Raw genomic sequence first — 144179 nt, forward strand, 5'->3', positions numbered from 1 at the left:
GTACCCCTCCCTTTTGTCCGTGCTGGCCCAAAAAGTGCACACACATCCACACAAAGGACTGCTCTTCCCTGCAGTCCCTGGTCCCCCTTCAGCATCTAGACACTAGGACAACATCAAAGCAACTTGGGGGGAACACTTCAGGGGCCTATTGTCTCCAGTCTGATCGTTTTTTCTTGCCTCCGTCCGCCCCTTTGCTTTTGACGCCACTTGGTACGGTCCAGGCATTCAAGCCAAGCAGCTTTCACACATGCAGGGGAAGCTTGTCTCAGGCAATTGCTGACAAGCTACAAACAAGGCAGCCATCCCCCTTCACTGCACATACGCACATGAGTGTGTTAACAACTCGCTTCTCTTGCTGAGACTCAAGCCCTCACTTGCCAATCACCGTCGAGCCCGACAACGTCATTCAACAATTTGTGTATCTCTGTCTTACTATATCGAAGTTTGAGCTTCATCTTTGGGGAAGCTACTTTGAAAGTGTCTTGGAAAGCTACAAGAAACTTAAAATTGAAGGTAGTTCAACTACAGTCAAGTTTAGCTTTTGGCTACACCACATGCTACTTAGAAAAAAAACGGAGTGATATAAAGATGGATACTACATGTACATATCAATAAGGATATCAGTTAAGTTGACAGCATCAAACTAATATATATTGACTGTAAAAGTCAGGCCATTAATGTATGCAATTAATTAAATGTTTAACTGTGTTATTTATTTACTTCTTATATAATGCTATAAGAAGATTTCTTAAATGTCATACTGTTCTGTGTCATTTCTAAAAACTGAGGGTATGGAGCAAAAATATTTTAATCAACCTAGTTAATACATAATACACAATGACTAAACACGAAATAAATAAAATTAATGGATTAATTAAAAAAAATTTAACTGGAAACAGTAGTTCTAATCAGCAATATTTAGATAACTAACAATGTATTTCCCTAGGAAAAAAGAAGAGAAATGCTCAGCTGAGTACTAATTCAAATGAGTCTTTTGAAAGAGCTCAGAACAAACCGACTCACTGAAATGAATCAAACCTCCTATAACAGTACTAAATATAGAGTGAGACTGAAATAAACTCGAACCAGGTACACTGGTTCTGGCACATAGAAACTTCTGGTAAATTTCACTATTGATTACTAAGAAGTGGCATGTAAAATAAAACATGAAATGTTGAAGTAGAAAGACTTAAATAGTACTTTCTTGTAAAACATACTATAATAACCTTTATTTACAACTTTGAAAAATCACTTTTTACAGTGAAGTGCTTTGTCATGCAACTTGTTGGGAAAACTTATTGAAAAAGCTGACTTAAACAACTGTAATTGTACATTTCTGTGCTTAACCAAATGGAAAAATAATGACTGTTTTTAAACAGGTTTCCACAAATACTCCCCCATCTGCCATTGGTCAATAAAAGGATAGTCCCGCTTCAAACTCACACCATTGGCTGAACTGATTATTTCTGCATAAATAATCATTTTTTTAACTGGGCCTCCATAATATTCTGAAAATATTTTAGAAATGAAAAGCGACACACATCACCTTTAAACTAGTTGCATTGCTAGTTTTACCTAGATACTTTCCAACACTGGTGAGTTTCTACAGGTCATATGAACATGCACATCTACGGATTGTTGGGAGGCTTATGGGATACAAGAGCTTTCTCTTTCTTCCTTTCGCTCTTTCTCTTCTCCATCTCTGTTACTTGTGTAGCTCTCAGGGAGTGAAAAAAAAACACACGAGAGGGGGCGAGGGGGACGAGAAAAGTGAGAAGGGAAGGGGGGTAGGGTGGGACGGTATTCATGCTCTCATCTGGCTTCTATAGCAGTAGGCAGAGAAAGAGAGAAACGGAGGGTCAGGGGCCGCAAAAGGAGAGAGGGAGCGAGGGAGAGGGAGAAGGAGAAGGAAAAAAAAGGGTGCTGTGAAGGTGGTGGGGGGAGGAGGAGGATTAAGGAACAATGAATCCCAGACCCCAAACTGAGGGGTAAGAGTTCTCAAGTTGTGGGCCGTTAAAATCATGTCGCAATGTGAAGCCCTCGTCGTTGTGCTCTGACTCAACACAAACATTTCCAAACATGCTTGTTTTCAGATCAAGATTCACTAGAGGAGTCCTTTTTTGTCTTTTTATCTCCCAGCTCAGTGAGGCTGTACTGAATGTCATTTAGCATAATCATTAATAATGCTTATCCTTAGTAATTTGCTCATTCAAAAAGAAGAAAGAAAAAAAAAGTACTTTTGAATAAATGTAAATAAAATCAAGTGCACTCACATGAGATGATAACAGCAGTTTTATTTTACATGGAGAGGGTCGCCTCATGGGGGCCGCCATATTGAGATCACATGTCCAGCCAAACATTACTCACTTTATCTCTGTAACCCCTGTTTTATTAGACCATTTTTTCTCATTGAATAAATTAACAATGACTGACCAATGCATCCATATGGCTAGATCTGATAAATACTCTGCACAACATAAATACAAAAATTAAATAATACAAAAATAAAAAGTAATGTAGCCATTATTTTAACGATTCCTTTTTAACCGAATAAATCCAGTACTACAGGAGCATTATAAAATAAATAACTGAAGTTGTAAACAAAGCAAATATTATTGCAGTATGTTTTAAAAGAAGATACTATTTCAGTCTTTATACTTCAACAATTCTACGTTTATTTCAGCGATACTTGTCGTTTCTTTGTAATTCATTGTTAAATTCACTAGCAATTCCTGAGTGAAAATACTTTTTCTACACTCTCAGAAAAAAAAAGGTACAAAAGCTGTCACTGTGGCAGTACCTTTTCAAAAGATTAACTTTTGTACCTTTTAGATACTAATGTGTACCTTTAAGATATCAATATGGACTTTTAGGTACAAATGTGTACCTTCTGAAGAGGGACCTCCCCAGTGACAGCTTTTGTACCTTTTTTTCTGAGAATGTACAGAATTGTTTTTTAAAACCGTCCAAGTGTTATACACACAATATAAGATTACCTACATTAAATCTCATACACAAAATTTGTAACAAGTTTTTTTGTGTAACAAGTTTAAAGGAACACTCCGCTTTTTTTGGAAATAGGCTCATTTTACAACTCCCCTAGAGTTAAACAGTTGAGTTTTACCGTTTTTGAGTCCATTCAGCCGATCTCCGGGTCTGATGGTAGCACTTTTAGCGTAGCTTAGCATAGATCATCGGATTAGACCATTAGCATTGCGCTCAAAAATGACCAAAGAGTTTCGATATTTTTCCTATTTAAAGCTTGACTCTCCTGTAGTTACATCATGTACTAAGACCGATGGAAAATGAAAAGCTGTGATTTTCTAGGCCGATATGGCTAGGAACTATACTCTCATTCCGGTGTAATAATCAAGGAAATTTACTGAATGAGAGTATAGTATTCTGTGCATAAAAGATATATTAAAAATGTCTCTGTGTGTGTTTTTTTTTTTAAATGAGCTCCAATGGTATTTGGTTACCAACATTCTTCAAATGTCCTTTGTGTTCTGCAGAAGAAAATGTCATACAGGTTCAGAATGACGTGGGTGAGGAAATGATGACGGAATTTTCATTTTTGGGTGAACTGTCCCTTTAACAAAGCAAAATGAAAATGTCACCCCCTGAAATCTACTCAAATATCCCCTGGGCACACTTAGCCCTGGTTGGGAATCACTGTACTAGAGGACGTGAAAGAGTGAAAAGAAATGAAGGAAAATAAGCATGGAAGAGGAGGGGTAATAGCTGGGAAGTAGACAGATGTGTCAATCAGACACAATTGTAAGCAGATGGACACAAAGACACCAGCAGCCTTCCATGCAGTTTAACCACACTCTTTACCACTGCACCCTTGTATTAAAAGTTCAACAAAAACAAATGAATGAAGGGGAGGAGAGTTACTTAGTTAAAGATACAGCTCATGTGATTTCATTATCGACTACTAATATTGGATTCTTCATCTCATGTGAGTTAAAAGCACCTCTCTACTGCATTACTACACAAAAGTACATCAGGAGGGAATCCAAATGTATCCTTTTTACTGATGTCTGTGGATCAAGACATAACAATTGTACTCCCAGCAAGGCATCTGTCTTTGGTTCAGGACACACACTGCGAGCTGCAAGCAAAGAGTTAATAATTATGGCAGGAGGGGGCGGAGCCACGGGACGGGCTTCCATTGAGCTGCCTGTGATTGAGCTGAACTATTCCGGGCCGCGGGGGGAGGGTCTCATTCTCGCATTTACCTTCCTGTGCATGTAGTGATGAAAATGTCACATTACACATATTTACTCGTAGTCGTTACTTAATAAATAGCTGTAAATGTGTGAAAACTTCCTCTGTGGGTGTAACGTCAAAACAATAGTCGAAAGTAATTATATCCCCCCTATGATAGTATTCCCAGCATCAATGAATGGTGGTGGATTTATAGGCTGGTATGTGGAAAAATACACTGTAGATTATCATAAAGGACCAGGCTATTAAAATAAACCTTGGAGGTTTGTAATGAGCGTGTTTACGATTTCAACAATCTCAGCTGCCGTAAACGGCAATATCGTCAAAGCAATTAAAGTTGTTTATGAAAAGCAAACTGGCTTTTTGGTTTTGAGCCACAATTCTATCCCGTCGAGACTTTGTATAGCAGCACTGTTCCTGAATCTGTTTCACTACTCTTTAAGATGATTCTACACCAAACAGCTGCATTGAAACTGATCTGGAGTCAAACTGAGCTATATTGCTTCAGTCAATCATGCACTTAAATTCTTTTATTTTCACATTAAAATCTCAGATTGTTCAAAATTTTAGGCTCAGTAATACTTTTTAAAGAAATTAGTACTTTTTTTCAGCAAGGATGCGCTCAATTGATCAAAAGTGACCGTTTTTGTATTTTATAATAAAAATATTAAGCAGCACAACTGTTTTCAACATTGATGATTATAAGAATTTTTTTAAGCAGCAAATTGGCATATTAGAATGATTTCTAAAGAATCGTGTGACACTGAAGACTGGAGTAATGATGCTGAAAATTCAGCTTTGAATCACAGAAAATAAATTGCATTTTAAAATAGATAAGTTATTTTAAATTGTAATAATATTTCACAATATTACAGCATTTTTTGATTAAATGAATGCAGCCTTGGTGAACATAAGAGATCTGTTTTTTCCTAAATCAATGAATGCAATTATAAATGTTCTCCAAAAGAAGTCAATGATATGTCATTCTTCTTAATTTAATGACACCCTAACACCCACACAAAAACAACATTATGTTAATCTTAACGTTAATCTGTAATAAATGATACCAAGCGGGCCAGTCAACAGTGTTTAAGGCAAATCTGATTTACTGGACAGAGTAAGCTCAAAATGAGGCAGTTTCTAGCTGTCATTTAGACAGTCAAGGCAATTGTATCCAATCACATTCCACTGCATTACAGGCCACTGCACATTTGGACAGTGTCCAGACGACGCTGTGAGACCTCATGCTGGCTGGGATGATCGCTAACATGCCATCAGCAGAACTCCACAGCCTGAAGGGGAAATACAGGAGACGCTGGACAGCTCTGGGTGCGGGATGGTCACACATGGGATGGCAGATGCATCAGCAGGCGTTCTCCTGCTCTCTACGATACCATGCTGTTTCATTCTGGATGCTGGGACACCATGTCCAGCACTGAAGTCAAGGGGGGGCAATGCCATGGCATATGTCTACGCATATCAGAGGAGCCTTGGAAAGAACATGGAGATACAAGGCAAGAATATTCGATAATGTTCAAGTATAATCTAAAATAATTCAAATACGGAGTGTCTTATTCACTATTCTTTGTCTCCATACACACCACAACTACAAAGTATTTTTCTCTTATTTTCCATTAAAATATGTAAACACTCTTAAAAGATGTTATGCAATGTATCTTGAATTAAGCTGGCAATTTTTACTTGTTTTAAGCGTAAATCTAAACTAAACTGAGCAAAGCTTAAAACAAGTAGTGCTGGGCAACGATTAATCGCATCCAAAATAAAAATAAAAATTGTGTACATAATATATTTGTGTGTACTGTGTATATTTATTATGTATATATAAATATATATACACACACATATAATAAATATACACAGTACACACAAGTCAAGTCAAGTCACCTTTATTTATATAGCACTTTTAACAATGTAAATTGTGTCAAAGCAACTGCACAATATCAAAAAAGGAAAATAGTGTCAATAATGTAAAATGAAAAGATAAAAAAAAAAGATTTTCAGTTAAAGGCATTTCATTATTGAATTCAGTGATGTCATCATCCAGCTCAGTTCTGTTTAAATAGTGTCTGTGCAATCAGGTCGACGATATCGCTGGAAATGAAGTGTCCCCAACTAAGCAAGCCAGAGGCGACAGAGGCAATGAACCAAAACTCCATCGGTGACAGAATGGAGAAAAAAACCTTGGGAGAAACCAGGCTCAGTCGGGGGGCCAGTTCTCCTCTGGCCAAACACACATATATTATATAAACAAAAACCTTTATTTTGGATGCATTTAATCGCGATTAATCGTTACCCAGCACTAAAAACAAGAACAAACAAATTATAAATGGGGTAAGAAAAAAAATACACGCTTTATCTCAGCATCTTACAAAATATAACATCAAAAAAATTTATCTTGTTTAATGATGTTTAGACAAAAATACTGAGTAAGTGCAGTTGATTTTTGCTTTAGTGCTTCCTGCACTCAAAAAAGCTGGTTTAAACTCATCAAGGGTAAATTGACTACAAAATGTTTCAGATATTTCAAAGAGCTGAAGCCATTTCCAACTCATTGTATCCTAGATATGAGATGATGTAATGATACTTAGTGTTCATATTGGACCAGCTTGACCTTCTTTTGACAGAAATCTCGCATCAAAGAGCAACTTTTACCGTCTCAACATTTTTCATCTATTAAGGTAGTTGAATTTTGCCTGGATGAAGCAATAATGGCTCTCGTCCTGGACTGCCGTTACAGAATTACTGTAGATCAGGAGCCGTATTGCAGATACTTCCTATCTCAAGTTAAGATCTGACAAGTTCTAACTCAAATCTCCATGGTAACTGAACAGATAAGATAGGATTTTACAGTTAACATGCTTCTTTAATACGGCCCCAAAGGACAAAGTTTCTAGTTTTTATACCACCTTGACTTGTGGTGTCAGATATGGGAGACTTGTTACACAGAGAAGCTGTCAGAAGGGATATATCAGTATATAGGGACCAAAGTGCAATTTCATGCTAAAACACACATATCTGAACAGAATCTGATCCAGTCTGATGGCTAGAATAACACCTTATACACCACTGTTCAAAAGATTGGGGTCAGATCTTTTCATGTTTTTGAAAGAAGATTCTTATGCTCACTGAAGTAGCATTTGTTTGATTAAAAATATAGTAAAACCTGTAATACTATGAAATTTTATTACAGTTTCAAATAATTTGCTTTATATTTTAATATATTTTGAAATGTAATTTATTCCTGTGATGCAAAGCTGAATTTTCAGCATCATTACTCCAGTCTTCAGTGTCACATGATCCTTCAGAAATCATTCTAAGATGCTGATTTGCTGCTCAAAAAAACATTCTTTATTATTATCAATGTTGAAAACAGTTTTTGTTTTTGTTATTTATTTTTATTTTATTTATTTTTTTTTTGGAAACAGCGATACATTTTTTCCAGGATTCTTTGACGGACAGAAATTTCAAAAGAACAGCATTTATTTGAAATATAAAGACATTATAAATGTCTTTACTGCCACTTTTGATCAATTGAATGCATCCTTGCTGAATAAAAGTGTTGATTTTTCTTTTTCTTTTTTGGTTGGTTCATTAATTGTTTTGAGTTTTATAATATTTCTATATATACAGTGCCCTCCATAAGTATTGGAACATTAAAGACAAAATTGCTCTGTTGATTGTGGAGTCAAGACATTTACAAATATGATTAAAAGATGAATATGAGACAAAACTACAGAATGTCACATTTTATTATTGGGTGATTCAACACAGATGTTTGACCAGCTAAGAAGTTCAGCACTTTTAGAGTTTGATCCCTCTATCTGATGTGAGCATAAGTATTGGAACAGTTGCCTCACAGGTCTTTCTAAGTGATCAGCTGTGTCCTGTTGCATTAATTCTTCAGATATTAAAAGCAGGTAATGTGTCATATCAGTTATATCCATTACTTCTGTATTCTGAATCTTGCATTCGATGATGACACACACAAACCAGGATGAAGATGAGGGAGCTGACTTTGAGAGAAAAGCAAGAACTTTGGATGCTAAAAGAAAAGAGGAAGTCAATTAGAGCTATAGTAAAAACAAAGGGCATGGATAAATAAACTACCTGATTGGCTGAGAAAACAACAGTAGTTGATGACAGACAAATCATAAAAGCTGTGAAAATGTACCCTAAAAGACGTGTCTGTAAAATCACCAACAACTTCCAGAAAGCTGGGGTGATGCTCTGACAATCTACTGTCCTCAGGAGACTTTGACACAGAATTACATATGCTACACAGCAAGATACAAACCAAAAATAGAAAGGCAAGATTAGAGTTTACAAAAAAGCACAAAGGTGAGCCAGAAGAGTTTTGGAACTGTGTTTATGGACCGATGAGACAAAGATGAGGTGTTGTCATGGCATGGGCATGCATGGCTGCCTCTGGAACAGGCCCTCTCAACTTTACTGATGACTTAATGTATGATGACAGTAGCAGAATGAATTTGGAAGGGTACAAAACCATCTTGCCTACCAATATTCAAGAAAATGCCACCAGATTAATTGGGAAGTGCTTCATATTGCATCAGGACAATGACCCAGAACACCCTTCCAGTTCAGTCAAGGAATTTATAAGGGCAAAGAAATGGAAAGTCTTAGATTGCCCAAGTCAATCTCCAGATTTAAATCCGATTGAACATGAATTTCACCAGCTGAAGAGGAGAGTAAAGGCAGAAACTCCCCAAAACAAGCAACAATTGGAATTGGCTGCATTAAAGGCTGGGAAAGTATTTCAAAGGATGAGACCAAGAGTCTGGTGATGTCTATGGGTCACAGACTCACTGCTGTGATTGTGCGCAAGCGATCTGCAACTAAATAATAGCTTTTAATCTTTTATATCTGCCTTATGTTCAACTGTCCCAATACTTATGCTCACATCAATGAGTGGGATGAACTCTAAAAGTGCTGTTCTTTTTATTTGGTAAAACATGTATGTGTTGAAACGGCTAATAATAAAATTTGACATTCTGTAGTTTTGTCTCATATTCATCTTTTAATCATATTTGCAAATGTCTTGACTTCACAGCCAACAGAGAAATTGTGTCTTTACTGTTCCAATTTAAAAGGTACTGTATAATAAGGCTGTTAAAGGGACATTCTATTGTGACAACTAGCCCCAGCCTCTCAGTCACTCTCTCTGTCTATCCCTATTCCCTCCACTGGTTTTTCAAGTTGAGACATGAGCAGATCAGAAACTCTGAGCCAGATATGAGACGGGAGGCAAATATGTGGCCTGTTTTGTCCTCATTACAACTTCAGAGCTGTGATGTGACTGTACAGCAAAAATTCAATCATGTTCTCACTCCCTAGTGATGCTGCTAGTGCTTAAGGGGACCAGGAAGGGCACAAAACGTTCCCTAACGCAACCCTATGTGTTATTTAAACATTATATAAAGGCTACAGAAGTGTAATCACTTTATGGCATCTAAAGGAAGAGGAAAATGATGCTCGGGTTTGGAAAGAATTAACACTCTCCTAAAGGAGCTGCTCACTATCATCAGTACTGATATAGTCTCTTATGAATAAATTATTTAATAACTGCACACACTGATTCTTGTGGTTCTATTGCTTTTTGCTGCTTTGGTACTAATAATAGCAACAGATGAGACCATAATGTAAATAATGAATGTTTTCTTGCATTATCCAGACTGAGCATGCACATTCTTGTGCATTTTGCTTCATTAGCTGAAATATGTAAGATAAAACTGTGTTTGATAGCTGTATTGAAGACTGAGCATCCCCTTGTGGACATTTGAGGAAATGCATTAGGGTAGATCAACAATATCAATTTCAGGTCACAATTTACTCACACACTACCCTTGTTGACTAAATTACTCTCTTTACGATTACTATTTTCCACATTTTAATGAATTACAACAGTTTTTTACTGATGGGGAAGAATTTGAGTGTCTAAGTATTTTTAACTAACAAAAGCACAAAACAGGGACTAATTTACTTCCTATCTTTTTGAAGGGCACACTTGAATGAATCAGTGTGTTAAGACAGCTAAACTGTGTTCAGTTATCTTGAATACAATTAAGCTAAATGCCAACTTTACGGATAGTTTTCCAGAAAAGAGATGATGACAAGAAAACCATGAAACAGAAAACTGAAAATTGTCTGTGTATTCTCAACTCCTCCTTATATCCCACTCTCACAGGCCTAGTACAAGTTGAGATGGATTGATGTGAAGTGCGGAGTAAATTTGAGCTGGCTGATAAGCCCTAATCTTGAATAAATCCACTAACGTGACTCCATTAAAATCCATTTTGAGACCTGGATCTGGCTCAGCGTGTGGGCCATAAATCAACATGCAATATTCAGAGGGGGTAAAGATCGAAGAGAATCACATAACCCTCAGGATACTACGAAATACAAAACACTGAATTTGTAAGAAATGGACCTTTCTAATTTTGCAGAAGAAGAAAATGTCTGACCTTCGGTCCTGGTGTGACAGGGGCGAGTCTGGTGACTTCAGAATTTGGGCTGGGTCATTTTTCAAGGCTATTTCATATTGACCTCTACTAAAATTCTGCAGAAAAGTGAGGTGTACTGAATGTCAAAATATTCCAGATAATTCCAGACTGGTTCAGGTAAAACACTACATGAAGGTTCTAATTCGATACAAAATATTTTTTTACTTCCTAGTTCCTTAAATCATCATTGGAACCAAGAAACCATATGTTGACATACCAAACCAATAACTTTTACATTTTTAATATTTCAAAAGAATCATACAGCCTACTTTGATTTTGACGGTCCAAGCAGAGATATTGGTTAAAGAGATTGAATAACACAACATCAAATCTGGCACAGGCCTGGACCTCATGACCCCACATGACTGCGGCATCCAGAAGGAAAAAGATTTTGACAGATACCATACTCTTATGAACTCTCAAGGTGAGCTATGGCAAGATTTTCAGTGAATAATGGCTTTATTTTTGGCCTATTTTGTTGTTTAGCTTCAGAATATAATGCATGAGTCATATGGACTACTTATATGACCAACTTTTATGGTTCTTCTTAGTCATTTTGGAGCTTGACAGCCCTCAATTCTATTCTTACCTAGAAGGAGGAAAGTCATGCAGGTTAGGAACAATATAAGGGGGAATTAATGACTACTTTTAGGTGAACTACTCTTTCAAATCACAGTATTAACCAGGCCATGACACAGCTGTCCCACTGCCCTCCAAGAGATTACATCTAACTCTTGTTATGCCCTGGCAGGGCCAGTGTAATATTTTGGTAACCTTATAGGCATTTAATGAGCCTGGTTGCAATAAGACAGTCACGTAAGCTTCCCAAGAGTTGTCCATTTATAACACTGACAGGTGTTGCATGAAATTCAGCCTCTCCATCAGCTGGTAGGTAAGTAGTCTGAAAAATTGACATCACACTACTTTTGAACAGTAGTGTACCCTAGTCAGGTATAACTGTCCCACAGTTATACCTACAGTTATACCTGGCTAGGGTACACTACTGTTCAAAAGTTTGAGGTTGGTGAGACTTTAGCTCACTAAGGCAGCATTTGATCAGCGTTTGATCAAAACTACAGTGATATTGTGAAATATTATTACAATTTAAAATAACTGTTTTCTATTGTAATGCATTTTAAAATGTAATTTATTCCTGTTATGGCAAAGCTGAATTTTCAGCATTATTACCCCAGTCTTCAGTGTCACATTCAGTTTCCTTCAGAAATCAGTCTGATATGCTGATTTGGTTCCCAAGAAACATTTCTTATGATTATCAGCATTGAAAACAGAGGTGCTGCTTAATATTTCTGTAGAAACCCTGATTTTCAGGACTTTTCAATAAAATAAAAAAAAGTTCAAAACAACAGTGTTTATGTGAAATATACATTTTTGGTTACATTATATAAGTACTGTAATTTTTGATCAGTTTAATGCATCCTTGAAGTATAAAAAAATATTAATTTCTTAAAATTTTTTTTTTTTTAATCTTACTGACCCCAAACAGCAGTTCACAGTGAACAGTGCTGGTCATTCTGTTTGGCCCTAGCAAATCAGTACACATGGGACTGCGTGAGGAAAGGTCATCAACTTATGACCTTTAATACATAGGGGTATTCATTTATTTTTTAACTTAGTCCCTCCCTGGCAGAAGAACTGACTGTGATGGTAAAAATAAATAGGCCTTTTAGTGATTTATCACATCTATAGGTTTTACTTTCAGCACAAATGGATGTAAGTCGATAGGTCACTGCTGAGTTCACAGTGTACCTTTATTATGTATTATGTATTGGAGGATGTCTTTAAAAGGAGATTTGATTAATAATGAGAGTGACAGTTTAAGTGATAGATGGGTATGTGTTGAGATCAGAAATAAGATTGGAAGAGAAGGATGACTGATATGTGTGTAAGGAGTCTCTTAAGAAAGCATAAATAGAGGTCATAGTGGAAAAGAACTTCATTAAATCTATGATAAATTAACATCTAGTACCTGAATGTGAACAAATTAAGTCTTTATCGGAGCAGGTTAGTTCAATCGGCGGCCATATTGGTTGTGCTATTTTCTAGGCATGCAAATACAGCTTCTATGTACCTGATTGGGGAGAGACAGAGTGTCACAATGACACATTTTGTCATACATTTGGTTTCTTTAGCTCAAATTATACTGAAAAATAGGTGTATAATAATTTTCTTCTTCAGTAAGAGAGAGCATTCTAAGTGATGTGTTCTAGAACCTGGGTGAGGATGGAATCTGTGACATCACTGTTGTAGTCCACATGCTCAAGATGAAGAGAGGGAATGAAAGACACCAGCAGACAACTCAGGTTTAGACGCAGCGTCCTCAGTTTGGAGCTGTCATCTTTCTCTTCCTTTCCTTGCTGGCTGTGTTCCCTGAGCTCTGATAGTTGACTCCTCAGCTGATGACACAGGGCAGAAAGCCTGCTCTTCTCTTCTTCTACACTCTCCAGACACAGCACACACACAATTTAATACTTTTTATTCAAACGTGCTTAAATAGTTGCTTAATGGTCAAATGTCAACTTGTGCGGAAGACACGATTAAAGGTCCTTGCACACGGAGTCCGAAATTTTCATATGCGTTTTTTCTTTTTTTTTCGTATTCTTCATCCTTTCCTGTCAAAATGCATGCTACGGACGCGAAAACGCAGAAAATCGAACCCGATTTTTTTGACAGACAGAAGTTTTGGAGGCAGTAAGCAAACATGATTGACACAACGCGTGGTCGTATTTATTTTTTATCGTGCAAAAATTTCGGACTCAGTGTGCAATGACCTTAAGGCGAATATCGCGTGTTCGCGGCGATCGTGACGCCCAATTCAGGTCATTTGCGTCTTTGCATTAACTTTGTGTGCAATCTACTCCCGCAAATAATTAAATTCGCTTTTGGTGTGCACACCATAAAAATAAAATTTAAATCTAAAGAAAAATTAAATGTACTGTAAATATAAGTATTTAAACAAATAAAAATGGTAAAAGCACATAAATAAAATTACTAAAACATACAAGAAATTGAAAGTATAAAAGTAGCATATAAATAACACTAAAACAATTCTCTCGATTTTTACACCCATTTGCAATTTTTTTGAATAATGAAAATTAACTCGCATATAATAATAAGTAACATTTTACAACTAGTTTGTCAAAAAATAAAAATAAATTAAACCTAAGAGTAATATTCTTGAAAAGAAATGACAAAAGCACATAATAAAATAATTTAAAAAATAAATTAAACCAAAATACTAATATTTAAGAAATTACAAAATCGCATTATAAAATTACTAAACATTAAATTACATTTAAAAATATATAATAATAAAAGACCATTTAAAAATGATAAAACTGGATCAGTTACATTAATGCACTACAAACTAACAAACAAACAATAAATAATTCTAAACTAACATTAACAAAGGTTTAATAAATGGTTAATAAATGATTTATATATTGTTCACATTTATTGTTTGTAGTTACCTCATGTTAATTAATGCATTAACTAGTGTTAACAAATAAGGCCTTATTGTAAAATGTTATCATCATAACTTCTAATAATAATTGAGGGTAGTGGCAAGAAACGTCTTACTAATAAATGTCCCACAGCTCAAATCGATCCCCACTGCTTCCTACCCTGCTGATGAGCTGGTTCCTTTCGTCCTCCAGGGCGGCGCTGTGCTCTCTAAGCACCTCTAGTTCCTGACGGCAGGCGTCTCTCTCCTCCGCCGTCTCGTTCATCAGCTCCATTAGCTCATCCTGCCACTGTTGCACCTCTGCCAAGTTACATTCCTCTTCCTCCTGCTCTTCTTCATCATCAACATGACCTTCATGATGCACCACCCCTTCTCATTTTTCAAGGGCAATTCAATTATCTGCTCCGCAGCTGAGCTGTATTCCCTCCCTGTCCCAGATGATGCATCTCTTTCACATGTCTCTTCTGCAGCGGCGGGCCCCTGATGCGACTCAATTCCTTCCATCATGCCGCACACGGCTTTGCTCACGAGTGTGTCGGATTGAGTGAGAGGCTTTCTTTCCTCATTCAAAGCAGGCCAGTGAGTCTGAGAGGAGCGCTCTTGTGGTGGGGTAAGAGAGGGGACAAGAAAGGATGGCGTCACCTCCATCTGTGTTTCTATGGTTAAAAACTTCTGTTTTGCTCTAGAAATAGTGAAATAAAACAAAAAATCTTAATAAATGTTTTATGAAACATGTTTCTATAGAAATACATATGAACAAACACCAGTTATATTATTCCTACCTTCTTAGAGAGTTGGAGACAGCAGTCAGGTTAATAAGGGGCAATGGAGACTTTTCAGCTAAAGACAGTCCTATGAAAATAAATTAATAAAATGATCTTTCAAAATATATGGTAGTGCAACTTGAAATTAATACCTAAAGTAATAGTTCACCTAAAAATGAAAATTCTCTCATCTCATTCCAAAATGATGCATTCAATTATGCATTGTGTTGGATGTGTGTATATTTTAAAAAAAAGTTGTTTTGGTTCATAAAATGAACGTCGGTGGGGTTTAATGTTGTTGACTTTTATTGTAGGGACAAAAACAGCAGAAACATTCTTAAAAATATCTTCTTTTGTAGAACAAAGCAAGTCACACAGGTTTGAAATGACATGTGCATGAGTAAATGATGACAGAATTTACATTTTTGGGTGGACTATTCCTTTAAGGCTTGAATGAAGTGTGAGATTTTTGAAAGAAGAATCGAATATACATTTAAAAGTAACATGTTATACTACCATTCAAACATTTGGGGTCAGTAAGATTTTTATTTATTTATTTTCATTTTATTTTATTATTATTTTTGAAAGATCAGGTTATTTATGAATTTTATTATTAATTTCATTAAATAAAATATATTACATTGATCAAAAATTACAGTATAGACATTTATGTTACAAAAGACTTGTTCTTGTGAACTTCATCATAAAATCCTAAAAAAAAGTATCACAGTTTCCACTAAAATATTAAGCAACTGTTTCAAATTCTGTTTCTTGAGCATCAAATAAGTATATTAGAATGAGTTCTCAAGGATCATGTGACACTGAAGTTACTTATTTAACTATTTTTGATCAAATAAATCCAATCTCGGTGAGCACAAAAGACGTATTCGAAAATCATTAACAAATCTTATTGACCTAAAAAACATTTTTTAATTTAACAAGTAAATGTGAAAAGGTACACAAGTTTCTTTTTCACTTACTTAACCCAAATGCAAAAAACACCATCACATGCTCAAATTTAGTATTTTTCAAAATCCATCCTTCAGTGTTGATTCTACAAAACAACTGAGGGAAAAACTAGACACACTGACAGTCATGGAAAGTTTCAGGGGTCTCTAATGAGGCATTTCATTAACACAACCAAAAGCCACATCAGAGCCTCTGAAACCGCACAGCAAGGTGGGTCAAAGCTATTTTAGTATAGTTTTTATGTGGCATTGCATCTTTACCAGACATAACAGAGGCTGGTGGATGTCTGGGTGCCTGAGTGGTTGTTAACGCTGGTCGCTCTTGAGTCTGTGTGCTCTGAAAGGAGAACACAAGATTCTAGCATTGATTTTTGGTGAATAATCAGTTTACAATGTCTTAATGAATGTTAAAATATTAAATTAAGACACTTTTACAAATGTTGATTCGTTAGAATTTGCTACTTGGTTCTCTAGTTGAGTAAATTGCAAATGTTCTTACATCTGGAACGTTCTCCTCAAGGAGACTCTTTGTATTTCTCCTCCTGAATAAATACAGATTGTGACAAATATCATAATGGTTCTGGTGTTCACCATGAAACAATCAGTAACAGTGACAGTATAACTTACTGGTGTTTAAAGGGTTTAGGGTACGACTTCTGATCTTCCTCTTCATCCTCTAGTTCTTCCTCTACCGAGCAGCTCCTGTGTGGAGCTCAGAGTAAGGTGACAATAAAACTAGCAATACGAATGTTGAGAAAGCCGGCAAGGAGGTAGGCATAACAAAACTAAACTTCAACTCGAACGGGGCTCAACTGAAAATACTGAATCCAATGATCTAGAAGCAATGGCAGTTATCTGTTGAACATAAATATTTGGCTTCCTTTGGGTTCCTTTAACCTTTATACATCTTCTCAGATATCCCAGACCCACTCAAACCCCTCCTTTTCACTCATGATATCATGGCATAACTATTTTGTGTGCCGTCACCTGAACTGTGGGTCATAGTTCATGCTGCAGAACCATTTATCCGGCAGCTCAGTGATGGCATCTGGAAGCCTCCTCCACTTCAGGCAGCTGTCACACTAAACCCACACTTGATCTGGAACTTTCCTTTCGGAAGACGACACAGGTAAGATTATGAAATATTAAAGTGATAGTTCAGCATTCAAGAAAGCACACAAAACACCAAATTATAGATTATGGAATGAGCACATGTGTCTTGAGTACTACATTCTTTGCATAATAATTTTTAATAAATCAGTTGATCCAGTTCACAAAACTGGTCTGAATGATTCATTCACAAATCACTTCATATCTTCAGATCACTTGAAGAACAAACCAAGTAGAGCTATGCTAAGTCACTGTGCAATTTGAAAATATTTGGAATTCAAAGCATATGGCCCACTTTTTTTTTTTGGAATCTTAAACATTTATTTCAGTTAGTTGCCATGGCAACATTTTTATTATGTATGCTTTTCATCTGATATGTCTATTTTTTTAAAATTTTGCTTTATTTTAATTGATGAAAATGATTTTTAGTCGTTTTAATTCATAGCAACAGCACTGCTTTTGTGTTTCATATAGAGAAAGTCACTCAGGGGAAAGTTGCTTTTAAAAGTAATGCATTACAATATTGTGCTCCTCCATAAAAAGTAACTAATTGAATTACATAGTTACTTTTTATGGAAAGTAATGTATTATGCTACTTTTGCTTTACTTTTTGTCACCTGGGCTGGGTTTGCTTATTTGTTTTTTTAATAACAAAAAGCCCCAAAGTTAAACAAATCTGATTAAATAACTTACTAATGTGTTACCCAAATCACTTTTGGGGATTGGAACAACATAAGGGTGAATAAATAATGATAGATTTTTATTTTTGAATGAACTATTCCATTAAAATAGCTAAAAAAATTCCTTTAAACCCACTGATTTTTATTTTTAATTTTTTTGGTTACTGACAGGTTATTGACAGCAATACTCACAACACATCCTCTATTGCTACCGTGCACTTTGGGTCCTCTTTCTTTCGTTTGTAGCGGCTTTCGTTCCAATACTCCTCCAGCTTTATGTTGAGGTTGTGCATGATCTTCCTGTACAAAATAGTGCCTTTCCATCAAAGTAACCCAAGGACATCATTTGGGGTAAATACCAGTAGAGTTATAAACAGCGCACCTGTATTTATCGGTGTCATCAAAGTCTTGTTTGTTGTGAGTGGGCTGAAGGAAATTGCACTCTATAACACCAATAACACCCACACCTTTTCTTTCGGCCTGTTATAAACACAAACCACGGCTTTTAGAACTGAATTGATGGGTAAAGGAAGCAGAAGAAACATGCAATCATTTCTGGTTACCTTACATTGGCAGCTCACTTTCACAAATGGTTTTATTAGCCTGTTCTTATGGTACATCATAATCCCATAATTCTCTTTGCTTTTGGTGTTGTATCCGAAAGTGATGCTTACACGCTTGTTCTGAGCCCTGAGTTAAGAAATGCTCAGACGGTAATGATGTTATATGTGTGTGTACTCTGAAAAACAATACATTTTGTAAGGATACAAGGAATGAGGGTCTGTAGTTGTCCTGCGCAATATGAGTCAGACTTTTGGATATCAGTTGACTCTTCACTCTTTGCCCTCGAATAATGATTTGCATGCGAGGCTTCAGGTATAAGATGCTACAGTATGCCTACAATTACAAAAACATTAAGAATCAATATTCCTCTTAAACCATCACCAAACAGTCCTCCAATTTACATATTTGCTTCTTTTAATAAAAACATTGATACGATTATGTAGAATTCTACTAATGCTTACATATAATACTTATAATTCCATGCCACATTCTTGCTCACCCGTAAGGAGTATTCACTTTCTGGGGTCATGTTGTGAAGTGAAGTGACATTCAGCCAAGTATGGTGACCCATACTCGTAATTCGTGCTCTGCATTTAACCCATCCAACGTGCACACACACAGCAGTGAACACACACACACCGTGAACACACACCCGGAGCAGTGGGCAGCCATTTATGCTGCGGCGCCCGGGGAGCAGTTGGGGGTTCGGTGCCTTGCTCAAGGGCACCTCAGTCGTGGTATTGAGGGTGGAGAGAGCACTGTACATTCACTCCCCCCACCTACAATCCCTGCCGGCCCGAGACTCGAACCCGCAACCTTTGGATTACGAGTCCGACTCTCTAACCATTAGGCCACGACTTCCCCTGTCATGTTGCTCTTGTCACTGGTGTTCACCCTGATCAGAATGTCATACTTATCTATGTCAAAGTCAAATTCAGTCTCGCCATTTGTGCTCCTGAAAAACACACAATTTACTCACAACTGTTCAAAAGTCTAGGGTCAGTGATTGTTTAATGTTTTTGATAGGAGTCTGTCATGCTCAACACTGTCATTGTTGCCATGGCAAGAAGAAAAATCTATTTTTACCTCATAATACTGACTTTTTTGTCACACTTTTGAGTTTACATCGCTCTCTCTGTCTTTGTTCTGCTGAACACAAAGGAAGATATTCTGAAGAATGAGTAGTTCTGGGGCACCATTGACTTCCATAGTATTTTTTTTTTTCGACCATGGAAGTCAATGGTGCCCCAAAACAGCCTGGTTTCAAACTTTCTCCAAATTATCTTCCTTCGTGTTCAGCAGAACAAAGACATTCATACAGGTTTGGAACTACTTGAGGTTGAATAAATGATGACAGAATTTTCATTTTAGGGTGAACTATCCCTTTAAAAAGAGCTGTACTGCTTAATATTTTTGTGAAATTCATAAGAAACTTTTGCGAGACATCTCTGAAAGTTTACAGCAATTATTTGAAAGAGAAATATTCTATAACACTACACTGTAAAAACTTTCAAGCGGTTTCAACTAATTATTATTTAGTAACTAGTTCCAGAGAAATTTTACGTTCAGTGAATTTCTCACTTCAAAGTGTTGCCCGAATTGTATTTCTTAGTTGGCTCAACCTTTACTGAAGTTTTATAGTGCACGTGCATGTGTTTTTATTAGTTTAGTCAACATTAGCATAGCTAATTGTGGACTGGATATTAAAAAATAACCATTCATTCAATGTTTTTCAAATATATTTGTGTAGACTTAATATAATATGTCCTCTCAACTAAGGCCAAGCTATAAAATTAGCTCAACTTAAATATTTTTGCCCTTCCAACATTTTGTTAATTAGATTTTTTACAGTCTATAAATGTCTTTAATGTCACTTTTGATCAATATAATGAATCCTTTCTGAATAAATATATTAAATTCTTTTAAAAAAACAAAGAAAACAAAAGTCAGTCCATTTCTGCATGTCTCCAGCGGAGCTTACGTGCGGAGGTTCCAGATGATGATGCGTGTTCCTGTGGGTCTGGCTGCACTGATGGCGCGAAGCTCTGCAAACAGCTCTTTCTCTGAGTTGAAGAGCGAGTGTGTGAGGATCGCTCTCAGACTGGCTCCATCCTCTACACTGGTGAGGTCAAAGGTTAAGAGTTCAGTTTATGTCAATGCTGAAGAAATACATCCACATGAATGCAATTTAAATACTAATTAAAACAGTCAACGATCTTTGCACAAGCTTTAATAAAACTGAAAAGAAAGCTGTAGAAGATTACTGGTTATGTCCATCGCGTCTAAATGTGATCATGGGCACCAAGACTTGCTGTGCTCCGATGGCCTCAAGGTAAGACTGGGACAGGAGTCCCACACTCATGGTGTCTCTGGTCTTCGTGAAAACAATGGCATCTTTTCCCAGACGCATGGACCCTGATTTAAACCCATTGCCGTACACACACCAACCGGAATGTGAAATTTAGCTGCTTTCTTCTCACTGAAACCAAAGCTTAAAAACATCAGGAAAATGTGTTAGTATGCATTACATATACTAACATTTAAAAGTTTGGGGTCAGTAAATTATTATTTTTTTTCTTCAATTTATACTTTTTAGCAAGGATGCATTATATTTATCAAAAGTGACATTAAAGAACATTGCACACTCAAATCCAAAATGTTCACGTGCATCCTTTCCTATCAAAATGCATGCTACAGATGTTAAAATGCAGAAAATCGAACCTGATCCGAGTTTTTTTACGACGGACGAAAATTTCGGAGGCATTGTGTAAACGTGATTGATACAATGTGAGGTCGTATTTATTTTTTAACGTGCGAAAACTTCGGACTCACAACTGTTTTCAATAATACTAATTAGAAATGTTTCTTGAGCAGCAAATCGCCATATTAGAATGATTTCTGAAGGTTCGTGCGACAATTAAGATTTGAGTAATGAATGCTGAAAATTCAGCTTTGACAACAAAGAAATAAGTTCCATTTCAAAATATATTAATATAGAAAACAATTATTTTAAACTGCAATAAGAGATTTCTTTCAAAACCTTTTGAAATATTGTACCAACCCTAAACTGTTGAACAATACATCTACAGCAGTATATCACACATCTGATCATACTTTCATTAAGAGGTTACTTAACCTGGTCGAAAGTTTACACTAATAAGCAGCTGCATTCATTCACAGCATGATAAGTATAGTGATTACAAGAAGCCAATTAGGTGTCCTTAATTATTCTGGCAGTGGGCCCCAGCACTCCAGTGTTGGTTTAATGTTATAGGCTTTTAGTGCTAATGACATAAGACCACTGCGAATCCCTTGAATTAACTGAATAAGTGTTCTTAATTCTCTCACAATTATAGCAACCAGTAATTACAAGTCCATTCCACACACTTTTTACTTGCTGTACTTAAAATGAATAATAAATTAGCTTCAGTGAATGGACAGGCTGTAGTGCTTTGTACCTGAGCATCTTATGTAGTCTGCTGGTCAAACCCTCCCCGTTATCCATAAACGAGAGGCAGTCGAGTCCTCTGATGCGTGTCCAGTCTATCCAGATCTGTCTGGCATGAACATCTGGGTCATAAACATTATCTGCAACACAATTCACAGTTCACAAAATACAGAATATTTCATCTGACTGGAACATCTAATGAACTGTTTCAAAATATGCCAACAGCATAATGAGAAACCTAAAATTTCAACATGTTTCATCAAATAAGTTGACATAAGAGAGGTTTAGAGAACTCACCGATCAGCTCAGCTATAGCACTGAATGGCCAGGTGTGACTCGTGGAATTAGCATGAAGAAATTTTGGACTGATCTGCATAAAGAAAATAGGATGCTGATTGGAAAAATGCTAAAAAAAAATCATTTAAAAGTAACGTCATTGCACACATTTTGCTAATTATTTAACATGAATCTTGCGATGATTTTTCATAGCTGTACAAAATTAAAGATTACTGTACATTTTACTTTCTACTTCATAATTTCATGTTTATTTCAATGTGTTACTTGCAATTTCTTTGTAATTATTTGTGAAGTTTATTAGCAATTTCAGAGTCAAAATTATTTGACTACACCATTTTTTTTTCAGTGTGTTACTATTTGTATATATTTTTAAATGATGGATTTTGTCATAGAATTTGATTTTGAGGTAAAAAATATTAACAATTTGCGATCAAAAATGCAAAAACAAAAAAATTAAAAATTCAAGCTCAAAACTATTGCATTCTGTCACCTTTTTGAATCCAAGAAATAACAGAAAAACACCAGAGAACATAATAAACTACAACAAAACTGATAAATGCATGCTACTTTCTGTGCTCAGAGGAATGCCACGTTTTCCATTTGCCATTTTTGCTGAAAGATCTATGTTAGATGTTGAAGAAAGCTGCAGAGAAGGGTTTGTTAACTTACTGAGGACCTTTTGCTGTCTGTGTCCAGATATAGCGCACACCCTGCTCTCACACTCCAGCTATGCACCCGCTGAGACTTCTAAAGGAGTTCCTCACATATTGTTGTGAGCATTAAATGCTGGTACAAATGTGTAACCTGACACGTCTTTATGTTCTTCTTGGAAATGCAGCCTTTATTCAAGCAAGTACTTGAAATATCAGTGTACTTCAGACATGGCGAGGATGCTGGATATTCAGTGGCCTCTTCCAAATCAGTGCTTTCTTCCAATCTGCAGACACATTCATCAAATGCTTTTCAAGAAGCAGCAATACAGCTAGGTGAGAAAAATCATGGAATTTTATTTTTGTAATTCACAGTTTTCTTTTCCAGATTAATGACATTTTTATCAGTATTATTTATAGGTACAACACTCATCAGTTTGAACCTAACAAGTTACAATCCACTGAGTAATATTAATGATTAATTTAGGATTAATTTATGTAGTTAATGATTTTATTTGTGCATTTTGCATCTTCAAATATTTAACACATACACAAGCAGGAGTTCTAAACTATAGGTCTCGATTTTAAAGGGATAGTTCACCAAATTATGAAAATTTGCTAAAGATGTACTCACCCTCAGGCCATCCAAAATGTAGATGAGTTTGTTTCTTCATCAGAACAGATTTTGAGAAATTTTTCATTACATCACTTGCTCACCAATGGATCCTCTGCAGTGAATGGGTGCCGTCAGAATTAGTGTCCAAACAGTTGATAACATCATCACAATAATTCATAAGCAATGCACATGACCATCAATAAACATCTTGAAAAGCTTTATGTTTGTAACAAACATAAAGCTGTTGGACTCATCATGACGGCACCCATTCACGGCAGAGGATTCATTGGCGAATAGGTGATGCAATGCTAAATTTCTCCAAATCGGTTCCAATGAAGAAACTAACTCATCTACATGACCTCGGGTTGAGTACATTTTCTGCAATTTTCCACTTTTTTAGTGAACTATTCCTTTAAGACCACATCATTTTTGGTTGTTAACTGATATTCAGTTTGTCTATTCACCAAAACTTTGATCAAATTTTAAAGCTTTTTGTGTAATATTTACAAAAATAAAGTACACAATGCCCATTGTATCTTTTTGGAATACCTGAAGTCTTCTGTCAAGGGTTCAGTCTGAATTCAGCACGAAACTTTCTAGAAATAGCCTGTCTAAATCTTGATGGGTCACTCTAGTGCGTCTGAACTTGACTTCAGCTTTGCAACACAAATATATACACAATTACTCTTTCTAGCTCTCACCATGGCTGCACTTTCTTCTCTGAAACAAACTGCCCATGGGGTTCTTTAGCCCCAACAGGCAGCAATGCCAAGTGCACTGGAGTGACGGCGCCCTCATCTGGTGATTTGGTTGCATTTGGTCCAACCATGTCAGTCCTGACCCATCCTGGACAGCAGGCATTGCATAGGATCTCATCTCCAGGCCTCTCTTTTGTTAGATTTTGGGCCATGATTCTAGTCAGGGTTGTGAGGCCAGTTTTGGAGACCCCATATGCAGTGCTAGGCCAACCTCGCTCTGCGTGAACCCCTTCCTGAGCGTCATGGACGAATCGCTCCATCAGCCCAACTAGCTCTTCCTCTGTAATGTCATCGCTTCGGAAACGGGCCTGGAGTTCTGGACTGCAGCGGTCTAAAGCCACCGAGCCCATTACACTGGAGACATTCACCACCCGACCTAGAAAGAAAAATTAGTGTTTGAGGGAAGAAAAGAGAAGACAAAAATCCTCCAGACAAGCAGGTTCTGCAAGGTATAACAGACATGACTTACCTCCTGGTTTGATAATGGGCAGGAACACATTGCACATATCTCTAGTAGCAAAGAAATTAGTCTTCAATGTCACATCTGCTTGGATGCCAAAGGGGTCGTGTCTGCCACTGCCATGAAGAAATCAAACATGGTTTTCACTGCACTTAACATGAATTTATAACAGCATTTTAACACTTCTTATTGTTTTTGTCATTTTAGACTGAAAAATGTTATTTATTTATTTGTAACTTTATTGGAATGATACAAAACTTTCTGATTTTGTGGGACTTCCTATATGAACACAAAAAGCATGGATGTGACTAGAAAAAGACACCATTTGAAGTTAATAGAAAATGCAAAAACATACTAAATATAGAGCCATTTTTAGGGGTACAATCTAAAAATCTGCTAAAATCAAGTATTTTTTGATAATGTTTAAATACAAATACAAGCCTAATAAAATGAAGAAATTACGTCTGAAAATATTCTTATAAGCAACTAGGCAATACATATACGTGACCCTGGACCACAAAACCAGTCATAACTCGCACAGGTATAGCCAACAATATATTGTATGGGTCAAAATTATAGATTTTTCTTTTATGCCAAAAATCATTAGGATATTAATCAAAATTAATGTTCCATGAAGATATTTAGTAAATTTCCTACCACCTATATCAAAACTTAATTTTTGATTAGTAATATGAATTGCTAAGAACTTCATTTGGACAGCTTTAAAGGCAATCTTTTCAATATTTAGATTTCTTTGCACCCTCAGATTCCAGATTTTCAAATAGTTGTCTCTCGGCCAAATATTGATGAGTGCAGAATTTATTGAATATTTTGTGTAGTAACATGAAATACATAATACAAAAGAATAAGTGTTACTGAAACAATATGTACTATATTCTGTTTCAATAATACGTATTATTTATTATTTTGTACTTTGAGATTTGATTCCTTTATTTTGTTAGAAAACAAAAATATGCATTTCTCTATTCTCTATCTATTTTGAAGGTCGAGGATCACAAGTGTGGCCCCTAAATGATGAAGACCAGAGTATTAATTCCTGAATAAATGATTATGAAGGCGATGCCAGCGTTGTTGACGAGTCCCGCATCGGTGATGTCCAGCCGGTGAAAGAGCTTATGGCAACTCAAACTATCAAGGTAATTATTTGTATGAACTTGTGTGTGCGTGCATGCATAAGTGTGCATAATCTGCATATGTGCAAAATCTGAAACCACATTGAAAATGTTTATTTGTTACCTTTTCAGGCCAAAGACAGTGTGATTTCCTTGCCTGAGAAATGCTTACTGACCACCGAGACAGCTCTCAAGAGTTACATGGGTGACTATATAAAAAGGTATTTGGACTGATTGTTATATTTATATTTTTAAAAAATCAATCTCACATACATACTGTTGTGCTATTTGATTTTTGAAATGGACCGTGAGGGATCAATAAAGTGAATTTGGTTTTGATTTCTCTCTTTCCACTTGTAGATGGCATCCTCCTGTATCTCCTCTTCTTGCTCTTTGTTGTTTCCTGATTGCTGAGAGTCATCATGGAGATGCATCAAAGTGGAGTCCCTACATTAACATCCTCCCAAAGACCTGCACATGCCCTGTGTACTTCTCTGATGATACCATTGACCTTTTGCCGAGGAGTCTCCAGAAGAAAGCCACAGAGCAGAAAGAACAGTTTCAGGAACTGTACTGTTCTTCATTGATGTTTTTCCGCTCCCTCCAGCCACTCTTCACCCAGCCCACAGAGGAGTTGTTTACCCAGGATGCACTGCGGTGGGCTTGGTGTAGCATTAATACACGTACACTGTACATGGAGCATGATCAGAGTGACTCTCTGATCTCTCTAGGGAGAAGGATATCTCACTTGCACCGTACCTGGACCTGCTGAACCACTGTCCTAATACAAGTAAGAGCACCTAACAGAAATACACTGCTGTTCAAAAGTTTAAGGTCTGTAAAAAATGTTTGATTTTTAAAGTCTCTTATGCTCACCAAGGCTGCATTTATTTGTTAAAAATACAGTAAAATCAGTGGTATTGTGAAATATTATAATGGTTTCTATTTGAATATAATTTAAAAGTTAATTTATTCCTGAGATGCAAAGCTGAATTTTCAGCATCATTACTCTAGTCTTCAGTGTCACATGTCCTTCAGAAATCATTCCAATTTTATTGTGATGTTTAATATTTTTTTGTTTATATCATGATACATTCTTGGATTAATATAAAGTTTAAAAGAACAGCATATATTTGAAATAAAAATATTTTACTGACACTTTTGATCAATTTAATGCATCCTTGCTAAATAAAAGTAGATAATTTTTTTATTTTGATAATAAAACTAAAACTACTCTACCTAAGGGACAATGATTTTTAAGGCAAGTAATATGAAATATTGCACGCTATTTTTCTTAATTTTATGTGTAATATTTCAGTTCATGATAAGAGGTCATTTTAAACCGACTTAAATTCACAACAAAAATCAAGTTCCATATGCTTTCACTCTTCAACAGAAACTTAACGTTTGGGATGGATGGTCCTTCCTGGCGACTGATGACTGCACTGAGACTGCTGTCCTTGAAACCTGAGCAATAATGAGAAGTTAACACCCTAAACACATTATTTGCATGCGTGGAATTTGACTGCATGAGAATGCAAAATGCATATCACTGTTATTGCTTTTACTTGCACATAGTTTATTTTATGCCATTTATTTGAATACATTCAAAACTGATTTTAATGCTGTTGTCTACACTGTAGTTGTAGTTGGAAGAGTGTCCTCTTGGGGGCAGCAGTGAGCCGGGATAGAGAAGAGTGGTGCATTCACTCTGCCCTAAAGCTTTGCAATGACCTCACTGATGACAATGTCAAGGCACTAGAGAAGGTGAGTCTAATTAAATCCATTCATTCTTAAAGCTGCCTGTGTCTAATTAAAGATACGAAACCACTTACAGTCTGAGTCTTTTCATTTGTACAGCTATCACAGCTCAAACAGGGTGCGAACCTGTCTCGCCTTGAACAACTGTGTGTGGCGGAGAGCCTGAGACAAGAGGAGCGAAGGATTCTGGAACACACACACGAGTGGTTCTTCAAAACCTTTGGGGACAATAGTCACTGTGGTAACAGTAGGGCATTCGGAACACTGAGGAACCAGAAGCCTCACGCTGTCACTGCCAAGATTTAAACACAAGCCAAGAGCCAGCAGATATGGTTCAGCTTTGTGGAACTGATCTTAACCAAATCACCTCCAAAACTGCAGGGAGTCCAAAATACTTGACTCAGAACCGAACATTGTCATTTAATCGCCCTTATGACTTTTTCTTCTGTGGAACACAAAAGGAGACATTTTGAAGAATGTTCATGCTGCTCTTTTCTGTCAGTGTTGTTATTAGAAATCAGAAATTTTGCAATTGCCAACTAACTAAAAATTAGTTGAAGTTCTATAATTACTATAAAAGTTCAAATAAAATAAAAATGTCAAAAGCACGTCAATTAATAAAGCTTAAGGTAAAATAAAAATGAAAACTAAAAACAATGAGATCTTAAACGCAAATCTTCTATTGAAAGCAAATGAGCTACATGCTGTGTTTCTGGTAGGAGACTACTGATAATCGACTGCATACCTCTGAACAACGATGGCGAATTCTAGGTCAGCATTATCCAGTCCTTTTCTATACAGATCTTCCCATATTAATAGGCAAAAGAAATGGGATCAGATGGTGCTGTTAATAATCCATTGGGAATGCTTGACAAGGGAAAATCACATATACAATGTCATAACTAGGTCAAAGTTCCTAAGAAAAATGTTTTTAAGTAAATCATTTCAGAAGTTCATATACACACACACACACACACTTTTTGTATAATGTAAATACTATTTGCTTTGTGACACATGTATTTTGGAATGAGCCTGATTTCCATTTAAAGAATTTTAATGTTTTTAAATACCAACATCCATTAAAAATGCAACTGACCAAAACATGAGATTTATAACAACTAAATTCTACAGAATTATGGAAAACACATTTTGAGCCCTCTTCAAAGCTTGACAGCTATTCTTTTCCTGGTTTGCCTTCTCTGTACCATCTCCATGGAGACTGTAGCTTCATATGATGGCACAGGGTCCTCCAATTGCGGCCTGTGCAGAGACGACAGTCAAATTCAACACCATTCACACAACAAAGCTGATTTCACACTTTCTCTCTCTGCGTTACAAACACCCACATACACTCAGTTTTAAGTTCATAATTTGTGTAATTATTACTCTTTTTGTACAGTCTCTCATACACACACAATCTGTTTATTCCTCATTCTCACCTGAAAGTCCCTGTGCAGAGTTTATCCATCACATCTTTCAGGATATCTGAGAGAGAGAGCAGACTAAAGGCAAATAACCCAGTTACAAACAGGAAACCACGTGTCCTTTATGTTGTTGACAAGGTCGTTCCAGTAGCCTGAGGACACTAGGAGAAAACCCTCAGGTCTCAAATACATCAAACTGTCATGAACTAGCCATATGCACACTCAGGAACCCAATGACCTCATTGCAACATATAGCGGTTTTACAAAAAATGGCTCTGATACCATCTAGTCAGATCTCTTTTCTTCATTCCACTGGAGAGTAAAGCAGTGTTTTGTGTAAAGAATAAGGGCCAGAGTCGTTTTGATGGGTCTATGTTGAGACTTGCCTTCATGGCAAGTAACATACAAAAGAACGTGTCTACTGTATAAGACACTTTAAATAAAAAGGCCTGCTAAATAATATAAATATAAACGATACTAGACTGAGCTGGAAACACTGAGTATTTGATATTTCAAGGCTGATAAACAAAGCTGAAGTATGAATTATTTGTAATACAACCGGACCAAACAGAAGGCAGTGTTGGTTAAAGACTACTGTAGTTTATAGTAAAAGATACGAAGATATCGGCCCTGCTTGGCACGGGATGTTGTCCACACCTCGTCGTTAAGGAACGAGAGAGATGCTGCTTTCAGGAAGAGGATGTGGCTGTCAGGAGGGTCCAGCTTGGAAAAGAGGGTAAAAATGATTTTATTAAATGTATATAAGTGTGAAAATCGATTCGGCTAGTCAATATTTGATTTATATAATGAGGACACATAAAATGTGGAATGTTTAGGTATACAAAAGAAATCAGGGAACCTCGTTTTGAAGAAGCTGCTAACCTGTAAGTGTTGCTCTGTGGTGACCCAATGACCTCCAACTGAAAGAAGGGTCAGGAGGTCATGTTTATGTGGGCAATGCCTCTGTGCTTCTGGCTCCTCATCATAGAGTCTCACTGTTCAAAAAAAAGGCTCAGAATCATAGACTGCTGATTGAAAATGAACATGTACACTGCCATTTGAACGTTTTGGGTCAATACAATTTTTTTTTTATAAAAATAATACATTTATTTAGCAAGTAACAGCAAGGTATTTACTTTTATGGCAGTAAAGACTCTTACATTGTTACAAAAAAAATACATTTCAAATGAGCGCTGCTCTTTGGAACTTTCTATTCATCAAAGAATCCTGAAAAAAAAAATCATATTTGTATAATGTTTCCACAAAAATATAAATAATTTTTTCAACATAATAAATAAGAAAGGTTTCTTCAGTATCAAATCAGCATATTTAAATAATTCCTATAGGATCATGTGACAATAAAGACTGGAATAAAGCCTGCTGAAAATTCAGCTTTGCTATCAAGAATAAATTACATTTTAAAACATATTAAAATAAAAACAGAATTAAAAATATTTCATAATATTACTGTTTTTACTGTAGTTTGATCAAATAAATGCAGCATTGGTGAACATAAGAGACTTCGTTCAAAAGCATTAAAAATCTTTTGAACAGTAAAATATGTATTCCCAGCATTTAAAAATAAATTGATATTGCAACACAACTGCTTAATGGGCAGAAGATCAGTATTAATATAAATAATTAAAAGCACATGAGAGACGACTATGTTGAAATGGTTAGAAATGTCATATAAAGTGATGGTAAACCTCCTGAATCAATGATGATGTCCACTCCAAGACCACCAGTTTCTTCAAGGCACGAGTCCACCAAATCCTCCTTTGAGTCCCACACTCTGATCACTCGAGCTGAAGGAAGAGATACACTTAAGTACCAATGCTTACAATTAATCTAATTAACATTGATTAAGCATATCAAGCTGAGAGTGCACTACAACTCTTCTCAAAGAATAGGCTTGTGTGAATATGATAGCCTGAATGAATACTTATAGAAGAGACTGCTGCCATAAATAACTTACCCAAAAGTGAATCCTGCACACCTTGAACAAGTGCAAGTGGCACAAGGAAGAAACAAGATGAAAAAGAAAGTCAAATAGCAAAGCAAGTCAAAAAGATGCTCAAAGGAGAAGTGAAAAGATGAGAAAGGCACTATTTGAAAAGGTTTGGCAATCAATAAGCATGAGTTTAAAGAAAGACAGAAATCTAGGACAAAATGAAATCAGTTTTGATTTCCAGAGCAAAGGATGCGGTTAGAAACTTTGAACTGCCAGCATTACAACACATCTTTGAAATGTGAGAAAATGCCCTCGGCAACAATCCAAACTTAAAGATTTCTACATTCAGTTAGACTTGAATAGATTTTAGACTTTCCACTTGTACATGAAATGATACCAGTGTGATGCTTTTCATACGCTCAGGAAATAAATGACACATTGCGTACCATAAATATGAGAGGTAAACTTTACAAGAGATAGCAACTAAAGATTAATAGAGATTTGCTCCATTTGGCATTTCAGTTTGTTTGGGGTTTATCAGGGATTTTCAGAACAACTCATGCAGAGTGTTTCATAAATCTCCACTGCCAGTGAAGCGCCAAGTCAAACCAAGTTTAAACTGACACTTCATGGGGACAATATCTTTGCTGTCATTCCTCTCCACGATGCTTCACTTCAGCACCTACCCACACTCGGCCGGAGCTCTTCCAAAAACGTCTGGTCCTCCGGAGACAAAGCTGTAGCCAGGACTTTCACACCGTGATAGTGGGCGAGCTGAATGGCCAGAACTCCAAAGGGCTACATGCACACAAAACAGGAAGTTAATGATAATGGTATGAGATTTTGAAAACAGAGAGCTAAATAATGCTCGTAAAGTACCATGGTGATTCTGATGTGAGAAGATAGCTAAATAAAAACAACAAAATCCATTTTCAAAATATCAGAATGACAAAATTGACCGGTTTCGACAAATATTCAAAAGTTTGGAGTCACTAAGTTTTTTTTTTTTTTAAGAATTAAATACTTTTATACAGCAAGGATGCATTAAATTGATCAAGAGTGACAGGAAATATCTTACAAAAGATTTTTATTTTTATTTTCTTTTTTATTTTATTTTATTTATTTTATTTCACAATATTAAAGCCACACTATTTCTGTAATATTTTTTTAAATTAAAAATAAATGTAGCCTTGGTGAGGATTAAAAAATAAATAAATCTTACCAACCCCAAATCTGAACAGTAGAGTATATACTAATAGGAGGCAAGCATCAGGAAGGTGTTGCCCTTTTGACCTCTGCACAGATACCTACACCAGCTCCATCCAGCACCAGTACAGTCTGACCCGCAGCCATCCGAGCCAGTGTGTGGAGAGCAGTGTAAGCCCTGAGACCGTCTTTAATTACTGCTGTTGCTTCAAACCAGCTCACTTTCTCAGGCTTCTGAACTGTTATTAAAACAGAAGCATATGGGAAATACAAAAGATACTGTATCTTTAAGGAACTAGGTAGGATTATTGTCTATAATGTAATGTTGGCAATACCTAAATTATACTCATCAGTAACCACAACAGAACAAAGGCCAGACTGCTCAGCATCCAGAGGGAGAATCCCTGAGAAGACATGCAAATGTTTATTTGATTATACACACATAAAGCAGACTCGGATAAAAATGAGAGTCTAAGTTCTTACCAACAACCTCATCATCTGGCTGGAAAAAGGTCACTTTGGGTCCAACTGGAAAATGATAGCATCACATCAGATTTATCAGTCACATTTATTTGATTAGATGGTAAATGGTAATGGTGTCAAAAATACAAGAAGTCATTTAAACCTTGAAGAACAACCCCAGCAATCTCCCTTCCAACTGGGACATGTTCTTTCTCGAGCTTGAGGTCCCCATACAGCTGAAAAACAGATTATGAATGCAAATATTCTGTATATGAGACACATGCTTTGAGATTTGCTATTATATATCCAGTTAATTTTCTCTTCAGGTCATTCATGTTGTTCAAGATCTTGCTGACAATTATATTACCTTAAAATCAACTGGACTTAGTGCACAGCTTTTCACTTGAACTTTGACCTGATGTTCCCCAATGTTAGTGGGTACATTCTGTGACAGTAAACAACGGACATCATGCAATTAGTACGAATTGCTTATTACAGATTTCTCCAGGAAACTGTGGGCATGTAACAGAAAATGCAAAAGCATGACTATGCTCTCTCACCGTCTCCTGTGAGACAAACTTCACATCACCCTGGTCTCCTGGTTTGCAGTAAAGTCCCTTCATGGCAATTCTAGCTGTTCTGTAATCAGATGAATCAATGCCCAATGAAAGATTACCACAAGCAACAGCAACAAGCTGAATGAAATACTGTATTAATAATATTATTATAATAACATGCAATACAGAACACTCTCTAAAGAAATTCACTACATTTTTTGTGTGTTTGCACTTTTTTATTTTATTTATTTATTTAGTCTTTTATCCAAAGCGACTTACAAATGAGGACATAAGAAGCAATCAAAACCAACAAAAGAGCAACAACGTGCAAGTGCTATTACAAGTCTTGGTTAGCCTAACGCAGTACAGATAATTATTATTATTATTGTTGTTATTTTTTAATAAAAAGACATAGATAAAATACAATTAGAATAGATAGTGCTAGAGTTAGAGGGTCAAGTAAAGATGGAACAGATGAGTTTTTAGCCGTTTCTTGAAGATGGGTAAGGATTCGGCTGCTCGGATCGAGTTGGGCAGGTCATTCCACCAGATGGGAACAGTTAATGAAAAAGTCCTTGAAAGTGTTTTTCTGTGTTTTTGGGATGGTACAATAATTCGTTGTTCACTTGAAGAACGCAAGCTTCTAGAGGGCACATAAGTCTGAAGTAAAGAATTTAGGTAAAGGGGTGCAGAGCCAGTGGTGGTTCTGTAGGCAAACATTAATGCCTTGAATTTAATGCGAGCAGCTATTGGTAGCCAGTGCAAATTGATGAACAGAGGCGTGACGTGCGTTCTTTTCGGCTCATTAAAGATTAATCTTGCAGCGGCATTTTGGATTAATTGTAGAGGTTTAATAGAATTGGCTGGAAGACCTGCCAAGAGAGCATTGCAATAGTCAAGTCTGGACAGAACAAGAGCCTGAACAAGGAGTTGCGTTGCATGTTCCGAGAGAAAGGGCCTGATCTTCTTAATATTATATAATGCAAATCTGCAGGACCGGGCAGTTTTAACAATGTGGTCTGAGAAATTCAGCTTATCATCAATCACAACTCCAAGGTTTCTGGCTGTTTTTGAAGGAGTTATGGTAGATGAGCCTAACTGGAAGCTGAGATTGTGATGAAGCGATGGGTTAGCTGAAATTACAAGCAGTTCTGTCTTAGCTAGGTTGAGTTGAAGGTGATGGTCCATCATCCAGCAAGAAATGTCTGATAGACACGCTGAGATGCGAGCAGCTATCGTCGGATCATCAGGATGGAATGAGAGGTAGAGTTGAGTGTCATCAGCATAGCAGTGATATGAAAAGCCATGTTTCTGAATGACAGAACCTAGTGATGCCATGTAGACAGAAAAGAGAAGTGGTCCAAGAACTGAGCCCTGAGGCACCCCAGTAGCTAGATGTTGCGACTTGGATACCTCACCTCTCCAAGATACTTTGAAGGACCTATCAGAGAGGTAAGACTCAAACCACTGGAGTGCGGTTCCTGAGAAGCCCTTTCTCAATAGGGTTGACAAGAGGATCTGATGGTTGACTGTATCAAAAGCAGCAGACAAATCTAGCAAGATGAGTAATGAAGATTTGTCAGCCGCTCTTGCAAGTCTTAGGGCTTCAACAACAGAAAGCAAGGCAGTTTCGGTCGAATGTCCACTTCTGAAGCCAGATTGGTTACTGTCCAGGAGGTTGTTCTGTGTGAGAAAGACAGAGACTTGGTTGAACACAACTCGTTCAAGTGTTTTTGCAATGAAAGGAAGAAGGGAAACCGGTCTATAGTTCCCAAAAAGAGTTGGGTTAAGAGTGGGTTTTTTAAGAAGTGGAGTTATACGAGCCTGTTTAAATGCAGAGGGAAAAATTCCAGTGTGAAGGGATGTGTTAACGATGTGAGTGAGTGCAGGTACGACTGCAGGTGAAATGGCTTGAAGGAGATGAGATGGAATAGGATCAAGCGGACAGGTAGTAGGATGACTGGAAAGGATGAGTTTAGAGACTTCTGCCTCAGAGAGTGGAGAGAAGGATGTGAACGAGTGTATGTTTGCTGGTAAGATATGTTTGATAGATTGTGGTGTGGAAAATTGTGCAGTGAGGTTTGTAATTTTATTAATGAAGAATGTGGCAAAGTCATCAGCTGTTAGAGATGATGAAGGAGGGGGAGGAGGAGGACAAAGGAGGGAGGAAAATGTTTTAAATAGCATGCGAGAGTTAGGTGAGTTGTTAATTTTGTCATGATAGTATGTCCTTTTAGCAGTGGAAACATTAGCAGAGAAGTCAGAGAGGAGTGATCGATATAAATTAAGGTCAGTAGGATTTTGTGATTTGCGCCATACCCTTTCTGCAGCCCTGAGTTTAGAACGATGTTTTTGGAGAACATCAGATAGCCAAGGGGCAGAAGGGGTACTACGGGCTGGCTTGGATGAAAAGGGGCAGAAAGTATCTAAACAAGACGTCAGAGTGGAACAGAAAGTATCAGTAGCACTGTTAGCATCAAGAGAGGATAACTGTTTATGGGGAGGAAGCGAAGATGAAACCATAGCAGATAGCCGGGAGGGTGAGGGTGATCCTGGAGGACGATAAACAACTACAAAATGGATTTTTAGAGGGTAGGTAATAGTAACCGAATGTGATTCAAAAGAGTTGTTGATACTCAGAGATGGTAAAGGAGTAAATGTCCAATTATTAGAGATGAGCAGACCAGTACCTCCACCTCTTCCAGTCAAACGGGGGGTGTGGGAAAAGGAGAAATTATTGGAGAGTGCTGCAGGTGTAACATTGTCCTCTGGTTTGATCCAGGTCTCTGTCAGGGCCAAGAGGTTTAACGTTGAATGACTAGTAATGGAAGTAATGAAATCAGCTTTGTTGACAGCAGACTGACAATTCCAGAGACCAATAGAAAAAGAAAATAATGTATTAGCAGACATAGGCAAAGTGCGCAGGTTGATAGGATTGCGCCGTCTACAGTGTGTGATGCGTGGTTTGCGAGTGGTAGTGATGGTAGTGATCTGGAAACACATAGTAAGAATAGGCTATATAAACTGAAACAGAAGTGAAACAAGTAGTAGGAATGATGATAATTAAAAATCGATACTTATGTCCTCTTCCGATGTCCCTGTCCGGTGGAGTCGCACGGTAGAGTCGATGGTCTTTACACTCTTCGGTCTTCACACGAGGAGGGCTTTACACGAGGGCTGCCGCGGTATAATAACCTTTTTTTTTTATACCCGTCAAACAAATCACTATTACAATTCAGCTGGACCCACTTTCCTGTTTATCACTAAAAATGGCCAAGCAAGTGCAGACACTGACAAGATATGCGATACAATACGAGACCAAACGCGATTTCAGCAACTCTCAACACAGTAAACAAAGCGTTTCCTAGCAACGGCAAATGCGCTATACACTAAGACAAGTAAATACACTTACGAACTGTTTTTAACTTCCGCTGATAGACTGCTTCTCTTAAAGATTATTTCTTTACACTGTCTTCAGCTGGCGCTTGGACCCACTTTCCTGTTTATCACTAAAAATGGCCAAGCAAGTGCAGACACTGACAAGATATGCGATACAATACGAGACCAAACGCGATTTCAGCAACTCTCAACACAGTAAACAAAGCGTTTCCTAGCAACGGCAAATGCGCTATACACTAAGACAAGTAAATACACTTACGAACTGTTTTTAACTTCCGCTGATAGACTGCTTCTCTTAAAGATTATTTCTTTACACTGTCTTCAGCTGGCGCTTGGACCCACTTTCCTGTTTATCACTAAAAATGGCCAAGCAAGTGCAGACACTGACAAGATATGCGATACAATACGAGACCAAACGCGATTTCAGCAACTCTCAACACAGTAAACAAAGCGTTTCCTAGCAACGGCAAATGCGCTATACACTAAGACAAGTAAATACACTTACGAACTGTTTTTAACTTCCGCTGATAGACTGCTTCTCTTAAAGATTATTTCTTTACACTGTCTTCAGCTGGCGCTTGGACCCACTTTCCTGTTTATCACTAAAAATGGCCAAGCAAGTGCAGACACTGACAAGATATGCGATACAATACGAGACCAAACGCGATTTCAGCAACTCTCAACACAGTAAACAAAGCGTTTCCTAGCAACGGCAAATGCGCTATACACTAAGACAAGTAAATACACTTACGAACTGTTTTTAACTTCCGCTGATAGACTGCTTCTCTTAAAGATTATTTCTTTACACTGTCTTCAGCTGGCGCTTGGACCCACTTTCCTGTTTATCACTAAAAATGGCCAAGCAAGTGCAGACACTGACAAGATATGCGATACAATACGAGACCAAACGCGATTTCAGCAACTCTCAACACAGTAAACAAAGCGTTTCCTAGCAACGGCAAATGCGCTATACACTAAGACAAGTAAATACACTTACGAACTGTTTTTAACTTCCGCTGATAGACTGCTTCTCTTAAAGATTATTTCTTTACACTGTCTTCAGCTGGCGCTTGGACCCACTTTCCTGTTTATCACTAAAAATGGCCAAGCAAGTGCAGACACTGACAAGATATGCGATACAATACGAGACCAAACGCGATTTCAGCAACTCTCAACACAGTAAACAAAGCGTTTCCTAGCAACGGCAAATGCGCTATACACTAAGACAAGTAAATACACTTACGAACTGTTTTTAACTTCCGCTGATAGACTGCTTCTCTTAAAGATTATTTCTTTACACTGTCTTCAGCTGGCGCTTGGACCCACTTTCCTGTTTATCACTAAAAATGGCCAAGCAAGTGCAGACACTGACAAGATATGCGATACAATGCACTTGAACTGTGCAAGTTAAAGAATATAAGATCCAAATCAGATCGGTGTTATATAATACCTTCTTATGTTATGCAATATAATATTTTTGCATGCAAGAGTATTTCAGATCCTACCAACATTTAGACGACTGCGGTAGTGTTTTGTTCATTTCCTGCACGTGACTCCTCCTGTGTGACGTAGGTGGAGTAGAAATATAAACGCATAGAAGGGAAACGAGAACATCTATGGCAAGCAATGTCTGATTGGAATCTGTTGAATCTTGTAGAATCGGTTCACAAAACCGGTCTGGGTGCGATTTCCAAAAGCATATGGTCGCAAGTTCCGTCGTTACCGTCAATATAGTTCATTGGAACTTGCGATCATAGTTAGCTAACGATGGGTTTGTGAAGAATTCAGTCACCAATCGGAATTAATTATTTGTTCACAAGGCTGTCACAACGACTCTCACCTGAAGCGAGAACTTTCCGACCGATTCGTAATTAGAATTGATATTAAGAGAGTGTGCTGATTAAGGGAGAAGTAATTTACTTTAATAACCGTAGAACACGGATTTTTATTACAAATAAAAATACTGAAAATATGTTTTTTTACTTGATTGCATTGTAAAGATTTTGTTTACATAATATATACTGTGTATATTTATTATGTATATATAAATACACATACATGCATGTATATTTTTAAGAAAAATATGTTGTTTATATATTAAATATATTTATATATAATATAAATTATATGAATATAAATATATACATGTAAAATGAATTATTTATATACATAATAAATATACATAGCACACACATTATGTAAACAAAAACACTAGTATATATATATATATATATATATATATATATATATATATATATATATATATATATATATACACATACACACACATACAAAGAAAACAAGTAGATAGAATAGAACAAGAATATAGAAAGCTAGTGTTAGAGGGTTTTTTTCAAGAAAAACAAGCAGTTAGAAAACGTATAGAGAGTGCAAGTGATAGATGGTCAAGTGTTTTTTTGATTTTTATGTGTGTGTGTGTACATATATATATTTTATATATATATTTATTTATTTTAAAAAAAACTTGCTATGTGTACTGGGCTAACCAAGACTTGTCACAGCACTTGCATTGTATTGCTCTTTATTGGTTTTGATTGCTTCTATTGTCTTCATTTGTAAGACGATTTTCTGTTAAATGACTAAATGTAAATATACACAGTACACACACATATATTATCTACACAAAAACTTTTATTTTCTATGCGATTAGTCGTTGCCCAGCACTAAAATGCATGTTAAAATATAATAAAAAAAAAACAGTGGTCAATAACAGTAGAACACTACTGGTTTCCTCCTGGTTTGGGCCGCACTGCGCCCCCTGTCTGCAGTGGACGCGCTGACGCCGATCCCTGAATGACGTGCACACGTTTCATTTTTCTTCATTACCAGCGAAGCTGCGAGGAAAGAAACGAGGAGCCAGAAGGAGCAACGATATAACCCTGGAATTGATCTCGCAGGTTAAAAAAAGGAAAGAAGAGTTCTCCTTCTGTCATCCCATGCTCCTCTAGCGTGTTCCCTCACAGAGTGCTGGAGATATAATGGGAACTGAATGATGAGGTAAGAGTGTGTGTCTGGGGCCGATTGTCTTTTTTTTTTGACAGTGACTGCGGCCGCTGCATTTCAGGGCGCGCTTCGTGCGAATTTACGTTACTAGTAGCTAACGTTCTGCCGTTTAGCGCAAGGCAACGTTCACCTCAACGGCCTTTTCGGCTCGGTAACTGTAATATTACCCTCCTCTAGTCGTTAATTCATAAAGAAGGCCTCTGTAAGCTCTCCTTCCACGCAGAGATTGCAGCTAAAGCTCAGCTCTGATTTAACGTTACTGGGGTAACGTTAACCTTAGTTAGCACACGGCTAACGGCTGCTGGTGTGTTATTATCACTGACAGCAGGTTAAAAACTGGATTTCTGAGGTAAAACTCACCGATACAGTGGACTATTTGGACCTTGAGAGTGCTGAGGTAATGTGTGCTGTATGTAGGGTGTAGTAACAGTGAGTGTAGCAACTGTGTGATGGGGAGCAGATGAAGATAACTTACCCTGATGGGGGCAGTTTTTAACCAGCTTCATCAGCTCCTCTCCACACATGGCTGCAGGTCTCATCTCTACCTGTTTTTTACTGTGACTCTCCCATTTCTTCTCCAGTGCAGTCAGTACACGTGTGTCTGGAGAAGCAGAGGTTATTATCCTGTGATTATGTCTGAAGGAAGGTGATTAAAAGGCTCAGATCCTGTAGTGCAGTCTGGCCGTGGATTTGGGTGCTTTATCTTAAAGCCACTATCATATAAACACTGTCAGATTGGAGGGTGGTTTACAAGATCTTGTGAGCAATGCAGATGGAGCCAGTTGGCCTGGGTGTAAACCTGGTTCAGTCCTGGTTTATAGAGGCACTCCTTGATAACAAGACTGAAGTGTAAAACCTGTTTTGGTAGCCATCCTGAGAAATGCTTTAAAAATGTGATCTCACTATAACTGACATAAGATCAGATATTTAGTTGCTAAGATGTACCAAAATATTCAAAGTAGTAGGCATCCAAATGTAAAAGTTGAACTCAAATTGATCTAAATATCAATCATTAACCTGGTTATTGAATGTGTTTCTGTAATTTACTGGTTAAATGTATAATAATATTGAAACATTAATCATAAGTTGGTCATATTGTGATTTTAAAAGTATAAACACATTAATTAAGCAGATACTCTGGTTTCTAGAAACCTAGAAAAATCAGTTTTTGGACATTCAGAATACCCACCATAAATGAATGTCAATTTATATTTGCCTGTAGTAAATCTGAGTAATATCATATAGTGAGTTATATTATTTTTTACAAATATTTACTTTTATTTTACATAACTTGCAGACAAGTGAGAATTAATGGGTTGGTTCCATTGCTGTTCAAAATGACTGAAATTCAGCATAAAATGTAAAGAGCATCTTCATTATTTCCAACCCTACAAAGTATGAATGGATGATCACGCTTTTACATATCGATCTTCTTTTAGTCATGTGATACGAATTCGTTCACTAGACTTGACCTTTGAAACACGACGAAAGCTTGTTTCCGGTCTCCCACATTCGCTTGTGTATAAATGGAAAAGTGCAGTTTGGTTGCCCCTTTAGTTTGTTCTTATTACATTTATACAGGACTATTCCAATGGCTGTTGAGCATGTAAATATCTTTTTCAAATGAAAATTTAATCAGAAAATGGCCTTTAATCTGAAAGTAATGTAAACGTTGTGGCGCTTACAGCCTTGTTTAGATGAGGATAATGGAGCATTTGAAAGCCTCTGTTTTAAGTGCAGGCTCAAGAGGAGCTTATTGTTAGGCCATTCAGTTCATGAGTCATTAGAGGCTGTTTTTTGCAACCTCAAGTTTATCTGGCCACTTTCTCTCTTCCATGCATAGATTTGCCATTCTCTGTTCCCCATCCCCCACAGGTGTACAGCAGAGATTTAGTCTGGGGTGCGAGATAAAAGACTGTGCACCACTTGGTCTCAGCAGGATGAATGATAGGCCAGCTATGTGTGTCTGGGTCTGGTCTTTTTTTGTTCACCGCTGATATGTGCTCTGCCCTTTTGCTGCTCACTTTGAAATTTGTTTCTCTTTGTACGATCGTTGGCTCAGAAGCAGCTTTCTGTCTAGATAATTAGGTTAACAGGAAGAGCGAGGGACCCTCAATCTCTCACCCCAGTGGTCTGCTCCAGTAGGCCTGAATAATTTCAGTCATTCCTGCCTGCTTTTTGCTAAACAAATTGTATATGATGGTCTTTAAGTGTACTTGCTGTGCTGCTGGAGATAAAGCTTGAGTTTATAGCTTGTGTCTATAGCCTACATGCATGTAGAGCAGGGACGATGATTTTTGAAATGTACATTTAAAGGGGGCATAACACACACTGTGACGAGAGTGACGAGCACTTGAGCGCCGATCGGCAACAAACAGCCGTTTCACTAACCATCTGCAGTTCTGAATCATAACCGGCATCTTTTATAGCTGGGACTGCTCCGTCTTTCAGTATTAAACGATGTGCAAATCCAGCGTCGAACTGGGCCTTGTTTATAAAACGTTCGTCAACAAACACACTTGAGAAACTCCGTTGCTGCCCGGAAAAATCAAACTGCATCCACTGTTCACGTAACACTGGGTTCTTCGGGAAGCTGAACAAGGTTATCTTTCCCTCACAACCAAAAACACACTTCTTTAGAGACATTCTTCCCGAGCGAGTCCTGTGCAGTGCAGCCGAATGAAGCGCATTGATGGCTCTGGTCGATGCGTGCACAGGCAAAAACTAACAATAATACTGATAAGACAATAATAATAATAATACGAATTCTGCTAATAAGAACAGTATGAAATGCACTAAGGATTAACGAGCAGCTGGATTCATGAATATTAATCAGGTTGTGTGCGTTCACTCGAACTGATTCGCTGAAATCAAAACAGGGACTATAATAGATGAGCACCAGCCAATGAGATTGGCGTTTGCGCATTAGTTCTGCCCACTACCGGAAGACGCAGCAGTTCTTAAAAGCTGAAAAAATCCAAAGGAACTCTGTTATTTTGACAGGAAAATACAACAAAGAATATCGTTTACATGTAGCACAAGACTCTCTCTTAGGGCTGGGCGATTTTGCCAAAAAAACAAATCTTCGATTTTTAAAGAAAAATTCGAGTTTCGATTCGATTTTCGATTTTTTTTTTTCCAATGCACTTAAAAAATTACTGCAGGCATCAGATATAGTGTCAAAAGTGCAACTTTATTGCTATGATTGTCCTCAAGAGTTAAAATGCATAGAATCCCAAAACAAAAAGTAAATGAGGCTCTGTCATTCAACAATTTCAAGCTTTAACCCAGGTTTAAGCAAAAGTGCAACAACTTCACAGTAGCTTAAATTTTCTGTTCAAGAAATCAGATAATTACAAATTTTGTAACATATAACATTACAATTAAAAAAATAAACTCTTCTCAGTATAGTGTGTAACTCTATAACTCTATAACAACAAAACACGTGCTTGTTAGATCTCTGAAAGATGCTGCGCAGAGTCCAACTAGTGTTGATGTAGTGAACCGTCAGACTCAGATATGGCTGCATCGTCTGTTGTGGCTGAGTAAAACTGCATCTCCTCCAGCTCACTGCGGATCTTTTCCCGAGTTGTATTATACAGGTGAGGCAGCGAGTCACAGAGCGCAGCGGCAAAAGTTGAACTATTTTGAACTTTGACCGCTCCGCTGCGCGTGCGCTTTGGTCGGCGCAGCAACTAACCGCCCTCGCGCAGCGCAAGCCATTGAAATGAATGGGTTTCATAGCGCAGCGCATGCCGCGTCCTGTGTGAAAGGGCCGCGGGGCGGGGGCTGGCTCATATCGCGCTACGGTAACCCACAAGGACGAAACGCGGAAAAGTCCGAAAAAACTATTGTGGCAAAAAACTCGAGTTTGCAAAATAAAAATCGTTTCAAACTACAAAATCGATAAATCGATTAAATCGATTTTTTGCCCAGCCCTACTCTCTCTTGCTCTCTCTGCTCTTACCAAAGTGACGGCGAGTCATGCGCCTAGAGTTCATGGTACGTCAAATACAGGTGCGCTGCGCATCCATTCAGATGAACTGAAAAATAGCACAGATCGCTTGACAGAGAGCGAAAGCGCTCAGCCAGTGTATTCGGAGAGTGAAAATATTTCTGTGCTAAACTAATACTTAGCCTCCAACTCGAACACTGGCGAGTAAAATCTGAGAATTTATTAGCCATTGGCTAATATTAGGCGTCATTTAGTCGCCCAGAGTAAAGATTAGTTGCATATGCGAGTGATTTACTCGCATTGTAGAGGGTTGGAATGCATGACACAGCATTGTACCCCCATTTAAAGATGAAATAATGTGTATTACAGAAAATTGGAAACTCAGCTATAGGCCTATATGATTACTGTCCAATGATTAAAGGGATATTTCACCCCAAAATTAAAATCATTATTATTAATCATAATGAAATTAATTAATTAATTACACACCCTCATGTCGTTGCAAGCCCATAAGACCTTCGTTCATCTTCGGAACAAAAATTAAGGTATTTTTGATGTAATCCGAGAGCTTTCTGACCTTCCATAGACAGCAACGCAACTACCACGTTCAAGGCACAGAAACGTAGTAAGGACATTGTTAAAATAGTCCATGTGACATCAGTGGTTCAACTGTAGTTTTATGAAGCTATGAGAATACTTTTTGTGCCCAAAGAAAACAGAAATAATGACTTTATTCAAAAATTTCTTCTCTTCCGTGTTAGAATTTGACACGTATTCACGAAAGTAACGCAATGATCAAACTTTGGATCGAACTTTCCAAACATCCAAAACAATTCCGTGTGCTGGGCTGAAATGTGCTCAATGTATGTGTGTACATATGGTAGTATTTTTACTAGCTCATAACTCACAAAGAGCTTATTAAATGTGTAAATGTGTCAAAACAGTGGCAGGAATTGCTCTATTGCACACAGAGATCTGCTGCAAGGAGGCTGCGGTTTCAATGCCTGTATCTGCAAATGGACAACATTGTGGAAGAACTAGAGATGCTTCAGCATTTTGTCCTTTAGGGTCACATCTTGTGACATTATGTCCTGCATTATGTCCTGTTTTTGGTTTGTTTAGATGTCTTTGGTCCATGTTGCATCCATATTTCAATCAAACCGCTCCAGAATTCATTTGGAAGCAGATCGAGACTTCTGACCCTGTTTTGTGTGCATCAAGGTTCGAAAGGCAGTGATCACGCTTATTTAAATGAGCCACATTAGCAGAGCAATCAGGGTTTGTTTTAATCAAATCAAACATGCCAAGTGTAAGCACCCTAAAACCGTTTGCTTCCTCCTTCGGGTTTGTTGCTTATAATTTTTCATTGACTTATACTCATAGGTGTATCGTCATTTTAATTCATAATTTGTTATTATTGTGAACACTGCTTATTATAAATGTTTTTGCTGCTTTAGTTATTAAAGCTAAGTATTATTTAGTGTCTTATTTACAGTATATTGATTAGCCATGAATCTTTAGTCTGGCTATGCAGTGTCTCTGTGTGTGTGTGTGGTGTTTTGCACAGAGCAGTGACTGTAACCTTGTCACAATATTGGACAGAAGTACAACGATACAGGCCCTCTTCCGGAAGCTGTTGTATTTAGTCTAATGGGGGATTTGTTCTGTTCCAGGCTTAGCTTCTGCTCAGACAAAACCGGTAAAATCCATTGAAGAAGTACTATCTGCTCTCACTGTTACAGCTGAGCTGTTCTGCCTACCTCAGCTGCAGAGAAAGCACTTCTCCTTCCGTGTTTATGGTCTTTCTTAAATGCTTCAAGATGGAACTGAGCAAATGAGCTCGGATTATTATCAGAGTTTTTGTTTCTGTTTAAGCGAGCAGGTTGTGATAATGAATCTTTTACTAGCTCAGCGACGTGAAACAGCTTGAGGTTGTTTTGAAAGATCGGTGAGGATGATTTGCTATCAGTGATGATGAAAGCTCAGGGTTGCCTTTCATTTTAAGCTAGATTCATTCCTCTGCATGTGTCTGGACTGCATTACGTATGGGTGGGGTGCAGAATGTCTGTGTTTTGTTGAGTGGTGAATGGAACAGTTGGGGGTGTCAGTGGAACCATAGGCATCTCTGAATATCATTTGAACGCTGTACGACTGGCGAGATTGACTCCCACATATCTTTCGGCCTTGTCCTTGAAGGAAGCCAGCAGCTTTGCAGTGGTTTGTGTGTATGCTCTTCTTAAATTCCTGTTCTTTCTAGTTATGTTAAGGGGGTTGAAATTGTATTCGTTCTGCGACCGTTCAGGCTCAAATGACTGCTTGTGCAGTGAAAGTGACCTGTGGGTAGAAGTTCAAATACGCTGTTTACTCTCTGCTTATGTTCTGCAGTCGAAGCCAAACGTGGTCCAGGAAAGACTGTTGTGCTTTTGTGAGGAATGCAAACGTGTGTGGGTGCGATTGACTGAGTTGTTCACATAGAGCCCCCAATATTTTTTGAAAGGAATGCAGACAGGAGTGTGAGTGTGATGTTATCACTGTTAATAGTCACACTCTCTTTGGCCCTGGGCTCTCTTGTCACCTGACTAATGAATCCACAGCTGGATGTGTTTGAGTGTGTGTCTGTGTTTGTACATGTTTTTTTCATAGTGTCTGCATGAGGTGAAGTTCAGCGAGTGAGGGAGAATAATCTTGCTCCTAATTCTGATATTGATTGAGTTTATAAAGGAATGAAAAATTGATCAACACAGATATTTATCATAATTATTGATATTTTTCTATATCATTCAAAAATGTTTGGATTAGATGCATTTGATATTATTTATTAATAATGTATAAAATAAGTTCCTCTATTAGGGATGTCTGAGTTGATTCTGCAGCTTCTTGTCAAAATACAAGTCATTTTATTTTTCTGACATGTTATGACATGTTCACACTAGCACTGCAGTGTTTATAGAGAGTACGTACAAATTACTGCCATCTTAATGTTACATTTTAAAAATAATGTAATTTTTTTAAAGTGTATATCTGGAGCAGAAAACAATCATTTTGCCTCAGAGCCTACATGCATTTGTTTTCTCATTGTCGAGCAAGGGGAGATCAAGGCTATCATTTTCACATAGAAGAAAACAGAAAAGTTATATTTCCATTTAAACTATAAAATTAGTTGTGGTGCACACCCCTAGTCTAGATATAGATATAAACAGCTAAATTTCCACTGAAAGTTTTCTTAGTGTTCAAGCTAACACTTTTAGTCTATCAGTCAATAAAATAAGCAAAATCCCATAGACTTACTTTGAGGGATCTGAGCCATCAAAAATGTTATAGATGCCCTGACAACCTCATGTAAATGCTCTGTGATTGGTGGTGCCGAGTAATGCACAGGCAAGCACCACTCACATTGTCTTCAGAATAATGATGCACTGAAATAAATTATTTACCAAAACCGCAATTTTCATTTTCATTTAGCCGAAAACTGATGCAGTTTGGCTAATTAGGTAATTGAACTCTGTGCTGTTCAAGGTATTGAGTTTGCAGGTGATAAGTTAAACCAGTTGTGATTCCAGAATGAATTAAATCAGTTTGTAGAAGTTCTTCAGCAATGACCTGCCTCAAATGTGACATATTTCTGCTATAGTATCATTTTTAGTGTGTCCACAGTGCTTTGATATTTCCGAAAGAAATGCAGACTCAGACAGAACATGTCATTGGAGAAGTGATAGTGGCCTTCCAAAACTATTTTGGCTGGGAAAAAAATAAATTGGTGGATCGCTGATTCAGAAAATGTAGAGACTTTATTTTATGCACAGACACATATATATATTTTTATATTCCCTCTTGTTAACACTACTGAAAGATAGCAGAAATGTAATTAATCAATGAGTATGAAAAAAATTCCTCACCCAGATTCATCTCACCTAGTGACAGCATTCCTGTTGTATGAGATGACCTCTGTTTGTCTTGATTCAGTGGGCCGGGTTTGGATCTGGATCAGTGAGGCAGGTTGGTCATGAATAGGAGTAAAGCTCAGGTCGTCTAAGACGTGCAGATCTTCTGAAAGCTTTTGTTTGTTTGTGTTTCTAGTGTGTTCTGCAGAACATTTCCCTTTCCTGGTCTTTCATTCAGAACGGCTGTGTTTGAGAGCATTGTCCCGAGGAAAAGCTTCATTAGAATCAGAAAAAGGGTGACAGGAAAAAGTAGGTCAGATGCTCAAAGACACACACATATACGGTCATTAGCAGGGCCGCGACAAGGGCCGGTTCTACTGTGTGACAGTGTCACTAGCATTGCAGTGTTTGACACTGTGCTCTGCCAGTGAGAGAGAGCGTGTGAGTCACCAGTGTCCTGTTTAATCAGAGGAACTGGATGTTTTCAGTATTGAGTCAAGCTCTCTGTGAAGGGCTTAGTCCTCCATCTTGAGAAATACCCTACTGCTTCAGATTAGACCTCAGACAGTACAAACACACCCTGGAGTAGGGGTGGGACAATAAATTGATATGGCGATATATGGCAATTCTTCTCAGTGCGATACGATAATCGATATCTGGCGCCAAATATCGATATTTTAATTAATATAATAAGGTGCTCTAAATAGATTTCCCTGTTCACAGCGTCTAAAAATGCGTGGAAATCGCGGCTGTGCCATTTCCAGCTTCTATCCAAAAGCGCTCTGAGCAACCATGATCCGCGTTCTCTATGAAGATGGGGAAGCACGAGGAATCGAAGGATAAACAGATTTCCAGTCACTGTATTAGCTTTACTGCTATTTATATGTTTATGGAGATGAAAACTAACTGCCCCAGAACAGCTATTAGCGTGGACCATAGGCACCGATCACGTTATTATTGCAGAGCGCATATTTAGTCCGTGAGTAGCCTCTCTGCTCGGATCGCAGGTGTGAGGGAGCCCCGCCGATGCGTCCAGTTTTATGTGAACAACACTCGATGCTCTCAGATATTACAAGTGCACAGTGTGAACAGTGGGAACCGACCGGCAGAAACATAATTATGCACCTAAGGCATGGAGGACAAAACAAAACCATGTCAGAGACATCTATCTATCTATCTACCTATAGTTTTTTTGTTGTTTGATAAGCAGTTAAATATATTTGTTTACACACAGAGAAAAAGAAAAGTGTAAGCTTCTAATAAGTCCAAGGATAAAATGTTTAATTTAACCTACTCAACATGTTAAAATTGATTTACAGAACTTTTTTTTGCTGTTTTCTAACAGTTTGGAGTTGAATAAAGAAAGAAAACTTGCACTTAACCTTTTCACAGGCATTTTGTTTAGACCGATATCGTGATGTATCATTATAGGATTTTCTAGAAATCTATCAGTTATCGCAGAATCGCTGTATCGTGATATTATCTTTATCGTGAGCCATGTATCGTGATTATATCGTATCGTGATTTACCCTGCAATTTCCACCCCTACCCTGGAGCCAGTGCTGTTCAGACATAATGGATTTCCGCAAATAGTATGTTCATAGTAAAACAAGAAAAATTGCACGGTATAGAAATTGCACCACAAATGGCGTAGCGTACAATGCTTAAGATCACGCAAATGAATGCTTTGTATAGTAGTAGTGTTTTAGTGAAAACTCTGAAAGTTCTGTTCATCATGAAACTGCTTCACATTCTAATGTCAGAGGTGTGAAGCGGAAAATGAGGCATATTTTCACATCAGCATTTTTCTGAAGAGTCTGCAGGCGGGGCAATGTGATCAGGAGGTCAGAGTTATGCAATGTGAGTGTGAAATATCATGATTTCCTCACACCTTTAGCTTCTGCACTGCTCTCTGCCAGCTCTTCAAAAGAACAGAGATCAAAAACATGTCTGTTTTCATCTTTTATTTCCAATATGTTGTAATCTTTTCCATTAATTAAAATTGCTGTACTACCAGTATCATCTCACACCTTTAATATCATGTTTCCGTTTCTTCTCTTGAATTATTTCTGGTTCTTGCCTTGCTAAATGGAATATTTAAGTCTTTTCTTCCGTTGTGACGTATATCTTAGTGAATAAATGTAGGATGGAATGGTTTTGTTCATCAGGAATTTGTTGAATTTTGCTGTCACAGAAGAAATGGGGAGGTTTTTATGTAAATATTACAAAGGCACATTTTAAATAATGATTGCACAGATAAATCATTAATAAAAAAACACTGCAATATTCCGTGAAAAAATATATGAATTGCCCATTTTGATTTTGAATATAAATGCCCTGGTTGCTTAGTATTGTAAACTGAAGGAAAATATTTGTTTATTGTACTACATGCAGTATGACTACAACATATTTTCCCAGTGCCTGGATTAGCAAGTTTGTATTTTATTTGTAAAAACCTTTCAGTTTGTGTTGTGATTGGACCCTGCAGAGATAGAGCATTGAATTACATTATGCAAGAACGGAAAGGAAGAAAAGGGTGGAGGAAGAGTGAGGAGAGACAGAGAGAGAGAGAACAGTCTGGCACTGATTAAAATACTTTGGCCAAGGTGCCCCTGGGTGTCTCTGCTGGAGAGTGTGTGTGTGTGAGTGAATTCTCGCAGTGCGTTTACACAGCTGGGAGATAACTAGTCCCAGACCGAGGCCTTCAGATAGTTGCTTTGTCAGTGTTTTGTGTCCAAGTGTGTTACTGAGGTTACTTTCAGGCTTACTGTAAATGAGAACTACAACAAACTCAGGTTAGGGACATATATAGACTAGTTGGTGAGGAACGTGGGTTACACAGTTTTCTGAAAAAGTTTAGTTTACCGTGCAGTTAATTCTGGAGAGTCAGGTGGAAAAGTCGGACGTACATCACCAGAGAGAAATCAGTCTTTTTCACCTGGAAGACTGAGTTGAAATAAATATGGATCAACAATAAGATCTAAAACATGCATTTACAAAATTGATAGGCTGAATTTTAAAGTCACCATAAAAATTTTAAATTATTTATCTGTACCATCATGTTTTAAAATCCATGTGGCCTCATAATCTTTTAACAAAAACATTAATTCCCCTCACCTTTGCAATGACATCCCTTCTCTGGTGACTTGTGCAACAGCATGAGGGTTGAGCAATAATCCAGCAGCCTGTCACTCACATGAGATCGCAGCACTTAGCAAATGACAATGATCCAGACAATTCCCAATTGACAAAGTCAAGTCCTGCCCTACATTTTTTCTCATTCAAGAAGCAGTTTCTCGGATATACAGTGCCCTCCAAAAGTATTGGATCAGTAAAGACAAAATTGCTCTGTTGGTTGTGGAGTCAAGACATTTACAAATATGATTAAAAGATGAATATGAGACAAAACTACAGAATGTCACATTTTATTATTGGGTGATTCAACACATAGATGTTTTACCAGCTAAGAAGTTCAGCACTTTTAGAGTTTCATCCCTCTGATGTGAGCATAAGTATTGGAACAGTTGCCTCACAGGTCTTTCTAAGTGATCAGCTGTGTCCTGTTGCATTAATTCTTCAGATATTAAAAGCAGGGAATGTGTTTTATCAGTTATATCCATTACTTCTTTGAGAGAAAAGCAAGCAATTTGGAAAAGAGGAAGTCAATTAGAGCTATAGCAAAAACAAAGGGCATGGAGAAATCAAGAGTTTGGAAACCACCAGCGACACCAGCAACCAACAACTACCTGATCGGCTGAGAAAACAACAGTAGATGATGACAGACAAATCATAAAAGCTGTGAAAATGAACCCTAAAAAACTGTAAAATCACCAACAACTTCCAGAAAGCTGGGGTGATGCTCTGACAATCTACTGTCCTCAGGAGACTTTGACACAGAATTACAGATGCTACACAGCAAGATGCAAACCTCTGACCAGCACCAAAAATAGAAAGGCAAGATTAGAGTTTGCAAAAAAGCACAAAGGTGAGCCAGAAGAGTTTTGGAACTGTGTTTATGGACCGATGAGACAAAGATTAACCTTTATCTAAGTGATGGGAAAGCAAAAATTTGAACTGCAAATGATCCCAAGCATACAGCCTCATCTGTAAAGCATGGTGGAGGTGGTGTCATGGCATGGACATGCATGGCTGTCTCTGGAACAGGCCCTCTCAACTTTACTGATGACTTAATGTATGATGACAGTAGCAGAATGAATTTGGAAGGGTACAAAACCATCTTGCCTACCAATATTCAAGAAAATGCCACCAGATTCATTGGGAAGTGCTTCATATTGCATCAGGACAATGACCCAAAACACCCTGCCAGTTCAGACTCACTGCTGTGATTGTGTGCAAGGGATCTGCAACTAAATAATAGCTTTTAATCTTTTATATCTGCCTTATGTTCAACTGTCCCAATACTTATGCTCACATCAATGAGTGGGATGAACTCTAAAAGTGCTGTTCTTTTTATTTGGTAAAACATGTATGTGTTGAAACGGCTAATAATAAAATGTGACATTCTGTAGTTTTGTCTCATATTCATCTTTTAATCATATTTGCAAATGTCTTGACTCCACAGCCAACAGAGCAATTTTGTCTTCACTGTTCCAATACTTATGGAGGGCACTGTACGTCACAATAGAGAAGAAAAAGGTGACCAGAATTTCCAATCAATGCCAACTCTAAAGCTTTGCATTATAAAATAAAGCTAAACACAAGTAAGAAAAAAAATCAAGATGAGTTCTCAGTAGGTGAACAATTAGTCAAAATCCTTACCCATCTCTTACTCAAGTCAGTTGTGTGTGTGTGTGTGTGTGTGTGTGTGTGTAAGTGAGAAAGTGGGAGTTTATTTGCTGGTACTCTGTTTTGTCCTTCCTCTCACAGGAAGTTTTCTGCAGGTTAGAAGTGATTTACTCAAATGTCTCTTCCTCTTTGTGCCTGACGAGAGTGATCTTGTGTTTCAGGATGATGAACAAGTCATTTATGTTGTTTCTCAGAGGTTGAGTGTGTGAATGAGTGTAAGAATGAAAGCTCAAGGTTTGTTCTTTGTGTTGTTTTGCAGGAGTTTGTGGCTGGGCGGCAGCTGACGGACTGAACCATGGCTCAGTTTCCCACGCCCTTCGGAGGTGAGTTGATGCTTTCACTGAGTGACTGACGCGTGTGTGTTTGTGTGATGAAGGCTGCGTAGATGTGTGTGGAACGCTGTGTGTGTTTGAGAGAGAGAGAGAGGCAGAGAATGAATTAAAGTGAGTCAGTGAATGTCTAAAAGAATCAATGAATAGAAGAGAAACACCTTCACAGAACTGCTGTCGCTTTTGTTCAGCTCTTTGCAAGCTAATGTGTGTTTGATTTTCTGTTTTCCCTTACAATTTAATGTGGCATATTTATATACAGTGGGATTTAAAAGTTGCTTTGCATTTTGGAATTTAAGATTTTTGTGATATTATCTAGAACTTCAACAACTGATTGATAATAATTGATAAAATTAATAATCCATAATATGTATAACCTGGTGGAGTATAAGTGTAATATAATTACCATGTTGTTCACATGAGTAAATATATGTTCCTCATACAAGACATTTAGTCTGTGATTTCTTTGAATTTAATGTTTAATTAATTCATTTTGACTTCTTTTAAAATGGTAAGCAATCAGTTGTTTTTTTTTTGTTTTAGAATGCAGTATTTAAAACAATTTTTTGCATTTAGTTTTTTACACACACATGTATATTAGTGCTGTCAATCGATTTAAAAAACTAATTAATTGCACATTTTTTCTGAAATGAGTAATCCCACCTAACATTAAAGTTTTTAAATATACTTTTATATTGCAATCATTTCACATTCAATCTTCAAATTAATGTACAAATATCATAAAGACAGAATATTTGTTTAATGGCATCGTTTTTTTTAATCTGATAATGATACTACTGATATCTCTATAAAATTCCCCCTAATATTTAACCATTGACTATAGCAATTCAACATTACAGTATAATTGAGAGCTAACAATTTTAACAGAGAAAATATGAAAAATAACTTCTAATTTAATTGAACTTAAAACCCACATAAACCCATTATAATAAATGTCATATTTACCTGTGCCCTTCAGCAGAAATATACAGAAATTGAAGTAATAAATTAAATGTAGATGAATCCTTAAAGCTATAAAAGTTATTGATTTCCTCTTTTTTCCTTTGATTAACAGTCATCATAGCAGCCGGATTATAAGGTTGTTTTGGCTGCTATTTTTTTAAGAGCTCCCAATGCTGAACATGACGCAGATCTAACATGCTTCATATTTTCTCTATACTCTCTTCACCTTTTCTGACCCACTTCAGGTCTTATAGTCTCTAGATGAACTGAGTTGAATCAAGGGTGTTAGATAAGGAAGACAGTGCTGGGATGCTCCAGGGCTGTTTTGAAAATCATTTCAGAGACATGTTCTTAAATGTGACTCATCTATAATATATTACATGCATGATACCGTTTTAAGGCAGCTTTAATTGCCTTTTTGGTAACTTCATGAAGTAACTGACCACGACGTTGCATGTACGTTAGGGCTGCACGATAAATCACATGGGATTGCCATGCGCATCTCGTCAGTAAAGCCGGTTCTGTGATTAGTAGTAAATCTCCATCACGTGCTTTCAGATGGAGTGGCATTTAGTACATAGAGCCGTAGTTCGCTGACAATGTACGCAATATCATGTTCATAATCGCAGATGAATCGCCTTCTATTATGAACAACCGTACTCACTGAATTTTTAGTTTAGTTTTAACATAAAAATTATTAATTTTTTTACCAATTATGTTTTCTGATTAATTAGGTTATTTTATCAACACAACAGTTTGAATGTTACATATGTCTCTGTCTCTCTCTCTCTCTGTCTCTCTCTGTAGGGGGGTCAGATACTTGGGTAATATCTGTGGACGAGAGAGGCAAGTACGACCAGCAGTTCCACAGTTTGACCCCCACACCTGCTGGCTTCATCACAGGTAATCACCTCTGGTTTTCTTACTGAGAGAAAACTGTGTACAGAACGCTCATTAGTACTGATGGTTGCTAAAAACCCTTTGGAGTTTGATGATGTCTGAAATGCAAGAACAAATCCCTTGAGTTCTGTGCAACTGAAAATGACCTCCCGCAGTGCTGTCAGTCATACATCTCTGGTAGTCAGACATTTTTATGCCTATTATTTCTCTGTTGGATACACAGACACAGAGAGACGGAGCAAATGAAATGAAAACTGAAAAAGAATATCAACCGCCTCTTTTCCACCATCCTGTTTTTAAACGCATCCCCCATGCTAATAAAAATGCCATGGATATTCTTCATGACAGTTTATTAAAACCATACCACTTCCTGTTTTCTGCCTGTAAATGGTTGGATGACTGCTTGCGTTATCTTTACTTTTAGTCATTTAGCAGACGTTTTTATCCAAAATAAAAAAAAATACCTAAAAGTTAACACTCTGTAAATACTCTATACACACCCATTTAAGAAAATACAGAAATTAAATCAAATTGACAAATGCATACAACAACATTTCAATAGTAAACATAAAAAGGGAAAAAAATTAATTAATAAAATAAAAATAAAAAGCGATACTTATATCCTTTGCCGGTGTCCTAGCCCGGTGGAGTCGTACGGTAGAGTCGATGGTTATCTTCGATCAGATTTGCATCCGTCTTAAAGTACTATAAGAAACAGTCTGAGAAGTGTTAATGTAACCTTCTAATGCTTGTGTAAAGGTTTGTGCAATGCAGATATTTTAGAGTTCAAATTCTGATTCGCTGTAAACATGTAGTGAACTTTTCAGTTGTGAGTTGACTGTGTGTGATGTTAACAGAATCACTGAGAAAAATACAGGGAAGGAAACCGATCAGGGTGTGGCATGTTGATTTCCATGTCCATGACTTGTCTAGAAAAGGTTCTTTCTCTGTCATCTTTTGCTGATGCTGTTTGTTTCTAATCTCTAGTTGAAGCATTGACATGTTTGTTTCTGTTATAGAAAGCCATCTTTCTCCCTGTAATCTCTTTGGAGACATTTTGCTTTTCTGAAGCAGATTCTGAAAGAAATGTTCAAAGTACACAAAAAAAATCTCATTTTGCAGTCATAGATAGATGTGAAATTAACCTCCAAAGAGCTAATCAAAATCACAAGACACAAACAGTAAAACCAGCTTATCCCAGCTGGACTTTGGACATCTACTGAAGAGATGGTACTTGTGGGTTTCCTGTTGATCCTGGATCTGAAAGAGCCTCTTTGTGTTGACTGAAGGACGGCTGAAGCAGTGAGTGGCCCACAGTCAGGCAGGCATGGGGAGGAAGTCTGTTTTTGGCTCTGAGGGTATAAAGGCGTTCTGTGTGTGTGCGCGCGCGCAGAGGAAGACACCTGTTATCGAGAGAAAAAGTGTTTAGAGCAAGGTGAAAAGGTCATTTAGTGTGCTACATCATTTTGCTTTTAACATGACAGAGGCGCAAACTCACATCTCCCATTGCTTTGTGCGTTGGTTGGTAGGTTGTAAAAGGGACGGTTTAGGTTAACTGACCTGCTGTGGTATTATTAGTTGAAACTGGTATAATCAACCACTGTGGGCAATGTTTAAGAAAAAAAGAAAGAAAACTGTAGTTGGCTGCTTTACATTCTTTTTTGTGTTTAGCAGTATAGGCTGTCATAAGAGCAGGAAATCGGTTTGAAAGGTTAGATATCATATGAGCACACTGACTCAGCGTTCCTTTTCTTGCTCAGGCTGTAGCCGGCAGATCACTCGCCCCAGAGGCCAATGTCACTCAAGTGCGGTCAATAAACCCTCTGCATGTTTGTTGACAAGATGGTTTAAATGGGGTTACGTAACTCTTAATTATGTTATCAATGTTTTACTTTGTGTCATTTTAATGCCATAAATTTCTTTTGAAGACCACATTCATTTTAAGTTGTGGGGACATAACCATTCTATTTTGTTTGTTTATACCATACAATGTGTTTATTTGTATGGATTATTCAATATTCATATTAATTTCTTTCTCTCTTTAGGTGACCAGGCAAGGAATTTCTTTCTGCTGTCAGGTTTACCTGCCCCCATCCTCGCCCAGATATGGTACACAATTCCTATAACGCATATTCATTTATAATCAAGCGCACTACTTTCAGAATCCAATATGTGCTTTTGTTCCATAATTACTGTACGTTGTAAAAAATATTCCATTACATTTACAGGAAAACACTTGCAGCTGTTGTTGCCAGAAATTCATTGCACAAAATACTGATGACAGTGTTTCCAGTATTGCCAGATGGCTGTATATTTTACAATCTATAGCCATATATTTCCATGTAATAAAATGTTAATATACCAATTTACTGCCAAAATCTGCTTTTTACCTTGTAACTTGTACTGATAACCACTATAACAATACAGGGACAATAGAAAACCACATTATGGATCAGACGTGTACGGTCCATAAAGCATGGCCATTATTGGTAGATGGACCACAGGGTCATACACACACACAAAAAAACACACTGTTAGGGTAAGACACATGACACTAAAATAATTCAGAAAACATTTACATAAGATAAAATTGAACACAAAACAGCTTAATGTACATTACTGATAACAAAAATAAGAACACAATTATATGTGATGTCACACGGAAGAGAATGTCTTTTTACTGTAAATTATATGCAAGTTCATTGTTTTTACTTTCTAAAACCATCAGTTAACCATAAAATATAATTTTACAGTTAACCAATTACTGTAGAATTTTTACATCGTTTTACTGTAAAAATTTATCTTTTTTTTTTTTAAAGTTTCAAATCGTGCAGGCTTCTGTATCAATCTACCGATTGTGTAGCAGGTTGCAAATCCTGAATGATACTGATGATAAAGTTAACATGTTGTCTGTCACTAAACAAGATCCTCTGTTCATATTTGCAGGGCCCTGGCAGACATGAACAATGATGGGAAGATGGACATGCATGAATTTTCCATCGCAATGAAGCTGATTAAATTGAAGCTGCAGGGTCACCCCCTCCCTCCTTCACTGCCCCCCTCCATGAAGCAGCCACCCCTCTCCATTCCCCCACAGCCACCTTTTGGTAAGAAATGGCTGATGGCTTGAATGACATGTTTTTGTTTTCTTTCTGATGGCTTGAATGACATGTACCGTATCAGGACTAAAAAGTATTAACTGAAAGTTGAGAGCCAATGATTTAGACTAGACGGCAGTTTTTTAGACCGGGACTATATTAGAAAAGATTGTATATTAAATGCTTTATTCTAAATTACAGAAGACCACTCTAGTCTTATTCAGGACTTGATTATGTTTCAGTCAGTTCCCTCAGAGATTTAAAGCACCTTATAGAATGTTATAATTAAATTAAATTAACAATGCATCAAGCATACCTCATTGGTCCCACCATTTATTTATATAAAAAAAAATGAATTAATTATTATTTAATTTATTTTCTTCATCAGGGATGCCCAGTATGGGGGCAATGCCAGGCCTGCCAGCTGTGCCGCCCATGCCCCTGCCCCCTCTGCCTCCAGGAGTGCCGGGAGTAGGTGTGTCTCCACCTCTGGTAGCATCAGTGACCCCAGCCGTACCTTCCCTTGCTAACGGAGCACCAGCTATGATACAACCCATGAGTGGATTCTCACATCCAGGTACTGTAAACGAACACTCACACTACTCAGACCAGCTTATACAGTTTGTTTACTTTGGCAGGATAATTTATGGGTGCTTGTCTCTGTCTCTCAGCTGCTGCGCTCAACAAAACCTCTTCATTCAATCGTTCCAGTATCAAGCTACAGAAGGGCCAGTCAGTTGAGGCACCCAGGTACACACACATTTACACTGTATTCACAGACATTTTGTAGATGTTAAAAGCACATATTATGAATTTACCTTTCCTTTAGCGTGTAATATGTTTGTGCATTTAAGCAATCTGCTGAAAACACTTGTCTGAAATGCCTTGTTTATAATCCTGCCATTATTTCCATCATTTTGCTACGTCAAAAAGGAACTAAAACAGTGTTTCAGCTGAAAAGAAGTGCTGAACCAATGTACCATTTGAGAAAAATAGTTTTTTTTTTAACTGTAGATCATGTTAATGTACTCGTTCGCATTATGATGTGGTTTAAAATGATTTAAGTGCAGGTGCGAAAAGAACTTGCACCTTGTTTGTGTGAAGTGCAAGTGTGAGCACAAGAGTACAGCGGTCTCAGTGCAGGCTCCCGGCCTGTGTCCGTTCTCGAACTGTTCCATGTATTTCCTCTGCAGAAAAGGTTGTTCCGGGCCAGAACTGACTTCTTGCGTATTTATCGACCAGTATGCAGAAAACTACGTCAGTATATCATCATAAACACAGCCGTTTTGTCTTAAGTGAATGTAAAAGATGAGAAAGAAAGCACACGTGTACAGTACAGTATTTTTAAATCTGCGTGCGTTCGGTGTTAAAGAGACAGCAGCCTAATAAACGCAATGCCTGTCATTAATGTCAATCAAAGAACAAAAAAATCATTCACTGATCTTGACTGAATATCTTTAATAACTTTTAATAATTTATATTTTATGTATGAAAAAAATATGCAGTGTTTTTAAACTTTTAAATACAGTTTCTGTACCTGAAATGTGACCATGGACCACAAAACCATTCTTAAGTGTCAATTTTTTTTTAAATTGAGATTTATATATCATCTGACAGCTGAACAAATAAGATTTCCATTGATCTATGGTTTGTTAGGATTGGACAATATTTGGCTGAGATACAACTATTTGAAAATCTGGAATCTGAGGGTGCAAAATAATCGAAATACTGAGAAAATCGCCTTTAAAGGGGACCTATTATGCTCCTTTTTACAAGATGTAAAATAAGTCTCTGATGTCCACAGAGTGTGTATGTGAAGTTTTAGCTCAAAATACCGACAGATCATTTTTTTCTAGCTTGTTAAAATTGCCACTTTTAGGGTGTGAGCCAAAACGCTCTGTATTTGAGTATGTTGCTTTAATGCAAATGCACTGGTGCTCCCGGTGTAGAGGGCGGAGCTTCAAAAGCTCGAGCTCCCACATTCATGAAGACAGCACCAGTGAAAAAAGACAGAGACAATGGTAGCTTTAGCATCATTAGCCTTATAGAGTGCCAAGAAGCTCTTTCAGAAGGGCAATTTGGAAAACAAACTCATGATACTTACTTTATCTGGAGCTGACGTTTGCGCACGAAGCGTTGGTATTGATCCCTACACGTATTGGGGACTTTACCGATTTTTTCTGGGATATTTCCTTAGACAATTAAACTTAACCACAGTGTCCTCAGCAGCTCAGATGAGGGGAGATTATGGCGACTCCTATGTTCGTTAGTGCATCCCAAAACACAACACTTGAAAAGCCTCTTTGGCGCTGACATTGTATATCTCCAGCAGCTACAGTAATCAGTAACGTTAATGGCGGAGGCGGATCGCAGCTTCTCATTCAGGGCTGTGTCTATGCTTATAGGGCAGTGTCACAAATGGGCGGGACTTTTTCCCTTCTGTGATGTGAACAGAGAGAGAATCTGAAACAGCTCATTCTGAGAGACTGTTTAGGATTTTATTAGATTATAAATAAATGATGGGTGGAATTTTACCATTATAGACTGGTTGTTTTCACGCACTGCAGCCACACAACTGTTCCGCACAACCTTATAAAAGTGATTTTTGCACAATAGGTCTCCTTTAAAGTTGTCCAAATGAAGTTCTTAGCAATGCATATTACTATATCAAAAAAAATAAAAGTTTTGATATATTTATGGAAGGAAATTTACAAAATATCTTCATGAAACATGATCTTTACTTAATATCCTAATGATTTTGGCATAAAAGAAAAATGAATAATTTTGACCCATACAATGTATTTTTGGCTATTGCTACAAATATACCCATGCTACTTATGACTGGTTTTGTGGTCCAAGGTCACAAATTTGGTTCAGTTGTATTTATTTATGCTATTGCTAATTGATTTGTTTGTTCCTATTTTATTACTGTTACTTGTCTTTAACACTTTAATATTTGAAATTTATATTAGTCTAGTTGTTTTTGCTGTGGTATTTTTGTTAAAGGAACACTCCACTTTTTTGGAAATAGGCTCATTTTACAACTCCCCTACCGTTTACCCTTACCGTTTTTGAATCCATTCAGCCGATCTCCAGGTCTGGCGGAAGCACTTTTAGCTTAGCTTAGCATAGATCATTGAATCGGATTAGACCATTAGCATTTGGTCATCAAAAATGACCAAAGAGTTTTGATATTTTTCCTATTTAAAACTTTGACTATATCATAACTAGTTACCTAGCTGGGGACTACTTTCAGGCGCTGCGTAATATCACTGCGCCTGCTGCACCCATGGTACGGCAGCAAAGTTCCTTGATAATTACGCCAGAACGAGTATAGTTCCTTGCCATATTGGCCTAGAAAATCACAACTTTTCATTTTCCACCGGTCTTCGAACACGATGTAACTACAGAAGAGTAAAGCTTTAAATAAGAAAATTATCGAAACTCTTTGGTCATTTTTGATGACCAAATGCTAATGGTCTAATCCGATGATCTATGCTAAGCTACGCTAAAAGTGCTACCGCCAGACCCGGAGATCGGCTGAATGGATTTAAAGACGGTAAAACTTAACTATTTAACTCTAGGGGAGTTGTAAAATGAGCCTATTTCCAAAAAAGTGGAGTGTTTCTTTTAAAAGCATTAGCAATAGTTCCTCTTGTAAGTGTTCTGTAGACTGTTGATTTTTGCTCATGTTATTCAGCTGCAACAGAATGCTTTGTAAAAAGATAAATGTTTGACTTTTTTTATATTGGGTTTTTTATCGTATTGGAATCGCAACTAGCAATCGATAAGAACTGGAATCGATAAATTTCAAACGATACCCAACCCAAAAATAAAATAATGAACTTGTAAATGAGCACAATATAGCCACTTTAACACACACATTGTCTCTTTAGTGCTCCGGCTGCTCCTCCACCCATTGACTGGGCCGTGCCTCAGTCCTCTCGGCTCAAATACCGCCAACTCTTCAACAGTCATGACAAAATGATGAGTGGTTATCTCACAGGTATTGTGTCCATCACACAATGCATGACACATAATAATTATCAGGCAGTGAAACACTTTGTATTTTGTTTGTTGTTCAGCTAATATAAATATTAAATTTAAATGCTGCACAGCTGTAAATTTTAACAAGGTTATTATTAGTTTTTTATTTTCAAATTTGATTTAATGCTATTTTCATATGCCACCAGTCATATTTTCTTTGTAATGATCTAGTTTTTAGTTCAATGCATTTGCGGAGCTCGAAACTCATGTGATAAGTGATGGTGGTAACTCAATACGGCTTAGAGGAAACCGAGGTTGCTGACTCTACATACTCAACTCTTTCTTTCACTTCTCTTTTCCCTCTCTTTCCCTTTCTTTTCTGCTTCAGGTCCACAAGCCAGAACTATTCTAATGCAGTCCAGTCTACCACAGGCCCAGCTGGCCACCATCTGGTGCGGATCCAACTCATTTTTCTTATTGTGTCTCTGTCTCATTTAAAACTCAAACAGATCTCAGAGTTCTGAGATTTGTTTCAGTGTAAACATGAGGATTGGTGTCTGGTTATTGTTATAAGTACATCCCACTTTTGTTTTGATTTCTTTTAACATGCTGTTCTTGGGATTTTTGTATTGCCTATGGTCCTGTTTACACTTGATGTTAACATCGGATCTTGGGTGATTTGGTGTCATGTGGAAAGGCAAGATTAATAGCTGTTTTGACTCCATATAACATCCACTGTTTATCTATATAGGAACCTGTCAGATATTGACCTGGATGGAAAGTTGACTGCAGAAGAGTTTATTCTGGCCATGCACTTAATTGACATGGCAATGTCCGGTCTGCCTCTTCCCCCTTTGCTGCCCCCTGACCTCATACCTCCGACATTCAGGTGAGCGACCCCACTGATGGCCCACAACTATTTTGTCAATTTTCAACTTTCATGCCTTTAGAATAGTCTGCCAAGTTAGTTAAAAGTTAGACTTAGGCAAAGTTAAAAGTTAGGCAAAGTTTTATTGTAACAATGCAAATGGTTACAGCTATAGGACTTAATTCTTTCCTTTTTGTTTAGGAGAATACGTTCTGGTAGTGGAGTGTCTGTGACCAGTATGCACTTGATAGATCCACGGTCTCAGGATGAGCCTGAGGAGGAGGAAAAAGAGACAGAGAAAAAACTTCCAGGTCAGAGGACAAGAGTAAATACTAATTAGTTTCATAAAGGAAACTCGGCTTACTCACTGATAAAATATTTGTGGTCTATAGACAAGCCTTTGCACCTGGCTTTAATGCATTTTGTATCTGGACAGTCTTTAACTGGATTTAGCTCTTAAACTTGCATTTATGTCTTGCAGTGCAATTCGTTGTGAGATCTGTTACCACTTACCCATACAAAATGGAAACCGCCGCTTGCATATTAGGCTACATTAATTGAAAATGTTCCGCCATTTACCAATTTTTAAAAACATTAATGGCAAATTCAAAGTGCTTTCCCTCATTTTATAGAATATCAGGTTTCTGGTTACCTTTACCTACTTCAGAAACATACCCATTGTATATAATGCTAATAGACAGTAGAAGTGGAGAAAATGGGTAAAAGAAGTTTGAACGCTCCCCTCTCAAAATAAAGCCTCCTGAGATAAATATGAGTGAAGGTCTGGGGAGACAAAATGAGAATTTGCAAGTGTTGTTCAGTGGAATAATTCCTGAGCTTTTATTATTTTATTTGACCAGATCACAAGACATAATAAAAGTAGAGCATGATAGAACATATACAGCCCAGCCTGTCTGTTTTATGTGTTGAGCAACCTTTTACATATTATTTGCCTAGTTAACAAAATGCATTAACATTTTCATTGAATGTGGTCAGGACCTGTTCTGACGACTTCTGAAACTGTTTTCAGTGATCTCAGTACAATCATTGTTTGTGTGTATTTACATGTGGCTTTTGTATCTACAAGTGTATCACCATAAACACATGCTAGGTGTAAAAGTGTGCCAAAGGTTGCAACTTTGTTTTAAATGTAAAAATCTGTCTTAAAATTGTTTCCGTATTTCCCCTTAGTCACATTCGAGGATAAAAAACGAGAGAACTTTGAGCGTGGAAACCTGGAGCTGGAGAAACGTCGGCAGGCACTGCTGGAGCAGCAGAGGAAAGAGCAGGAGCGACTGGCGGCGCTGGAGAAAGAGGAGCAAGAGAGGAAGGAGAGAGAACGACTGGAGCAGGAGAGACGCAGACAGCAGGAGCTGGACAAACAACTGGAGAGACAGAGAGAGCTGGAGCGACAGAGGGAGGAGGAGAGACGCAAGGAGATCGAGAGAAGAGAGGTGAGTTCAAAAATTCTCTGAGTTCAGCGCATGTTAAACACCATCAGCATCATCTGTAACCTCTTGAGTGTGTGTGTTGTGTGTGAAGGCTGCTAAGCGGGAGCTGGAGCGTCAGCGGCAGTTAGAATGGGAGCGAACACGCAGACAGGAGCTGCTCACCCAGAGAAACAGAGAGCAGGAGACGATCGTCCTGCTCAAAGCACGCAAGAAAACGCTTGAGTTTGAACTGGAGGCTCTGGTACATGCACTTCCATACACTTCAATGTTTTAAGTCAAGATGGTGCAGGTGAATAGGGTAAAAATGTTAACTAGTAGATATGACCATACTTCCTCCGTGGATTAAGAAAATGCACATTTCTTTGTATTACAAGTTTATCTAATTAAATATGCACTAATTTGCATACATTACAGGTTTGGATATCTCTTTTTATCACTACATAAATCAGAAAATACAGCCATGTTTTTAGGAATAAAATCAGGTGAACGATACATGAACATACCCCTCTGTAAAAACCTTCAGAATATAGATAGGTATAGAGTTTGATGTGTGTTAGTGCTACTGAAGTAAAGATTTCTGGCTCAGTGTATTAGGAATTAGGAAAAAAAAACTAATTTTGACAAAACAGCCTTAAAATAAGTATTGTAATTCAAATCTAATTGAAATTTTTTTTTTGCATATAGTGTTTTTCCTAAATAGATTTAAATAAGCTTGGTCATACATCAGATAATAATCACATTAAAGAGAGAGTTCACACAAAAATTGTAATTCTGTCATTAATTACTCACCCTCATGTTGTTCCAAATCCGTAGGACCTTCGTTCATCTTCAGAACACAAATTAAGATATTTTTGATGAAATCCGAGAGATTTCTGATCCTCCATAGACAGCAAGGGTCCTACCACGGTCAAGACACAGAAACGTAGCAAAAGGACACTGTTAAAATAGTCCATGTGACATCAGTGGTTCAACTGTAATTTTACGATGTTACAACAACTTTTTGTGCACAAAGAAAACAAAAATAACAACTACAGTTCTTCTCCTCCACGTCATTTTGGAGAGTATCACGACGCATACACGTACTTTCCTCTGCACGTATTTTCATTTTAAGGTGAACTATCCCTTTAATAAGGCAGTTAAAAAACATGAAGACTAATTTTAAAGCTGCCTTTTGTGATTTCTGCACTATCAGCAGCATCAAACAGAATTTTAATCTGTTTGAGTGATCCCATATGCATATTAAACCAAAGTTAATCTGATGCGGAGTTTAATAGTTTGACATCTGTTGTTCTTGGCTCTTCTCTAGAATGATAAGAAGTCACAGTTGGAGGGTAAACTGCAGGACATTCGTTTCCGTCTCTCGGCTCAGAGGCACGAGATCGAGAGCACCAATAAGACGCGAGAGCTCCGCATTGCTGAGATCACCAGCCTGCAACAGCAGCTGCAGGTGTGCACTTCTTCCCTGCTCTCCATCCTCATTTCTCTCTTCTTTCTTCTCACTCGCCTCTTACAGAGGCATCATCAGCATCCTTTCAGCATTGATATCATTTGAGTTAGTCTCTACTCTCCAGTTTTGGGTGTTTTTTGAGTGTGTGGAAGAGAAGAGGGAGTTTAAATCCCTCACGGACAGCGACAAGTGCGTTAGACAATGCATATCTTGTTCATCTACAATTATACGCAATAAGATATCAGTTTTATGTTGCTCTCTGTTGAAAGTAAGCAGAATATTTCATGAGTTTTCTCTCTTTCTTTTGTCTCCATCAGGAGTCTCAGCAGTGGTTGAGTCGGTTGATTCCTGACAAACAGTGTCTGAATGACCAGCTGAAGCAGGTTCAGCAGAACAGTCTGCACAGTAAGAACATTTTACTTAACACTGCTTTAAAGATCTGGTTATATATTATCACACTAGACATTTTGTTGCAAACCAGAGTCCATTTCATGTTGGAATTTGGCTGGAATGAAAGCGTATTCCAGACTCTGAACTTTGATGTTCATCAGCAAATTCAGCCTAACTTAAGTATACTTTGCATCTTTTCTGCTTCTGTCACACAGAGTAAATTTCTTTTGGATATGTTTACATCTTCTTGCATCGTCTAAAGCAACAAACACAAGTGCTGATGTGTGTTTATGAAGTAGGCTGTTCATGATCCAAAGTGACAATAGCATAAATGAAACAGTTTAGCTGGTATCTACTCATCTTATGTGGTTACCTAATTAAATAGGTAAACAGCTGCCATTGGTACTTACTGTGGTGGAACTTGTGTCTTTGTCAGTGTTATATATCATAAAAATGAAATATTGTTCGAGTTCACAGACTCAGGAAAAAATCAAATGAATCTGTTTGGTGGTGGCATGTGGGGTTCTGTCTTCTGCCATTTTTATTTCAAAGTTTGTCAAAGTTACTGTAAAATTGCCGGGATTAAAATTGATGATCAGCCCAACAGGTCTTTGTTTTGCAAACCGGTTGAAATTCAGGACACTCAAATCAAGGTGTGTTCAGAGTTCTCGCCCTCAACGTGGCTATATAAAACATTTGTAACACTTAAAACAAACCGTGATCTATAATCACTGTAATGCAGGAACAATCACAAACGACAGTTGAGCTAACTGAACACAAAAACAAGGTCGCAGAGGCAAGAAAACAATCAAGTTATAAAAGTTTGAACTTTTATAATCAAATTGGTGAACTAAGCATTATTTGAACAGTATCGAACTTGACCATATTGATGATTAAAGCATCCTTTTGTTTATAATGGTGTAGAGGAGTGAAAAATAAATTAGAATTTTTTTTTTTTGTAGGAGATTCTCTGTCCAGCCTTCAGAGGGCCATTGAAATGAAGGAATCCACCAAACAGCAGCTGAGAGAACAGCTGGACGCTGTGGAGAAGGAGACGCGTTCCAAACTATTGGAGATAGACTCCTTCAACACACAACTGAAGGTACCGAAGACCAGAAAGACCTAAACACACACACACACTTACACAAACAGACAGATCATTTTGTCTTCGGTAGTGTTATTTTTTTTTAGTTATACTTGGCATTTTTGTAGTTTTATGTTCTGCATTGTGTGAGTGCAGGGTGCAAAATTAACATTTGGGCAAAATGCAAGTAAAAATTGGCTTTGGTGAATAAATCAAATTGAATAACTGACCAGTTTGTCAGAGCTAAGACAATACATCATAGAAATGAATTTTCAGTAATTGTGATGCAAGTGATTCAAATAACACATTTTAAATATCATCTAAATACTTACAGCAAGCAATTTATCATATATAGCTGTATCGTGGCCAGTAAGAAAAAATTGTGGCCAGTAAATTTACTTAAGTCAGTCACCATTGACAGTTGGGGCAAAATGTTCATTTTGGACCCTCTGTGTTTGTGCGAATGAAAGAGGAAGTAAGAGAGAGTGCATTTTGAGACATCATTGAGCTTCCACCCAGTGTATTTAATAAAACCAACAGAACACTGTTAATTTTGTCTTAATGTACCTTCAGAAGAAAAGAGAGACCGTGTGTGATAAAGTAGAAGCATCACACAATCTCTTGTTCCTCTCTCACTGTATCTGCCTGCTGCTCACTCTGTCACCCTGCCCTTCATCCTCCGTTCATCCTGGCTGACTCCCTCTTAACCCTTCCTCCACCGTGTTTATATGGATTGGCTGGCCCTTTTTGTTCTGACTTGACCATGCTTCACCCCTCTTTACCCTTCGTGGTGGTACAGTCCTTGGGGCTGTTCTACCAGACCCATGCTGTTAGGATGGAGAACCTGCAATCGGAGCTACTTATTGAAGAGCAGAGGGGGCGACAGGTAGACAACCTGATAATGCTGTTAACCCCCAGAAAACTACCACCAAACTATTACCCTCTACTCACAGCGCTGTGCTCTCTGTTGCCCTGTATGAGGGGGCTTAGAGTAGCACACTTCCAGTTGTGTCTTGTCTTGACTACCTCCCTTTACTAAGTCATCAACAGGGCTCTACAATAAGGATTTTTTTTTATCTGCTCAGATTTTTACGTGCCGTTGTCACATTTTTATTAAGAATGACCAAAATTAAAATACTACAAAACACCTAATAGTAATAAGTAAATAATAATAAATACAATAATCAGTTGATTTGGAAAGTTTGTTTTAAACTAAATATGGCATAAATGTATTTATAAATACATTTGTTGTTTTGATTGCTGGGCTACTGATCCATTGGAAAACAGTTTCCTTCCATTTTTTTTAGCCATTCTGCAATATAATCCCAGTACTGTTGTTTTTTTTTTTTTTTTTAAGTTATTAAGCCGCAAAGTATAACTCAATGTGGTACTTGTGCACTGACTGACACATACTCAAAGCACACACGCAGAAGTCTGTCACATGCTTGAATGGTCAAATACACACAAAGTGATGTCAAAATGCCCGTCTTACAAAGTATTCATGACAGTTAAGTGAAGAAACTGACATGGGAGAAAATCGGATGTTTATTATCACGTGGGTATGTGCATTAGGTCTTGAAGTTACAGCAGCCTAATATAGCTGCTGCTTTCTGTGACATTACTGTTAATGAAACACACTGCTCTTGGCGGAATTTAGAAGCTTTAATAAGGGTCATTATATTCAAAATTATATATTATATAAAGTATGATCAAAATTATGGAAATTACAAAATTATCATTTGTCTTTTGTCAGTCAGTCAAGTGGAATCCTGGTGGGACTGTGTGCTAGTTGTCGTCATGACAGCAGAATTTAAGTCTCTCATACTGACCCTGTGACATGGGTCCATCTTTATTGTTGAGCCCTGATGAATAATATTTCTCAAGTAATATTTTTGGAGATTTGTTTTTCTTACAAGCCTGTAGCTTGCACTAACAGAGCAAAAGCTTCACTGCTCTGCTTTGGTTCAGATGTCGTGTCTGGTCCGTTTGTTTCTCGCTCTAAAACTTAAGAGGCTCTGCATTGTGTAGAGTTGAGTACACATCAGAACAGAACACAATGATGATGATATCTATGATGGTGGTGTGACCTTTGACCCGTCACCATGTGGGTGGCTCTGTGTCTCTTGCAGTCAGGGAGCTCTGTGGACGAGGTGCTGTTGGACTGTCTCGCAGCACTGCTGGCCTGTTTGAAGCATATACACTTCTACTTCCAGGTCATCCCTCCCTCTCCCCCCTGACCTTTGATTTCACCCTACACCACGTCCCCTGCTCGTGTGTCTCACTGCACCTCCTCCAGCTCCCTTTGAGAAACCCATCAAAGGCTGCGTCTGTAGCTATTCTAAACCTTTACGTATTGGTAGAAAGCTAAACCTTTTTGTGCACTGATCTGAGGCAGATCATCATAATTATGCGCAAGGTTGATCATGCTGCTTTTTTGCCTTCAAGACATGCGTCAGTTAAAGGTTCACCCAAAAATTTAAATTTAGTCATTAATTACTCACCCTCATGTCGTTCCAAACCCATAAGATCTTTGTTCATCTTCGTAATACAAATTAAGATATTTTTGATGAAATCTGAGAGCTCTCTGACCCTGCATAGACAGAGATGAACGAAGGTCTTATGGGTAGTGTTGTCAAAAATACCGACTTCGGTACCAGTCGGTACTGAAATTTTAAAAAGTCCATTTCCCTCTAACATTTGAGCGCTCTTCACGGAGCACTCACACAGAAGCACATGAGTGTGTTTGAAAGTCGCATCTGTTAGCAGATCCATGTTTGTGCAGATATATTAGGAATCCACTGATAGACAGGGCTTTCAAAGTGTAAACACTTGGTAAAGAGCGTGAAGTGATGATCATTGTAGCCAATCACAGTCGTATATGCTGACCACTTGAACAATGGTCAATCAGCAGTGTTTAAGAATTGGCTCAACAGCGCTCAAATGTTAGCAGGAAATGGACATTTTAAAAATTTCAGTACCGACTGGTACCAAAGTCGGTACTTTTGACAACACTACATGCGGGTTTGGAACGACATGAGGTTGAGTCATTAACGACAGAATTTTCATTTCTGGGTGAACTATCCCTTTTTAATTCCAAAATCTTATGCATGAACCTGAACAATAAAGCTTTTTTTTTTTTTATGTACATCCTTTGAAATCTCTTGGCAGCCATTACAGATTTTTTTGGCGTCATTTTACATTTACATTCTAGTCACTTGAGGAGGATATTTATTTTGAGCAGTTTCTGGACTTTCAGTTTTTAAAATAGAGTAGCTAGCTGTAAATTCCTTTACACCAGTTTGAGACAATGTAATGCAGTGATCTGTCTTCCTTTCCATTGGTTAGGATTTAGCATTTATTTAGTTAGTTGGATACTGAACAGTTAATTTGGGAATTCAAACGTTCTACAGAGAATGACAAATATGTAGCAGTGGATACAATCTAAATAGTTTTAGTTCACATTCTTTTGATTTTTAAAATAATTTTACAGGTTCATGTCGTTTAGTTACATAGATCTTCGTGTGATCAAGGAAATTCTACACAGGCTTTTCCAGCAAAAATACATTTAAAAAGACAGAAGAAATAAATTGTCAATGAAGTTGCTAACAGAAGCAAACCTTACATTTTCAGTGTGTGGATTTACAAATGCATTAAAAAGTGCATGTCTGGTTCATGAAATCTAAACACTCACACACCCTTTTACACTGGTTTGGTGTGTGTATATATGTGTGTTTTACAATTGAATGGCTAACTCTCTCTGTCTTTCCATAGTCTGTCTGTTACCAAACCGCTTGCAGTGCTTCGATGTGTCAATTGTGCTTATGTGGCGTTCAACATTGAACAGAAATGTTGCTTCAATAAGAGATCCCAGACCAGAGAAACATACACTTCAGTAATAAGTATATGCTATACTTTGGGTTTTTCCCAAAGAGCTTGCTTATTGGTGGAATGGTCAGGCATTAGATAAGCAACAGTGCTTTCATTGGTCTGCTAAAACAGTCTGTTGTTTCCTCTCTTGTGACTTCTGTCGTTCATGTGACATTACCTAGCAGGCATTGCAGCCTGCCGTCATGCACGCAATCGCTATGCAGTTTGCACCATGTACCATGCAAGTCTACGATTTATGCACACCGTATTGAAATATAAATGAGTTTATTGTCAGTCAATTGTTACATTAGGGAGTCATTTGCCAGCCATTTATGAACATAAATGATTACACGAATCATACAGTCAAGCACACAAAGTGTATATGCTGTGTACTGTTTTACATTTTCTATTTTAAAAAATGAAAATGTTTAGAGATGGCAGAGAGTGTCAAATAGACTGGAAAATATAGTCAATATTTTAAGATGATCACCTATAAGCTATAGTCAGAAATATGATTCCCGTATAGAAATTATGTGACTGAGACTTCGAACAGATTGTCCAGACAGCACTTGCAGGGCACAGCTGTGAACGTGTCTGAGTGTGAGAAAGAGCGCAGACTGAGCCCCGTTGCCCCCTATACTCCCCCTTACCTGTCCTCCAATATCCCATCATGCATTGCAGGAGCTGAGGGAAATCCACAACAAACAACAGAGGCAGAAACAAAAGGAGATGGAGGCTGACAGCACCCAGCCGTCGCATGACAGGAAGTCCACAGATTTACCAGAGTCTAGGTATTTTATGTCCTTCCATGGTTATTCTGTGTGAGAAAAAAATAATTTGACTTATTTAACAGACATTCGTTTTGTCCCTCAGGTTGTCAGGGACAGAAGATGGTGTGTCTCCTGCATGGAGAGATGATGGACTGGGTAAAGCTCCCACTCCTCCTGCGTCTCAGGCTTGGATAAGCCAAGTGAGTGAAGAGGAGAACCACAGCAAAGTCGAAGTACAGGATAACCTCTCCAAACTCTTCACACAGCATCCGCAATCAGGAAAACTACAGGCTCAGACCCCCTGGTCTATGGCAGGTGAGACAAAGATGTCTGATGAACCAGACAGACATGAATTGGATTGTTTTGCAGCTGCTTTTTGGTTATTCATATTGAGACATGTTAAGCTCACTCTTAATGGCATAACTCAATATAACTTTTCTGTGTTTCTGATATAGATAAGATTCCAGTGACTGGCTTTAACCAGGAGAAAGTAAAGGTTGTCTACTATAGAGCACTGTATCCCTTTGAGGCCCGCAGTCATGATGAAATCACCATCCATCCTGGAGATATAGTGATGGTAAGCAATTTTTGTAAATTACTTCTTTAAAAAAAAAAAAAAAAAACAATTAAAAAAATCTTACCAACCCACAGTTTTTAAAAGTAGTGTATATAGAAGATTTAAAGCAATAGTTATCCACAATTACTTAATTTTGTTATTTTATTATTGTTATTTTTATTATTATTGCATTTTGAATAATTATATGCAAAATGCAATAATAATAAAAATAACAATAATAAAATAACAAAATTAAGCAATAGTTATCCACAATTACTTTTTGTTATTTTATTATTGTTATTTTTATTATTATTATATATTTGCATATAATTATTCTGTTGTTTACTAATATACTAAGGAATAGTTTCAACCCTACAGTGTGTGCTTTTATTTTCTGATTAGGCTGCCATTAAAGTTTAAAGTATGTTAATTATATGATGTGATGATTAATTAATCTAATAAATCGCAAATGAATCACACATGAATTTTAGTTGAGAAATTATCCTCCAAAGAGAAAGTCATTGTGTTAAATGAGAAAAGCATTATTAGACATTACAAAAGTTGCTTTCGAAAGAAATATATTGCATGTAATAATGTAAGGTGACGTCTCGGTCTGTGCCAGGGTAGGTGTAATGATTTTAAAATGTTATTTGTTTGAAAAATTAACTGCACCAAGTTAACGTGTCAAATCAACAGCCATAGTTCTCTGATGTGTGCTTGCCAGACAGTGTGCGATTGTCTTTGCTTTGTGTGAGAGAGAATATATGTGTGCTGCTAGTTTGTACATTTACTGACCTCTGACCCTGCCTCTATGCTCCCTTTGCTCTCTCTGCCTGAAGGTGAAGGGAGAGTGGGTAAGTCGAGGTTTCTGCTCCTTGTGCACTTTTATTCAATTCTAGTTTGTCTTTGATGATCTCTGTTTTGTTCAACTGTCACTGAGCTGAAACAGACCCTGTGCAGAGATCATAATATGTGGCAACATGTCTGTCCGTTGAGGTTTTTTTTTTCCAAGATTTCAGAGGCTTTGCTGTTTTTGCCATTTAGATCACTCAGAGATGATGCCTCTGGGATGCCATGACCATTTAATCCATTTCCTGTATTAAAGCAATTAAATCAGTCCTTTGTTTCACCACATACAGTCACAGTGCTCTGTATATTCCAGTTCATGTTTCTCTGATGTTTATTAAGATGCTGTTTTTCCCTGTGATTTTTATCACCCAATTATTTGTGATTATTGTTTTGTCACATCCTGTTTTTATGTGTCTTGTGTTTCTGTTCTGTCAGGTGGACGAGTCTCAGACAGGTGAACCTGGATGGTTAGGAGGAGAGATTAAAGGGAAGACTGGCTGGTTCCCTGCCAATTATGCAGAAAAGATTCCAGAATCTGAAGTTCCTCTTAGTTTGAGAGCTAGCGCTGCTTCTAGTTCTGCCCCTAAATTGGGTTCCCATTTGTCATCTGCTTCTTCAACAACCATAGCCACACCCTTGCAGTCAGTCTCCACAGAGTCTGCATCGATAGCCCCGCCCTCCTCAGCCCCTGCCCCTCCAGGCCCCGCCTCCTCCTCTTCCTCAGCATCCAGTAACTGGGCAGATTTCAGCACTACGTAAGTAATTTGTCCAATTAAAAAATGTTACTAGCAAAGACATTTGCAGATATTTTTTTTGTCAGATCAGGTTTATTTGCATCTGTTTTGATTCTATGTTCTTGTGACTTTAATTCAGATGGCCAACTAATTCTGCTGTGGAGAAGCAGGACAACGATGGGTGGGATGCATGGCCGACCCAGCCCACTCAGCCGTCCCTGTCAGTGCCCAGTGGAGGGCAGATCAGACAGCGCTCTGCTTTCACCCCAGCCACGCTTTCCGGCTCCTCACCCTCACCTGTGCTCGGCCAGGTACATACACTCTCTAAAAAACTGCCCCGTCCATATTAAGGAATTTTTCCATTAGATTACTTATATTTTCTTAACTACTTATATTGAATACATCCATGCATTTTAAATTAATAATTCAAACCCAAAAATGAAAATTTGATAATTTACTTGAGTCTCAGACTATTCAAGATGTAGATGAGTTTGTTTCTATATCAGAAATTTAGCGTTACATCACTTGCACACCAGTGAATCCACTGCAGTGAATGGGTGCTGTCAAAATGAGTCCAAACTGCTTTCACAAGACATTAATTGATGGACTGGAGTCATGTGGGTCACTTGTGGTTTATTGTAAAGTTTTTATCAGCTGTTTGGACTCTCATTCTGACAGCACCCATTCACTGCAGAGGATTCATTGGTGTGAAAGTGATGTAATGTTAAATTACTCCAAATATGTTCCAACGAAGAAATAAACTCATCTACGTCTTGGATGGGCTGAAAATTTTTTGCAAATTTTCTAGCAAATGAACTATTGCTTTAAAGAATGGAAGGCCTCGTTCTTTCAGGCTATTACATTGTTGCTGCATATAAAAAGAATCACACCATTGTTCATCATTTCATTAGATGGAAGTTATGTTTAGGTGCTGAAGTTTTGTGAGTGCATTACTGCTAATCTTTTTTTTTTTAAGTTTCATTTTTGAAAACTCTTGCTGTCTGTCTTGTTTCCAGGGTGAAAAGGTGGAGGGTCTGCAGGCACAGGCTTTGTATCCATGGAGAGCCAAGAAAGACAATCACCTAAACTTTAATAAGAATGACGTGATCACCGTCCTGGAGCAGCAGGATATGTGGTGGTTTGGGGAGGTGCAAGGGCAGAGAGGATGGTTCCCCAAATCTTACGTCAAACTCATCTCTGGGCCCGTCCGGAAATCTATGAGGTGTGTAAATTGGTGATATAAGATTACCATATTGGTTATTGGCTAATATTAATGGATGTTAGCATATTAGAATGTTAATTTTAGTTTTCAATCAATGCATCTGTGCAAAATAGTACAGATTTATAATATTATATTTGTAATATGTATGTTTAGCACTTTTTGGGCATAACATAATGATAAACGCAACCATTATGACCCCATTATGACGTACCAGTTTTATTACAAAAAGTAATGTTGAACACACAGTTCCATCCAGACTGTGATCTTGAGTTTTGAATGCCATTGTTCTGTTTCAGTATTGAATCTGGCTCTTCAGACAGCCCTCCCAGTGTTAAGAGACCCAGCCCATCTCCAAACAAACCCACAGATCTCGGAGAAGGTCAGATTACTAGCGACAGCTCGATGGATCATGCGTTTCTCCCGTCTCTCATTAATCATTTTAGATCTGAAAGTCTTTGTGTGATTTTGTCTAATCACAGAGTATGTGGCCATGTATACATATGAAAGCAGTGAGCAGGGTGACTTGACCTTCCAGCAAGGTGATATAATCACGGTCACAAAGAAAGAAGGAGATTGGTGGACCGGCACTGTGGGCGGGAAGACCGGAGTCTTCCCCTCAAATTATGTCAAGCCTAAAGAATCCGAGGTACTTTTGATATAATTTGCATGAAAACATTGTTATTGTAGTCAAATAAAGAACATTTTCAACCAAAAAAATCATAACGATAGCATTCTTTACAATTTTGTTTTTATAGGGTTTGGGATCTGCTGGAAAAACAGGAAGTTTAGGGAGGAAACCAGGTGGGTGCTCATGTCCTCATGCTATAACTCTCTTAAAACTTGTACCATATAACTTTTATGTTGGCTTAGTTGATGTTTGAGAGAGTTTTAGCTGGGAAAAAAACAGCTGTAAGCAGTAGTTTTGTGGCCTTCATAATTACACCATAACACTATTTTATTGGACTGTGTTTTTCTTCTGTGTTCAGAGATTGCCCAGGTGATCGCTCCTTACACAGCCACCGGGGCGGAGCAGCTCACCTTAGCACCAGGCCAGCTCATTCTCATTCGCAAGAAAAACCCAGGAGGATGGTGGGAAGGAGAACTTCAGGTCTGAATAGCACAGACGCTATTAAATACACCCACACTTTCTACCACAATAACACAAACCTTAAACATTTAATAGAATCTGCAGTTATAGAAGCAAAATATATTTGGTGCTCTGTAATGTTACATCTGCTTATTTGTGCTCAGATTTACTTAATTTAAGTTATGACATCGGTGCTTGTGGAATACGATATGGTGATGCCAGTGAGATATTGCTGTCCCTCATAAATTAGATTGTATGCTAAATTTTCACTTCAGATTCGTTTTAATGGCCCACTGCTGTTGCTTTCTCCAGGCAAGAGGAAAGAAGCGTCAGATTGGCTGGTTTCCAGCTAATTATGTAAAATTATTGAGCCCCAGCACCAGTAAGACCACACCCACAGAGCCCAATCCACCCAAGCTGCCAACACCCAATGCAGGTACGTGTATCTTATTGTGCAAGAAACTGGTTTCTCTCAGCACAGATGAAATACATTTAAGTATGTCAAGTTTGAGCATGTTGCCTCTTGTCATTTAGTACAGGCTAGGTTACTTGTATAGTGCTGCCTACATACCATTCTCAACTCTGTTTTTCATAGTATTTGCATGTCCTCATGGTTGATAAATAAAGGCGATCTACAAAATAGCTAAGCAAAATACTCTAGTAATCAGGACTAAATGCATTATATTATACTATATTATATTATTTTACTCAATAATAAATATTTAAATAGAGATTCTGAAATTAATTTGTCAGTATTTGAAAAAGATGTGAAGATGAACTACAATTGTACAAAAACACATTTTACATGTGCGTTTGTGTTTCCCCTCCATAGTATGCCAGGTGATTGGCATGTATGATTACACGGCTCAGAACGATGATGAGCTGCCTTTTGGGAAGGGCCAAATCATCAATGTTTTGAGCAGAGAGGATCCTGATTGGTGGAAGGGAGAGCTGAATGGTTCCGTTGGCCTTTTCCCATCAAACTACGTTAAGCTGACCACCGACACAGACCCCAGCCAACAATGTGAGTCCAAAACGTTTTCCCGTATCTTATACATGCACTCACACTGAACCTCTCTCTATACTGCTCGAAGAAATTAGAAATAACAAATAAATCCCTTTGAGAGACAATTGGCTTGAAGCGTCACCAATAGCATCCAGTTAAATGGACTGTGCCAACAGTCATTTCTTTCCAATCTTTGAGGACCTTCTCAAAATTAGTTTATGTCCTCACGATGTGGTGAGTTATAGAGCGTCCAATGTCCACACCGAAGCCCCTCCTCTTCCTTTTTCCAGTCAACCTCTCACCTCATGTTGTAGAGCATTAAGTAGACTCATCTCTCTTTCTCTCTCTGCCTGCATGCCGGTGTCCTTGTCATTGTGGCGTCCTGTGAAAAGTGTCTTGCAGAGTTCATTTAGTTCTCCTAGCTCGTAAAGATTTTGCACATTGTGGTTTTACTTTTCTTTCCTTTTTTTGTTTAGAATTTTTTTTTTTCTTTTTTTGGCTTATGTGCTGTGTTTTCCTCTTTCTAGGACTCTTATGTTGCCCATATCCCACTCAGCCTTGAAAGTCCTCAAAGCGACCCACTATCCCTTAAACCGTGCCCAGCGGGATGATGGGAGATGGAACATTGATCATGTGACTGCCCCCCCCCCAGCTGGCTTTGTGGCCAGAAGAGACGAATGCGACAGAGAGCAGTCGTTAACCTCAATATTCAGAACCGTAGACTCTCAGGCAAAATTGCCAGCCAGCATCCTCCGCATTAAAACAATTAAATAAACAAGAATGCCTAATATTTGAAGGATCTCTTTCCTTTTTTCTTTGACAAATTCATGAAATTAATCATTCACACTGAATTTGTACATTGAATTGAAACACTAATCAAAAAAAGTGCTGGATAGTGGGTCCTTTTGTGGCTTTCTGTGATCTCGCCCCCAAAGAATTGTAGGTAAAAAAGCTGTTATGAAGCAACCAATCAAAATGTGGTTCCATTCAGTGTTAAGTTCCTCCACTTCATCTGACTAATGCACGCTTTCGCTCCTCCAAGCCCCGCCCCCGGGTTTCTCATTGGACCATAGCACCACAGAATGACCCACTATTCATGAGTCATGACGTAACGGGGTGCAGTATCAAACATGTGTCATAACTGACGTGCTTACTAGTGTCATTGCAAATGTGTACAGCATATGTGTACAGCATATCCGACCAATTGAAATATCAGGATGTCATACCTTTCGGGATCGCAAAGTGTGTCTAAAACAAGTCAAGTGATCTAGAAAACGAGGTATACACCTTGTTAAGAGTCCCCAAATGGTCGGATATGTGGACTTCATGTAGAATACTATTGTGTGTCATTCAGAACAACCCCCCCCCCCCCCCCCCCCCCTCACCCCTTCCAATACACACAGGTGCTGTCAATCAATTTGATGGACAGGATGGGCGTCTCAGTTCATCCGGTCCAGTCACATGCCTCTTTGTGTCATTGTTTGTTACATGTTCATACCAAAACAGTGGATGAATTGATTTGTGTTTGTGTGCTTGCTAGTCTCTTGTTTGTTTGTTTTTTATTTGATTTTGATTGTTTCGTTGTGTTTGTGTGATGGGATTGAGAATTGGTGTTTCAGACCAAAAAAAACTGCACAACTGCCACTTAAGGATAATGGTACAGTGATAGACAAAGTGCGTACATGTATAAAATGTTGCTGGTAGTGACGTACTCGTGAAGGGTTTCCTTACATGGTTGGATTTTCAGAGGGTTAATTTCTTGTATAATTGTATTTCCCATATAGATGGATGAATGCTTTTGTTTTGTATTCTCAATCGTTTGCTGTCATCATTCTGTCATGTTGATTGAATTTGCGATTATTTTTGAAATGTTGATTTTTGAGAACACTAGATTTCGAGGTGTTCTTGATATAACAGCTCACTATTTTTATAAGGATAAAAAATTACGCATAGTGTTAAAAACAAATCCACTGCAGTATGTACACCGTCCTTTACTGGAAAACAAAAATATGAAAGTACAAGTAGCGAATAGGAACATTTAGAAAGTCCAAATTTTATGAAATTGAGTTGTCATGCTTTGAATGAAACCCTAAACAGTATTAAGGAAAACATTAATGTACTGAATAGAAGCTTAATAGCCTTTTAATCACAAATGCTTATGAATAAATGGGTTTACAAGTGAAACACGAAAGACTGGAATTTTCTTTTAAATGTAAGAACAAGAGACTGAGATTTAGGGCCTTTAGATCATCCAGTGTTTTCTAAGCAAACAAAGCATGGCATTAATTTGTACTCCTACAATATTGTACTGGCAACACATGGACCGGGTTTTTTTTTTTTTTTTTTTTTAATCGACAGTGTTGTAATTTTAATGCTGAGAGACAAGACATGAAATGATGTCTGTGTGGTTCTTTATTGGTTCCACAGTGTAAAAGTATTTGAGGTTGCTGCTTTATTATTGGCTGGATGGACTGTCCACCATGTCCGTGATCGGTCTCTTGCAAAGTTTTTGGTTTTATTTTAGTTGAACATCCCCATCCTCAGAATCTAGAAGCACAACTGCTTCCTTCCCATTCAGTACTCTGTAATAAAATGCACTTGTTCTGAATATCTCACCAAAATGTCCAAAACATTAACCGTTGTACTTGACTATTAAAGCATTTTATCAAAATAAAATGAATGTACAGTTAAAAACTCAACAATTCCTAGCTTTAAACAAAGTGTCATACCACCTTTATAAAAAATGTGTAACCATTAAAGAACTTCATGGCAACTGCAGACTGGCTTTATTTATTTATTTTCAATCTGCTACCAGATGAAGCAATTGTGTCAATATTACATGCATAATGTTTTTGAATGCACAATAATAATTCATGACTCATATGGCATAAAATCAGCATTGCTTGAGTAATATGCCTGCATGCATATTCTATTGAAGTAAATGAACATTTAGTTACACAGCTGTCTGGAAGGGATTCTGATTGGGCAATCGCTGCATTCTGCGGTCAAATATTTTTGTATAGTTGAGTGTGTTCCTACAATAACTGCTAGTTATGCCTCGTATCACTCCGTCATCTCTTTCTTCCCACATAATAAAGTAAGTTATACTCAAATCAATGTTGCATGTCCAGTTATTTATTTGACAAGTGTAACACGCTTTATATACACGCTATGTTTTGCTATAATCATACATTATTCCTTACTTAATGCAGAGAAAAAACATTCAGCTTTAATTTCCATTATTATTCTTACCAAAGTAATACAATTTTGTTGTAAGTGCTTGATTTTTGTCTGCTTAAATTACAATGAATTAATGTACTAATTATTTATTAATCTTTTTGTAATGTATTAATCTAAGCATGAGATGTGACTGCATGACGTCTGTGCGTTTCACAGGGTGTGCCGACCTCCACCTGCTCGACATGCTGACCCCAGTGGAACGGAAGAGGCAGGGTTATATACATGAACTTATTGTTACAGAGGAGAACTATGTAAATGACCTGCAGCTAGTCACTGAGGTAAAACTCATAAGAAATTATGGTTCGATCAGGCCTATAGTGGCCAAGATCAATAGTAGTCAGGACTGTTTCTTGATGTTTAAAAAAAAGTCAAGAAACCGCTGAGGTGACGCCAGTAATGCCATTAATATAATCTATATTTTGTTAGTAATTATTTTATGTAATTACACACACACTATCATTTTAGGGTGAAATAAAATACATTAGACATCAGACTTGCATTTATCAATATAATTTCCATTATTTTGGGAGGTGGGATAAAATATTAAATTTCTTGACATTCACCCAATGAGTATTAGCTGTAGTAAATCATTTTTTTTTAATGTAACCAATATTTATGGTTCGCTTTCAGACGTTCCAGAAACCTTTGCTGGAGTCAGAATTGTTGACTGAGAAGGAGGTTGCCATGATCTTTGTCAACTGGAAAGAGCTGATCATGTGCAACATTAAACTGCTCAAGTATGCCACCTACTGATTAACACAGAGGAAATCCTGACTCCATCATCAGTTTAAGCTCCAATTGTGTTTATTCTATGATAGAAACTGCTCTAAAGCTGTTAATGAGAAAGCAGTGCATCAGTATGTATTAAAGTAATGCAGCATGTCAGGTCATTTAATTAAATATTCACACTTCACAGCTTCATGAAGCAGATGTTAAGACAACTATAAGAATAGATCAGATGTAATTCCATATAATGAGCATTACGTGGCTTACCCAGAATGCCTCTCTGACCGTCTCCAGGGCGTTGCGGGTGAGGAAGAAGATGTCAGGTGAGCGCATGCCAGTGAAGATGATTGGTGACATCCTGACGGCTCAGCTTCCTCACATGCAGCCATACATCCGCTTCTGCAGCTGCCAGCTCAACGGCGCCACCCTTATTCAGCAGAAAACAGACGAGGTGCCCGAATTCAAAGACTTTGTTAAGGTGAGGCTATGGGTTAATGCTTAAATTAAGTTTTTTTATTAAAATGTCCTGTTTCTGTTTTGGTATTGTTTGCAGATTTTAATTGTAATAAGTCATTTTAAATCGTTTTAACAACATTTTTATATTTTTTGAAGAAAATGGCATGTTGTTAGGGGTGTTGAGCAATTTCGGACTGAATAACAGATGTCTCCATAGCTAAATTTCCATTATTGATTGCGTATTTCTGCGCATTTTATCTCTGTGAAGCTCAATCTGTATTGTATAATCTGCATTGTATAAAGGGCTTTAGAAATTGACTTGAAGTGACTTGTGTAGTTGATATTTTATGCGTGTTTTTAATCTTTATGTATGTTTGCATGTTTTACAGCGGTTGGCGATGGACCCTCGCTGTAAGGGAATGCCTCTGTCCAGCTTCCTCCTCAAACCCATGCAGAGAGTCACCCGATACCCCCTCATCATCAAAAACGTACGTTGATAATCAACTATTTCCTAATTTCTGTATGAAGAACCAGTGACACACTGAAAATGAAACTTTATGTGCTAAAAAGCAAATAAAGAAGCAATGTTTTCATCACCATCTGCACTCTTCCCTTTGGGTTTTTGTATCTGGACCCATCATCTTGTGTTTCTTCTCCTTCCATGCACAGATTTTAGAGAACACTCCAGAAAGCCACCCGGACCACAGTCACCTGCGGCTGGCTCTGGAGAAGGCTGAAGAGCTGTGCTCGCAAGTCAACGAAGGCGTGCGAGAGAAAGAAAACTCAGACCGGCTGGAGTGGATCCAGGCACATGTGCAGTGTGAGGGGCTGTCAGAGGTACCATAACATCTCAAATAACACCTGGAAATCTAAACTATGGTGATACAGTATAAGGCATTAATATGGGCTTTATAAGTTCTAATAAACAGCCAATATGCTAGTAATATGCATGTTAATAAGCAACCAGTTAATAGTGAGAATTGATCCTCAAAATAAAGTGTTACCTAAAGGATTTTCTCTCTCTTTACAGCAACTTGTGTTCAACTCAGTAACAAATTGTCTGGGCCCTCGGAAGTTCCTGCACAGTGGAAAACTCTACAAAGCCAAAAGCAACAAAGAGCTTTACGGCTTCCTGTTTAACGATTTCCTGCTCCTCACGCAGATCATCAAACCTCTGGGCTCGTCTGGAACGGACAAAGTCTTCAGTTCGAAATCCCACCTGCAGTATCGCATGTACAAAACGGTGAGGCATTCTTAGAAATCTTATTTATTTGCAGTCAGTTTCTGACCTTTAATATAATACTTATTCCTTGACCTTTAACCTGACTCGTTGACCTCTGCAGCCCATCTTTCTCAATGAGGTGCTGGTGAAGCTGCCCACTGATCCTTCTGGAGATGAACCCATATTCCACATATCTCACATCGACAGAGTCTACACTATTCGGGCTGAGAGCATCAACGAGCGGTATTTACTAATTATTTAGATCTGTACCTATTAACCTACAATACACGTGCTCAGATATACTTCTCTTGACAGTTCTCTCATAATAATCTTGACAATGTTCTTCTGTTCCACCCTGTAATCCTGCAGGACAGCTTGGGTGCAGAAGATCAAAGCCGCTTCTGAGCTCTTCATTGAAACGGAGAAGAAGAAGAGAGAGAAAGCCTACTTGGGTTTGTCTCACGTCTTTCCTTACAAACCCTTCGCTGATTTAATAAAGCTATGAATGCTCTGAGTGTTTGCTAAGCGCTGGTTTTGTGTTTCTGTTATGTTTGCAGTGAGGTCTCAGAGGGCCACTGGTATCGGGCGGCTAATGGTGAACATTGTTGAAGGCATTGAGCTAAAGCCCTGCCGCTCAAATGGTAAAGAATGAATACTGCATAATACAATTTAAGCTGCTTTATGAGGTTATAAGCATTTTAGTACTATTGATCATATCATAAATATCCATTGTGTGTGTGTGTGTGTGTGTTAATGTGTGCAGGGAAGAGTAATCCGTACTGTGAGGTGACGATGGGCTCTCAGTGTCACGTCACTAAGACGCTGCAGGACACTCTGAACCCTAAATGGAACTCAAACTGCCAGTTCTTCATCAAAGACCTGGAGCAGGATGTGCTGTGTGTCACTGTGTTTGAGAGGGATCAGTTCTCCCCGGACGGTCAGTATATTCATTCACTTACTCTCTTACTCGTGTACTGTATGTATGCTCTCACATATAATCAAACATATCAGAGTGTATATATGCTGCTGTGTGGGATCAGCAAGATTTTGCAACATTAAAAAAAAATCACATCTGCTCAAGGCTGCAATGCATTTATTTGGTTAAAAAAAATTGTGATTTTAATATACTTTAAAATATGTTTTATTTCTGTGGTGGCAAAGCTGAATTTTCAGCATCACTACTCCAGCCTTTAGTGCCACATGATGTTTCAGAAATCTTTCTAATATACTGATTTATTATCATTTATTATAAATGTTGAAATCAGTTGTGCTGCTAATATATATATATATATATATATATGGGTAGTTGACAAATAAACTACTGTCCTATGGTATGACATAGCAAAAATGTAGAAACAAAAACCTTAACATACAAATAACATGAGTTTTTTTTTTTTTTTTTTTTCGTCACACCATAGGACACATTGATACGTCAACTACTTTTTTGTGATTCTTTGATGAATAAGCTAAAAAGAACAGCATTTATTCAAAATAGAAATCTTTTCTAACAATATAAGTCTTTACTATCACGTTTTATCAATTTGAGATCCTTGCTGTGCAAAAACTATTAATTTCTTTAAAAAAATTTTTAAGAAATTACTGTTAAAAGAATCATTTATTTTCAAATAGAAAATCTTCTGTAAGAACATAAAAAATCGTACTGCAGTGTGTGTGTGCGCGTGTTTTTTTGACAAATGAGGACATACATTTGTATAATGAGTCTGACACCGGTATTACAAAGTGAAGGTGACTTTTCAGGACATTGACCCATGTCCCCACTTTTCAAAACGCTTCTAAATCATACAGAGTCAGTTTTTTGGGGGGGAAAGTAGAAATGCACAGTCTCCTGTGAGGGCTAAGTTTAGGTGTAGGGCAATAGCACATACAGTTTGTACAGTATAAAAACATTATGCCTATGGGATGTCCCCACTTTTCACAAAAACAAACGTATGTGTATACAAAAAATATATTTCAAATAATGGTTACTAATTACAGGAATAAATTACATTTTAAAACTGATTATAATGGAAAACTGTTACTTTTAAATTGTTAAAATATTTCAGACTATTACTGTTTAAACTGTGTTTTTGATCAAATCAGTGCAGCCTTGATGAGCATACCTTTAAAAAAAAATCTTACAGTCAGCGCCAATAGCCTTGTGGTTAGTGAGTTTACATATAGCGCAACTGCGCTCACGGCGACCCAAGTTCGATTCCCGTCTCGAGGTCTTTTGCCGATCCCACTCCCCTCTCTCCTCCCAATGCTTTCCTGTCATCACTAATGTCCTATCCAAATAAAAATAGGCATAAAAGCCCCCCCAAAAAAATCTTACAGACTCCAAAGTGTTGAAAGGTAGTTTATAATCGTAACCACATGAAGTTTTTCTTTCTCTCTTCGTCTTTGTAGATTTCTTGGGCAGGACGGAGATTCGGCTGGCCGACATCAAGAAGGACCAGGGCTCTAAGGGGCCCATCACCAAGCGTCTGCTTTTACACGAAGTCCCTACGGGAGAGATTGTGGTGCGACTGGACCTTCAGCTCTTTGACGAACCCTGACCCACATTGTTTCACCTGACCTTTTGATCCCCTCCCCAGAATCCATATCCGTTACTCCTCCGTGGTGAAAGCCTAATGTGACAGTCCCACTCCACCCAGCATCATGAATCCCAGAGTGTGACTGTGTGTATTTGCACAAGCGTTTGTGAGTCTGCAAAATGCTGTAACAGTTTTAATCAGTGATCCCCATTGGATTTTTATTGTCCTTGACGCCTTTTCAAGACAAGTCAAGTGTGTGAGTGAAAATGAAGGATGTACTGTAGAGGGAAGCTTTCAGTTCTCTAATGATGTGAAGGATGTCTCAGGATGCTGTGTATGGTACAGTAGTTGTATTTAACACTCTAATGACCCGGGAACAGTAGTGCCATTTGAAACAATATTCTTGTAGGTTTTCATTCTAGAATACACTGAATCATTCTAGAATGGTGACATGTTCCAAATGATGTGCCGTTGCAGTGAAATCCGTCATTATGGGTGAATCTCATGAAACCTTATTTGCATAATTTAATATAATCACTGTAATGCGAAAAAAGGCTGATATATTATTTAAATTGTTACGCATTTATGCGTGTTGGTATTTGTTGTACTGGTTTTAATTTATGCAGGTTTACTTTTTAAAATAGAATCGTTGTAATTAAAAAAAAAATTACTCTATTACAGTAACAAGAATCATAAAATATAATGGTCCTGAAATAGGTCATATTTTGTGTGTGACCTGGATATGATTTTGTGAGATTCACCCTAATAGTCTTATTGGCTGTTCAACATTTTATTCCATAATTTCAGTCATTAACACTAAAAACTAAAACCAGGTTTTGCTGGCAAACCTCTCTAGTGTCAACCGACTCATTTGTTTTCAGTTTTTACTGAAAAGATATTTGGTGACCGTTCAACAGCTGAATGTTGTCGAGATGTGTTTTTTTGGTTTTTGAGGGTTCATTAAACGTGAGCATGTTCAGGGAAATTTTCAGCAAGTCTCGAAAAGATACGGCCACAAATGCTCCATGGAAAAACTATGTTAAAATAAACGAAATGAATTATGGGAGGGAAATTGTTATATTTGTTTTTCAGCATCTTTTGTTATGTAGCTTTTATTTATTTTTATGTTATTGAGAATGGGACACAGAGGCCCACTGAAATATGATAGCAGCTTTTCAAAGGTGATCAGAAGCATTTCCCAGTAAAAAATTATTAATAAAAAAAAAAAAAAACATGTCAAATATCCCTAAAAAGTCCCGTGTTCTTCAGTTCACTGATGTTCTTAGTTTTATTGTGGTACATCACAAAGTAAACTATTTAATATATAGTACTATATTTAAATTTGATACTGCATTACTAATAAGTTCACAGTTTGTTTTTGATTTATGTATGTTGATTTGTTTTATTCTTGTACTGTTGTTAGGCATTAGCGATCAAAACTGTAGTTATGTCATATTTGTAAGAGATGTCAGTTCATATTTTGTTGTTTATTTGCAGAAAAATAGCAAGATGGTTTGTAGTGTTAAAGGTTTGGCAAGTGGCAGCATGTAGAAACAATGCTAAAACGATGAACAAGTGAGCAAAAGATATCAATCTTCACCCATATCTGCTGCAAATGTCTTCAGATATGTTCTAGAAAGAGCCCTCTGTTTTCACATGAATGATGAAATATGTTGAATTTGTGTCTGTCTTATTAATTTGCCCTCAGTTATCACACTACTGAGCCTGAGAAAGGTGCTGTTTTCTTTTGGACTGTAGCGGGGGGTCGGTTTTGTTAAATTTGTGTGTTTTCTTGTCTAGATGCAATACACATTAATATTCCACTGCTGTGCTAGTGAGATGCCAGAGTGATCAAGGAAAACAGCTATTGTGGGGCCAGCAAGTTATTCCACTTGGTTTTCTATGTGTGTATGTGCGTATATATGAGAGAGAGTGATTCTTAGTGCTTTGGATGCTTTCTGTTGGGTCACTGTCCCCAAACCTCATCTCAAAGAATATTCCAGACAATGCAAGGGGTCGTGGTCACACATATTTTATTTTTTTCCACTCTTTTGTCCTCTCTCCTTCCCTCATCTCTTACCACGCACACTGTACATTTCAGACCAGAAGACTTGCCCATACCTTCATTATTTTTTAATGAGCAAAGCCCCATTGATTGAACAGTAATATATGTGTCTATGTTTAAAACTTTGAATGGAGTATAATATATTACAAACTGAGAAGTAAATATGTTGATGACAGCGTATTGTTATCAATGTAGAAGCAGTGTGTTGTCTTAATGTTGCAAATAAAACTCAATTGGACCAAGATGTAATGCAAACTTATTTTTTTTCGTTGCATGCAGTTTCCTCATTTAATTATGCTGTCCAAACGAATATGTTTTGTATAAAAGAATGCCACGGTCTTCACGTTAGCACATTTATCAAAGTATTTTACCTTTTTGTAATGGCTATTTAGTTTTTTTACATTGTGAGAACTGAGACTAGAGAAAACGACATGGACAGCATGTTTCTCAGGAGTTATTTCAAATGCAAAAGTTCAAACTTCTACCAGGACTCTACCAACAAAAGATGCTGTGGATAGTTCTACAGCAGGTCTGCATAATAAGGCATACACTGAAATGTTGAATACAAAATATGCAGCATCCCAAGCTGCAGAATCACCCACAATTAATGCTCCACGAGAGGCTTCAGCTCAAGGAGCGATGACTAAAAATATCAGTCTAGTTTCAGAGCTGTCTTCAACAAACCCCTCAGAAGTCATTCCATCTTCTGAGGGTGTTGCTTCTGCCTCTGAAAAATATTCAGGAGAAACTAGTGATGGGACAGTTTACATGCCTGATGTTATGGTGACTTCCAAAGTGATGGCAATTCCTGAAGTTTCATCTGCGCATGAGAACGGTCATCTACAGGAGTTTTTTGATGTTTCAAAAGTGGTTGCAGTAACCGATGCATCAACTTTTGTAAACATGGTACAATCACAGGACTCCTCGCACCCTCAATCCACTCAATTTCAAGACTTTCTAGCTCCCACTTGGTCTTCAAATGTCAAAGCAGACAAACCATCTTCTGGCCAAGAGATCATCACTCAGACAGTTGGGTCTTTTCCAGATGGCACAGGTGACCCCGTACTAGATATTTCCAGTGCTGATGCTGTGGCCTCTGGTGAAGTTCCAACCCTTCGAGAAGTTTGTCATAAAGAAGCCATTCCAGTCTTTGACCCCATGTCTGAAGTCTCTTCACCTCAATCAACTGAGCATCTTCCTGTTGTTGAGTCCACACCTGTCTCTCTAAATAAAGCTGTAGATGCTACGTCAGAAATGTCTGGTGATGCTCAAAGATCTATCAATCTAACAGACCCAATTCTAGTGCAAACTGAGGTTTTAGAGGAAGAGGATTAGACCGAGGCAGCTGAAGAGTTAACTGGGGGTACGTGTCATACTTCCTGCATTCAATACCAACATAAATCTTACAAAAATAGGATTTTTTGTTGTTGTTTATGCACCCTCTATTTTTTTTGTTCACAGTTATTTGTGGGAAATTACTCCAAGATATTGCAAATGTTACATTATTGTAATGGGGCTAAGACTTGTGGATCCAAGTGCAAGCTTTTATTTATAAACAGTCAATAAACAGGCAGGGTCAAACCACGGCAAACAGGTATCCAACAGGGCAAGGCAGAGGGATAATCCAGGTATACGAGCAGTAGTCCAAGAGAGGTGCAAACGGCAAGGCAAAGGGTAAATCCAGGAAACACGGGCAAGAATCAAAACACTAGAAAATCACACAAGGCAAGACTATGACAAAAATTGGGTTCCGTATTGCAGCTAAAACTAGGAGTTATAAATGCAGAACAATACTGGAACTAAACAGAATGGCTCGGTAAGGCAGCTAACACTAGAGGAGGGATAAACGCAATACAATACTCAGCAGAGAGGAAGAGGAAGTCCATGGTTTAAGTAGGGTGTGTGATCAGTGCAATCAGCTGTAGGGTGTGTGATTGTTCTCAGGTGTGTGATCAGTGCAATCAGCTGTATATTGATGACACATGCAAAGGATGATGGGAATTGTAGTTCGTGGGTGAAGTGCAACAGTAGTGTGGTGCAAGAGTCAATGTGATGGAGGAGTGATCTCTGGTGGTGAGTAAACAGAAGTCCACAGACCAGATTCGTGACAATTATCATAAAGTTAAAATTCACAATCTCTATGCAATCTGTGCAATTTCTAATACATTTACTTACATAATTACTTTGCATTTAAGCTTTTATAGTGCAACAGACTCATTATCTTTAAATTTAATTTGTTTTGTTTGTGGTTGTTTCTTGTCATTTTTTTAAAATTCATTACATAGTTTAGAACTAGAATTATTTTGCATTCTGTTTTTACTGAGTTGTCTATTCTAACATCTGGGATGTTAGCTTTAGCAGTATTTAAAGATGTGCAAGGGTGCGCAAACATAAGCAAGGGATTGATGGATGTCCGAATTCAAGAACTGACCTATTGTAACAACGAAATGAAAGTTTATATGTGTACGGCTTCTGTCCCATAACACAAATATTTGCTGGTTTTTTTTTCTTTTTCTTTTTTTTTTTGAGTTATTCTGATCTTTACCACAAGAGGGTGGACTGATGTCTCTTGACACCCTTTATAATGGATGTTTTTTTTTTTTTTTTTTTTGCTTGTTTGCGTTTCACAATGCAAATACTTTTATTGTGACAAGTTATAATTAATTGTAAGGTAGGCCTATAAATATTTTTTTATTTAAACATTAGTAGAATTAGTAGAATACTAATCTGAATTTGATCGTTAAAGCCCTTATAATGAAAGTATTCTGACTAACATTGACATTTTGTGTAACAACTAACAGGGATTTCTCTCACATCTGCAGCACAACTGGATCCAATACAGAGACTCTTTCTCCACAAGATAAGGGAATACTCCACAAAGAGGCAGTATATACTACATAAATAAATATAAAAATATAAAATAACATAAAACAATGCATGGAATGTTGTATATAAAACAACATTCCATGCATTCCAATATACATCAAATTCTCACATAGGCTATTTTAATAACACTCTATATTGTCCATAGAGCCTCTGGTGGCCCTGTAGAATATGAGAAAGCTTTTGTGAAGAACTAAACAAACTCCAGAGGCTCTATGGGAGTGGACACTTAACCGAGTTCCCAGAATTTAAGTTCTCTGGTGGGTATATATTTTTGCCTTTGCTCTGTTTGAGTTACTCCATTTTTGTTGCGCATCTAGAATGATTATGAAAGCTCAGATTAACTTTTTTTTCATCATCTTTTTTCAGAGCCTGAACGGGATGAAAGCAGCTCAAAATGAAAAGCATGCCATTTATGATACTAATATTTGATTTGCGTCAGTTTATAAATAGCTAAATTATTTGCGGTCACAGGAAAAAAAAAAACAAGAAAGGGAAAGCAAACAATAAAGTAGTTGCTTTATTTATTTTCTTTTATTTAACGCTCTGAATGACCGTTTAAAACCACCGAGCACCGTGCAAAATCTCTTTGGTGAAAATATGCATGCAACATTGCCCCCACAGACACAAGTCTCAGGGGGCGAGCGCTTTTCCCTATACCATATGTCTCCTCCCACCTCATAAATATTCATGAACAAAGTTGCCTGCGTACAGTTACGCTGTGACGACATGGAAGAGCAGCGGGTCCCGATTGCTGCAGCCGCTTGTCATTGTGACGAAGATTGGCACTAAGGTAAGCTGTCACTCAAAATCTTCTTTTCTCACCCTATCAATCAAGCGATCTGGGCCGCGCAGTGAACATGCACCCGGCGCTTCCGTGGGAGGCGCGCGGTCTGGATGGTTTTGGGCTGAAATCGGATGTTTGGGGGAGATTTTCTGGCTCGACTCACAGTCAAGGCCCAGCTCTTTTTTTATGATCTTTTGTAGAAGAGCGAATGGCGGCGGCGCTGGTGGGGAGGGATAGCCCGATGTCCCTTAGATTGATTGATAGGCGATTATGGGCAGGCTTTTTATTATATTTAAAGAGACAGAGACGATGTTTTTAATAAGTGAGCGAAAAGTCGAGGCGGTTTGTGTTTTTGCATTATAACGTAGGCCGTGCATTATAATTGTATATTAATTGCGCCAGCGGTTCTCATGGGTGTCTAGCGTTTCGAGTAAAACACTAAATGAAGATATATAAGCGATGGGTTTGAACAGAGACTCCGTGCAAACATGGCGCCTACAGTAATAGAGAGGATGAGATACAGTCATCTGAGGCTGAAGAAACAAATAGACCATGACCAAGATACTGTACGAGAAAATAGTGATTCCGGTTGACAAGCAACTCGATTATGTGTTTAAATGCAGTTTTTCTAAGCCCATTCAAAGCGAGTCACTCATTGAAGTCACATACATACAACAGGGCGATATTTAGCGATGTTACTGTTTATATCACGAATATATATTCGCTGTTCGCAGACAGAGCACTGCAGATGTTGATCCAGTTCATTTTGAAGCAAATGAATGTAATGCATCAAATCAAACAAGACTTTATACATCGTTTCTCACTTATATGTAAACTACAATGTTTTGGTTCACGGCAGCGCGTGCAGAGGAAAATACAATAAAAACTGATTTGCATTTTTAAACGACACAGGTGTTTATAGAGCAAGGTGATTCATGTATAATGCTGATGTTTGTGTATATGAAAATTAAACTTAGTAAAAACTGAAAACAAAATGTTAATTATTCAGTTAGGTAAGTTACCGTTATTTGCATAAGTGTGCTCAGTTATATGCTGGTTATAAAGTACAAATACAAAAAATGATTTTGACAAGTAGTTTTTAATATTGATTAATTGGCCTGACCTATATTTGCATGTCAATAAAGCACTGTATGGCCTTTATACAATGAATATAAAGAATACATGTACAAGGAACTTGTCTTGGTGTACTGTAAAGAGTTATGAAGTTATGAAATGAGCAGATATATATATATATATATATATATATATATATATATATATATATATACACACACAGACATACATACATACAGGTGCATCTAAAAAAATTAGAATACAATGGAAAAGGTCTTTATTTTACACATACAGTGGTGTGAAAAAGTGTTGGCCCCCTTCCTGATTGTTTATTTTTTTGCATGTTTGCAGTTGTTGCTGCTAAGGGTGGCCCAACCAGGTTTAGGGGACAAGCACTTTTTCACACAGGGCCATGTGGGTTTGGATTTAGTTTTCCCTTCATAAAAAAACCCTTCATTTAACAACTGCATGTTGTGTTTACTTGTGTTATCTTTGATTAATATTTAAATTAGTTTGATGATCTGAAACATTAAAGTGTGACAAACAATAAAATAAAAAATCAGGAAGGGCCAACACTTTTTCACAGCACTGTGTATATATAAGTGCTGTCAAGCGAAAAATCATCCAAAATAAAAGTTTTTATTTACATAATATATGTATGTACTGTGTTTGTTTATTATGTAAATATTAATACACAATGTTTTTAATATTTACATGTATATATTTATATGAATATATTTTATATTATATATAAATATATTTAATATATAAACAGCATATTTTAAATATATTAAATATATACATCCATCCATATTTAAATATACATAATAAATGTACACACTCATATATTATGTAAACAAAAACATTTATTTTGGATGCGATTAATCGTTTGACAGCACTAATATATATGCCTGTGTGTATATATAATGAAAAAAGAGAAATTTATATAACTGTACATTTGTGCAGAATGTGCAAAAGTGGGCACGTGGAAAAGTTTTGTAAGATTAATATTATAAGATTTTATATATGCATAGATGGATAGATACAGTAGTCAACATTTGAAGTGGATCAAAACCTTTAATCAAAGTTGTCCTAAAATCTAAAACCAAAATGTGTTCTTGTCTTAGGACAACTTTGATTAATGTTTTTGATCCACTTCAAATGTTGACTACTGTATATATATACACACACTGCATTCAGAAAGTATTCATACCCCCTTCACTTTTTTCAATTTTCGAATGTTGCAGCCTGATAGTACACTTGTCTACCTCATAATGACAAAGTTAAACCATATATATAGGTTATGTATTTATATATAAATTTTTCTGGTAAAGAGTTGCAGCTGTTTTGCAGTTTTTCACATAAATCTTTGTCTTTTTTGTGACTGTCAGTTTAGTGGAGCTGAAGATCAGCTTTATAGAATGCCCAAGCGTTGTCCACAGCAACAGTAACTATGATGACATCCCCATTGGTGTCCATGGAGGATTACCAAGAGGCTGAGCAGGTTTGTGTTGCCAAAGATCTCTTCGTACAGCCAATGGAGTACTGTTTTTGTTTTGCGTGAGTGTGTTTAATTTCCCTTTTAAATAAAGCGATAATCATCTTTATTTTGCAATATAAATTCAATAAATGCTTTATAAACATGCAAGTATGACATCTCACAATCTGAGATTGATGTCTTGTGAATTCTGGGAAGTTTGATCTCTGCAGCATCGGCTGGAGAGAGAGAGACTCGAGACTAACCCGAGATTTTCCAGCAGTCGTGAAATATTTTTAACATTTCCCCCTTTTCAATCAACACTATTGTTGTCTCCGTCACATGCACTCAATCATGTGGGCCTGTCCCAACTATAAAGTACAAAGAAAAAACCTGTATGAATGAGAAAAGAAACCAAAAGAACTGTGGATACTTAGCTTACTGTATATATTCTGATATCCAAATAGATTATTACACAAGATATCTGCATATTCTGCATGTTGAGTCACTCAATGTGCTGGTGTTTCTGTATTTACACTGTTTTTCTGCTAAATAGTCTGAAACTAATGTGAAAAACCACTGTTAAATCTGTGAAAGCTTTCTAAATCTGACAGAAAAAGATAGAGTAGTCTGAGGACTGAGAGAGAAGCCCCTTTGTAAGAAATGAGGTTTATTACATGCTTTGAAACCCCATGTCAGCCCTTCGGGTCTGTGACTGAGAGGCTGTGTTTCTCAGAGCGGCCCACACACGCACGTTACCGCCCGCAGACATGCCAGCTGACACTGCTAACTTCCACATACCTCGTACATCTTCATTCTCTGTCCCGTGCAGATGCAAGTGGGAGAGCAGACGGCGGGACAAGTGGAGGAGAGGTTGGAGGAAGAGGAGGAGAGAGAGGAAGAGGAGAGCAGCTCGGCACCGTCTGAGCCACAAACTCCTATGGAGGTCTACAAGACGGCCATTTACAGGTAACTCCTTGTGAGGTGAAGAGGCGTAGTTGACTGCGCGTTTGTGGTTTGATGTGTAAATGATGTGTTTGTTGACTGTCAGACACCCCTTGTTCCCCCTGCTGGCGCTGCTCTTTGAGAAATGCGAGCAATCCACTCAGAGCTCGGAGTGCGTGACCTCGGCCAGCTTCGATGTGGATATCGAGAACTTTGTGCGAAACCAGGAGAAAGAAGGCAAGGCTTTCTTCAGTGAGGACCCCGATTTGGACAATCTGGTAAGCATCGCCCGTTAAGTTTTTGGTGTTTACTACTGTTAAAAAAAAAAAAATCTTTATGAAAGAATGCTGACCTAGGCTGCATTTTTGATCGAATAACACAATGCAAATAACATTTTTTCTATTTGAATATATATTGAAATGTATTCCTTTGTCAAAGCTGAATTTTCAGCATATTTCTCCAGTCTTCAGTGTCACATGATACTTCAGAAATCATTCTGATATGCTGGTTTGCTGCTCAAGAAACATCTATTATTATTATCAATGTTCAAAACTGTCACTGCTAAATATTTTTGCACGCATGAGACATTTTTTCAGAATTCTTTGATGAATAGAATTACAGCATCTTTTTAAAAACAGAAATACTTTTAACAAAAAAAGTCTGGTCAATTTAATGTATCCTTTCTGAAATTATTCATTTATTTCAGAAATAAATAAATACTTTTGTATATTAGCGTATATTAAACACAAAGAAGATTTGTTTAATGTCAAAACTTTGTTCTTTGTAAATAATTTATTTTAATGTAATAACCTAATGTAATAATTTATGTAATTGAATTAAACACAATTTATTTGAAAATGAATCTTTTATAAATGTACCAGGGGTAACATTACAAATGTCTTTACTGTCACCTTTGTTCAATATAATGCATCATTGCTGAATATAACACTTAATTGAAAAAAAAAAAAAAAATTCTGACCCTCAAACTTTTGATCAGCAGTGTGCATTCAGTAATGCATGATATAAAACAGTCACGTCATATATCAGTCAATATTACATTTTAATCAGCATCAGCTGATGTGGATATTTAATTGTGCATGCTAATTTTTAAATTGATTAACTTTGGCAGTGTTATAGTATTGTGATGTTTAAATTCTCTTTATAGCATCTAAAACAACTGGTTTTAGTTTTTAGTGCTTATTACCCTTATTCTATTGGCCATAACTTCAGTATTTATATTGAATGGTGAAGCAGCGTTAGGTTGCTGCCTAATAAGCTACCCAACATGAGGATCTGAAACATTATAATAATAAATATTTGTATTTTAACACACGCATTTGAGCATCCATCTCAGTCTACATGATTGGTGAGGAAGTGAAAACAGAGTGAGCGATTTCAGGTTTGGTTTTAGGGTGTCATACAGTGGGCTGGATTCACGGTTCATGTTAATGCCCACCTCTAACAGTTCATTGAGTTCGGTTTATCTTCTGATGACTGTACTGTGCTTTCTCATCGACCTCAGATGGTGAAGGCCATCCAGGTGTTACGGATTCACCTGCTGGAGCTGGAGAAGGTAAATGACCTGTGTAAAGATTTCTGCAGCCGCTACATCTCCTGCCTCAAGACCAAGATGAACAGCGAGACGCTGCTCAGCGGAGAGCCAGGAAGCCCCTACTCCCCAACACAGACACAGGTAGACTCAAAAACACCCTAGAAATCTGTCTCCATCTCCGCTCAGGAAATAACCGTTCTGCACATGTTCTCCTCGCAGCCGCTGAGCTCGTTCTCTGGAGCCATGAGTCCTCAAGGTATTGTAGTGCCAGCGTCGGCTTTACAACAAGGCAATGTTACTGTCACGGCTGTAAACCCCACACAGATGGTAACAGGTTTGTTGATTGTTTTACTCCTGCTTTCTGATTCGGTTTTCTTCCTCGTTCTCTCATTTCGCCGTATATTGACTGTGTGAGTGTGTTTGTTTTAACTCAGGTGGTACAGTGTATCAGCCTGTCACAGTTGTTACTCCACAGGGGCAGGTGGTCACACAGACTCTGTCACCTGGAACAATACGCATCCAGAACTCACAGGTGAGACGCCATCAACAAACACGCTCATTTCATGCAGCAGTTTTTTTGATGTGTTGATGCAACTGTTCTTCTTCATAATCTATTACAATATGAATGGCATTATCACACACACACACACACACACTCACGCACACATCTGACTGCCACGTCTGTATTTCCCACAGCTTCAGCTGCAGTTGAACCAGGATCTAAACTTTTTCAGTCAGGAGGACAGTTCGTCTAAGGCCAAGAGAGGCATCTTGCCCAAACACGCCACCAATGTCATGCGTTCTTGGCTCTTCCAGCACATCGGTGTAAGTTTTCTCTGTCCTTCACTGTTTTAGTGTTCACAGAAAGAGTGATCGATCACACACAATTTTTCACTATTCACACCAAGTCTCAGCCCTTTTATTCTTTTAACCCCAGCTTTATCATCATACATTTAAAAAAAATGGGTTACAAACAGTATTTCATGTTCACTTCGGTGAAAAATACAGTACAGCCAGTATCTCAAATGTAGTGGATAAGTTGACAAATCACCTGGATTGGGGTAGTAAAAGTAATGTATAATATGAATATTTTGTTGCAAAGTCATAATATGATTGGTCTGCTGTTATCAGTAATAATAAAAATACTAATGATTATATTTTATTTTTAATCATTTTGATAGTAAATAAAAAAAAATTATTTAGCCGATTCAGCCGATCTCCGGGTCTGGCGGTAGCACTTTTAGCGTAGCTTAGCATAGATCATTGAATCTGATTAGACCATTAGCATCTCGCTCAAAAATGGCCAAAGAGAGGAACTTTTCTAGAAAATCTTTTCATTTCATTTTCATTTTCCGTCAGTCTGAGTACACGATGTAACTACAGAAGAGTCAAGTTTTAAATAGGAAAAATATCGAAACTCTTTGGCCATTTTTGAGCGAGATGCTAACGGTCTAATCAGATTCAATGATCTATGCTAAGCTATGCTAAAAGTGCTACCGCCAGACCCGGAGATCGGCTGAATGGATTCAAAAACGGTAAAACTCAACTGTTTAACCCTAGGGGAGTTGTAAAATGAGTCTATTTTTATTTAATTTTTTTAAGTTTTAGGTTGCCAAGATTTTTTAATGTTTTTGAAAGAAGGCCACTAAGGTGGTATTTATTTAATAGAAAATACAGTAAAAACGGTATAATTGTGAACACCTGTTTTCTATTTGAATATATTTTAATAGTTAATTTATTCCTCGGATCAAAGCTGAATTTTCAGCATCATTGCTCCAGTCTTCAGCGTCACATGATCCTTCAGAAATCATTCTGATATGCTGAAGAAACATTTCATTATTGTTGAAAACCGTCGTGGAAACATTTTTTCAGGAGTAAAGAAAATAACTTCAAAGCATTTATTTAAAATGAAAAAAAAAAACAATGTAAAAGGCTTAATTGTCACTTTTGGTCATTAAGTATTAATATTTTTCAGAAAAAAAAATTACTGACCCCAAACTTTTAACCAGCAGTCCGTATTAAACAAAACTTTCCTATGATGCAAAAAAGAGGAAGATTTTTAAATGTAAAAACTTTTGTTCTTTGTAATTAATTTAATAATCTTTATTTAATATCTTAATTTAATTGAAAAACTATTTTAGTTGTAGTGCTGTTAATTGAATCTGCTGAAATATAATGAAAACTTCTTATCAGACCACAGAGCTACTCTGAGAAAAACGTTCTGACCGCTTGAATTGATGTATAGATGAATTAAGAAATGAAAATAGAAAAGTATAGATGAATTAAGTGAGCTGGTAGGTGTTGATGACTGGCTCGTGAAGCAGTCACACATGTACATTTACACTCTCACAAATACCAGCTGCTCATGTGACTGAGTGTCTGGAGAAAGCGCTGATCGCTGAAGAGCCCTGGAGGTTTTTTTGTCAGGCGTCTGTTTAGACGGGCGGCCCACAGAGACACATTGTTCTAATGAAGCAGAGAAAGCCAAAGTTGACATATAGAGAGTTCAAAGATAGAGACACTAACCAATAGAGATAATTATTTCTGTCGCCCCCCCAGCACCCTTACCCTACAGAAGATGAGAAGAAACAGATTGCCCTGCAGACCAACCTCACCCTGCTGCAGGTTAACAACTGGTGAGTTATCAGACGTTGATACATACAGTATGCAGGTCAGTGTAGTCGTCTGGATCGCCTCTGACTGACTCAATGTCGTCAGGTTTATTAACGCACGCCGACGGATCCTTCAGCCCATGCTGGACGCAAGCTCCTCGGACACACCCAAGAGCAAAAAGAAGACGCCCCAAACGCGCCCCCTACAACGCTTCTGGCCCAACTCCCTCGCCTCCTCTGTGTCCCAGCAACAGGTCACCATGGAAGACGGTACGGCCCATGAGACATCATAGATTAAGCAACACAGAATATGAGTTTAGAGGTGCAGTGGTACATTTTAAGATGGGAAAGGGGCGTGCTAAACTCCTACTGTTGATAGGATGGTTGCCAGGGCATTGCTGTGTGGTTTCTGTGGTGTTGTGAGTGGTTTATAGCACTTTGTTGTATGGTTGCTCTAATAATTAATGCTTACCAAAGCAAACCTGACTGATTACATGGGTCAATTTTCTATTTAATTATTTAAAAATACATTAAAAAGCAATTCAGACATAGAATTGAGTTGAATACACCTCTTTTATCTTGTTGGAGGGTATAAAATAAAACATGTCATGTCAATTGTTCTAACATCATAATGACGAAAAAAAAGATTTGTTAAAACGAAATTCTTGAATATTTCTGTATTTGGTTATTGTTAATAATAACCAAAATAATAGTAGTAGTAGTAAAATAATATTTTAACAAAACTGCTTCACTTAAACAATTTGTCTGCCAAAAGTCATGTGGTGTGACCACCATGTAGAAACATGCATGAAAAATAAGAATCCTTTTTTTTTTTAAGGGTATTTATGGATGAATAATTCATGATTTTTGTAACTATTTTAATGGAATAATAATGTTTCAAGTCTTAATATAATTTCTTGTTTTACAGTGTGTGTGGATTCATAATTCATAACTTTAGTAATTATCTTCAGTTAATAATTATATTTTATATTAATATTTAATATAAAAACATAGCATTTCTCTTAAATATATACATGCATGTGTGTGTATTTATAGATACATAATAAATATACACAGTACACACACACATATTACGTAATCAAAAACTTATTTTGGATGTGATTAATGGCTTGACGGCACACTTAATAACTCATGAGACTTAAATCGATTAAGTGCTACAATTTAATTGCCAGTATTTAGCAGTTTTCTCAATATTCGAAGCGTTTTGTTTGTCATGCTCAGGTACTACGGTAACAGTCGGTGTGGGTGAGGACGGCCTCCAGACGCTCTCATCAGACGGAGCAACGCTGGCCATGCAGCAGGTCATGATGGGAGGTCACAGCGAGGAGGATGATGATGATGATGATGAAGAGGATGAAGAGGACGAGGACAATGATCCTTCCCACTCCGACATGACCAGGCTGGGGCTGGAGACCAGCGACTCGCTGTAGTAGGACTGAACGACTCACACACACAGTTAGTATAGAGAGAGACATTTAAGGCGCATCAGAGCACTAAGAAGAAAGAGACATTCACACAAACACCTCAGCTGACATGTTGAAGGTCACAGAACATCCTTGAGCTGTCAAACAGCGCATTTGAAGTACAGAGAGGGCTTAAAGCCACACACACACCGGAACAACCCACACACACAGGTCAAAATGAAGACACAAGTCTCTCTCACTGCGGAGCGCACGCATTATAGCCGAGTGCACTTTTTGTATGATACTGTAAACTTAAAGAAAGTGTTCAAAGCACATTTTAAAAGAGCTAAAAGGAAGGAAATAAAAAAAAACATTGCTGGATGATTTGGTTGTACTTATCCTCATGGTCTGGGATGCTACGACGATGAGATTTCGTCTCTTGCATGCCTGTGTTTGCTTTAATCAGGCATCAGGAAAAAGAAGGAACTATTTTTATAGCACACTGTCACAAGTGATCGGTGCCAATTTGTTTGTTTTCTCCATTTGTTTGTTTTGCTCTGGTTTGCTATGTTTTGTAAGGAGTATTTATGTATGAAAAAGACAAAAAAACACTTTTAACGTGCTCACCCTGTTTTTGGAGGGGATTGTGGTAACTACTTAGTACAAAGAATGATTATCTGCTGAAGGCATAGACTCTGAAGCCTTACGTTTTTACATTTCTAATGCCACAATGTGAGACGCTCTCGTATTTATGGAAGCTTATTTCCACCACAAAATAAAATACAATTTAAAAGGTAATTGCGACTTTTTATCTTACAATTTCTACAATTCTGATTATTTTGCTCATAATTCTGAGTTTATATCTCGCAATTCAGATTTGTTTTCCTCAGAATTGGCGATTTATATCTTGCATTTGTACGCTTATTCTTCAATTCTGCGTTTATATCTTGCACTTCTGTTTTTTTTCTTGCAATTCAGATTTTTTTCTCACAATTCTGAGTTTATATCTCAATTCTGATTTTTTTTTTTTGTCAGAATTCTGAGCTTGTCACAATCATATCTCGCATTTGTTTCGCAATTCTTGAGGTTTTTTTTTTTTTTTTTTGCGATTCTAAGTTTGTCTCTCAATTCTGATTTGTTCTTGCAATTCTGAGTTTATATCTCGAATAAAAACTTTTCCTTGCAAATCTGAGTTTATATCTCACAATTCAGATTTCTTTCTAGGAACTCTGACTTTATATCTTGCAATTCTTCAATTAGTTTATATCTCACAATTCAGAATTGTGAGAAAATAAGTCTGAATTGTAAGATATAAACTAATTGTGAGAGAAACGTTGTAAGGCATTATAAGGCAAAAAAGTCACAATTTCCTTTTTAATTCCATGGTGGAATTAAAAAAAAAATAATCTTCCATACATATCTGATGTCACTTCCTGTGCAATCGGCATGGATACCGTGTCCAATAATAATACGTTTGCAAGGTTGTGATTATGTTTATGAAATTCAATGCCTGTAATTGTTGTATGAGAAGAAAATGTGCTTTTTAATGATTATATTGCAAAAACTCAAAGTGAAACACAGAAGGACGTCAGCAAGACTTTGTATTTATGTATAGCTATTTTTTGGCAAAGGGATACATCATTGATGTTAAACCCCTTCAGCTCAAACATTTGTGACAGATTTGTTTTTCTGTGTTATTATGGACAGTTCATAGAGTTTTTGCAGGAAAACATGTTTTTAAAAAAGTGGACAAAAGAAACGTTTTCAATATTTAACAATTGATTGCATGTGTTTTCATTTATTATTGTAAAGAAACATACAATATTATTTTTTGAAACATATATGCTCACAATAGAAATACAGATCTATCAGTGTAAACCCATTGAGATTGGTACAGTCGAGCTGTTAGTAAACTCTTGATGGTATATTTCAATAACAAATAAGCCAATATAATATATATTTTGATTAAATGTTTTGTCCGGTTTTACGAGCTGAAATTCTTCCATTTACTGCTGCCACTTGATTGAGCTCATATACCCTGTTTTCTGGTTGTTTAATGTGTTCAGTATGTGCTGTAGGCTGTCTGTACTGAGCGGCTTTTCATTTGCAGCAGTAGTCTTGTGATGCCATTGGTCAGATGACAAACCCGAAAGGAGAAACTCCGTTAGCTTAGCATGGGGAGGTTTAAATGCTGCACTTTTCTCTTTGCTTCTATAATCGCTTCTCTCTCTCTCACACACACACAAACACAGATTTGCCTTTCAGACTCTTGGTTTTGTAATAAAGAGCACTGTACCTGAAGGACACTTTGTTGTGTGTGACTGTATTTGTGCATCCTGGGCCGAGAGAGTATTTTTAGTGTGACCTTCACTCAGTCTGGTGTGCAAACAAATAAATCATTTGACTCGGGGTAAAATTGCAATGTAGTTCATGGAAAGTTTTGGTCTGTTTTCTCTGGATTGTTTTGTTTAGCATTTATTCATTTCTGGAACACTTTTTGTATATTAAATACCAAAAACAAAGGAAGTGAAGGCAAGAATACAGAGATTCTGAGGAGCAAAACAGAGACTTGAGAAGATCATTTTAATATGCTAAATATCTTATTAACATTAAATGCATCGCATGTTAAGCGTGTATACGTTTGGCCTTGCATACAAAAATATATGCGCTAAAATGTTTTGACATGCTTGGATAAATAATTGAACAATACAATGTACAATAAATAGATACAGTTTACAAATAAACTGTAAATTACTATTTTTTTTTTTTACTGATTTTCATTCTGGTCAATAGAATCAACAGGAATTATTTAAATATATGGGTCATTTTATAATTTAGTGTACATTTAATTTCTATTGATGATAATTCTAGCACAATTTTCTTAAGAAATCTCATAGTATAATATATGCATATTGTACCCTGTTTTTCAATTTGCTCTCGCCACATTAAATAAAGCTTTATTTTGCATTTATGTCCCTTAAATTACAATTTTTGCAATGTTTGAGTGGGTCTTGAGTTCAAGTCTATCTATATTAAGTATCTATAAAAACATTTCTACAATCCAAATACCTAAGAATAATAAACATTTTGAACACATTATGGTAAATGTCCTCTTAATTCTTTCTATATTTGATCTGTATTGGATTTGGATTTTCTATCCGAAATTATAGAGTGAAAATTATCAAATGAATTATATATTATATATATTCTCCCCAAGAAATAGAAGCTCATCCACTGTGAGATGCTCAGCACCGCTGATCCTCGTCTTTCTGATTAAAAACAAGCAAATAAAAAAAAAAAAAGCGATTACTTGTATTTTCAGAAGGAAATCGCTACAAACATTAGTAGCTGAAGTACACAGGCAGGTATTCAAAAGCCATTATCAGTTGGTTACATTTTGAATGCTGAATGTTATATTAATGTGAGTGAATACAGGATTGTAAAAAGAATTTTAATATTGAACGTCTTGATGAAATTAAACCCAAATGTAAAGCTTGTGCTAGTATCAAATTCTGTGTTGGGTCTGCAGTTCAGTTAACTGCAGAGCAGTCGAGAAGACTGTACAACACAATCGCCGCTAGATGACTCCAGTGTCCCAAAAACCTTTTCAAAGATCAAAGAGACTCAGACAAATGTGTCAGTTATTCATCAGCACAAACCCAGTTAATGAAATATAAAGAGTGTTAACTAGTTCACTTGTCATCCTGTAACTGAATATCACCCGTCCAAAGCTCCTTTACTTACTCAGAGGCCTAGTTAACTATGACTAGTTGGTCTGGTCATTATTAAAATATGGTTTGGATTTGCCAGAAACAAAAGGTTGTGCTTGAAATATCTCTTGGCTCTTCTATCTGGAATAACACTTCTGTAATTTATAATGATTTATTTACGTATTTTTTTATTTTAATTTTTAAGTCCATTTTATTTTTTTATGTACTTAATTTTGTTTGCACAGTTTTCAACATTTGTGTAGCATCTAACATGCATGAAAAAGGGAAATTAATAATAATATTAAGAATCTTAATTGGATTTTGTCAATACTTGCATTTTTAAAATATAAAATTTGGAAGTACATCCAAGGTCAAAGTTCAAATGTTCACAGGGTGAGTGTCCCACCAGATTGAAAACGTTACTACCTTTAATTTAATTTACTAAAGTAATTCAGCTGATTTAGACATCATTTGTGTTACATTGTTTTATGTTTGTGTATAAATGAATGGTAGGCCTATAATGCATTTAATATATTATCCAATCGATGTTTGTTTTGAGATGTATTGACACCATTGTGGAAAAATCAAAACACTTTAATGAGAATTTGTCACTGGTGTTAAAACCCTTGCTTTAAAAAAACAAAACAAAATTATATAAAAGTAAACAAAATTAGATTTAAGAAAGAACAAAAGTTAAGTCATTCTGCCTTTTTTCCTTATTAATAATGTCAAAATGTTAATAAATACTTTGAGATTTTGGGCATGACAGCTTAACAGAACTGATTTTCCCACCAAATGTATTTTTATTAATTTATATATACCTCCATTTGTTGCTGAATCCATGTGAGAGCTTCACTTATGCTGGTGTAAATTCCTGGTTTGCTTGCTTGTCCACAGCTCTCATCCCAGCTGGCTGCCCCCACCAATGTCCACCCAGACCCCTGACAGGCCAGCGGCCCTCCACTGTCTCCCTACAGACAGAAGACCAGGGCTTCAACTAAGGTGCAGATACATTTAAGAGTGCTTGCTTTAATAACAGTTATTGTAGTTTACTGTGATGTTACTCAGATGCAGTACCTGACATGTTCCAGCACCAGCCTCTGAGAATCCCGCACAGATGTTCCAGGAGGTCAGACCCAGTCTGCGACAGTCTTTTCTGGACAGTAACGGGACCTGAGCGGTATGTAGGGACACACTGGCCTCTCCTGCACGACACACACATGTGTATTCTGAAGATTTGACTTAAAAATACACACAGTTCAAAGCAATATCAACATGTCTTCAAAAGCTGTGAAACTTGTTTAGTACAAGCATTTACACAATAAATAGCAGCCATTCAACTTTTTCTCTATTAAGTGCCCTTAAAAGTGTACTAACACTCACCACTATTCACTGTGGCTCCCCAGCCTGAGATCAAACACATCTGTCCATCCTCAAAGCTCTCGCCATAACTGGGCAAACAGATGGGTACTACTTGGTCTGGGACGGGAGGAAAAGGAGATGTATTGTTGTAAAACCATGATAATATTCCCATTTAAAAATCGATTTAAACAAATATTTAAGCCCATGGCGAGAAGCAAATCCTTACCATTGAAAGACAGAGGTAGTTTAAGCTTTATTAGAGCTATGTTGTAGCTGAGTCTTCCTGGCCTGTAGTTGGCATGGTAGATGATTTTCTCCACAGAGAGAGTTCCAGTTCCGCCCAATGGCTGGTCTATTATCCCAGCATACACGGCCCATAACACCGGCTGAGCAAAGCTTTGAACAAAAATAATCACAAATTTGTATGTACTGGACCATCATAAACTAATCTGGACGAGCCCAGAGCTGGTATTAACTCAGCTGGATCAATATCAGATCAACATAAACTAGTCTGGACCAGCACAAAACCAGTATAAACCAGTTTGGACTGGTACCAGATCAGGATAAATGAGTCTGGACCACTAAAGAACCAGCATGAGTCTAAACCAGTATAGAATTGTGTAAAGAGTAGTGTAAACCAGATACAAGTGTAAACCAATCTGGACCAGCACCAGACCAGCATAAACCTAACCGAGCGGACACAAAATCAGTATAAACCAGACCTGATCACCATCAGTCCTAGCGCAGAACCAGTATAAACCAGTCTGGACCAGCACCATATCAACATAAGCCAGTCTGGACCAGCACATAACCAATATAAACCAGTCTGGACCAGCATCCAACTGGCATAAAACAATCTGGACCAGTGTCAGAACATTATAAACCAGTCTGAACCAGCACAAAACCAATATAAACCAGTGTGGGCCAGCACAGAACCAGTATAAACCAGTCTGAAATAGCATCCAACTAGCATAAAACAATCTGGACCAGCACAGAGCCAGTATAAGCCAGTCTGGACTGCCATCCAACTAGAATAAAACAGTCTGGACCAGTACCAGACCATTATAAACCAGTCTGGTCTAGCATCCAACTGGCATAACACAGTCTGGAACAGTACTAGACCATTATAAACCAGTCTGGACCAGCACAGAACCAGTATAAACCAGTCTCAAGTAGCATCCAACTAGCATAAAACAATCTGGGCTGCATTTCCCAAAAGCATCCTAAGCTTAAGTACACCACAGACCCATTGAAACCAATGAACCTATGATCAACATAGGCTTATGATGCTTTTGGGAAACGCAGCCCTGGATCAGCACAGAACCAGCATAAATTAGTCTGGACTACCATCCAACTAGAATAAAACAGTCTGGACCAGTACCAGACCATATAATCCAGTCTGGACCAGGACAGAACCAGTATAAACCAGTCTGAAGTAACATCCAACTAGCATAAAACAGTCTGGACCAGTACCAGACCATATAAACCAGTCTGGACCAGCACAGAACCAGTATAAACCAGTCTGAAGTAACATCCAACTAGCATCAAACAGTCTGGACCAGTACCAGACCATATAAACCAGTCTGGACCAGCACAGAACCAGTATAAACCAGTCTGAAGTAACATCCAACTAGCATAAAACAGTCTGGACCAGCACAGAACCACCATAAACCAGTCTAGACTAGCATCTCACTAGCATAGCACAGTTTGAAATAGTACCAGACAATTATAAACTAGCATCTAGCTAGCCTAAAACAGTCTGGACCAGAGCCAGACCTTTATAAACCAGTCTGGACTAGCATCTGACTAGCATAAAACAGTCTGGACCAGTACTAGACCATTATAAACCAGTCTGGACTAGCATCTAGCTAGCATAAAACAGTCTGGACCAGAACCAGACCTTTATAAACCAGTCTGGACTAGCATCCGACTAGCATAAAACAGTCTGAACCAGTACCAGACCATATAAACCAGTCTGGACCAGCACAGAACCAGTATAAACCAGTCTGAAGTAACATCCAACTAGCATAAAACAGTCTGGACCAGTACCAGACCATTATAAACCAGTCTGGACCAGCACAAAACCAGCTCAGACCTGTTTTTTGCAGCAAGGATGACAGGATACTCACCCGTACACACAGTGCGCAGCAGTGAGAATCCAGCGCTCACTGATGACTGATCCTCCACACAGTTGCTGGTTCTGGTAATGCAGGCTGACCTGCCACGGGACCAGCCCAGACCTTGACTCGTTCCCTCCCACAATACGACTGCGGGCGCCTGGCCTGGAGCCACATTCTACACCGCAACACACAAACTGGATCTGAGTGGAAAACTCACTGACACCATGCAAAAATCACCAAACTTTAGTTTTGCATCACAGCAAAATAGTTGGAGAAAATAGTTATTATAAAATTGCAATAGTATTAGTTTTCACTGCATTTTTTGATCAAATAAATGCAGCCTTGGAGAAGAGAGAGAGAAAAAAAGAAAAAAACAATCATCAAACACTCACCTATACACTTGACAGCAGTCACTACACCAGAAGTGCATTGAGTTTTTCTGGAATAATAGAAAATACACTTTTAGTGCCGTCTGTGTTCTGGTTTCATTTCTATGCTTCCATTTCCCTTTGTATTAAAAAAGCAAATCAACTCTTGTCTCGTTTCATTTCAGTATGGAGTCAAGATGGCTTTCTTTAAGACAGAGTCTGCTCAAAACCACTTCTCAGCTGCCAAAAAAAGGCAGTTCATGCATCTGAAGGTTAGAGATCTCACAGCTTTGGGACCTAGAGACAGTCCTGACTGCTTTATCAGGAACTGAAGACACTTCTGAACATCAATATATCTACAGAAGCACTTCAGATTGTTTGGAGTCAGTATTGAACAATCTGTCATGCAGTGCGTCAGTCACTGGACTCATCTTATTTGACAGTCTTTAGCCTGAATAACACTTCCTCAGGCTCGAGTCAGTTTGATTTAGATCTGAGAAAAAGAGTGACTGTAATGCTCATTTTTAAGCTAAGGCACAAGTGCTGTCAATATTGGTTGATTGCTTTTTAAAAATGACATTCATGGTAATTAAAACATGTTAATTTTGAATTAGACATGAAAAGAAACTGTATGAGTTCAGTAAGGGAGTCATTTGTGACCTTAGTAATGATTCTGACACTGGCTCGATGATTCTGATTCAAATCACTTAAAGGAATAGTTTCACCAAAAACCATCAATTTGGTGAAAATTTGATCACCCTCAGGCTATTCAAGATGTAGAAGAGTTTGTTTCTTCATTGGAACAGGTTTAGAGAAATTTAGCTTTACATCACTTGCTAATCAATGAATCCTTTGCAGTGAATGGGTGCCGTCAGAATTAGTGTCCAAACAGCTGCTAAAAACATCACAATAGTCCACAAATAATGACTCCAGTCTATTCATTAATGGCTGGTCAAGCAAAAACCTGTTTGTAAGAAACATGCATTTTAAGGCATTTTAACCTTATCACTAAAATACCTCCATAATCCATAATAACGCTTCATCCAGTGTAAAGGTCCATCCCCTGTTGTCCTCTCATATTAAAATCCACAGACATATTTGTTTAGAACTATTTTGGACTGTTTTCACTTTTTTCGCTTGGTCTGTGCATATTTCTCTTCTGGTTCAGACAAGATGACTTTTTCACTGAAGAAAGCAATATTATGGGTAAAGGTCACATATTTTGATTGGAAGGATTTAAGTAAAAAAAAAAAAACTTAATGGATTTGTTTATTACAAACACACAGCTTTTCACTTTACAAGACTTTGATGGACTGGAGTCTTGTGGAATACTGTGATGTTTTTATCAGCTGTTTGGACTCTCATTCTGACGGCACCCATTCACTGCAGAGGATCCATTGCTGAGAAAGTGATGTGATAATACATTTCTCCAAATCAGTTCTGATGAAGAAACAAGGGTTAGCAAATTTTCAGCATTTTTTTTTTTTTTTTTAACTGTTCCTTTAAGTAATTTGAATCAGAATCATCCAGTCAGTGAATCATTCAGAGTCATTACTATGGTCAGAAATGTTTAAATACTCATTTTGGCACTTTTGTTACCATTTAGTTTAGTCTGGAGCCCTGAAAACTACTACTAATGATGGTTTACCTGAGGTGTGAAGAGTTTTGGATCTTGAAGTTGTCTTGAAGGCCTGTTTGGTTGATATTAAGAGCCACTAGATTATTCTGAAAGACCGCTTCAATGGAGGAGATGGAAACATCAGTTGAGCTCACGTAGCTATAATCAGACAGAGGACAACAAAAGAGCAATCATTAGTCAAATGATACAATCGGGAAAAGGTTTGAATCGAGTGTGACTTGGCTGTAAAATCAAAACAATTACATGAAAGCAAGAGCACTGAGTTCTTTCACACTGATATCATTTTATAGTTATTAAATGTTAAAATACACAAAACTATGCCCAACATAAGTGCTATTTCTCTGTCCCTCTCAATTTCACCCTTATTTATTTTCATTCAGAAGTTGTTACTTGTGAAAAGATGAAAGCAGTTGACTTTAGACGTGCTGATTAGTTCTCTTATTAAGGAGACGTGGCCTGAGGGACTGTAATCAGTCATTATTTTTGATCAAAACAACTACTAAATTCAAGTGCCAAGATGCCAAACATTAAGAATAGACCTCTGAAATTAAAAGACAGACAGAAGAATGCAGATGTTAAATGTAACATCTTGACCTAGTTGAGGTGAAACAGCGTTTGCAGTGATTATTTTTCTTTCATTTAATGGCAGACTGATTTTAATTGGATTAACTATGCAGGTAATGAGGCCACCGGGAACAGAGGCACGGTATAATTCCCAGATACCCACGGAGTGCAAGAAAACACACTCACACAAGAAAAGTATCACCATATTTCTGCATTTAAAAAGGGGAAATCCCTGCTTTGCTCTGGGTAATGAATTTTCCTTAAATAGCAGGCATGGGAGATGATAATATCGGCTCTGATGTTAGTCAGTGGAGATGAAGAGAAGAATTGCAGACCAAGGATCTGAAGTTACTGAGATCATAGTCTGGATCTTTCAGACCTGTCCCACTGAACAGGACACTGACGGCTGATACTGTAGATAGCAGAACCCTATGAAAATTACACCAAATTTGTGCTAACTTGCCATGCAAAGTTTTTATTATTAGATTTTTAAAAATGTATTATTTTCCAAGCTCTGAAATACTTTATTGGGTATACTTTATTATCCAGTAATTCACAAACAGCTGGAAAGGTCATTAATTCATTGGTCAAAAAGAGTAGGAACACTGAAGAACATTCGGCTCTTGAAACCAGAATTTAAAAATGTACAACATTTTATTATTTTTAAATTAAATAATTTTTATAGTTGATTTAGTTCATTTTAATCTATTGGCACTATTTTAAATTTATTGATGAGCAAAGGTTGAAAACAAGCAGCTTTATCATTACATCAGATGTAACAGACGGAAAAAAGACACAACTTACACACATCCAGCAGGCAAAAAGCTCAGTGAGGGTGCTCAATCACAAACGTCTGAAAAAGTCAGCAAACTAGAGTTCCAAAAGTAGAAAAATAATTTAATGCATGCGATCTTTCAAGCCATATGGTCTGTTGAAGAGCTGTTCACTGTCAGTGTTGCTGTACATGTATTCAGTTCTTTTTTTTTCTACTTTTGGATCTCTGGGGTGCCAAATTTTTCTTATGACCAGATATACCAGAGGAGTATAATTGTCTGATAGTATTGTAATTCTTTGTACCTGTTGTATCCCAGTTGTCTGCAGGCTACAGAGCCCAGGTGAGAATCCCAGCCTTCAGAGCACACAGTCCTCCATGAGCCCCTACTGAACACCTGCAGCACAGAGCTCCTGCCACTCACACGCACTGAGAGAGAGACAGGTTTGACATTAAGTAAAGATCATGTTCCATGAAGATATTCTGTAAATGTACTACTGTAAATATATCAAAACTTCATTTTTGATTAGTAATATGCATTGCCAAGAACTTCACTTGGACAACTTTAAAGGCGATTTTCTCAGTATTTAGATTTTTGCATCCTCAGATTCCAGATTTTTAAATAGTTGTATCTCAGCCAAATATTGTCCTATCATAATAAACCATACGTCAATGGAAAGCTTATTTATTCAGTGTTCAGATCATGTATAAATCTCAATTTCGAAAAACCGTGACCTTTTCAATGTAATTGCGTATTACATGACGTCACGAACGCGCATCACAGAACAGAGCAAGGCGAGCATTTGTGCTTATAAAACTTAAACTTTTTTATTCATTTTTTAAATGACCGATCGTTTCGCTAGATAACACCCTTATTCATCGTCTGGTATCGTTTAAAGCCCTTTGAAGCTGCACTGATACTGTCATTTGGACCTTGAACCGTTTGGGTCCCATTGAAGTCCATTATATGGAGAAATGTTTTCATCAAAAACCTTAATTTCTTTTCGACTGAAGAAAGAAAAACATGGACATCTTGGATGACATAGGGGTGAGTAAATTATCAGCAAAAGTTTTTTTAAAAGTGAACTAATCCTTTAAGACTGGTTTTGTGGTACAGGGTCACATATGTTGATTTTAAGGTCGGGAAGAGAAGAATAGGATCAACCCACCACAGTTGAGCTCGTCTTCTCCATCTCCACAGTCCTGGACTCCATCACACACAGAATTTCTGCTGATACACTGAACCGACGACAAACAGCGGAACTTTCCTGAGCAACTCTTCAGACCCACTGGAGGAAAAGAGATCCAATGCATGATGTGACAAACACACTCCTGTCTAAAGGAAGTTTACACAACCATCTGTTAGCAGTGAGCTGTCGTCATAGAGCAGGGTGGAGCTCATTAAACATTTACAGTTCCCACTGCTCAGGATGAGTTTCATTTAATAAGGAGGAAACTTACCTTCACACACACATATTTTCTTGCCATGGTGGGGAATTGCTTTTGACTTCTCTTGTCTATTACTATTACTATTTACTATGGAAATAAGCATTACCATCACAGGAATAAACTACATTTATATGAATACATCATCATTTTTTCAATTGAAGATGTCTCTGGACATCCCTAAAGGCAGGTTTGGTCAGATTTAAATAACCTCTGGGGGACAAAAAAAAACACAGACTCACCTCCCAAACCTACTCCTAGAACCAGAATCAAGACAATTAGCAATCCCAAGATGATGAGCAGAGCCAGCAATCTGCGAGACACATATTGCCAACACAAAGACTTCAAGTCTGATAGTCTTTCTCCTGAGAGACAGAGAGAGAGAGGGAGAGAGACAGCTGAATAAAATCAGTCTGCTAAAGGCCAGAGCTGCCAGCAGAGTAAGACTGATTAGATCACTGTTTGCACCTCAAGTGTCTGTCCTCTAACCCCTGTGTAACTGGCCGTGTAAAGCACACGCTGAAGACATTTTAGATTGTACTTACACAACGTAACACACCAAGAAAGCGAGAAGCCTGCTTACTGTCCAAGAAAGGCTGGACCTTGATGACGGGAACACCTGGGCTGGGTGGGATCTGAATGTTATGGGCTTTATACACAGGCAGTGGAGCCGACGCCACAGCGGGCAGCTCAACGGGGACGTGAGGGTCCTGCGTGTCTGGGTCGTAGAAGTGACTGGAATGGCTGTTTTGACTGCTGAAGGAACTCACATTGAACGTGGTAGGCGTCTCGACAACAGGAAGGTCCTCTTCTGTGACAGAGACTAACTCATGAGCACCAGATTCAGTGCCGTCCTCTACCGCATCCTGAGAACGTGCGAGAACAATGACAAATAAGAGACACTTTTAAATTAGACCATGGAAAATATTTGTTTGAAAGCTTAATGACCAAGTTATACATGCAAGTTTATTCATTGTTTAATGACAAAAAGCGAGTGCATGATTGATGGATAGCGTGACAGCAGAGGATACGTGGGAGCTGCTGTGATAGACACACCTTGTCAACCTTGATATAATTTAAAAGTGTCTGAGACACAAGGACACCCGCAAACACTGTGAGATGAAATACTGCTGGTCTTGCACCCTTACCCTCTCCTGTCGGCTTCCTCCCTGTGAAGCGGGCCGCTCTGTCTCTCCTGCTGTCTGGGAAGAAGCCATGACTCTGCTCTCGTCCTCTCATCTTCACTCCATCTTGGATGACAGTGACACCGATCCACTTAGGAAGTGAAAAAGTGATACTGGGAATCCAAGTAATCCTTGTCAGAAAGAATGAAGAATTAATTATTTCCCAGCGAGTCCAAATCCAAGTAACCGCCTGTGAAATGAGCTTTTGAGAAATTGAGGAATGAAGGGATACTTTAAAGGTGACTAACTAGAGCGCTACAGATCTGTCCTTCTGAGTGACTTCATATCTTATTCTTGTTCCTCTCTCTCTGCCACACCTGCTCTTGAGCTCAAAGTGACACCTGAGCAGGTGTGCAGCAGTGTTTTGTAGTATCACTACAGCTGTGGATCAGGTAATGCTGGACAGTCTCAGCTTCTGAGGTCCAGTTACACTGAAAGGTCAGACAGGAGCGCCAAGCACGAAAAGGTCATCAGTCTTTAGGCTGTTCCCTAATTAAACCTCCAGGACACATAATTATATCCATCAAGCACCTTGTGGGTAGATATGTGGGTTTTTTAATAGATTCAAATACAATTAAAAAACAACCTTTATTATGAAGAAAGTATTTTTAGTTTCTAAAAATTAGTTTTGATATTTTTATAGGGTGTTAAGTAAAAAAACAAAAAAAAAACATGGGTGTTCAGAGACTGTAATAAAGAAAAAAAGTAAAAGACTGAAAAAAAAAAAAAGAAAAAGTAAAACAAAAATACCCAAAATTATATTAAGGACACTGGAGTTGATAGATATATTTTTTTTCACTAAAAACATGAAAAAATATGATCAACATTTTTGAAAATTAATTTTTATTTATTTATTTTGTGTGTGTGCTTGAAGTCAGATATATCTAGGTGATCAGAGAATGGTGAAAAACCCACAATTTTATTCATATCAAAGAGTTTCTCAGTGTATTTTCTATTCTATAAAAAAATTAATTAAAATTCAAAAGCAAAGTAAAACATCTATACGTTCAGATATACAAAAGTATTTTTGAAATATTATAAACGCAATACTATTGGACATTAAAAATAGATACAAAAACAAAAATAAATAAATGGAGTAAGTAAAATATGTCTATATATGTTTGTAGATTATAACAAAAGAAAAAAATCTTGTTAGATGTCTGAATTAAAAAAAAAATTTTTTGGCATAATCTATTACTGTTTAGCATAGTAAAAATAAGCAGTAAGGCTCTATTAGTAATAAATATCCACCAAATCAAAACCAATGTTTAGTGTAAAGCAGGAAGCCATTTTATTGTGACAAGAAACCTACAGGCAGACAGAAACCCCTTTGTCTTAAACACTTACATATATAAATGTTTGGAAGCTCGATGATTGCAATTGTATACTCAAGCATATTCAACATGTAATGAAATACTTCATTATTGTTTTTAACTTCATGGTCATTAAATCAACAAATCATTGGATTTGTTCAGGTTGTTCATTAATGGGTTAACGCAATGAGTCAAAGAGACTGTCATTACATCAGTCTAATACTGAGAACCCTTGTTAGTTTTCCATCGTGCTCTGAGAGCTGTATCTGGTGTCCTGGTGAGTTGATGCGTTTCTGAGCCACATTACATCTTCAATGTGATTCTGGGACGGATGTCCCTAAAGCATCTGCCGCTGCCTGACGCATCGTCGCTCGGGCTTTTAGGCAGCTGTTCATGAGTCAGCGGTCTTCTCGATTGTTACGGGTGAAGTGGGCTCTGTTGCAGTGATGATTCACATGTTTGTGGATAAAGGAACTGATTTTTGCGCGGTTATAATCTCGCGCGCAGTCACGACTCCTGGGTAATCTGAGATGCGTTTGATTCCGCAGCCATAGCCAGAAACACCGCAGAGACCAGATATACAGTGGCATTTATAGTTTCAAAACTTTACTATTGCCTCCAGTGGAAGCACAACTAAATCCAGATCATTCATTTTCAGCCATGATGAACAACACACTGTTAATGGTGTATCTTATTAGTATCTCTCATGAAAAAGGTAACATGTATATTATGATTCGTTATATTCAAAAAGAATTCAGAAACAGTTCATTCAGCCTTGAAATGTTTCTGATCACTTATTAAAATATACATATTGGAGTGCATATTATGTGGGAGTGTGTCTTTATCTACACTTGTGCAAAATGTGCACAAACATATCCCCATATGTCTTAAGGACAATTCTACTAGCTGATAAATAAAGGAAAATAGTGTTGAAATTGTTACTTTTAGGGGTGAGATTAGAGCTAGTCTCTCAGAGTTTGCTTTATTTTATAAATATGTTCCCATATAGATAGCTATTAAAATGATTCATATCCGATCATTCTTTGAAAAGGGGTAGAGAAATGTTCTCTCAGTATCTCACCTTTCACTGAGGCCAGACAAACCGGTCTGACTTCGTACGTTTAGATTCATAGTCAGGTAGGCAACATCCCAAAGATAAAAAAGATGAACTAAAGCCTGAAGCTGCCAGCCCACCTGTACAAAAATAGTCCTGACCTGAGGCTTTGAATATGAGTCAGAATATTTTAGCTTCAGTGGACAATTAAGTACATAGGGCATTTAGGATAGTGGTTTTATACCATAAATATTAAATAGAATATGCATTAACCCTGTAAAGCCTGATATATGAAATAATAGTCGGAAAGATTTAATTGATTTGAAATAGAACCGTTTATTGAACCTTTAGCCAAAAAAAATAAAATGCATTTTTGTTGTCTTTTATGGCTCATGTTGTATGATGTGAGAATATGAATCTCATAATCAAGGAGGAAAAACAGCTCAGTTTTATTCAGAGGCCCAAACTGAGCAAACATATGCAATTTCTTGCAGATGTTATGTATACGGCCAAATCAAATTCTGATAGCTTGTAATGTAAATGGAGATCTTTAAGCATATGAGTTGTCCCAATAATGTCTTAAGATATGTATATGCTTAGTATTATGATCAAAGCTCTGTAGTTTTTATTGTCAGGGGAAAAACACAATACAATACATAACTGAGAATGTATGTATTGCACTTTTTTTTTCTTTTCTAAAATAAATAAATAATCAAGTAGCCTAAACCTAAGTTGTCATCTTGAAATATTACTTTTCACAGCAAAAAGACATGTAGACCTCGACCTGAAGGTGGACATTTTTACAATTATAGACTACTAACAGGCTTTTTACGTTCAAAAAAGTATAAAATGTCTTTCAGATAACAAAACACTCAGCCTATCAAATATGATACAGTAGGGTGAAATATGTAAATCAGCACAATTATAATATAGTTGGTAATTTAGGGGACGCATTAAGTCAATTACTGAGGCATTTTATTTATTGTTTTTGTTTGTTCAAGGGACACTTAAAATTTTATTTAAAACTATTTACTAGAGGGAAAAAAAAGAACAAAGCAACAGAGTGAATTTTCCATGGATAGACAGAATTAAAATTCAGAAAGACCTGACAGCGGTGACGTCAAACATCACCCATTCACGGCTTGACGTCACCGCCGACTGCGCTGGTGATTGGCTGATTCTGGAGCGCGTCTGTGCAGAAGGACCCCATTTCCGCAACACTACATCCATGATCCCCATAGACGTCTATGCATGATCCCTGTATAACATGCCATTTCTTAAGGAGTGCACAAACTGCGTCGTTTCTCAAAAATAAGATAAAGACAATAAATGCATACATTTATCTTCAGTATAAATCCATCATCTCCTCATACTCATACTTCCCAACGCAATCTGGATTTATTGAGGGTTCTCCTTGGTTTATAAGACGGATTCACGTTGATTTCCTCAGCCCATTCTCCTCTATCTGAATGCATGATAAATACAGCCCACGGCGGACACGAGCGTCGTCGTGATGTCAGTGGATTTTAGGTGCCCCCTCAGGATGCCTGAGTAGTTGCGCTCGCCGCCAATGAGCGTCTCCAGTGTGAATGTCCTTCATTTCTCTGTCTGGTTAGAGAACTTGCCATCACGGACCCTAATCTGGATTTAAATAGGAAAGAAACGCACCTCTCCGGTTCGCCGCTGCCCCTCAATCGCCTGACATTCTGGAGCGTCTAAAACAACTTTAACTGAGCGCGACATGGAGTGCCGAGTGCTGTCGATTCAGAGTCATGTCGTGAGAGGATACGTGGGGAATAAATCCGCATCCTTCCCGTTACAGGTGAGCATCGTTCATCCGAGGCGCGCGACGGCTGGAGCTGCACGATGCGCTCGTGATTAATGTTGTGTTGTGGTGCATGACAGCGTGCTGCTGCTGCTGGAGAAAGGAAAGGTCACATGGCCAATATTGCCTTGCATGCTGTTCTTGTGCAATTTGAGATATTTATGTAGTAAACTTCCCTTATACCAAATCTAGACTATTGCATTCCCAGAACTTGGCCTCTTATGCTGGTTGCAGTGATATACGAGGCTGAATTTAAAATATGCTCCTATTAATAGTAACTTGGTTAAATGATTGGCACAAAAACTTAAAGCTCTGGTTAAGAGGCTCGTGCTGTCAAAACACCGGCACGGTTAATTGCAACACGGCGGCTGTCACCAATGCCAGGAGTGTCGGTGACACTGCCGTTAATCATCACCAGAAATCATTGAATCCCGGTTTCTGAAAGATCATTTGGCATGAGGGATCGCGCCGCGTCCAAACCATTAAATGGGGCTCATTAGGTTTTGAAAGTCTCCAGCTGTCATCGTGCCATCAGAAAGCGGCTGTCTTCTTGTGGCTCGAGCCTTTCTTCTGCACGCTCGCGCCGCTGGCGTACCCCAGACTGACGTCACAGCTGGGACACTCAATTCCAGCGAAATCGTGACATTTTTCTTTCCAAGGCTCCTCCAGCCGTGTCTAAAACCCGCGCTCGCGCATCCTGCGTTTTAATGTTTCATCTTTAAACGTATGAGTCGGCGTGTTTCAGTGACAGAGAGTGCTAGCTAGATTAACTGAAATTGAGATTTATACATCATCTGAAAACTGAGATACAACTATTTGAAAATCTGGAGTCTGATGGTGCAAAATGTTTTAAAAAAAATCTGAATATTGAGAAAATTGTCTTTAAAGTTGTCCAAATTAAGTTCTTAGCAATGCATATTACTAAGCAAAAATTAAGTTTTGATATACTCATGGTAGGAAATTTACAAAATGTCTTTATGGAACATGATCTTTACTTAATATACTAATGATTTTTGGCATAAAAGAAAAATCTATATTTTTTTCCCATACAATGTATTATTGTAACTTTCATATATTCTAGATTCATTACATGTAAAGTAAAACATTTCAAAAGTTTTTTTTTGTTTTAATTTTGATGATTAGAGCTTACAGCTCATGAAAGTCAAAAATCCAGTATCTCAAAATATTAGAATATTTACATTTGAGTTTCATTAAATGACCATCACTACAGTATAAATTCTGGGTATCTCTTGTTCTTTGAAACCACAATAATGGGGAACACTGCTGACAGTCGATCCAACAATACAGGCGAGCTGAAGGCTCAATAGTGCCTCAGCAGAGCCACAGTATTGAGTGCATAAATGAACATACTTTAAAGAACTTGAACTTTTCTGTTTTGCATATCCTTTTTTTTGATTGATCTTAGGAAATATTCTAATATTTTGAGATACTGGATTTTTGACTTTCATGAGCTGCAAGCTCTAATCATCAAAATTAAAACAAAAAAACTTTTGAAATGTTTTACTTTTCATGTAATGAATCTAGAATATATATTAAAGTTTCACTTTTTAAAATAAGTTACAAAGGAAAATGAACTTTTTCATGATATTCAAATTTTTTGAGATGCACCTGTGTGTGTGTGTGTGTGTGTGTGTGTATATGTGTATATAAATATATATTAGTGCTGTCAATCAATTAAAAATGTAATCACAGTCCTGGACTGTGATTATTCACGATTAATCGCAAATTTAAAATACTAGTTGAAATACTGTTGAAATAAAGGAATGCATGACAAACTAGTTTAAGGAAACAGAACCTTTCACATCTCTGCCAGATATGAGACATAATCCTTATTATTCTTTTGTTTTAATTCAGCCATTATCAGCCTTTATACTGGCAATAAAACGTTTACCAAGCCACATCGCTTCAATCCCAGTACAGATTTACCCAACTATTATCAAAAGTATTTCTAAATGAATGCAACAAAACATAAAAAAAAAATTAACTAATAATTAACTTAATTAAATTTTTTTAGATTAATCGCATGTGTTAACGCGTTAACGTTGACAGCCCTACTGTTTACACAACGGATGGAGCCTAACAGAATAGAAACTGCTCAAGTTACCAAATGCATTGGATGCACATACAATGGTTAACCATCTAAATGTTAATAATTTCACATTGCATAATAATAGTTTATAGAAGGGGTGGCCAACATTAGTCCTGGAGAGTCACCGTCCTTATCAAATACACCTGAATAAGCTAATCAAAGTTTAAGGGTTACTAGAAAGTTAGAGGCAGGTGATTTTTTTTTTTTATGGAGGTTGGAGCAAAGCTCTGCAGGACTGTGGCTCTCCAGGACCGATGTTCGCCACCCCTATATGGTTCTGTGTAAGTATATTATGTGTTCTTATTCTGACTAGCACAGGCCCGTGTGATAATTGCTTTGAGTCTTTTAATGTAACTGTGTTACTCTCTGAATGAGCTTTTTCTCATGTTTGAAGTGTGTGTGTGTGTGTGTGTGTGTGTGTGTTTCAGGTCTTGGGGTTTGAGGTGGACTCGATCAACTCTGTTCAGTTCTCCAACCACACAGGTAGGCTGACACACACATTCTGCTGATTTTTGGATAACAGCTTGTCTCTGTGAAACAATGCCATTTGAAAGCATTTTAGATCAAAGTAGTTACGTGGTTCACTTTAAATAAAGTGTCTCGAAGTCTGCTTCTATTGTCCTCATTTGTAAAATCTGCTGAATTATTAAGTATAAAGGTAAGTATTTAAAATGTTGTGAAAGCATATTTGTTATTTTGATGTCACACATGCACTGATGAGTAGAATTTGTTACATAATTAGGGCCAGATGGAATCTTTTTTGAAAATTTGTTAAAAAAGAACAGTAGGAGTTCATTTTATTATTATTAGCTTTTTTGTTAGATTAGGAAGTTAATTTTGAGCTGTGTGCGAGTAGAAGAGTGCAGTTAGTGAGCTGTCCTCCTAATAAACCAAGCACTGCTCCCTGTACTTCAAGAGATTAGGAATATTGTGATACGTTTTCTCATTTTTGGATAGTGCACTTCAAATCTGATCCTTTAAAACATATCTATTATGTTCTGATTGAGACCTTTTTGCTCAAGAGCAGAATGCTGCTGATTTTTTTTGTTCATTTTTTTTACTGCTTCTCATGCTCTCCTACATGACGCAAAAGGTTTTTTATTGCTAGTGGGGGAAAAAACACGAAAAATATGTGTACATGACTTATGTGTTATATTCCAAGTCTTTTGAAGCAGTAAGTTCATAAGAATGTTTTCTGGTTCATGATTTGCACTTAAGTTGAGCCTTTTAAATGAATCCGTTTGCTGAATTCACAAACTTGGTCTGAATGATTTGTTCATAAATCGGACTGATCCGGTTCTTAAGTAGGGTTGCAAAAGAAGTGGAGAGTTTCTGGTAATTTTCCAGTCATCCAGTCATTTCAATTTGGGAAACTTTCTAGAATTTTTTTTGAAAGTTTATGGAAATTTACTGGACATTTTCCACCCCTTTGCAACCCTGTTTTTAAATGCTCAGTAATGACTTAAATTTTCTTAAATCATGTCACACAAAGCTATTTTCATGGGTAAATCCAGTCATTTCAAGTGGGAATTTTGCATAAGGGTTAATGATATTTCCATGCAGATTTTGCAACAAATTCTAGTTGGTCACATAAATTTTCCACGACGATGACCAACAGAAAGGCTTGGCTTGAAAGTGACTTCTGTGTGAGCTGTGCTTCATCATACATCGCTGCACTATTGACAATAGACAATGGACCCTTTTTTGCTCACAAAATTTTAATGTGACCATACCTTGACTTCAGAAGACTTGGAACATTGTGCATGATTCATACAGGCTACCTGTTTTATAATGGCGATTTGCATCTTCCTCTTCCTGTTCATTTACATTTCATTATGAATGAAAATTGCATCCTTTTAATTTTTTCTGAACTGTCCCTTAAAGAAGTCTGTGTGAAAAAGAAAAAATGATATAGTACTAGAAAAGTTCTATCTGGTGACCCAGAACTGCTATACACAGGTGTCGCATGTTTATCCATCACTGCTAAACTTCCCAAACACAATTTCTGGGCCAGCTTCTTATAATGCATCCCGTTTCAAAGCACGTAAGTAGAATAACCCTAACTGGCCTCGGATCAGTGGTCTACACAACACGTGGCACAACCTGCTGTAGGCTGTTGCCCTGTGACTGGCCTCCCTTTCTGCTTGGATGCTTTCTTCTCGTCAGGGCCGCAACGTTGTCTTTAGCCATTTGAGTTGTGTGTTTTTTTTTTTTTTTTTTTTTTTTTAAGCATTTAAGCCTATAGATGGAGGACACAGACTCGTGTGCTGCTGGCATACTTACAGTAGTTTTCCCAAACCAGCGGCTAACTGAGTACCAGGAGTCTGTGTGCTGCACTGTGGAGAGATTCTCAACGGGATTTTGTTGTAGTCATGTAGGTATGTGGTTTAGGCCTGTGGACCACATTAGGCCTGAATTTGTATGTATAATGAGTCTTTAGCAGTCCCAGCAGCACTGTTGTTTCAGCACGTGGCTAATTGAAATCATGGGTAACTGGTTTAGAGTGAATGGATGGGGAGTTTGAAGGGCCAAATCATCTGAAAAATGAGGCTGAATAAAGTAGTGCTGTGTTTGTTGTCATGTCCTTGATCATTTATTTCTTGGGCAATACTAGATACTTCTGGAGCTTAGAAGGTACACTAGACTTATCTGTCTTGCTCTTTTTCCAGATGATTCAAGCTCGTCTCAGTGTCCATGATGTTAATTTTAAGCTGAAGAGAAAAATGTTCTGATTATAATTCAGCATTTGAGTCATCTTAGGCCAGAAGCAGTATTATGTTTCCATTTATAAATCAAAAATGTTTAATTTACCTTTTTATAAAATAATTTTTTTGGTAGGAATGCAATATATTGGCACAATATTGGTTATTTAATGTTGGCAGTTTGATCATTATTGGCTGATATTGGATATTTCCCTGATCTATTATTATGAGCCCTTTTTCTAATTCAATTTTTTTTTTCTGTATGGAATATTTGTCCATTTTCTGCTGCTCAATATAATGCTGTGATGGCAGAATTTGCTTGAAGTATACAAACTATTTTCATTTTTTAGTAGTGTAAATTTATTTATTTTTAATAAAAAAGGTTTATACATTTATTATATCAGCCATTTATTGGTTATTGGGCATAAAATACAGCTCAAAAGTTTGTAAGTCTGTAAGTTTGTTGCTGTCTCTTATGCTTAACAAATCTGCAATTAAAAATACAAATGTGAAATATTATTATAATACAAAATAACTGCTTTTTGTTTGAATATATTTTAAGATGTAATTTATTCCAAATATTTTTTGGAAACCTTAGTTAAAAAAATAAGTCAGGATTTGAAATTTAAAAAGATTTATTTGAAATTGTTTAATATTTTTTGCAACAACATAAAACACTTGATCAATTTAATGCTCCCTTTGTTGGAAAAGTAAAATTTTCGTAAAAAAAATAAATAAAATGGATAAAAATAAAAACGTACTGAGCCCTAACTTTTGACTGGTAGTAATTATTGGTGTATCGTTGATGCATCCTTTTTGTTTTTCAAATTAGTTTACTCGTTAGTTTATAGAGGTGATAGTGTCCACTGACCTGTTAATTGGCCATCTCTAGTCAATGTACAAACATTTTTCTGAATCATCAGACTGAGCACTTGTTTTTCTTCCAGCCACGTTTGGAATAAATTTCTTACTCAAGACACAGCATGTGTTAGTCATAAGTAATAGTTTTTTTGGTAATCGGCATCTGAAAGTACTTTCTGCCTGTTGAGGTGACCGCAAGGTGATCTCTAGTCTCTAGGATTTCATAGTTTGACCTTGGGAATATATTTACAGATTGTGACGTTCGGACCTTCATCTGTTCACAACATCAGTGGGCGCTGCAAAGCCTTATGGGTAGAAACAGCATGCACCTGATCACACGGCAGCGTCTGATGGTGATTTGCTGTGAAATAGAGTATCTGCATGATACGTGTGTGTAAAGTTACTGGGATTAGGGAGGTTTGTGGTTGCAGAGTTGCGGCAGCAGGAAATGATGACGACAGACACCCGTCTTATCACAGATTCCCCTTTGCAGTCATCCTCTACCAAAAACACACACACACACACACATCAAGGCTACAATGATGCGTCTTTTTCATCCAGCCCCTCAGGCTTTCCTCTGTCCTGTTTCTTAGCAACAAGAAACATACCATGTGACCAGCTCGGTGACTCACCTGAATCGTGACATCACAGCTCCCGCAGCAACAGCAGTGGTGTCTGACGAAACGGTGGCGCTTCTGTCCGTAGCCCATAGACATGTGAGAGCAGGTGCAGGAAGTGTCATGTGACCAAACAAGATCTTCGTGCTCGTAGCGTCTCGAACATCAGCGGACGCTCTGCATCAACACTGGATTCTGAATCTGATTTCTGTGTATTTGATGTGTGATCTGTCTTTATTCAGGGTACTCTCACTGGAAGGGACAAGTCTTGACTGCAGATGAGCTTCATGTCCTGTATGAAGGGATCAAACTCAACAACGTCAACCACTACGACTATGTACTTACAGGTCAGTTCTTTGACTGCTGTTCATGCCACTACAACTCTGTCTGCACACTGCTGTGGATATTATTTGCATGCTCTTTTGAGCTGAGGGATTAAAAAATGGGATTATGTCATTTTGTGATGGCATAGAGCAATGGACATGGGCCCTGTGTGGGACCCTAGAGGCCCCCGGGATAGCCCGGTGCCATATCTAGAGATCATAATATCATAGAGAGGAAACACTTTTGTGTAGATATCTTCAGCTACAGGCAATTTGGGCTCTGTGTATTTCTAGAAAATAATCTATTGAGAGTTGGGGAAAGTGTGTTTAAACAGTTTACATTTCAGTTTCTTTAATTTAATTGCTGGAATTTTATATATACCAAACATAAACATTTTTGGCATAATATTTGTACAATATTTTCCCTTTTTTTTTTTTTTTTTTTTACAATATTTGTAAAATAGAGTATTTCACATTTTGCATAATTTTACAAAATTGCAATAATAATATTAATAATGTTAACTTTTTATATTTAATATTTATTATTTTTTATGTAATAGCAATTACAATAATTTGTAATAAAGTTTTATTCACTCATATTTCATCTCAAGCTTTGTAACCAGGTGCACTGAATTTTGATATATCTTTATTATTTAATTGCAAAATTGTTATCTTTTTTTGTAAAATATTTCTATACAATATCATTCAAAAGTTTGGGTTTTTTGAAAGAAGTCTCTTATGTTCTACAAGGCTACATTTATTTGATCAAAAATACTGTTAAACTGTAATATTGTGCAACATTATTACAATTTTTAAAAAAAACTTTGTTTTATTTTAAGATATTATAAAATGTAATGTATTCCTGTGAGGACAAAGCTGAATTATCAGCATCATTACTCCAGTCTTCAGTGTCATATGATCCTTCAGAAATCATTCTAAGATGCTGATTTGCTGCTCAAGAAACATTTCATATATTATTATTATCAATGTTGAAACAGTTGTGCTGCTTAATGTTTTAACTTAATGTTTTATGATAGATTTTCACAGCTTAGATTTAAAGTCTGGAACAAGAGTAAAATAATAAAATCTATATATAAAAATATAAAATAAATAAAGACGTGGCAAAATGTTTACAGTTTAATATGTTCAAATTAGATTTATTAAAAATCAGCCTGATTTATGAAAAGTGCCAGTCATTGAAGAAGCTCCCACAGGAGCCAAATTGCATTGGCAAGTGCCCCTTTTCTTCGAAATTGTAATAATCTAGTTGATTTGTTTGTCTTGTGCATCCAGTAGGTTTGTGTTGTGTGGAGTAAGAGAGGAAGTGACCACATCTCTCTCCCTCTCTAACACCGCTGCTAATCAGCACCGGGGGACCGCAGAGGACACATGGTCATAGAGCTGCAGGTCTCACATGAGCACCGCAGACTGAGATGTTGTGCTCTATTGAGTGTGATAGTGAGCGAGAAGTCTCTGGTGCATGGGCTCTCCTTTACCATCACCTTGAGAGGAGAAGCAAGAGAGGAAAGCTCAGAACGGGTAAAGAGGAAAAGGTGGAAAGGAGACCAAGAGGAAAAGGAGAAAGGAGAACATAGGAATAGAGAGCCATGTGAAGTATTTCTACATGGAGTCCAGCAGAGATATAGTTTACATTGTGTCTGTACGCACCCTTTAACACACTTTTAAACAGTAAAATTGTCCTTAGCTCCATCTAAACATAAATAGGATATAACAATGAGTCTGAAAAATGCGTATGTATGGGATTATTTTATTTTGCTTAAATGTAAATAGCTGTAGTTTTGTCGCTTATTGAATGTACACTACCATTCAAAAGATTTGGGTCAGTAAGTTTTTTTTTTTTTTTTTTTTTTTTTTTTTTAAGAAATTAATGCTTTTATTCAGGAAGAATGCATTAAATTGATCAAAAGTGGCAGTTTATAATGTTACAAAATATTTATATTCTTAATAAATGCAATTCATTTGATCTTTATATTCATCAAGGCATCTTGAAAACATTTGAATGATGGTAAGAAATGTTTTTTGAGCAGTAAATGAGCATGTTAGAGTGATTTCTGAAGGATCATGTGACACTGAAGACTGGAGAAAAATTCAGCTTTGCATCACAGGAATAAACTATTATTTTAAATGAACAATTATTAATAAATGTATTAATATTTCACAATATTATTGTTTTTACTGTATTTTTTATCAAAAATATGCAGCCTTGGTGAGCAGTAGTCTATTTACCCAGACTTCTTCAAAATCATATGAAAAAGGGTTTTTCTTGTATTGATGGCTTTACATAAAGAGTTGATTTTGGTGGTTATCAGTGCTTTGTGTTCAGAGCACTCATTCTGTATCCCACCTGTATATTGACCATGTCCTAGTGCCTAGGCTCTATTGGATCTTTGAACTGCTGCTGGTCCCTCCCGCATGCCTCTCTTACTAGTGGCTTGTGTTGTCGCAGTGCGATTCAGTGTGTGACACACTGTGACATCATGAAACAGTGAAGGTCAGATGAGTCACATATAAGAGTTATTTACCTGACAGGAGAGACCGAGCTGCCACATGACCAGAAGCTGGAGAGTGGCCCTGGAAGTTTCAGAGCTGTCCCAGCCCAAATAAATTTGGATATTTATGTCACTTGCTTTGATACAGTGCATGCTTTGATGTGTTCGACTTCCAAGTCTATCTGTTTAAAACTCACCTTACAAGGTGTATTTTGTGGTGTTCTGGTTCTTTTCAGACTGAAATAAAACCATTTCTGCAGGGATTTATGTGAAAGACACTATTTCACTTGCAAACTCACTGTATTGTAGTAATAACCACAGGTGGCCTGTATCGTTAAAAAAATTGCATCCACCTTAAGAGTTTAAAAATTCTCAGGCACAAAGAATGAAATTGACCTGTCACTCTTTGTGCCTCGTACTTGTGCTGACTGGTCAGTATATTTCAGTATATAGTAGTTGGTAAGAAAAAGTATTGATCAAAGCTCTGCTCTTTCCATTTCTGCAGGTTACACTAGAGATACATCGTTTCTGGAGATGGTGGTTGACATTGTTCAAGAGCTGAAGAGGGCCAATCCTAACCTTGTATATGGTGAGTGTTTTTCAGTCTCTTTCATCCTATCTTAACATAAAAGCTGTATAGATTTTCTACATTATAAATAGTTTTTACAAGCATGTTTATACAATACTGTTAAAAAGTTAAGATGTTAAAAGTAAGAAATTCATACTTTTATTCAGCCAGGATGCGTTATGTCGATCTAAAGTGACAGCAGAGACATTTCTAATGCTACAATTTCTATTTCAAATTCATGCTGTTATTTTGAACTTTGCCGTTGAACAAAGAATCAAAACGTATCACGGTTTTCACAAAAATAAAGCAGCACAATTGTTTTCAACATTGATAATAGGAGATGTTTCTTGAGCATCAAATCAGTATATTAGAGTGATTTCTGAAGGATCATGTGACACTGAAGACTGGAGAAATGATTCTGGAAATTCAGCTTTGGATCACAGGAATAAATTACATTTTAAAATATATATGAATAGATATTTAAAATTGTAATATTTCTTGATATTGCTGTTTTTTTTTATCAAATAAATGCAGCCTCGGTGAGCATAAGAGACTTCTTTCAAAAACATTAAATACTTTTAGTCTTTGCGACCCCAAACGTTTGAACGCTAGTGTACATTAATCTTGTACATTAAAGTATAACTTGTTTTACTGTGTTTTTCTCAGTTTGTGACCCTGTCTTAGGTGACCATGGTTCAATGGTAAGTTTACTTGTTCCTCTCATTCAGAATTTGTTTTGTTTGTTTTTGTCTTTTGTCCCCCTCTGTTCATTATACAGAAAACAGAATTTGGAAAATGTGACATTTATTTCTCATAGTACTCTGTTTTTGCAGTATGTTCCTCAGAATCTCCATCCCGTGTACAAGAATAAAGTGGTGCCTGTGGCCGATATCATCACACCCAACCAGTTTGAGGCTGAGTGAGTAGAATAACCTCCTCTTAATAGCTTTGTGTGTGTTATTTTGTGATTGGATGTTTCTGTGCTGCAAATGTCAAACCTCTAGCCCCTTACCTGCTTTAGTAAGATTACTGAGAGAAGAGTGATATTGTAGTTCCCTCTAGTGGTCCACTGTGGATGTACCCATGAATCTTCAGTGCCTAACAGCTGTTCACATCACACTGGTGTACCATCAACTCTTCTAAGTCCATGTTCTTTATTCCAGGTTGTTGACAGGAAAGAATATCAGCACAGAGAAAGATGCTGTTGAGGTGAGTTTAAATACATACATGAGAAATGGCCCTCATAATAGCCTTTAAAAATGGAAAGCAGAAATAAATGTTTGAATATAAATTATATACACTAAAACTAATTGCACTTTGTGTAATCATTTTCTACTCATAACTGTTTTAAAATCATTTAAAATCAATTTTTATACCATTTCCTTGTTTTTATTGTTGTGATTATTATTTTTTAATGTCTATTTCACTACCTTTTATGTAAAGCACTTTGAATTACCACTGTGTATGAAATGTGCTATATAAATAAACATGCCTTGCCTTGCTGCAAATGATACCCCCCCCACACACACAATTTTAAAAGTTTATTATTATTATTTAAAATATATTTTTGTATTACTTTATTATGTATTATCTTATTATATATTATATATTTTATTTATTGTCTCTGACCGTGTGTGTGTGTGTGTGTGTGTGTATTCAGGTGATGGACCTGCTGCATAAGATGGGTCCAGACACCGTGGTCATCACCAGCTCTGATCTGCCCCCTCGTCTCGGAGACAGATTCCTGGTGTCTTTTGGCAGTCAGCGCATTTGTAAGTGTGTGCACTTCCTGTGCAACTCAAAACTGCTTTGTCATGAATTTGAAAACATGTCAAACTGCTGAATAGTGGAAGATAATATCACTGTGTGCAGATTTGACCAATGACAAAATTTGCTATTATGAGAGCTTACTGGAATGCATTCAAATATTTTTATGTTAATGTCTTTTGTATTTATTCAAACCGCCTACATGGGATTGTGTAGCCTAGTGGTTAAAGATCAGGGTTGGTTCATGTATGATAAGTTCTTGTGACGAGGATGAAGAATGAAATAAGCATGTTTGTGCAGTGATGCCTGACGGTAAAAGGACGACCCAGCGGATCCGAATAGAGGTACCGAAGGTGGATGCTGTGTTTGTGGGGACCGGTGATCTGTTTGCTGCTATGCTGCTGGCTTGGACTCACCATTACCCAACAGACCTGAAGGTACAGCATATATTAAATCAGTGAGTCAGAAACGCATCACAGTGATCATGCAGCGTAGTAAGAAAATGCTGATCAAGTCTCTTTCTCTCTGTTCTTCTGTTCTTCGCAGACGGCATGTGAGAAGACCTTCTCTGTTATGCACCATGTCATTCAGAGGACTATATCTTATGCCCATGGTAAAACAACAGCCAAAAGCTGTGTATTTTATATGCATGTTGTAGGGTTGTCAATACACTTTCAGCATCAGGCGACATCAACAGCAAAAACTAGTTTAATAATAAACATTTATTTAAAAGATTAAACAATATAAACATTAACAAATTAAAAATGTGGCATGAGGCCTACAGTAAAATTCTGTCATCATTTACCCCAAGTTGATCTTCATGAATTTCTTTCTTCAGCTTCAGAAGAATGTGTGTAAAAAGAAGTCATTGACTTCCATAGTATTTTTTTCCCCATACTATGGAAGTCAGTAGGGTCCATCAACTGTATGGTTACCCACATTCTTCAAAATATCTTCTATGTTCAACAGAAGAAAGAAGGTGAATAAATACTTTTAGGTGAACTATCCTTTTAAGTAAAAACGAAGAACAAAAATACAAATGAGTGCTTGAAGTTTTTCAGGTATCTTGCATCAGTATAAAGTATCAAAATCCATTAAACGTTCAAAAATTGGGGAGAAACTACTACAAAGTGCTTATATAATATACTTATATGCAATTATATTCAATATTTCTAACTAATTAAAATGTTAAAATCCCAATCATAGGATATTTACTTGTTCACTTACATCGGTTTACAGTTATGGCCATTGAAAAGACTAAGCATGTAATTCAGATATCACTATCACTGTTTATGTATAAACATTACCGTTCAAAGATTTGGGGTCAGTAAGATTTTTATTTTTTTGTAAAGAAATTAATACTTTTAAGCAAGGATGCATTAAATTGATAAAGTGAGAGTAAAGACATTTATAATGTTACAAGAAATTTATAGTTCAAATAAATGCTGTTATTTTAAACTTTGTATTCATTAAAGGTCTTGGGGGGGGGGGGGTATATATACATTTATATGTATAAAAAATATATGTATATAATACAGTATGTAATACAGCTTCCACAAACAATATTAAGCACTATTTTCAACATTGCACACTCACAAGTTTCTTGAGCAGTAAATAATCATATTAGAATAATTTCTGAAGGATCATGTGACACTGAAGACTGGAGTAATGATGCTGAAAATTCAGCTTTGCTATAACAGGAATAAATTACATTTTTTTAAATATTCAAATAGAAAACAGTTATTTTAAATTGTAATAATATTTCACAGTGTTACATATTTTAGTGTATTTTTGATCAAATAAATGGCGGTTTTGGTGAGAATAAGAGACTTCTTTCAAAAACATTAAAAGATCTTACGGACCCTAAACTGTAAGCCGTAGTGTAAATGAATGATCTCTCGTGTATTTTCAGAGATGGCAGGTCCTGGTAGAAGACCCAGCCCGGCCCAGCTGGAGTTACGGATGGTCCAGAGTAAAGCTGACATTGAGGATCCAACTATAGTCATGGAGGCCACTGTTCTATAGAGCCGCCACACGCCACATCTCATCCACACATCTCACCCTCCACTCACAACTGCACAATGTATAGATGTTGTACATTTTGATATGTAATGTGACATTGCCTTAGAATCTCAGCCAGAGCACAACAGTTCCATTTCCAGAGATTCAGCAGGGTACAGCCAAACAAGCGAGAGGGAGAGAGCCATTGTGCTCCGAGAGAGTGTAACGCAGAGAAAAGAGGCGGGAAAAGAGATGATCAGCCTCTCTCATTCACACTATTTTGTGCATCTTCACCATCTCTGTCTCTCTCTCTCTCTTTCTCTCGAAGCTCCTCAAGAACTCCGGTTCGTCCTGCACATAAAGCCCAGTCACTGACATTTCCAGACCAGGTCAGTTATGTAACTAAACTGCCATTGATCTAGTGAGGACCAAAATTAAAAAAATGACATTAATATATAGGTGTGACGCTTTCTATGCTCTGATTTTTGAGCCAGAGCAGTTCAGCAACAATCACAGAAACCAAAATCTAGATGGCTGAGTCTCACAAAAACTGTCAAGAAGTTATTTCGGCCCAGATTCAAAAGATCAAAATAAGATTTTCATTGCATAAAGGAAAACCCCCCCGGATATTATTAGGACCATTAAGATTTTGTGCATTACTCTATTTTTTATTATATTCTTTTCCCCAATTCTCTGTTGCTCACTGCAATGTTAAAAATCATCATCCTTATATCTTATTTTTTAATTACATATACTTTAGTATATTTTAGTAATTTTAATTATATATTAGGGCTGTCAAATCAATTAATCGCTTCCAAAATAAAAGTTTGTGTACATAATATATGTGTGTGTGTAATGTTTGTATTTATGTGTATATATAAGTACACAAACATGCATGTATATATTTAAGAAATATTTACGTGTCTATATATCTCTATCTATATGTATATATATATATTATATTCATTTATATATGATTTACATTATAAATATACACATTACACACACATTATGTAAGCACAAACTTTTATTTTGGATGTGATTAATCGATTTGACTGACCTATTATATATGTATATTGTTTTCTATTAATTATTATTATTATTATTTTCTATATAGATTTTTTTTTATCATTCTCTCCAGACAGGATGAGTTTAATTACTGTATTGTATTTAATAAGTTTTTTTTTTTTTTCATTGATAAAATGTGATTATTTGTCACAATGCAAACAAGGTTGGTCCTAAACATACTTTTCTTTATTGAAAATAATTTTCTTGATGCAAAATATGAATATTTTGATTTGGGAGTTTAGTATGGCTTTGACTTTTCTTTGTGAGATTTACCCAGAAAGCTTTGCTCTCTGCGGTTCTTGATAAGATGCCTGTATCTGGAAAAGATATGTTGTAGCCAACCTTAAAAATGAACAAGTAAGTTGTTAAATGTGTATAACAGGCCCAAAGCACTACTTTGTGTGAGAGTCCAACTTGTCTAAAATGTGTATTTTTTTGTGACTATATTCTTCCAAAAAGGGAGATTTTATTGAAGAGATGCGCTGCTGTATTTTGTGACTTGTTGATGTTTTTGGTGAGATGTACTGTAATAATTTTTGGCCTTGCTCACATGTATATGATTTAATTCTCGTTCCATTGATTTCATTTTACATTGTGCATTTATAAATGCGGAAGTTGGAGCATTTCACTTCATGTTTGTTTGTCAATGTAACTAACATTATCATCTCATTTGCTTTGAACTGATTGTATGTGCATTGATAATCTACTTGTTTGTACAAGCAGAAGAAACTTTAAAAGTAGTTTTAACTTTTTATTTGATAGTATTTTCATATCTTAAAAGGAAAAGACTTGTATGAAGTCTGAAGTACTGGGGGAACTTCTTAAAATGCCTTGATTAACAGTAGTTGTGTATGTGTGCTAGTCTGGGGACCTGCGCCTGCTTCTCTCTCACTGTGTCAGAGAACACGGTGCCTTCTGGTTACAATGCTGTGAAAGATAATAAAAGGCAGATGAGTTATATATTTCATCAGACTTGTTCTCCTTTGTTCAGTTCATAAGGAGATTGATTCTGGCAACATCTCCCTTTTTGTGGTATGTCTGTTTATATCTCTGTTTGATCCATTCTCCATGACACTCTGCAGTTATATGTGGGTTTCTCTAGTATTATTTTTGACTGTTTTACACCTAACTAATGCTCTTCCAAAACTAGTCACATTTCTTTTAGCCATCGTTTCATTCTCTGATCATTTCTGAGTTGCATTTGTATTTTAAACACTCAAAATTCCTTCTGAGCGAATCTCACGAAAACACCCATGTCACATTTAACTCCAAAATCAAAAGACAAAAGGAGAGGGAACATGAAAGACAGAAATACAGAAAAATCGCTTGAGGAAACAAAGCCTATTTTAGGACCAGTATAATTTTCTTCAGATTTGTTGCATTGTTTTTTTATGCAATGTTATTTTTATCCAATTGTTTAATAATTTTTGTCCAACTACACACATTTTGTTGTAATACAATAATTGTTTACATTTAAATTAGCATTTATTGGTTCAGCAAAAAGTATTTTAGAAGTGTAATGATTATAATTACTAATAATAATTTAAATAATATATTTTTGTGCCTTACCGTAATTATATATTTAACTGTCGTGAAAATATTTTTCATTATTTAAAAAAATTATGATCATTAAAAAAAAATAGCTAACTTATATAATAGCTAAGTGTTCATAAAAAAAAATCCTGTTTTTTTTTTCCTGTTAGCTGTGACTTTCAAAGCTCTTTTTTAAATTAAAGTCGTAATTGTAAAAATCTGCCTTTTTTTTCAAAGAAAATTGAAATTTCATATTTTTATTTCTTTTTATTTTGGGGTAAAATATGACTGAGGCATGTTCTTTCATGAGATTCATCACTCATCCCAACCACTAGCTTTTCATCTTATTTTCCTTAGAAAAAAAAGATGGCCATGTGCAGGACTAATCAGGGGTCAGCATTGCTCTGAGGGGCATGTGCTTCAGCTTTTCATTAGTTACCGAGCTGTTATCTAACTTATTATGTGTACTTGTACATTGTGTATGTGTGAATGACTAATGGATGGTTCTACTGTGAGTGTGCGAGTATTTGTGTTCTCTGAAGGAATATGAGGGTGTGAAGGGATAAATGGGGGAGGGAAGTAAAATAAGAACAAGTCTAGCCTTTATGAATAAAGACTGTGAGCTGGTATACAGATGATCATGACATTACTGTCTCCGAATGAACTGTACTGGCACCATTTGCTAATGTGGCACTTGCTGAATTGGTCAAGAACTTTTGGGATGAACTTCAATTTTATTTGTTCTGTATACATAATGTTTGTAAATTGTATATCGGTCTGTGGATATTAAGTGCTGTCTATTGTAAGACTGTGGATCAAAGATGACCAAATGACGCTGAGCTCCTTCTAGTGGACGGAGCTTCTGTTGTCTGAGAAAAGGCCATAAACAAAGCGATCTTTAGTATACTAGGTCCCTTAATGCCGTTCTTTTTTTAATCTGATGTCCTGTCTCCATATGATACGGTTTAATCGCTTGGACCTATTTGTCATCAATGTATATGTCATCATCTGTAGTTCACAGAGTTTTGTATAATTAGCTGCCTTCCATTACAAGGCATTGAATGCCTTACAACATGTACAAAAGCATTTCAGGCCTACTAGTGCTCAAAAAATCCAGCTATTCTTCACGTTAATTGCGACTTCCATAACTCTGACTCTTGAAATAAGTTTAGGTTTTATTATTTCATTTTTGTTACATTTCATTTTCACATAGTAAACCGAGGTGCGAGACATCTTTAGAAAATGATGCAATCTGACAGAAATGAGTTATTGTGTCTTGGTCTCTCAGTGTGAATCGTTATTTCATCTGTAAAATGAGTGTTTCAAACCACTGTGCTTGCTGTAATGTACTCTTGTCCACAACAGTACTATTTAATAGAAGATTCTACGGCAAGAGTACATGAGAATACACTTGAAAATGTGTCCTTCTCACAGAACGCCAAATATGAATTTCAATGACATCATAATGGGCAGGATGACATGTTGCCAAGGCAACAATCGGAGGCATCATTCTACTTCTCTGTAAATATGTCTCTCTCTTAACAGTTCTAATAGTGACATGTCAGTGCTTCACGATTCATTTTGATTCCCTCTCTGTTGACATGGTTGGTATCAGAAATAGTTTTTGTTTGTTTTTTGTTCTTTCTTTGGTTTTCCGTTCTGAATGGGGTCAGAAAAGACAATAAAAAAAATTAATGTTTGGTAAAGTTTGTAGTGCTTTGTTTTCATATTCTGAATATTTTATAATATGTAACAATAAAGATTGTAGTGTACAAATCCACATTTATAATGTATGTATGTTATAATGCAATAAAGAAAAACAACGTATTATATTAAATGTTGTGTGTGTGTTTCTTAGGGTGTTAAGAAAACCCCTAACCCCTAAAACTTTTTACCATTTCTGTGTCAGGTTAAGGCTGCTCGCTCAAAATTCTGTGTAAAGACAATGCAGCAAAAAAGCCATACTAAAATATTGCAGCTCTGATACTACTTTGGTAGTGCTTTAAAGGTGTCTTTGCATAGTCAAGTTAAGGCTGCTCTGTGCCAGCTCAAAATTCGTTGTAAACACATAATGAAGCTTAAAAGCCAGAAATGATGCCTGCTCTGAGCCACCTCAGCCTCTAGTATCGATGTAATTGCTGTGTAAATGCATTAATGCCACCTCTGAGCAGAATTACACAGTCTATGTAACGACACCTAAATACCACTTCAGAAGCACTTCAGAGCCACCACTGCAATGTAAATTTGGCATTTAAATGAAATGAAGCAGCATCAATGCAGCCTCAGACTTTGTTTTTGTCATAACAGTGTATATATTTCATTAATTTTAAAGTGCAATTTTGAGTATTAAAAATGAGTAATTTTACAACTCTGAGGCTGCTTTTGGTTCTGTCAAAATGAAATGCAGCATCAATGCAGCCTTAAAGGTGCAGTAACTGATTTCGCTGTTGAACGTGGATTGGACTTTTAGCCAATCACCAGTAAGGGGCGTGTCTACACATGATGGAGGAGTTACCAGTGTTGCATAGCCTATTAGTTAATTTGGGGGCGGAGCTATCAGATAGGGGTCATTTTAGGTAGGGAGTGTTTGTTGTGGTGATTTCAGATGTCAATATGGTTTCTCAGAAACCGCTTACTGGCTGCACCTTTAAACTGTGTCTTTGTCATGACAGTGTACATATTTATTTAATTAATTAATCCATGTCAAGATTCACAATTGCTATTGATATTTGTTTATAATATGATCTCTGTGCAAATGCACATGCAGGCTCTGTGCAGTCAATCTAACCTACCTTTTGTCCAAGGTATAATGCAACTTCTGAACCGTCTTTGAGGTCAACTTAATTTTAAAGAAGACTAACTGAAAGTCTAAAACACTTACAAATGTGTTTAATTCTCCAGATTGACTTTATTGGCGAGGTCAGCGTCTTGCAGCAGCCTGAGAGAGGTGGAACTACTAACAGCCATTGTTTCCAGTCGATGAGGGGAGCTAAACGGACAGGAAGTCCAACGACTAGATGCAATGTGTGTGTGTTGTGCGTGGATGGATAACGACACATCTGAGCAGCAGCCCAGAGGCTTCGATACCTATTTCCGACAGCATTATCATATTGCATCACATTAAGCGGAAAAGCACGAATCCTCCACGCAGATCCACTGATGACATTTAAGCAGGTAACGCTAATGCACGCGCATGCAATGTACCGCCGCGCGCTCTAGATGATGACTGTACTCCTGATTTAAACCGATTAATAATGCTGTTATTAACGTTGACAGGCGGTTACATGCGTGCATTGCATAACCCTGTGTTTTCTCCGTGCATTTTATTATTTTGCATTTGTATTTAATGTATTTTCGGTGTTGTGCAAGCGCTCGAGGTTTTCACTGTAACGTTACTGCAGTGGCCGGTTTATAGGCACTTCACAAAGCTCACTGCTTAGTAAGCAACGCAAGGCGGTTTGACAGCGCACGGAGCACCCGTTCAACATAGGCATTTCCTCCATTTGCATGAGCTGATATTTATCGTGTTCATTCAGCAGTCGTTTGCATACGAATGGCTTTAGGATCGCTGATGATGAGTGGTGTTTATGACTCGGTTGCCGTGTGTCATTCCCGACCTGCGTGCGCGTCATTGTCGTGCGATTATCGGGGTTACTAGAGTTCAGATGCAGCGCTGGGCTGCTGCCTGCAGTTTAGGTGAGGAGTGGGTTTTTCTTATGCACTGTAATTGACATTAGTCATGTTTTTATCATTCCAGCGCATATGTCTAACTGCATTTGGGTCTTTAATATGTTACATTGTTCCTATTATTAGTGATTATTTACATTTCTGACATTTTTGAAAGGCTTTTATTATTATTTTAATTCAGAACCGGTTGCATCAACAATACCTGGAATTCTGCGACCTTCAGTTACGTTATATGGTTCCCAAGCTTGAATTAGGGTACTGATTATTATCCTAAAATACTCTTCCAAATTCAGCTAGTGTCATAGCATACAGCCTTAATTATTTTTGCCATAGGCTACTGCAAGAATATTAAGAGTAGTATGCTATTCCATCCATATTCAAGTGTTTCCTGCACATTTGAATTTACAGCAAAACCAGAGTTGTCTCTCTTCTATCTCATTTCTTTTTTAGTCAATTCAAAACCAAGAACGCGACCAGTGTAATCTGATTCATTCCAAACAAATAAAGGTGCGGCCACTTTTCTGCAAAATTTCGTAGGCAAAAAAGTGTCTTATTGCGTAGCGATGCATGGAGCAGTTCATACTTTGAAACCAGATGTTGGTCCACATGGCAAATTCATTAAGTATCTGTTCTTTTCACACTTCAAAGCTTTCTGTCACTTCCGGTCAAAACACATTTCACAGTGCAGGACTTGGATCGCAGACAGATCTGCAAAGTTAACAAGCTGAAGATCTTTCGAGCTTCAGTGATGCATCAACACATATCCCAGATAATTTCTTTGACAATTCAAACATAGCGGTTGTAACTCACAAGAATGAGCGCTGATTTACTTCCGATTTCAGGCTTTTGTCAGTGATCTTCATTAACTGTCATTAAATGAACAGGAAATCATGGCAATAATCGTGTAGGGTGTGGGCAGCATTATGAAGCGGCTTGGTTTTAGTGTATCAAAAGCACAAATGAATTCACTGAATTGCAAGTCAGGACATTCTTTAGGTCTGATTCAAACTAACTTCATGAATTTGTATCTACATCAATGAATGAATAAAATTGTACCTCTTGTTTTATGTTTTCATTTCCATTTTGTTAGGGCCAGTGAATTAATGGGTTGCAAAAGCTAATTTTTGGTAACGGAACTATGTTTCACTGCTTTGAACTTTGTTTTACTAAGTGCAATTCATTTATATATTGGTCTTAATCCAAACCTGTAATTCTTTGCCAGCCATATGGCACATGCACAATATTTTGTAATCCTCTTTCATTAGAGCAATAATGAATTGGCTCAGAATAAAATGTCATTGAATCAGTTATGCATTGATGCTCATTTTGACCAGGTTCAATTAGAAAATATATGTAAACAAGGTTGTTTATAATAAATTTATAGTTGTTTTTAAATTTAAGTACTTTTTGTTGTGCCAGAACAATGTATAATTGCATGCCATGGGGAGGACTTTTAAATCAGACATATATTCTTTATTTGTTTATGTCACAGTATATCCATGACACTGCTCTGTTAGTGCGTTAGATGCAACCGTTCTAACTTTACCTTTAATCTGATACAGCGTCTTAATTAAACATAACACTATTACTTTGTACCTGAGGTAGATAACAGCAACCCCATCTTGATTAGGGGCATGTAGTCACATTGTTGTTGGGTAACTTCGTTTTTTGCGATTAGAATGTGGTTTTTAGTAGTGATGCCTTGACATTATCCTCTTAACAACTCCCTGCTTCCTTTGGACAGCAAACAGAGCATTTATCTTCTGTTTTGTAAAAAGGGCTTGACTGACATACACCATAATGGCTTTGATTTTGTTTGTTTCAGCCACAGGAGGTTGTTTTGGTTTTGATGGCCGCTCGTCTGTTTAAGGCTATTCAGATCTGGGAGGGGAAGTAGTGTCTAAATGCCATTTTTACTTCATTTTTAAGATTATTTGCAGTATTATGTCTATATCAGGAAAAGTAACAGACTTGGAAATCTCCTCACCACAGCAACCCAATTGAACAGGTCTGGGGTTTCATCCAAATGTTGTTGAATTGCTGCTGCATTGACCACAATGTTGGAAAGGCAAGAGCTGAGGTTGTTAAAGTGCTATGAGTTGAGGCCGGTAGGGAAGGAAAACCGGTAATGCTGTGCAGTACAGTAAAAATTGTTTTTGGATTGTACAGTACTGTTCAGTTGAGTCCAAACCCAAGTTTTGTGTCTGCACTGTTCTTCTAGTAACTGTGAGCAAGAGATGTCATATCTATTTCTCGAGATTGGTGATTTGTGTGAGTGTCCTGGTTCTTCAGTGTCACCCGAAACTTATATGAATAAAAGATTATACATGGATGCCAAAATTGGCCACCGTTGTAATTTCATCGTATTAATTTATTGGTAAAGCCTTTGTAATTAAAATCAACAAACACAACTGAATGAATTATGTTGGTTATCCCTGATAAATAGAGCAAAAAATTAGTTTTCTGCATTTAATTTTATTAGTAGAATAGTTTTTAGCCATTTAAAGTATAAAGACTGCTTCAAGACTGTCAAATGTATGCTTTTGTAGAAGGTGCAAGTCCATCCATGTGATTTTTAACTTTTTTTATTTTTTTATCTAGTATATCATCACTACTGACTATTGTTATTCATAGTGCATTATGGAATTTGTAATTCATTAATTAATATTCAGATGTTAAGTGCACAGGCTTTTTTCCCCACTTTTTAAGCCAATCAATGGATGGCTTCCCAAAGAATGAAGACACTGTAGTGGTGGGATGGAAACTTATCTACAAATTAAATGTCACCTTCTAGCATGGCTTTGGAATTCATTGAAAGCCCTTTTTGCAGCATTCATTTCAGTTCAGTAATTAGGCACTGTAGCCAGCAAATTGGTTGCCAAAGTGAGTATATGCATGGTCAGGTAACAGGTTTGTTTTTCTGTTTAGAAATGCCAATGTGTGGGTGCTATTTGGCATGTGTTTTTGTACTTGTACAAGGTTTATGTGTGAGACCCCTGGTGTACTAGGACTGAAAACACACTGGCCCACTGAGAATTATTTACCACTGAGTCCCTTGTAATGATGATGAAGTTCAGTCTGGCAAAGCTGGAGACTTAACCAAAGCACAAGCCCTAATGTTCATCTTTTGTATGAATTTTTGATGAGTTTTAAAGTCTGTAGAATTTGCTGAGACATGGTAGCAAAGATAACTGACAAGGGGAGCTCTTGCAAAGAAAAAAAGTGCTGTTCAAAGCATATAAATGTATGTATAGAAGAATATTTATCTTAAAGTTTGGGGAAATGCTAGAAACATTTTTGATGGATGAAATTTTGTAATGATAGTGTCTTAGTTTGTTTAAACGGTTGTTTAAAGAATTCTAGAAGTGTTTGTTTGTTTGTTTGTATGTGTAAGATACTGATTAGATTATAGATTTAGACATCTTGACCTCAGCTGCAGTCCAGTAAGCTGCTTTGGTCTCATATGGCTCATAATGTATAGGTTTTATGCTACACACTTTATCGGGAGAAGGCTTTACAATGTGTTGAAGAAGGCACTATAGCACAGCTGTACACAGGAATAGGACTCTCAAGAATTCATGGACTCTCTACAAGGGTTTTCCCATTGATACAGTACAGCAACAAAAGATCAACTCACATCATTGCTGACCCAAATAAAGTCAAGACCTTCATTTATCTTCCTTACTTTTTAGCATTTAATATAAGATGCAAGTTAGTACGTCTCTATTGCTCCTTTCTGTCCTCATATTTCCCAGGTGGTCATCACATCAGAAAGGTGATTAGCCTATTCTTTGTCCTCTTTTCCCCAAGTACGGATTGAGGAGCACCGAGGTATTTACCGAGACCAAGTCAGGGTCTTTCTTTTGAGAAACTGCCATCATTGCACATAATTTCCTGGAAGCAGTTATGCTGACCATTCTGAAATTGGAAGAATTGAGGAATCTGAGTTTTAATGCAGATATACAGGGCTCACTGGCATAGTATAATCAAAGACAGAAACTGAGATAAAAGACAATAAATAATGAGAAGACGTGAGCAACAGAAGCAGAATGAATAAAAAAGAAAGCGCTGTTTTGTGATGTGTAGGCCTGTGGCACATTGTGTTCTCCGTTTATGCCAGTAATGCAGTTGTGTATTTATGGCTTTGGGCCACAACCTGCCTGATCTTCTGTCATCACCACCTCATCCAAACTGGACTTAGGGCCTTGTTGACCTTGGATGCCAAGAACAAGTTCACAGATCTACAGCAAGGCCATGTAAAAGCTTGTCCAGCAAGCTACAGCACCCACAAGACTCCAGAATCACTACCGAAACATATTATGCCTCCATGTACAAGATCTTTTAAATGCCAGAGAGTGGGCTTGACCCTAGATGCTCCTCCTGGTGGCTAAAGGAAGTTACCACTGTCCTGTCCCACTTAGCTCAATCGCTTGAAGGTGATGTAAATGCGATGTGACTTATCCAGGGTGCTGGTCCAGAGGGCTAATCATTGGTAATCTAATCCAGAGGAGATTAGAGAAGAGGAGGGAACACAGGATGCTGAGAACGGCTCTCTCTGGCTTAACGGAAGGTTGCCGCTACGTCCATGTTGTGCTGTAGGACTGCTGCATCTTGCTAAGGATTTGCTAACTCGAACTGTGCTTGGAATTTGGGATAGCAGTTGGTAACAGCATCCAGTTGGTGTTCAGCATTGGAAGACTGTCCTTTTTTTTATGTCCACCAAAGCGTGGTTTTGAGTGCCGCCGCCTTTATGAGATCTAGTTTGGTTTCTGCTTGCATCATCATTAAAGTGCTCTCCTTCCGTGGGATTAGCATTAGCATGTGGCTGTAGCCAGTGTGAGACCTGGCGCCTCATTCAGCTTTTTAAAAGGATTCCTTTGCCAAATATTTTCAGGAGCATTTTTTTGCACTTTCATTTCATCGGTCTCCAAGCTTGTCAAGAACAGAACCGCCTGTCCATTTTTGAACGAAACCAGAGGAGGCAAATTTCCTAATTGTTCTGCTTTGAAGCCCCATCACCAGAAGCAGAGATGCTGAACCAGGGGGCTGTGATGATCTTCACAGGGATCTGTGGGGCGTTAGTGGTCATGGCAGTGGCCTACTACGCCTACTGGTGAGTCCGGCTAAAGTGCAACCGTGGATTGATTAGGCCTCCTGCTGCTTATTTAAAGGTTATTGGATTCGACACAGGCAAAGGGCAATGAGAGACTCCTTGACTAAGACTTTAATTTATTCATTTGTAGTTTTTTGCATGCCTGTCATGTTTGTGGGTGCTTGGGGCACTATGGTGACCACCTGTTGCACAGTTGTCTCTGTAACAACTGAAAGGTCATGCAGTGTCTGTATATTCTTCACTTTAAAGCTTCACAGAGAGTCTGGGGATAAGCTGATACAACAATCGATGATACAACTGATACAACAATGATACCAAATTGTTAGCTGAAGTCTATCTGAAATTGATCTGCTGTGGAAGTGTTGCCATCTGAAGCACAATTTAACATCCTCCTTTGTGTATTTTTTTTGAGGTATTGTTATATGGTGGTTTCTTAGTTTCTTTTGCATTCTGTAAGTTTGAAGCTTTTAACTTTTTTAGAGGTATATTTTGTCCATCTTGGAAAAAGATGGCCCCAGGCTGTCTGATGATGCAGGCCAAACAGCTGTTAACTCCTAAAATGGTTGATCCCTACATCTCTAATCCCCCCACCCTATCGGTGTAGTTGTCATGCTGCTAAAAAGTGGATGAGGAACAGAGTCACCATTTGATACCTCTGTATGAGAAACTGGATATTAACATACTTTCAAACATAATGCTCATGAATGAATAAGATCTAGCGGCCGACTAGATATAGTGCAGCATCGCTTGAAATCAAGGATTCAAAGTTTGTTTCAGTGGCTTAAAATCACTTGGTTCGGACGATTCCAAGGTCCTGGCGAGGGAGAGGGGGCCAGGGTTTTTTACCACGGGGTGGGCCAGATTCAATGATGTTCAGGGGGCTTGGAAACCATAGCGCCGCCCCTGAGTATAGTTTCACAAAACTAATCTGCACAAAACAAAAACAGCAGATGAGCTGAATGAGAACACAAATTCACTCTCTGACAGCAGGTAGCGCTTATTGAACAGCGGTGATATAGTGTTTCCTTGGTTGACGCTTTAAACAAAGCAGCACTGCAGTTAAAAACACTACTTTAATATGCAAAATACAGAGGCAAGGTGAAAAGAAAATACTATCTAAACTCTTCTAAAGACAGTCAGTTCCCCTCAAAGATACATTCATATAAGCTCCTACCCCCAATTGTATTACAATTCGTTTCACATCTCAACCAGTTTTCAACTGGCTCGGGGTGCATGGTTACATCCCTAGTACACTGTTTACTTTCCCTGTTTATCAGTTCTGTATAATAATTTATTTAAACAGGGGCAATAAACTAATAAAGACAGAGAATGGGAGTTTTGTGTGCTCGGGCGCTGACATTCTCAGTGCCGTCACATTAAAAGTCTCACTCCCACAAACACATCGGCCAAACTGGAAAACTTAGCTGCAGAAGCCAAACATTTAAAAAGAGCTGAAATATCGACATAGGCTATATATTGGTGGACCATTAGGTGTCTGTAGTGCATATGATTTGGTGGAAAAAGCTAAATGTGTGAAGTGTATCTTAGTCTATAAAGTCTACTTTTGCTCATATTTCTTATTGGCTGAGAAAATACTCTGCTCCAACAAGTTGATCAGGTGATCCCTCAGAATGTGCAGACACACTCCCCCTAACACACCTAGTGCAAAACACCAACTGCCATAGAGGGTTTTGGCATTCAGAGCACTCTGCCATTCCCTTGATCACAGACACACACACACACACTTTGGTAAGGTTCCAAAGTTTACTTCAGTTTGTGCAATGGTGGATAGGAGGACAGAGTTCAACTCTTTCCTTTCCCATCCTCTCTCATTTTTCTTCCTTCGGTCGGTCTCTGTCCACTCTAAAGTCACTGTTAACCCACTACACTGCCTGTGGTTCTTCATCTAAGGTTAGTACTATTTGTGTTCTGTTTGTCTTGGCTGATGTGTTGGTAGAGGAAACGAGGCTTTGTCGGTTTAAACTTTTACTCGCTGGTTTCTATTTGTCCCCATGTTGTGTTTATTTGAAAAGGCAGCATATTTGGCAGATTTGATCTTATGATAAATGCTAATTCCCAGGAATCATTGACTAGCTGCCAGCTATTATTACAGTAATACAGTAGTTAGAATACGTGGATTCAAGGGCGTAGTTTTGGTTTGAACATTGGGGGGGTTGACGTGGACACCGGGTCATGCTCCCTCTTAAGGTTTATTTATTTGTTGGTTTGCTTA

General features: G+C 37.4%; 8 protein-coding genes and 1 pseudogene across 35 annotated transcripts in view; 5 read left to right on the plus strand and 4 right to left on the minus strand.

Annotated features, from left to right (window-relative positions):
• Positions 1-12979: 12979 nt before the first annotated feature.
• On the minus strand, positions 12980-22160 carry LOC306872305 (MORC family CW-type zinc finger protein 3-like; the record flags this gene model as incomplete). Its single annotated transcript, XM_079420811.1, is given in 20 exon segments — positions 12980-13228; positions 14411-14601; positions 14706-14932; positions 15033-15102; positions 16244-16319; positions 16482-16524; positions 16610-16684; positions 16970-17064; positions 17068-17092; positions 17965-18072; positions 18155-18252; positions 18336-18455; positions 18541-18669; positions 18836-18865; positions 19195-19291; positions 20318-20455; positions 20601-20776; positions 20779-20827; positions 21795-21924; positions 22082-22160. Coding segments are annotated over 20 exon segments (2205 nt in total).
• A 1884-nt stretch (positions 22161-24044) lies between these two features.
• On the minus strand, positions 24045-25673 carry LOC306872306 (carbonyl reductase [NADPH] 1-like; the record flags this gene model as incomplete). The annotated part of the gene is made up of 3 exons (XM_079420812.1): positions 24045-24481; positions 24575-24681; positions 25663-25673. 3 exons carry the CDS (start codon positions 25671-25673, stop codon positions 24045-24047), a joined length of 555 nt encoding a protein of 184 aa, XP_079276938.1.
• Positions 25674-25701: 28 nt separating this feature from the next.
• Positions 25702-27692, plus strand: LOC306872307 (SET domain-containing protein 4-like; annotated as a pseudogene). Its single transcript has 7 exons — positions 25702-25722; positions 25831-25919; positions 26059-26488; positions 27017-27029; positions 27095-27175; positions 27342-27465; positions 27559-27692. The product of its transcript is annotated as an SET domain-containing protein 4-like (transcript).
• Positions 27693-28233: 541 nt separating this feature from the next.
• On the minus strand, positions 28234-38028 carry LOC306872679 (quinone oxidoreductase-like protein 1). 20 transcript variants are annotated; one of them, XM_079421385.1, is made up of 15 exons: positions 37852-38023; positions 33063-33290; positions 32870-32947; positions 32666-32738; positions 32524-32568; positions 32376-32444; positions 32146-32279; positions 31521-31632; positions 30859-30879; positions 30590-30688; positions 29766-29878; positions 29501-29606; positions 28899-28944; positions 28665-28719; positions 28234-28326 (listed from the first exon to the last, which is right to left on the minus strand). In XM_079421385.1, exons 2-15 carry the CDS (start codon positions 33123-33125, stop codon positions 28294-28296), a joined length of 1047 nt encoding a protein of 348 aa, XP_079277511.1. In that variant the 5' UTR covers positions 33126-33290; positions 37852-38023; the 3' UTR covers positions 28234-28293. The 20 variants fall into 20 exon arrangements, with proteins under 20 accessions (XP_079277511.1, XP_079277503.1, XP_079277495.1 ...); XM_079421369.1 differs by lacking the exon at positions 28234-28326 and having other exon boundaries at positions 28502-28719; positions 33063-33141; positions 37968-38028; XM_079421380.1 differs by lacking the exon at positions 28234-28326 and having other exon boundaries at positions 28502-28719; positions 33063-33141; positions 37964-38023.
• A 1220-nt stretch (positions 38029-39248) lies between these two features.
• LOC306872681 (intersectin-1-like) lies at positions 39249-87216 on the plus strand. The gene is made up of 39 exons (XM_079421390.1): positions 39249-39476; positions 52384-52447; positions 54224-54319; positions 56362-56425; positions 57263-57423; positions 57803-57991; positions 58086-58164; positions 61311-61420; positions 61790-61853; positions 62153-62290; positions 62471-62580; positions 63461-63723; positions 63812-63961; positions 65027-65167; positions 65485-65572; positions 66520-66659; positions 71190-71299; positions 71382-71593; positions 71734-71855; positions 73119-73438; positions 73557-73728; positions 74434-74639; positions 74936-75018; positions 75119-75285; positions 75395-75440; positions 75626-75747; positions 76039-76162; positions 76559-76750; positions 80129-80250; positions 80603-80709; positions 80993-81176; positions 81544-81642; positions 81824-81991; positions 82185-82397; positions 82498-82619; positions 82746-82828; positions 82934-83017; positions 83140-83313; positions 84783-87216. Exons 2-39 carry the CDS (start codon positions 52420-52422, stop codon positions 84929-84931), a joined length of 5202 nt encoding a protein of 1733 aa, XP_079277516.1. The 5' UTR covers positions 39249-39476; positions 52384-52419; the 3' UTR covers positions 84932-87216.
• A 3350-nt stretch (positions 87217-90566) lies between these two features.
• Positions 90567-102695, plus strand: LOC306872622 (homeobox protein PKNOX1-like). 2 transcript variants are annotated; one of them, XM_079421259.1, is made up of 11 exons: positions 90567-90651; positions 93111-93223; positions 94029-94165; positions 94248-94419; positions 95664-95834; positions 95913-96027; positions 96128-96225; positions 96390-96518; positions 98253-98329; positions 98412-98575; positions 99548-102695. In XM_079421259.1, exons 2-11 carry the CDS (start codon positions 93173-93175, stop codon positions 99754-99756), a joined length of 1323 nt encoding a protein of 440 aa, XP_079277385.1. In that variant the 5' UTR covers positions 90567-90651; positions 93111-93172; the 3' UTR covers positions 99757-102695. The 2 variants fall into 2 exon arrangements, with proteins under 2 accessions (XP_079277385.1, XP_079277386.1); XM_079421260.1 differs by lacking the exon at positions 90567-90651 and having other exon boundaries at positions 93100-93223; positions 99548-102135.
• Positions 102696-103263: 568 nt separating this feature from the next.
• Positions 103264-116491, minus strand: LOC306872308 (transmembrane protease serine 3-like; the record flags this gene model as incomplete). The annotated part of the gene is made up of 14 exons (XM_079420813.1): positions 103264-103332; positions 104261-104410; positions 104517-104634; positions 104813-104918; positions 105028-105197; positions 106931-107096; positions 107314-107360; positions 108938-109066; positions 110570-110693; positions 111434-111553; positions 111953-112075; positions 112294-112576; positions 112767-112985; positions 116372-116491. The coding sequence occupies 14 exons, from the start codon at positions 116489-116491 to the stop codon at positions 103264-103266; spliced, it is 1944 nt and encodes a 647-aa protein (XP_079276939.1).
• A 302-nt stretch (positions 116492-116793) lies between these two features.
• Positions 116794-130975, plus strand: pdxkb (pyridoxal (pyridoxine, vitamin B6) kinase b). Its single transcript, XM_079421217.1, has 11 exons — positions 116794-117083; positions 119625-119679; positions 123619-123723; positions 126715-126798; positions 127444-127478; positions 127611-127696; positions 127941-127986; positions 128438-128549; positions 128845-128981; positions 129091-129157; positions 130457-130975. The coding sequence occupies exons 1-11, from the start codon at positions 117003-117005 to the stop codon at positions 130567-130569; spliced, it is 921 nt and encodes a 306-aa protein (XP_079277343.1). The 5' UTR covers positions 116794-117002; the 3' UTR covers positions 130570-130975.
• Positions 130976-135704: 4729 nt separating this feature from the next.
• The window catches only part of LOC306872601 (1-acyl-sn-glycerol-3-phosphate acyltransferase gamma-like), a 23101-nt gene continuing 14626 nt past the window's right edge, over positions 135705-144179 (plus strand). Inside the window, exons 1-2 of one of the 7 annotated variants that reach the window (XM_079421218.1) lie at positions 135705-135950; positions 136048-136320. The gene's annotated coding sequence lies outside the window, so the exon portion shown is untranslated. Of the gene's footprint in view, positions 135951-136047; positions 136321-136346; positions 136843-141337; positions 141947-143627; positions 143696-143717; positions 143858-144179 lie in introns of those variants that run through there. The other 6 variants (XM_079421222.1, XM_079421224.1, XM_079421223.1 and 3 more) reach the window with 6 other exon arrangements.

Source organism: Barbus barbus (genome assembly GCF_936440315.1).
Source record: "Barbus barbus genome assembly, chromosome: 7".
Lineage (NCBI taxonomy): Eukaryota > Metazoa > Chordata > Actinopteri > Cypriniformes > Cyprinidae > Barbus > Barbus barbus.

Coding starts and splice junctions, on each gene's coding strand:
- LOC306872681 (XM_079421390.1), top strand. CDS start 52,420: ATGGCTCAGTTTCCCACGCCCTTCGGAG. Junction 73,439..73,556: donor TGGGCAGATTTCAGCACTAC/GTAAGTAATTTG, acceptor ACTTTAATTCAG/ATGGCCAACTAATTCTGCTG. Junction 76,163..76,558: donor GCTGCCAACACCCAATGCAG/GTACGTGTATCT, acceptor TCCCCTCCATAG/TATGCCAGGTGATTGGCATG.
- LOC306872679 (XM_079421369.1), bottom strand. CDS start 33,125: ATGAAGGGACTTTACTGCAAACCAGGAGACCAGGGTGATGTGAAGTTT. Junction 32,948..33,062: donor AGTTTGTCTCACAGGAGACG/GTGAGAGAGCAT, acceptor TTACTGTCACAG/AATGTACCCACTAACATTGG. Junction 31,633..32,145: donor TGGTGCTGGATGGAGCTGGT/GTAGGTATCTGT, acceptor GTGTGCATGTAG/CCCTTTGGAGTTCTGGCCAT.
- LOC306872622 (XM_079421259.1), top strand. CDS start 93,173: ATGATGACATCCCCATTGGTGTCCATGGAGGATTACCAAGAGGCTGAG. Junction 95,835..95,912: donor ACTCCCCAACACAGACACAG/GTAGACTCAAAA, acceptor TTCTCCTCGCAG/CCGCTGAGCTCGTTCTCTGG. Junction 98,576..99,547: donor ACAGGTCACCATGGAAGACG/GTACGGCCCATG, acceptor TGTCATGCTCAG/GTACTACGGTAACAGTCGGT.
- pdxkb (XM_079421217.1), top strand. CDS start 117,003: ATGGAGTGCCGAGTGCTGTCGATTCAGAGTCATGTCGTGAGAGGATAC. Junction 123,724..126,714: donor CTACGACTATGTACTTACAG/GTCAGTTCTTTG, acceptor CCATTTCTGCAG/GTTACACTAGAGATACATCG. Junction 128,550..128,844: donor TTTTGGCAGTCAGCGCATTT/GTAAGTGTGTGC, acceptor ATGTTTGTGCAG/TGATGCCTGACGGTAAAAGG.